Source organism: Mustela erminea, chromosome 10 (assembly GCF_009829155.1).
Source record: "Mustela erminea isolate mMusErm1 chromosome 10, mMusErm1.Pri, whole genome shotgun sequence".
Taxonomy (NCBI): Eukaryota; Metazoa; Chordata; class Mammalia; order Carnivora; family Mustelidae; genus Mustela; species Mustela erminea.
Genome location: NC_045623.1, coordinates 65,889,713 through 66,000,866, shown reverse-complemented (window position 1 = coordinate 66,000,866; position 111,154 = coordinate 65,889,713). Strand labels below are relative to the sequence as shown.

Here is a 111,154-nt window from a genome sequence, read left to right as displayed (position 1 = left end):
CAAGGGAGTGGTGCTTGCGGGAGCGAGCAAAGGCATGTGGGAGAGGGCTTGCTGGGGGACATAGGCTGTGTCATGTGACTGGATCACCAGGTGGCATAGAGGTGCTTGAGGAGATGGGTCTAGGGAGCCGAGAGGCTTGGGTCACCCTGGTGAAAAGCTTGGCCCCAACCTGGATGGGGTGGGAAACCTTCATCTATGGGAATCTTCCTGGGGGAGGCAGTGTTTGATCTGGACCTTGAAGAGTGGCTAGGATCTCTTAGGGAGAAGATAAAAGCTGATTATTTTTCCCCTTAGAAAAGTGGTATAAGAAAGATACTGGAAATTCAGAAATGTGGAGAAAGGAAATTATCATTATCTTACAATGAACAATGAGCTCCACTAACCAGTTATAATTTGTTTTCATTTTATTGAAGATCTTTTCAGTCATTTCAGTGCATATTTATTATTAGTATTTTTGCTTTGTTTTGCCTTTTCAGTGAGTATGCTAGTTTGCTATTGCTGCTGTAACAGCGTGGGGCAGGGAGTGAGGCCGGAGGAGGAGGGGCGCAGAGTAAGAATAAGACTAATTTCTTGGGACGCCTGGGTGGCTCAGTTGGTTGAGCAGCTGCCTTCGGCTCAGGTCATGATCCCAGCGTCCTGGGATCGAGTCCCACATCGGGCTCCTTGCTCAGCGGGGAGCCTGTTTCTCCCTCTGCCTCTGCCTGCCATTCTGTCTGCCTGTGCTTGCTCTCTCCCCTTCTCTCTCTCTGATAAATAAATAAAATCTTAAAAAAAAAAAAAAAAAAAGACTCATTTCTTCCCCAAATACGTCTTGATGTTGGGTACCAGCTCTGGGGCGGGCTTTGGGTACCAGGCAAGCAAAGTCGAAAAGGCATCATCTCTGTCCTTAAAACATTCTCAGATGATGAGAGAAATAAGCTAACGAGCAGAAATTTACAGCTTGCTGTCAGAAGTGTTCTGAGCTCTGCTGCAAGAGCAGAGGAGAAACATCCTAACCCAGCTGTGGGGAGGGCATCATGGAGGACTTCCTGGAGATGATGCCTATTGGCTTTCAATAGATGGAGTTAGACAGGTGAAGTGGGAGGGGAACTGTAAGCAGAAAGAGTTAGGGGACCCCTAGGAAAAGAAAGACAAACACAGCTATCTTGACATAAGAAAAGTCATGGTAGGCCCTCAGCCGTCTTGTGAAAGAAGACAAGAACAAACAGTCACCATAAGGTCAGGGCACAGACCCAGCATATTCAGAAGTGAAGATGGAGCTGACACACATTTTGACTTATCTCCACAGGATTTCAGTCCCTCTGAACACTGAGATAGCAGACCCACTGGAGAGCCAGAGACTTGGTAATGTTGACCCTTACAGGCCTCGAGATTCTGCTCTGGGCTCAGTCACCATCACATGACTTTGGCCCCACGTCCATGCTGATTCCCCTCTGCACATGCGCCTTGGTGACCACGCGTGCAGCCATGGCTTAAAAGTCCCCTGGGATGCTCCTTTTCTTGTTGCTGGTAAAACCCTTTCTTTTCCTATCCTTGGGCTTGGCTGTGTCTTTTGGTTCACCACCAAGAGGTGAACCCAGTTTTGGGCAACAGAGTGGGAGGGAAAGAAGATTCTGTGTGGAGGGCCCATCATGAGAGATAGGCAGAGAGGCCAGGACCATTCCTGTGAGTCTGGAGTTGTGTTGCTACAGCAGAAGTTGTGTAAGAGAGGATGGAAGGAGAGGAGATGGGGGCACAGTTCCAGCAGTGTAATGAGCTACACACACTGGATAAGCCTCCCAGGGAAAACAACTTAAATGCTGGATAAAATATAATAATCTTTGAAAGGGCATCTCTCAGCTGATGGGATAGGAAATTCTGCAAGATGACATGTAGCTGTCTGAGGGGGAAGCAACTGTCAATGCTGAATTTGGTCCTGAGGAATTTTGCCAAACCCTGGTGACCCTGAACTTCCACTCTGGTACTTGTACAGATTGAGGTGACAAGGGACAAAGCCTAGGACTCCCCTCCAAAGTGGGGATTGTAGTAGGAGATACCTTCATGAAAATGGAATCCAAAGGCTGTACCCTTTATAAGGGTTAAAGAGAAATAAACCCACTTGCTGGTTTTGATATTGGCACTTGGTGAATTAAAAAAAAATTCCTTGGCGGTGCCTGGCTGACTCAGTTGGTAGAGCATGTTAGTCTTGGTCTTGGGGTCATGAGTTCAAGTCCCACATTGGGTGCGGAACCTACTTAAAAAAAATAATAAATTCCTCTGAAAATGATTAACCACAGGTTGTCCCTCACACTGGTCCTTGGTCCAAATTCATACCCCCTAAGTGGTCCAAAACCTCTTAATTAGTAGAATTTAGTTTAAGGTAGTCGGGGGTGCCCCAAGGTGACCACCAGGAGCAAAAACAAATCTTTTCAAGAGGAACATAGCTTCAACAGGACTTACGGAATTCCCAGGCAAAGGGTCAAGGAAAATGAACAGCTCATAGTCTGCAACCCCAAAACTCGTAAGAAAACAAGGCTCCAAGAGTGAAAACTGACAGAAAGGCAAACAGCAGAATCAGATCCGGGAGGTATTTAGAAGTCAAAACAACCGGACATGGAATAAAGCAATATGTTTAAAGAAATAAAAACTATCTTGAAAATACGAACAAACAGCAGTAGACTATGCAGAATGACCAAGTGAATTTGAGAGGGAGCAAAAGAGAACTTCCAGAAATGAAAAATACAATTAAAATAAAAAATTTATTTTTATTTATTTTTAAATATTTTAATTAATTTATTTATTTGACAGAGAGAGAGAGATCACAAGTAGGCAGAGAGGCAGGCAGAGAGCGGGGGGGAAGCGAGCTCCTTGCTGAGCAGGGAGCCCGACGTGGGGCTCGATTCCAGGACCCTGAGATCATGACCTGAGCTGAAGGCAGAGGCTTAACCCACTGAGCCATCCAGGCACCCCTAAGATAAAAAAAAGTTAATGGGAAGACTTAACATAGCATAGACACAGCTGATTAGCGAATTACATAAGGTCTCTCCAGAGAGCCACGAGATGGGAAGAGGGAGAGGTAAAGACAGGGAGAAGGGCTGGCCTGCGGGTAGTCAGAGCAGGAGAGGAACTGCGAGAGAAAGAGGGAAAGGCAATTATTTTCTTATATTTGTGGAAAAACTTCCAAATGACTGAGCACCAACCTCCAGCGTGAGGAATCACCGTGGATCCCAACTAGGAAAAAATAAAATAAAAGTTATGTATAACTACGTATGTCACAGAAAGACTGCAGAACTCAAGTCAAAGATCTCAGAAGCAGCTGGAAATAATAGGTTGGTCACCCCAAAGCTGGCGAAGTGACTTCTCAAAGCATTGATGGAGCCAGGTGGCCCTAGACTATTGATATTACCGTTGCTGCTCTCGAGTAAAATAACAGACACCCTGAATTCTGCATACAGTAAAAATAAGAAAGAGGATAAAATGAAGTTTTTTTTTTTCCAACAAAAACTAGAACTCATCACTAACAAACTCTTACTAAAGAAATGATAAAGGCTATTTTTTTTTTTTTAAAGATTTTATCCATTTGACAGAGAGAGAGAGACCGACCACTAGAGAGGTCTCCCACAAGCACAGGGAGCAGGAGAGGGAGAAGCAGGCTTCCTGTAATGCAGGGAACCCAGTGCAGGGCTGGATATCAGGAACCTGAGATCATGACCCGAGCTGAAGCCAGATGCCCAGCAACTGAGCTACCCAGGCACCCCAAGGCTATTCTTTTTTTCTTTTTTAAGGATTTTATTTATTTGACAGACAGAGATCACAAGCAGGCAGAGAGGCAGGCAGAAGGAGAGAGAGGGGGAAGCAGGCTTCCCACTGAGCAGAGAGCCCGATGGGGTTTCGATCCCAGGACACTTGGAATCATGACCCGAGCCGAAGGCAGAGGCTTTAACCCACTGAGCCACCCAAACGCACCAAGGCTATTCTTTTTTTAAAAGATTTTATTTATTTATTTGTCAGAGAGCGAGCAAGTGATGGAGAGAGAGAGAGAGAGAGAAAGCAAGGCGGGGGAGGCAGGCAGAGGGAGCAGCAGATCCCCCACTGAGCAAGGACCCTGATGTGGGGCTGATCCCAGAAGCCTGGGATCATGACCTGAGCTGAAGGCAGATGCATAACCGACTGAACCACCCAGGAGCCCCAAGGCTATTTAAAAAAAAAAAAAATTATGTATGTTTTAGAGAGAGCAAGCTGGTGCGTGTGGGGAGGGGCAGAGGGAGAGAATCTCAAGCCAGTTCTTTGCTGAGCACAGAGCCTCACATGGAGCTTGACAGCACAACCCTAAGATCACAACCTGAGCCGCAATCAGGAGTCAGACACCTAATGACCGAACTGCCTGGATGTCCCAGTGAAGGCGGTTCTTCAGGTGGAGGGTCTGAGATTCAGTTTAAAAAAATGTCAGATATTAACCAAGGTATTGGTTAAACCTAAGCAACATGGATCACATATAACAATAGGGTCTCATTGGCAGGGTTTAGAAAGCAGAACTGGGCTAAAATAAAGGGTGATAGCATCAGAGTTGGCAGGTGGCTGACTACAACTCTTGCAAGGTCCTTTCGGTTTTTATTGGTTGGCTTTCCTGAGGTGGATGACGCTATTACTTAATTTCAGACTTTGCCAGTAAGTGTGTATGTTCACAGGGCTAGGGTAATAGACATGAAATATGTAGCTTTCACCAAGCAGAAGAGAGAAAAGCAGAGTATGAGAAGGCGGACCAATTCAGAAATCCTAAAGCGAGTAAGGAAAAGAAAAGTAAGAAAAAAAAGTTAAAAGGTGAGATTCTACTTCTAGTAATGGCAAAGCAGCTCCTTTCAAACAACCATCCTAGAGATAACGGCTGTAAACTCTGGATAGAATATAAAAACAGCTTCCTGGGGACACCTGGCTGGCTCACTTGGTGGAGCACATGACTCTTGGAGTCGTGAGTTCAAGCCCCGAATTGGGCGTAGAGTTAACTTAAAAAAAAAAAAATTACTTAAAAAGAAAACCGAAAAGCAACTACTTGAAGATTCTGGAAAGAGATAAAAAGCAGAAAGAGATCAGAGGGGGGCCAGCATTTGGAAGGAGCAGCTACCACATGAAAAAATATATGAAATCTCACAAACAGTATTCAACCAAGGAAGCCAGAAACAAGAGGGTCGCTGTACAATTCCACTTAACGAAGTACAGAAACAGGCAAATCTAAATGATGGTATTAGAAGTTGGGATAGTGGATACCCTTGGTGGGGCATAGTGATAGGTCTCTGGGGTCTGGGTGATGTCCCATTTCTAGGTCTGGGTGCTGGTTACGTGGTGCGCTCGGTGAGAATTCACCAGAATTGGCGTGATATGTCCAGTTTCCTGTATGCATATTATGTTACAGTATGAATTAAGAAATTTCAAAGGGAGCAGAATCGGGCAGGCAGGAACAGACTGTGAGGGACCTTGACACCAGACCAAAAAGCTTGGACGTGCCCTGCGGGCAGTGGGAGACATGGAAGGTGTGGGAATGAGTTGTCAGGGAGGCTCCCTTGCTGCGTCATGGTGGCGGCTAGCCCAGGGGAGAGCTGGCCCTGTGGACACTATTTAGAAGACTGGCCAAAATCTGGGCTTCCAGGGATGAGGACCTGAGCCAGAGTGGAGGGTGTGGGGTTGGAGGGACAGGACAAAATTGGAAGGACTTTTGTGCATGAAGTCAGGGGAGAGGAGGGAGGAGTCAGAGGGGGTTCTAGGAAGAGGCTTGTCACTGCAGCTGATGGACGAGGAGGGGCTCCTGGGACAAGACAGGAGTTCCTGTCCCAGGAGAATTTTGTGGAGAAAGAAAATTTGGTCATACTGCTTGGTAGGCCACGTGGAAGAAGCAAGCGGTAGGAGCTCTAGGTGGCCCAGGCCCCTGAGGCAGCAAGGTGGAGGGGTTGGGGGGCAGAGCCAGGAGCAGGCAGGGCAGGGGCACAGAAGGCAGACCCGGGGGCGGGGGGAGTGGGGGGAGCAGAGAAAGGAGATCTGACTTGGCAGGAGGGAATTCACTGTTGAGCACTGAGACGCCTGGGGCAGGGACCTGGGGCGGGGGCGGTGAGGAGGATTTCCAGACCGACCTGGGTAACCCGGAATACAGCTTAGTGGTTAGTTTCACTACAGCTTTTTAAAGGGTGCCCGGCGCCATTTGCCAGTGTAGTCATTGGTAATCTTACTCAACATAGTAGTAGTGTCTTTATTGCCTTCTCCTGGAATCGAGGTTTCAGGGTCTGGGTCTTCCGGCGCGGCCCTCATTCCCACCCAGCTCCTCACTGTATCTGTACCTGGGGCGAGGAGGCAGGGTGGAGTAGGGAAGAGATAAGGGACTGTCATGACCTTGGGCCAGGGTTTTCCCTCTGTGGATCTCCTGTTTCCTCCACAGGGACTGCCTGATTCCAAAGCCCTTCGCACTGCGACCCACGCCTCCCTTTCAGGTATGCTGTACCCCAAACCTGCAGTGTTTCTCAGAATCAGTCACCCCAAGATAAACAAATACGTAAGGTCATATGGTGAGGGGCTTTGATGGGGGGACTTGAATGCTGGGCAAGAAACCTGGTCTTTGTTTGAGTAAGGTCATTTCTCAGTAGTGGTAAAGGGTTCTTCTTTGAAAGGATACCTCCCAGCTTCTAGCTACGGTATAGGCAAAAGGAGGAACCTCATTGGCTGGAAACTCCTGAGCTATGGTGACCTCACAAAGACCATAACACCAGCCTGGGCTAGGGGGAGACTAGGTAAGCTGAGGGGTGGCTCTGGGAAAGTCCCAGGGGTGGAGGCAGCCTCAACAGCCTCCACAAGGCATTTACCACCTTGACCCCACCCCTCCTGGGTAAAAGTCTCCCCCTGGCTGTAACTCCACAGTTAGAACTTCATACCTTTGGCTTAAAGCTGAATTTTTTGTAACCATGTGGATGCCCCAGGTGGAGGTAACACATTGAACTTTATAGCAGCGGCTCAAGGCCCGTGGAGAAAATTTAGGCTTGTTTTGAGAGTACGGTGGGTGGGAGTTGGGGGAGGTGAGAAGACCCCGGAAGGAATGCTGTAGACTGGGCTTGGTGGGGGAGGGGGGCAAGAAGGCAGAGACCCTGGAAGCCAGACTTGGTCTTTATCTCAAGTTCCTCCACCCTATCCTTACTGGTGGGGGTGGGAGGGATGATGGGGAGGAGCATTTACTGGGGAACTACTGGGGGTCAGGTGTTGTGATCTCACTATGTACATTACCCATTTTATTCCCTATGCTAATCTTACGGATTGAGTATTAAGACTGATGCTCAGCATGGTGAGGCCACCTGCCCACACTCACACCACTGGTGAGAGACTGAGTAGGTTTCAAATTCCAGTCCAGCTGACCCCAAAGCCCTGGACTGGTGCATTTTAACTGGGCATCAGGAGAGTTGTGTTGTTTTCGTTGGACTTTTCTGCTAGGGTAGGGCCTAAGTGGCAATGGGAATGGGGAGTGAGAAACAGGGAGATGTGGCTTTACTGATTCATGGCTCAGAAATCTCTGGGGTGTTGTAGGAAAAGCTGTCAGTTGAGAGGACCTGGATTTGAATTCTGACTGCCATTTTCTGGGGCTTTGCAAACATTACTTTAGATTCCTGAATAGTCTGAATTAACATGCCAGTAAGTGAGGATAATGATACATATCTTAAAGAGTTGTCAGACAGCCACCCCCCCACCCATCCCTCCCCCACCCATCCCTCCCCCATCCACCTATCCACCCATCCATCCACCCACCCATCCATCCACCCATCCAACCACCCATCTACCTATCTACCCATCCATTCACCCACCCATTCATCCACCCACCCATCCACCCACCCACCCATCCACCCACCCATTCATCCACCCCTCCATCCATCCACCCACCCATCCATCCACCCACCCATCCATCCACCCATCCATCCACCCATCCACCCACCCATCCACCCACCCATCCACCCACCCATCCACCCATCCATCCATCTGCCCATCCATCCAACCATCAAACCACCCATCTACCTATCTACCCATCCATCCACCCATCTACTTATCCATCCACACATCCATCCATCCATCCATCCATCCATTCCCTTACTCGATGTATGTTTCTGAACCTCCCCTGTGTGTTAGGCACTGTGCCATGTGCTGGGAAAACAAGGGTAAAAAGATGGCCAGACATAGACAAGTTCATTTTTTTTTAGAGTGGAGACATACAAATAAACAGAGTGATCCTCCAGAATAGAGTGATCCCACCTACATTTGAGGGTCTCAGGAAGACTTCCTGGAGGGACTCCTAAACTGGCATCTGAAGTGTTAGATGTTAGCCAAAGGATGTGATGGAGGTTTAGATGGCTAATCTTGGGGAAGTTTACAGGAAGAAAAAAGCATTTTACAAAGGCCCCAAGTCAAGAAGGAGGCCAGCACATTTGAGGCACTGGGAGAAGTTGAGAGGGATTCAAATATGGGGTTGGGGAAGGTAATGGAGGGAGCAGGAGGGGAGGGCAGGCCTGTGGGCTGAGGATCCTGGCAAAAGAAACACAGTAATCACACTGTAGACAGGGATATCTCCACCAGCAGCCTACCCACCAGCAATGTACCAGTCACTTCGGGGAAGGGCGGAAGTGGGGAGAGCTTGATAAAAGTCGGATTCCTCAGCCCCTTCATAGGTGCCAAGTGGAGGCCCAGAAATCTGTCTTATAAAAAATATGAGGTTTACCTACACCCCATCATCTGAAAACCCATGAGGAGTCACAGACGGGTTCTACAGGGGAATGGCATGGTTGGGTTGGCATGCATTTTTCTTTTGTCCTAGAATATCTTTATTTCCCCTTCATTCCTGAGGGATAGTTTTGCCTGATCGAGAATTCATGGTTTACAGCTTTTTTTTGTTTCAGCACTGGAAGCATGTGTGCAACCTCTCTCTGGCCTCCCTGGTTTCAGATGAGAAATCCTCTCATTCCAATTGGTGTTCTCTGATATGTAATACTCTCTGGTTGCTTTGAAGATTTTTTTCATCGTTTTTAGTTTTGGGGACTTTAATCCTGATGCATTTGGCATGGACTTCTTTGGGTTTAACCTGTTTGTGGTTTTCTCAGCATCCTAGATCTGTATGTTTATGTCTTTCACTAAATTTGGGACATTTTCAGCTATTACTTTTTTTAAAAAAGATTTTATTTATTTGAGAGAGAGAGCATAAGCAGAGGGAGAGAAAAGCAGAGAACGAGAGAAGAAGACTCCCTACTGACCAGGGATCCCAATGGGGGCTTGATCCTGGGACCCTAGGATCATGACCTGAGCCAAAGGCAGGTGCTTAACTGACTGAGCCACCCAGGTGTCCCTCTGCTATGACTTCTTTGAATGTTTTCAGTACTCTCTCTTCCTCTGGAACCCTAAGAGTGTTAGATATTTTGTTTTGCACCACAGGTCCCTGAGGCTCTTTTCCTATTTTTTAGTCCATTCTCTCTCTTGCTCAGATGAAGTAAATTTCATTGCTGTCTTCAATTTCACTTATTCTGTCCTCTGCCCCCTCTACCCTATTATTGAGCTCGCCTAGTAATTTAAAATTTTTTCAGTTGTGTCCTTAAAATAACTTCTATTTTAATTTCAGTTATCGTATTTTTCATAAGTTCTATTTCTTTGCTAAAATTTTCTAGTCTTTCATTTGTTTCAGGAGGATTGGTAGTTGCCTGGTGAAGCATTTTTATAATGACAGCTTTTAAATCGTTCTTGCAGACTCCAGCATCTGATTCATCTCAGTGTTGGCATTAGGTATTTTTTCTTGAGATGAGATTTTTTCCTGGTTTTTGGTATGGTGGGTAATTTTTGATTATGTCCTTGATATCTTGGACATTATGTTAAGAGACTTTTGATCTTACTTAAATCTGTTTTAGCTGGCAATCAACCTGTTAAGGTTTAGAATGTAGGTCCTGGCCTGCCTTTATGGACTATTGTTCCAATGGTTGTTTTTTTTTTTTTTTTAAGATTTTATTTATTCATTTGACACAGAGAGATCACAAGTAGGCAGAGAGGCAGGCAGAGAGAGAGAGAGGAGGAAGCAGGCTCCCCGCGGAGCAGAGAACCCGATGCGGGACTTGATCCCAGGACCCTGAGATCATGACCTGAGCCGAAGGCAGCGGCTTAACCCACTGAGCCACCCAGGCACCCCCAATGGTTGTTTTAAGAGGCTTAGTATGCCTTGTTCTTCTGGCCCTGATGGGGTTCTTGTTCATTCCCAGTGGTACCACCTGCAGGGGTAAGACGGTGCTTCCCTTGGCCACCTGTTGTCACTGGGAGGCCAGGAGCTGTGGGACCTGGTAAATTCTTTGCCATTGGGTGGAGAGCCCCAAGAGGCAGGGCTCTGCTGACACTGCTCCTGCAGGTAGATTGGTCTGCTGCTGCCCCAGATATAGATTGGGGATTAGAGCTCCCCACTGGGGGCCTGTCTCTTGTTCGGCTTCCCCTACCCTGGTCCTTTGGCCAGGGAACAGGCTTTTTTCCCCCTTTGTATGTGTGTATACACACACATACTCTTGGCAGATCTGTGTCTGTGGGCCTCTCTGGTGCCCAGTCTGGGATATATAGGAGATGAAAAGAAAACCCCAAGGAATGCACCCAGTGTCATCTGTCCAGTCCTGAGGTTCCTAGCTAGTCCACTGCCGCCTTCCTAGCTTTCAGAGTCCTTTTATGGTTGTCGGTTGAATCATTTCCAGGATATTTAGTTGTATTTGGAAAGGAGGAGCAGGGAAAAGTGAGTCTATCCCTGTTACTTGGTACATGCATTAAAAAAATTGTGGCATAATGTACGTAGCATAAAATTCACCATTAGTGACATTTAGTACCTTCATAGTGTGTGCAACCACTGTCACTATCTAGTTCCCAAACATTTTTGTCACTCCAAAAAGTAAGCCCATACCCAGCAAACAGTCATTTCCCATTCTCTTTCCTTGGTCCCTGGCAACCTCTTTCTGTCTGCCTGAATCTGCTTTTAGTCTCTCTAGATTTGATTATTGTAGATATTTCACACAAATGGAATCATACAATATGTGGCCTTTGTGTCTGACTTCTTTCACTTCACATGGTATTTTCAGTTTGTCCTTAGCGAGTATATTCTTTTTTTACGGCTGAATAATATTCCATTGCATGGATAAGCATCTTGTTTATCCATTTGCCAGCTCATGGACGTGTGGGTTGTTTCCCCACTTTGGCTCTTGGGAATGTGCTACTGTGGACATTTTGGTACAAGTTTTTGTTGGAGCATCCATTTCTAATTCTTTTGAGTGCATAGCTAGTGGTGGAATTGCTGGATCCTAACTTCTTGAGGTAGCACCAGCCTGGTTTTTACAGAGGCTATACTATTTTACCTTCCTATCAGCACTATTTGAGGCTGTCAATTTTCTGTATCCTTGTCAACACTTGTTATTTTCTTTTTTTTTAATTTTAAACTTAATTTTTAATTTTTAAAAATTAAATTTTAAATTAAAATTTTTAATTTTTAAAAATTAAATTTTAAATTAAAATTTTTTAACTTTTAAGCTTTTTAAAAATTTTAAACTTTTTTTAAACTTTTTATTTTAAAAGTAATCTCCATGCCCAATGTGGGGCTCAAACTCATGACCCTGAGATCAAGAGCCATATGCTCTGCTGAGTGAGCTAGGAGGTGCCCCTTGTTATTTTCCACTTTAAAAATTATAGTGGGTGAGTGCCTGGGTGGCTCAGTGGGTTAAGCCGCTGCCTTCGGCTCAGGTCATGATCTCAGGGTCCTGGGATTGAGGCCCACATCGGGCTCTCTGCTCAGCAGGGAGCCTGCTTCCCTTCCTCTCTCTCTCTGCCTGCCTCTCTGACTACTTGTAATCTCTGTCTGTCAAATAAAATAAATAAATAAATCTTAAAAAAAAAAAAGAAAAAAAATTATAGTGGGTATAAAGTAATATCCCATCATGGATTTGATTTGCATCTTCCTAAGGACTAATGATGTTGAGCATATTTTTGTGTGCTTGTTAAATATTTGTATATCTTCTTTGGAAAAGTGTTGAATTCAAGTCTCATTTACCTATTTTTAAAAATGGATTGCTTGCCTTTTGGATGTTGAGTTTTAAGAGTTCTTTATATATTCTGGGGGTGTCTGGGTGGCTCAGTTGGTTAAGTGGCCGACTCTTGATCTCAGCTCAGATCTTGATCTCAGGGTTGTGATTTCAAGACCCATGCTGGGCTCCATCCTGGGCATGGAGCCTCTTAAAAAAAAAAAAAAAAAAGTTCTTCTTATATTCTGGATACTGGGCTCATCAAATATATGACTTATAAATATTTTCTCTCATTCTGCAGGCTGTCTTTTCACCTCTTGATGGTGTCTTTTGATGTACAAGTGCTTTAATTTTGATGATGCCTAATTTACTTTTTTTCTTTTGTTGCTTGTGCTTTTGGTGTCACATCCAAGAAACCAGATGTAAGGTTGTGAAGATTTACCCACATGTTTTCTTCTAAGAGTTTTATAATTTTAGCTTTGACACATCTTCATTCCTTTTCGAGTTAATTTTTATATATAGTGTGAGGTAGGGGTCTAATGTCATTTTTCTGCCTATTGAAACATGGTAGTCCTACCACCGTTTGTTGAAGAGACTATTCTACCTCCAATGAATGGAATTGGCATCCTTGTCAAAAATTAATTGACCATGGATGCATACGTTTATTTCTGGACTCTCAGTTCTATTCCATTCATCTGTACGTCTAGCCTTATGTAAGCACCACACGGCTGAATGCAATTTTAAAGGAGGATATGTGCTGCTCAATTTGGAAAATGGTGTGTTGGGAGCAGTCCCTACATACAGGGGTCTTAGGCAATGGGATCTGCTCTAGGGTTTGGAAAGGGCGATAGAGACAGGGGGAGATATTTGGGAGCTTTTCTGGAACCAGAGTTGGCTGAACTTGGCCAAAATTGGATGCAGCTGGTGAGAAAGAGAGTAGACAAGGATGATATCATTGCCAGTTTCTAGAAATGGATTCTCTAGGCATCAGGTGCCATGATGTCAGATGCGTGTGTGCACACACAGATGTGTGGGTGCATACTTACAAGTACTTAACACGTTCCAGGCCCATATAGCTGATAAGTGTGTTCTCCATGCGGAGCTAGAAGATCCACTGATAGTTACACCCCCGGAGAGCTCCAGGAACCCTTTTTCAAGGCCTGGAAGAGTTCACGGAGGAGAGAGGATGGGAATCCATCAGTGATTCTCTCAGTCTTAGATAGGATCAGCTAGTTGCTTTATACCTTTCCTCTGCCCTCCCTATTTGGGGCCCCTGGGCTTGGGAAGCAAAGGCCTGTAGGTAGCTTGTGGCTGCCGAGTCAGTACCGAGCTCCTTTGGCTCTGCAGTGTCCCACCCAAGCCCGGCAACAACCACCACTCTTCCCGATGCACAATGTCCTTTGGTGGAGGGTAAGACTTGGGCTGCCCCAGTCACTGGCAGGTGGCCCTGAAGCCTTGCCTGTCTGTTGCAAGATGAAAGAAGAGGATGAGGGAAAGAAGAGGGGAAAAGTGGGGGAGATCTGTTCATTTCTCACGGAAGAGGGAGGGTCAGCTAGGGTTGAGAGCTGTAGCTTTCTGCCCAGGGAGCCTGTACTACACACCTGCTCTGTTAGAGGGATGGAGTGGTAGAGGGATGGGGATTGTTCTCTCCCACAGCCCAAACCATGGAGGCCTTCGAAAATCCAACACATGGCCTCAGAGGCTGCACCTGGTGCATATTTTTCCAGGTTGAACGCCTCTCTTTGATAACTATGGTGTGTGCGTGTGTGTATGCACGTGCACGCACACACGCATAACCACAGGTGGGAGGGGTGATGAAGGGAAGATCCAGGGTTTTTTGGAAATGGAAGATTTTTTTTTAGCTCTTCTTTAAGTCAAAGAAGGCAAAACTGTGAACACAAATTAAGTATAGTGCTCTTGGAAAGGAGGTGTGTAGGCCAGGAGTCCTGAATTTTTTAATTCCATTAGCTTCAGGGTCCAATCAGCTCTGGGGCTGAGGCAGGATGTGAAACTATTCATGATCTGCTTGCTTGGAATGAAGGCAGCTCTCACTGGGCTCTGAGCACCTTACGCCTCTCTGCCCGCAGTGCCCGGCAAAGAGTAACGGAAAGGTAGCTTTCATTTAGAGAGGACCTTCGGTAGCCCGCATGTTTTGTGTTGGGCACTGAAACCTCCACCACCATGGGTGGCAGGCTTGATTCTTCCTGTGTTAGAGATGAGCAGGATGAGGGCCAGATGGGGAAAGTCTCCTGCCCAGGCTCACTCAGACTAGTAAGAAGTTGAACTGGGACGGAATCCAGAGCCATATGACTCCAAATCTATGGTCTTTCCAAAGCCAAGCTATAAAGACGCAGAGCAAAATTTACAGAATGAGTAAATGAGTTAGTGAATGAGTTAGTGTGTGAATGAATAATAAATGAATGAGTGATGAAATGAGCTAGCGAATGAATAAATGAGTGAATGAAGAAGACATAAAAAGAGGAAGCAAGCAGCTTATTTACCGAACAGTTCCTGTGTGCCAGGTGCTGTGCTAGACTCTTGGAGACCTTGTTACCTAGTAGAGAGACTAGATGATATTATGCGCCAACAAGGGAGAAGTGGACAAGATACCCTGGGAACTTACAGTGGACCTCACCTTTCCGGGGGTCGTGGAAGGCTCTTAAGTCGAAATTTGAAGGGAGAAGCCATAGGTGCTAGCCAGGGAAGGGGTCTGGAAAAGGGTGTGCCCAAATCCTGGAAGACCCAGACCGAACCCGGGAGCCTGGCTCTTTGGAGAAACACAAAAGCGTTGAGTGGTGGTGGCATGGAGTGGGGAAGGGAGTATGAAGGTGTAAGAGAACTGAAAGGGGCAATAAGGCCAGACACAGAAGGCTGCTTTAGGTCCTGCTGAGAGTTAGGGACACCATCCTGAAGACAGTGGGAAAAGCTGGGGAGGAGTTAGGTGGATATGAGGCATAAAGAGAGGGTCTTGGCTTACCTGAGTGCTGGTAGGGTGGGTGACATTCCTTTCCTTGACCTCTACTTCCTTAAGTATATAATGGGACATTAATATCTAACTTGAGGACTGTGTGTGTGTGTGTGTGTGTGTGTGTGTGTGTGTGTGTGTGTAGGGCAGATTTGCTTAGCAGATGTGCATGCCTGGCCTGTAGACTTTGCTCAGCAATCACTGAGAAAACACACTTGAGCTGTCTCGGTCTTCTTCTGTCTCCTCCCAGGGGCCCAGTCCTGCTTAAGAACACCATGAATGCAGGTGAGCTGTCCCAATGGTTCCAACGGGGAGAGGAGCCCAAGTGCGGGAGTGGGGTAGGGTGCGGGGAGGGTTGGGGAGTTCACCCCGCAGCTGGATTGCTGGTGTGAGGCGGCTCTGGTCTTGTGGCCTGCCCCCCGGTTTTCCTCCAGGTAACCTGCCTTCCCCAGAATAAGCAAACTGTCAAGGCCAGTGGGTAGCTCTGCCAGGGGCTACTTTGAAAATCTAGTGCCACAGCTGTCTGCAGAGTAATTCTAGAAATTTGGGCTGGAAGTTGGCTAACCCCTAAAGGGGCTCCTCCCTGCCCTTTTCTACCTTGGTCTAGTATTTATGGACTTCCCACTGGGTGCTAGAGGCTGGGGATGTCCCAGGGACCTAAGATGAGCATGGTTCTTGCTACCTCTGTCAGAGGCTAGATCATGAAATGGGGCACTGGAATAAAGTAGGATGAATATTTTGCTGGGAGGAGTGGGCTTGGCAAAGGACAGCACGAGGAGGTTTCAAGCCAAGAGAATTGCATGGTGGGCAGAATGCTGAGAGGAGGCAGGGTGTGGTCAGAGAAACAAGGTGGGGGGGAATGAGGATCTGGCTGGGACCCAGAGCTCAAGAGGTGAGGCTGTGTAGATGGATCTGGAAAGGTGGGCTGGGTGTGGTCATGACAGACCTGGGAAGTCCTGCAAGGGCTTTCATCCTAAGGATAGTGGGGAGCCGTGGAAAGGTTTTAAGCATGACTTAGAACGTGAAGCACGCTGAATTTGCCTTTTTCCCTCCCAGGAGCATTGCAGGGGGCTCAACAGTTGGCTGTTGGAGAGAAGGGAGCAGCGGCATTGAAAGACTGCCAGACTGGGCATGGCCCTGAGCCCAGGGGCTAGTGCTGTCCTCCGTGAAAGCCCAGAGATGACACCTAGTCTCAGCATCACTGAGGTCACAGATGTAGGCTCTGGTACCATCTCTGGGTCTCACTCAGACATGGGCCTCGTTCCTGTTACAAGCCCACCTCCAAATCCTGGCTCAGCCCTTGTTCCAGAACTTAATCCAAGTCTGAGTCCTGTGTCAGAGGAGTCCCCTGGCCTGGTGACTGGTAACACCCCCAGGCCTGTTGACAGCTGGGCTGTGGGTCCCGCCTCCCTCCAGATCACCACTTCCCATTCGGGTGAAGTCCTGGGCCTGAGTTCAAAACATGTCTCCAGGCCTAACTCCCAGACGGCCATAAGTCTAGCCTCAAACCTCGTTCTGAGCCCCAGCTCTACTGAGACCCAGGGTCTGCGCTCAGGGAGCCACACAGGGCCCAATTCTAAGGAGGCCTTCAACTCCCACTCAAGCCAGATTTTTGATTTGGGTCAGAGTAACTCCAACCCTTCCAGGCCTGAAGCAGACCCATTTATAAGGCCCTATTCAAGAGAAGCCCTGGTTGTGGGCCACTGTGTCTCCAGGCCAGGGTCAAAAGCACTCCTTATTCCAGCCTCAAACTCTCCTCTGGACCCAGACACCAAACAGATACTTGGTGCGGGCTCAAGAAACACCTCCAAGTCAGACCTGCATGCAGCTCGAGGTTCCAGTGGGACCCTGATCCCAGATGTCAACGAGACCATCACTGTGGTGTCACAGAAGATCTCCGGGTCTGTGGCAAAGGGAACCTTTGGAGCAGCCTGGAACACGAGCTCCAAGGGAACCATCAACGTGGCTTCCAAAGGCAATCCCAGGTCTGACTTGAACATGACCATCACTCAGGCCTCATGCTTCACCCTGATTCCTGGCCCCAATGACGGTATCAGCCTGCACTCCAGCACCCATGGACCCAACCCCACCCTTTCTCCACCCTCGTGCATGACCCTGCTCCTGGGCTCCAATGAGACTGTCAGCCTGGGCTCCAGCCTCATCTTCAGTGACACCTCCACCCTGACACTGAGCAGCCAGCAGGATTACTCTGAGGGCAACAGCATCCACACCATACCCTTGGATGAGAATCTGGGGAGCTGGGGCGAGATGGTCAGCACTGAGACAGGTCAGTTCCCGCTGGGGTTCACCACCTGTACCACTACAGACGAAGACACCAAAGCCTTCCAAAGCGTCCCAGAGGGTGAGTACAGCAGGGGTGACAGCCCCAGAGAGGGCACTACCTGGGAAGAATTTTGTATTCAGACTCATGGGGGCAAGGAGGCTAGAGAAGAGGAGTGGGAAGAGGAAGGAACAGCATATAGTGGGAAAGGAACAGCATACAGTGGGGGAAGGAACACCTGCAGTGGACAGCATGAAATGTATTAATTAAACACAAGAAATCCAGCGCTCAGCCTCTGCTTGCTGTGTGACTTGGGACAAGCTACTTAATCTCTCCGAGCTTCAATTTCCCTAACTGAAATATCTCCATATCATAATGCATTATTATGTCCAAAATATGAGGCACATAACTAACTACGCATTTCTTTCAAAATGTATGCCTCTTTCTTTCCAGTTAAATTTCAGACCTGGCTTCTCAGGTTCAAGTTTGACTAACAGAGCAGGTAGGCTCTAGGCTCAGCTCACCTCTGTTGAGTGTCTGCTGTCCTCACTTAAGTGAAGCCTTAAGTCCTATCCGGAGCCTGCCCCTCACTCAGCTGGGATACACAGGAGTTCTGTAAATTAATCCCTTAATGACTTATGATGTTATAAAGATCTTTTCCCAGTTATTTATATCTCCACATATTTTTGTTTGTTCATGCATCAATACCATATTGTGATTTTAAAAAATATACCGTGGCTTTGTAAATCTGTATTTACAAAGGTATAATAGGTATCTGGTAGGATGAGAATTCCTCTTTGAAGTTCTTCTCAGAATTCTTCTGAGGACAATAGCATCCGCACTTTGCCTTGGAGGCTATTAGTTGACCCTCATTTTTCCATAAACATTTTATTTAAAAACAAAAAAAATTTTTAAATTTTATTTTTAAGCAATCTCTCCACCCCACATAGAGCTTGAACTTACAACCCCAGCATGGAAGCTCATATCATAAAGCAACAACCCCCAGCCCTCTCTCTCCAGGCTCTGCTAAACTCTAGTATTCTTTCTTTCTCTGAATTTGCCTACTCTAGAGAGATCATGGAAGTGAAATCATACATTATTTGACCTTTTGTGTCTGGTTTATTTCACTTGCCCTACATTCATCTATGCTGTACCGTGTACACTACTTTCTTTTTATGGTTGAATAAAATTCCAAGATCTGTACCACATTTTATTTGTCCATTTCCCCTTAGATGGACGCTTGGGTTCTTTCCACTTTTTGGCTATTGGGACTAATGCTGCAATTACAAACATCAGTGTGCAAGTACCTGTTTGAATCCTTCTTTTCAAGTCCTTTAGATATACACCTAGGAGTGGATTTGCTGGATCATCTGGTCATTCTATCTTTAGCTTTTTGAGGAATTGCTAAGCCACTTCCCAGAGCAGCTGTACTATTTTGCATTTCCACTAGCAATGTTCAAGGGTTCCAGTTTCTACACTATTAATCTCTCCTTGTCAGCACTTGTTATTTTCCTTTTTTTGAAAATACTTTTATAATAGACATTCTGAAGGCTGTAAAGGGGTATCAAATTGAGGCTTTGATTTGCATTTCCCTAATGATGACTGATGTTGAGTATCTTTTCCTATGCTTATTGACTGCTTGTATATCTTTGGAGAAATGGGTGTTTAAGTCTTTTGCCCCTTTTCAAATTTGGTTGGTTGTTTCTTGTTGAGTTTTAGAAGTTCTTTATATATTCTGGCTACTAATTTTTTATCAGATATAGATTTGCAAATATTCTCTCCTATTCTGTGAGTTGTCTTTTCGTTCTCTTGGATGGTGTTCTTTTTTTTTTTTTTTTTTAAAGATTTATTTATTTATTTATTTGAGAGTGAGTGCATGCATGTGTCCATGAGCAGGATGGGGGGGCAGAAGAGGAGGGAGAGGGATAAGCAGACCCTGGTGATCTTTGACAAAGAAATAAATAAAAGCCTTTAAAAGACATTATTTTGGCTACTGGTGATCTTTGACAAAGAAATAAATAAAAGCCTTTAAAAAACATTATTTTGGCTATTTAGGGTCAATCTTTGCTTTTCTTTTTTCTTCCTTTTTTTAATCTTTATTTACTGGGTGCCTGGGTGGCTCAGTCAGTTAAGCATCTGCCTCTCCCTCAGGCCATGATCTCTAGAGTCCCAGGCTTGAGTCCCATGTCAGGATTCCTGCTCTGCAGGGAGTCTGTTTCTCTTTCTGACCCTCCCCCCACTCCTGCTTTCTCTCTCACTCTCTCTCTCTGTCAAATAAGTAAATAAAATCTTTTAAAAAAATAGTTTTATTTAGTTAAGTAATCTCTACACTCCATGTGGGGCTCGATTTGACCCTGAGATCAAGAGTCACCTGCTTTTCTGATTGCAGCCAGGTGCCCCCAATCTTTGCTTTTTATTTTTATTTATTTATTTTTTTAAAGATTTATTTATTTATTTGACAGACAGAGATAACAAGTAGGCAGAGAGGCAGACAGAGATAGAGGAGGAAGCAGGCTCCCTGCTGAGCAGAGAGCCCGATGCGGGGCTCGATCCCAGGACCCTGAGACCATGACCTTAGCCGAAGGCAGAGGCTTAACCCACTGAGCCACCCAGGCGCCCCCAATCTTTGCTTTTTAATAGGAACATTCTGCCCATTTGCATTTTTTAAAGATTTTATTTATTTGAGAGAGAGAGTAAGCCCGGGAAGGAGATCGAGAGGGACAAGCAGACTCTGCCCCTAAGAGTGGAGCCTGAGTAGGAGGTCATCCCACAACCCTGAGGTCATTATGGGAGGTGAGGAGAAACCAAGAGTCAACGCCCAACCAGCTGAGCCACCCAGGCCAGGCTTGTCCATTTGCATTTGTAAAGACAAAATGTTTTCAGGAAATAGACCCTGCCTGTATCAGTAGAATGTGTGAAGTGTACTAAGAATCTCAAATACAGCTCCATGAGTATTTACATATGTATGCAAGCTGGTAACCACTGCAGAGAACCAGACAGAGATCTTTCCCAGCAGCCCAGAAGCGTCCCCTGTGACCTTTGCCATTCAATACCCTGTCTCATGGGGCTAGGCTTTCTCAACCTTGGTGTTCCTGATGTTTTGTGTCAGATAGTTCTTTGCGGCATGGATGTAGGTATGGAGTGGCTGGTCTGTGCTTTGTAAGATGGATACCTGGACTGTCCCCAGTAGATGCTAGTGGCACTACCCTCTGTTTGTAATAGATGTTGTGTGGAGAGGTACGCGGAGACTCTGTAAGCATCCCATTTCCCATCAAACTTTCAGCTATTTGTGTACTTGTTCTTATTAATACAGACTCATGATTCCTTAGGTCATTCAACGAATTATAATCTGTCGCTACTGCTGTTTATCGTGATCCTCAAATCATTCCCAGTTTGGCCAGTGGGATCCCCTTTAAGCGAGCTTTCACGTCCCAATGACATGTCCCCATCATTCTTGGAGCTCTCTTGTTTTCTGCTACCAGACGTTTCGGGCTCATTCTGTACGTTCTTGCCCAAATCTCAGACTCAGCCATTAATCTGAGGAGGTTTGTACCTTTTAGTGGAAAAGGGAACCTAGGAGATGAGATCTTGAAGCAAGCTATGTTCACGACTATTGGTGTCTCTGCTTCTCCCTATTGGCTCCTTCCTCCTGAAGCCCTGGTGGCCGAGATGGCCCTGAAACAAGTTCTAGGCACTCATAGGCCCTCAGAAGGAAAGAGACCTATTTTCTTTTGGGTTCCCCTCAGTCTCTTTAATAGGGGGTCTGTCAGTCCTGTTCAGTGTGGCGGGGGGCATGGGATGCTTTTATTGGTCAAGCCTGGGTTCCAGGCCCAGCCCTACCTGAAGAAGGGGTGATGTGTGTGCTTGCATAATCCAGCTTCCCTAGATCCAGGGAAAGGGTAGCCCACAGAGAAGAAGGGCCTCTTTCACCAGAAAGAAAGATGAGGAAATCCAGGGCTGACAAAACAGATATCTACTATTACAAATCAGAGTTTAAGTATATGTTGTGGTAACAGCTCTTTCACCTTGAAGGTCAGGGAGGCCTTGCCGAGCAGTGGCAGACAGGCAGAAATTTGAAGGAGGGGAGCCCTAGCTGTGCAATGGGGTGTGGTAGTGGATGCGCCCAGGTAGAGGAGACCACCTGTGCAAAGGCCCTGAGGGAGAAGATTGTCCTGGCCCAGAAGGAGGGCTGAGGCCAGAGCATGGCGAGAGAGAGGAGAGCAGCAGGACGCAGGCTGGGGAGGGGGGCAGGGGTCCCAGATCAGGCAGAGACTTGAGGGTGCTAACAAGAATAGTGGCTTTATGGTGCCACTGAAGGCTTTTGAGGAAGGTAGCTCTGTCTGGCAGCTAAGGGCATAAGGATTGGAGGGGGCCAGTGGGGCAGGGGAGACAGGGCTGTGGCACCAGATCTTTACCTTCCCTCTTGTCTCCTCATTGAAACTGTGACATTCAGGAATCTTCGATGAAGTGACCTCATGCCTGCTGAAGGTGCCAGGGAAGAGAGATGATGACAACAAGATGGCTCTGGTAGGCTTCCTGTCCAAGCCCCAGTGGACTTCCCTGGGGTACCCCTCCCCCCTCCTCCTCCTCCACTCTGCAGCCCCAGTGGTTCCTGTTTCTCTGCCCGGCTCTTCTTTTCTCCTGGGATTCGTCACCATCTGGTATACACTGTGCTTTACTAGTTCACCTTGGTTTTTGTTAGCCTCTCACACTGCAATGTATCCTCCATAAATCAAGGATTTTTTTTAGAGAGAAGGGAACACACACGAGTGGGGTGGGAGGAGCAGACAGAAGGAGAGGGAGAAGCAGACTCCCCTCTGAGTAGGGAGCCTGAGGTGGCCTCGATCTCAGGACCCCGGGATCCTGACCCGAGCCAAAGGCAGACGCTTAACCAACTGAGCCACCCAGGAACCCCCTGAATCAGGTCTGTCTTACTCTCAGCTCTATTCCCAGCATCTAGAATGGTGTCTGGAACATTATAGGTGCTCAACAAAGGTTTTTTAAGCAACTGAATCCATTGTAAGAGGGTCTCTAAAAGGGGAAGAAAGGTTAGGATTGCCCCTTTTCAGGACACAGCCCCAGCCCAGGTCTTGGGTCAGGAGGCCAGAGAAAGCTAGCACCCACAGGACTTGGTGAAGGCCAGTGGGGGAAGACTGGACAGGCTGGTGGATGTGAGTGTGAACACACCCATAGTCAGGGAGACTGGCAGGTGGATGGAACCCAGCGGTGGGATCCACCCAGGCCAGGCCAAGCCGGAGGGAGGCACTGCCCTCAGGCTGCTTCAGAGGCAAACTCCAGTCCCTGGAGTGCCCCGGGGTGGGGCATGGGGACAGGGTGCCAGGACTAATATAAGAGGTCTGGCATTTTAGGAATATCCATCCTCATCCCATGGCTTTCCTTTGTTGTCTATCTTGTTCTTGCCACACAGGCCTTTCTCAGTTTCTCACACATGGCATACTCATTCCTGCCCCAGGGCCTTTGCACTTGTCTTTTCTGCCAGTAAGTTTCTTCGCAGCTACAAAATGGGCATAATAAAGTTGAAGTGGAGGCCTGTGTTAATGTACGCACAACACTGAGCACAGTGCCTGCAATAAATAGAGTTTATTACTAGAGTTAGTCAACACGTTTTGTTGAGTCCCTACTATGTGCAAGGCATTGTTTCAGGTACTAGAGATATAACAGTGAAGTAACATTCTAGATTGGGGAAATAGGCAGAATTTCCTCTAGTTCTTTACATGGTTACCTCCCCCCCCCTTTTTTTTAATGGTTACCTCTCTCTTGTCATTCAGGACTCAACCCAAACATTGGCTCTTCTGAGAGGTCTCCCATGACCATTCAGTCTGTTAGCTATCCATTTATCATCACTTTGGCAGTTTAAGTTGTCAGTTGTAATTTAGCAAACCACCCCAAAACTTAGTGGTCTAAAAGTTAACTCTGCTGGGGGAATAAGGACTGAGGGGCCCCATTTCTCCTGATCCTGAAAATTTTGAAAAATTTTAATTTTTATTTATTTTTAACTGAAGCGTGTACAGTATTATAAGTGAGTACAGTATTATGTTTGTTTCAGGTGTACCACATAGGGATTCAGCATTTAGAGGACCGAGAGATCACCAGGATCAATCTCGCTACCATCTGTCACCATACAAAGCTGTTAAAATATTATCAACTATATTCCCTATGCTGTACATTGCATCCCTGTGTCCTAATTGTTTTATAATGGGATGTTTGTATCTTTTAATCCCCCTCTCCTGTTTTGCCCAGCCCCGCCCCACCTCCCGTTCTCTCTGGCAACCATGAGAACGTTTTCTGTATCTATGAATCTGTTTTGTATGTTCATTTGTTTTGTTTTTCCTGTCCCACATGCAAGTGAAGTCGTGTGGTATTTGTCTTTCTCTGTCTGACTGATTTCACTTAGCATTATATCCTCTAGGCCTATCCATGTGGTTGCAAGTGGCAAGATCTCATTCTTTTTTATGGCCGAGTTACATTCCAGTGTGTGTGTGTGTGTGTGTGTGTGTGTGTGTGTGTGTGTACAGATCTCACACACCTTCTCTATCCACTCATCTATCGGTGGACACTCAGGTTCCTTCAGTATCTTGACTGGTGTGAATAATGCCACAGTCAACCGTAGAACCCACATCTTTTAGAGTGAGTGCTTTTGTTTTCTTCAGCTAAATGAACTTGCTGGATTGTGTGACAATTCTGAAACCGTCTGAGCTCAGTGAGGTGGCTCTTCTGCTCTCTGTGCTATAGCCTGAGGTTACCCAGGAGCAGGGGCTGGAATGTCACCTTCCACGTGGCGTCATCGTCCTATATCTAGCCTTGCTTCCTTGTGGCATGGTGGCTGGGTTCCAGAAGGAAAAGGTGGCCAGTTCCCTGAAGGGCTAGGCCAGGAATTGGCACGTCATCACTTCATGGCCTTCTGTTGATCTAAGCAAGCCCTAAGATGAGCCCTGATTCTAGGGCTCTCTGTTCTCTTGATTGAGATGGCCAAGAATGTGTGGCCTCTCGCACCCACCACACTGCCTGTCGGGTTCACTTGCTTTTGCTTTCTTCCCTGGATGAAGTTAGTTTATCTATTTCATGAGTTTTGTTCTTCTGCCCTAAGATGATGAGAACACATAGATTAATTGGACGTTAGTAAAGATATTCCCTCTCTCAGCTGGTGAAACACCTTGACCTGACTAGGATGTGCCCTTCAGAGTGGGTACTAGAAAGCCCTTGAAAGGTATCACTCATGGTGGGATTTCGGCAGGAGGTGACAGCACCTCTTCTGTCCCCTCAGCTCCTGCCTCCTCTCCCCCAAGAGAGGGAGACCAGAGAGGGGGAGTGCTTTGCAGGGCCTGAAATCTGGTCCTCCTCCAAATGCTGCCCTTCAGGGATTATCCAACCCCTCCCCCACTGCCACCACAGCCTTCCTGAATCTGTACCCCACCTCAAGTGTCACCTTGGTTTCTCATTTCTCTGGAGCCCATGCTGGGGGCTGGCGGCTGGGGACGAGCTGGCCCTGTATGGTGGGGATGTGAGGGCCAGCCTTGAGGGCAGGGTCCTTGTGACTCTCACCCTGTGGTTTTGCCCTCTGCTGCCTCCCAGGTGGAGAATGTCATCGCCCTCCAGAAACGCCAGGAAGGGGAAGGCGAGAAGAAGACCATGATGAAGAAGATGATGGTGTGGGAACCCTGGGTGGGCCTGTGGCATTGGGTGGGGAGGAGGTGGGAGTCCTGGTCTGCCCAACGGACGAGACAAGGCTTGAGGTGGGAGGAGGACAGAGATGGGGGCAGGGCACTTGGACGTGAGCCGCGGTCCACCTCTAACTGCCCTCCACCCCGCTGACGGAGCTCAACCCCTTTTCCTTCTGTGAGCCTGGCTCTTCTCATCTCCTCAGTACCTGTGGTAATAATGCCTGTGTGTGGGCTCTCTTCTTGGAAGGATGTAACCCAGTGGTTAGATCACTGTAGAGCCCAAGTCCCTGTGAACAGTTGTGACTGTTTAACACATTCTTGTTCCAGACACTCCTCCTGGTGTGGAAACTTCCAAGAGTTTCCTTATTATTTGGCAAAATACATTCACTTCCCAGTTATCCACTGGAATGGTTTGGGCCGCTGAAGTCCCCAAAATTATATTTAGCTTTGTGTCCTTTAAAGAGAGCAAATCCTTGCCTTTGATAACTTCATTCAACCAACATTAATTGAGCCCCTATTGTATGTAGATGGGAGATCAAAAGTGAGAAGTAATTATTTGGACGTTTTTATTTTATTATTTCTTTATTTACTTGACAGAGAGATATCACAAGTAGGCATAGAGTCAGGCAGCGGGGGGCAGGGGGTGGGGGGTGGGGGTAGGGAAGCAGGCTCCCCGCTAAGCAGAGAGCCTGACTTGGGGCTCTATCCCAGGACCCTGAGATCATGACCTGAGCTGAAGGCAGAGGCCCAACTCACTCAGCCACCCAGGCACCCTTTTATTTATTTTTAAGATTTGATTTTATTTGAGAGAGAGAGAGAGAGCATGAGTGTGGGGGGGCAGGGAGGGGTGGGTGGAGCAGCAGGCAGAGGCAGAGGGAGAAGTAGGCTCCCCCTTGAGCAAGGAGCCCAATGTTGGGGCTCAATCCCAGGACCCTGGGATCAGGGCCTGAGCCAAAGGCAGAGGTCAAACCCAATGAGCCGCCCAGGTGTCCTTTATTTTGTTTTTAAAGATTTTATTTATTTATTTGAGAGAAAGAGAGAGTGCACGCACCAGCTGAGGGAGGGGCAGAGGGAGAGGCAAGCAGACTCAGCACCAAGCAGAGAGCCCCACAGGGGACTTGATCCCAGCACCCTGAGATCATGACCTGAGCTGAAGGCAGACGCTTAACTGACTAAGCCATTCAGGTGCCCTTAGGACAATTTTAAAGGAATTCAAGTGGACCCTCTTCCAGAGCCATTCATGGTGGCTTTTTTTGCTTTGGGCCAGCCCATGGCTTAAATATACCTCCTTACCACGGGGCTGCTGAAGCAGTTCTTGCTGGGCCCTGTGTGTGGGGTGTGGCTGGTTAAGGTGTGGTGTGTATTTGGCGGCCTTGAACTGAGCCCAGGACCGGGTTTGAGCCATGAGCCAGCTCTCCCCAGAGGAGGCCCTGCATGGTGTGGAGGTGGGGAGTTCTGTCCAGGCTGAGGGGCTGGCACAGCCCCGCGCCCTGTGCGGAACAGCGGCCTCGGTCCTGGTGGTCTACAGTGGACTTGCCCCCTCATTGGCCCCTCTGTGGTCCCCTGTCCAGAGGCAGATCCAGGAGGAGCCACTGGATTCCCTCTCAAGCACTGTCCGCTGGCAGGCCATGGAGACCCTGACCCAGCTGAGGTGTCCACAGCCCCCTCCCAGACCTCCAGCCTCTCCCTTTTTCCCTGGGCTCCACCTCTCTCCCCTGGGGCCTGTCCTCAGTGCCCCACCCACTCCTGGGCCTTTTCCTCTCCTCAGGCCCCGTCCTGCACACCCACTTCCCTCCTCCCCACCTCATCTTGCTCAGGCCATGCCCAAGCCTCCAGCTAGGTGCCCTCCTCCCTGCCCCTCATCCTTAACTTCCTGCTTCCGGCCACAGGGCCCCTCCCTCACTGCCTCCCCTCCCCCCTTGCTTTCAGTCACTCCCAGCCTATCCTGGGCTGGCAAGAAAGAGCAGAGCTGGTGAGCACGTGCGTGAAGAGTGTGTTCTCCCTCCCCTCCGTGCAGGCCATGCAGGAGAAAGACGAGGCCAAGGCTGAGGACATACAGGTGAGTCCCCAGGGCTGTCCGGGTCCTTAGACAAAGGTGCATTTCTGACCTCCTAGCGGGGAGAGAAAGAGCATTGCAGAAGGTAGATGTGAATCTTCACACCCCTCTTCAAGCTGCATGACCTTGCCTCTCCTGGCCTGAGCAGGCTCTTGATAAATATTCGGTGAATGAGTGAATCTTCAGAATAAGGAATCGCTCGTCTGGGATGCTCTGTCCACTTGTGGGTTCTGCCCTAAGAGAGGGATGTGAGCCTGTGTTGGTGCGGCCAGAGGAGGTGGCTGGGAGTGGGAGGAGGAGGGCTGAGGACTGGCTGAGCTGGGGTGATGCCTAGCTGGGATGAGGGTAGAACGTCGAGGGGCTCCTGTGAGTGTCTTCCAGCCTGGGAAGGGTGGTCTAAAAGTGGGTAGAGGTGATCCTTAGTGTAGGATGTAGGGTCCAGGGGAGAGGTTTAGGGAGAGGAGTTTCAGCCCAGAGGGAGGCACATTCATTCATCCTTTCATTCAGCAAATACAAACAGTGCCCACTCCAAACTACCAGGGGCTGGGGGATACAGTAGAGGGAGGGGAGGGGGGAGAGGGACACTGTCAAAGAACCATACAAATAAATGCACATTTATTCATGGTAAATGTTGCAAGCAAACTTAGGATGGGTATCCTGGCCTAGGTGGGGGGTCAAGGGTCATGGTGCTGCAGCTGAGAGATTACAGAAGAGCTGGTTAGCTGGGGTGGAGCGGTGGGCAGAAGGAAGGCCATGCCAGGCAGAGGGAACAGCCTGTGCAGTGGTCTGAAGACTGTGAGAACAGGGTGACTGCAAAGACAAGGGGTCAATGTGGCTGGAGCCAAAGGTTGAGGCAGGAGGGCTGGGAAGCGAGTCTAGAGAGCAGTAGGAGCCAGACCACACTGGCAGCATGAGGACTCTGGGTCCTGGGAGGTAGGTGGTGCACCGAGACAAGGTGGGGGAATCCTTGCTGCCTGGCAAGAGAGCAGGAAGCCCTCTTGCAGTACCAGGCTTAGACACCAGAGGTCAGTGCTGCACAGTAATGGGTCCGTGGATGGGCGGGAAGGAGGTGGTAGCAGGACAAGCAGGGCCTGGCTTGGTGGTTGTGGTGTAACCCTGGTGTGCACAGACTGGGGAAGCCTGGGCGAGGACACCCTGGGAGACAAACAGACATGATGAGCTGGCAGAAGGAAAGGATGCAGGGGGCAGAGGGTCTTCCCAGAGTGGCCCAAACCCACTCTGTAGCCTTGTGTATGAGTAACGCCTGCACCTTCCTAAGACAATTCTGGGACTGGGGTGTGGCTGAGGGAAGGGGAACCGCGGCAGGGGAGACATGACTCCCTGCAGGGGCAACTTAGAAAGTCTACTTCGGTCTAGGAGTATCAAGTAAAAACACCCGGAACAATAGTAAAAGGCCGACCCTCCCGTTTTTCTGGCTCTTACCGCTCTCGTGCCATTTGCCCACCCAGCCTCTCTTTTGTTCCTCACCACTGGAAACCGCGTCAGCTTGGATACATGCATCCTCATTTGCAAAATGAGAAAAACACTTTGAGGGCACATTGATATGGTTGTGTGAATCTCCACACTGACCTGGCCCATGATAGATTCTCAGTCAATGCTGGGGCTCCTCTTCTTCCTCCTTTAAGGCATGAGTGCAGGGATAATAATCACCAATTTGTTATTTTTTAAGATTTTATTTATTTATTTGAGAGTGAGAGAGAGAGAAGGAGCCTGGGAGGGGCAAAGGAAGGGAGAGAATCCCAAGCAGACTCCATGCGGAGCACAGAACCTGGTAAACAGGTCAACAGGTTTTGACTCAGGTCAAAACCTAGATCCAACACTTAACTGACTCTGCCACCCAGGCGCCCCACTGATTTGTTGATAAGGAAACCGTAACCCATGGCGGGAGTAGTAATTTGTCCAGTACTACACCTCAAGTTAGTGTCTAAGATGGGGCCAGAAAACAGCTCTCATGGGACTGGATGCCCCTCCTCCCCTGACCCATAGCAGGGGTTGCAGGCTGGGTTTGCTCCAGGAGCCTCCTAGTGACTTGGTACTCCTTCTGTCCACAGACACTTTACCGTCAGACCCTGGAAGCTCTGCAGACACTGCTCAATGCCCTCTTTGTGGAGGATCCCACTCCTGCCGGGCTGAAGAGCATCTTGGAGGTGTGGGGGCAGGGAGCAGTACAAGGGCAGAGGGGAAAGGAGAACGGGCTCCAGAGCCTGGGGAGGCTATGCCCAGGAGTGGTTGGACTTCTGGATGTCACCTTGTGCCCGTGTTCTGCTCCCCGGTCCCTCTTAGCAGGCCCTATTCCAAACTCCTGCTCCTTCACTCTCGCCCTATCCTTCCTGCTCTTGCTCTAGCCGCCCGCTTAGCATTCCTTTTCTCTTCTCATCCCTCCCTCTCTTCTATCCTCATGACTCTCCACCTACCATCTCCCTCCCTGTTGTCCCTCCTCCTCCCTCTGGTTTTCCATTCCTAGCCTCAACTTCTGGACCCCATGCCTCCCTATGCTCCTGGAGGAGGATGGGGCCTATGGACAGTTGCATTTATGCCCTCCTGGAAGCTTCCTGCTGACTGCTGACTGGTGAAGGCTAACCTCCCCACCCAGGCAGCAGAAGGCTGGTGTCCAGCCTGCATCTCTGAGTCTTTTCCTTGTCCTCACAGCCCCTGGGGCCCTGGATGAACTCTGGGAAGGCCCATGAGCGAGCACGGGCTGTGAACAGCAATGTCTCTGTGTTGAACCACACGCTTCTGACCCTGCCTTTCTTTGTGAGTGGCCCCTGGGAGGGGAGGACACTCTTAGGAAGAAACTTCTTGGCTCTAAGGGATCCGGTGCCTCTGTCCCAGGGTTCCCAGGTGGCCCTTGTCATCTTCAGAGGGCTCTCCTATCAGGGCCAGACCATCCGGCTCTGTTCACTAATCACTGTATAGTGCTATTGACCTATAAGACTCAGTCCTTGAAGTTATGACGCAAACAGATGTCCTCGGGGTTCCCGGCGCTGGGACTTCTGCTGGGGAGACTCATCCTTCGCATCGGGGATCCTGATGAGGAGATCGGCCGGGAGGCCCTGGACGGCATCATCATCCTCTACACCATCCTGGAGCTCCAAAAACGTAAGCCCTTGGCAGCACGTCTGCAGCAAGCTTCTGAGCAGATACTCAGCCTGGGAATGGACTGGAGCCCTGACAGCAAGGGCACAGGTAGAAGATGGAGGAACCCAGCACGGGGTCTGATGGGCTGGCGCGATGCCTCAGTTCACACAGACCCAGAGGACAGGGGCTACAAACAAATCTATTTTGATTTAAGCCATCTGTCCATCGGATCCCCTCCTCTTCCTCTCAAGTATAATCTGTGACTCTCATGTCACATTTCTATGATGTGCCAAGAGCAGGGAAGGCTATGTTTTCATCTCCACTCCACCTGGGCACATGGTGGGTGTTCAGTGAATGTTTACTGAGTGAACAAACAAAGACCAGTTCCCACGTTAAGGTCTGGAGTGGATGTAGCCTGTAGACCTCGCATTAGGGAGCTGGGGGCGTGAAACGGGCTGACCTAGGTACCAGGCTGGCACTGTGCCTAGAGGTGTGCAGCGGCTAACTGCCTCCACCCTTTCTGCATGGTCCCAACCCCGCCCACGGGTCTTCGGCATGTTATTTAAACTCTGGCTCCAGAGGCCAAGTGACCTGGCCATCTGAAATCGCGGTTAACTGGCTATCCTGTATTTTGTCTGGGGACCCCCAGACATACACTGTCAGACTTTCAAGGGTGAAGTGCTTTGTCTGGGCCCCCTGAGTGTAGGGAGCAGCAAAGCTAGGCTTTGAACTTGGCTGTCTCTGTTTCCAGGTCTCATGCTTCTTTTTCTTTTCTTTCCTTTTTTTTTTTTTAAGATTTTATTTATTTGACAGAGAGAGATCACAAGTAGGCAGAGGGGCAGGCAGAGAGAGAAAGAGGAGGAAGCAGGCTCCCTGCCAAGCTGAGAACCCGATGTGGGGCTCAATCCCAGGACCCTGAGATCACGACCTGAGCCGAAGGCAGAGTCTTAACCCACTGAGCCACCCAGGCGCCCATCATGCTTCTTTTCTTTACAAATAACTCACACACTTGGTCCATAGGGTCCTTCTGCCTTGATGGCCTTTCCTTATGTCTATGGCTTGCACACGCTGGGGCATCCAGGTGGGACCTGGTCCAGGCCGCAGAAAGGCCTGAGGAAATGAGCCTGAAATGTGTTTCCTTCCACAGAAAATATGAAGCCGCCTTGTGCCAGGTCTAGTCTAGGCACTGAAAACAGCGATGAAGTTAAATAATCCTTCCTGTTCAGGGGCCCTTCTCGTTGTTAGGAGACAATAAACAAAATAAACAAGTGATACGTATAGTGAAGTCAGATAACGAGCACTAAAGAAAACACATCAGAAAAGGGGGTTTGGGAAGGCCAGGGTAGGAGGACCACAATTTAAAGAGGGATCACCACACACCCACCAGACCAGCAGAAATCCACAGGACAGCTCACTGGTGGGACCGCAGAGGGGGTGGGATGGGCTGGAGCGCTTGTGCACTGCTGGGGGTGGGGGGTGCATTGTTGGCCCGACTGAAAGACCATTTGGCAGCTTCCCCTGAGGCTGAACCTGTGCGTACCCTGGCATCCAGCAAACACACTTCTGTCTCCATACCAACAAATGTGTCCCTCCATTCACTGAAAGGCATGGGCTAGGCCTACCAGAATGTTCCAAGCAGCACCAATAGCTGGATGTGACCCCAGTGTCCATCAGAAGCAGAAGAGAGACCTAGACCGTAGTGTATTCACACCATGGGAAACGATGCAACATCATGACCAATGAGCTCATGCTGCTTGGGACCGCGGGGATGACTGTTCCCCATGACGCTGAGGGAAAGCCGGCACATAGGTCCAACAGCAAGAAATCTAACCTGTGGCTTTAGGAGTCAGAACAGTGGGGTCAGAGGAGGTGGGGTGAGGGGGCAGAGGACTGGAAGGAGCACCAAGAGGGGGCCTCTGGGGTGCTGCTGATGACGTAGTGTTTCTCAACGCAAGAGCTGGTTACCTGGACCTGCGTGCTGGTTCCAGAAAAACATACCTCGCTGCTTATCTCTGATTTGTGTACTTCCTACATTTGCGTTTAGCAGAAAGTTTAAGAAAAAAGAACAGGATGGTTGGGCCTCACTGAGGCTTTCTTCTTGCAGGATCCAGAGATAAGGAAGAGACCAATAAGGAGGAGCTCTATGAGAGCAACAAGCGATTCCTGGGGCCCTACAACCCTGTCAGCCCATGCCAGAATATTCTGCGTGTGATCGCGGTGACCACCCACTGCCCACCAGCTCTGGGCCTTCCTGGAAATGGGGGAGGGGCAGTGCCAGCCCCCCCCAGTGTCTCCTCCCCATGTTTCCATCTCCCCAGGCTCAAGTCCCTTTAAGGAAGCCTTCCCCAACCACACGGGCCCACCCTGAGTACCCCCTCCTCCTCGGTTCAGAGCCGGTTCAGAGCTGTGCCGGAGGGATGTTAGCTCATTCTGGGGGCAGGGGCCATGTCTCCCCTCTCTTTTAGCTCCTCCCCAAAGGGTTGGCCACCCATCCGTGGGGTCTGTATCTCTGTGCCTCTGTTTCAGGAGTTTGGAGACTTCCTGGGACCCCAGCAGGTTAAGGACCTGTTGCTAGCAGCCCTAGAAGGCTTGAAAGGCAGCTCAGAGGCCCGGGGGAAGGACTCTGGGGAGATGATGCAGCTAGCCTCGGAGGTCACGCTCAGCTCGGTGCTGGAATGGTACCGCCACAGGGTGCTGGAGGTGGTAAGGCTCCCTGTGGGAAGTGGCTGAGGTGGGAGTCCCCACAGGGCTGCTCATCCCTTGGGACCCACCGTCTGGCAGGGGCAGGGTGGGGAGTGTGGGAACCCCTAAGCCCTGGAGCAGGGTAGGGGTGGTAGTGGCTGAGTTCTAGGTGCTTCCTACTTGTGGGTAAGAAAGAATTCACTTAATGATCTGGGGGCAGTGGGGAAGGCAGACACAGCTGGCTGTCTCCCAGGGAAGGAGCAGGTGCACTGTCCACCCCCCCCAATCCCCATCTCTCTCCTGTTGCCCTCTCTCTCTCCCCTCTCCCCTGCCCCTCTATCCTGTCACCCCCACTTCTTTCCTCCTCCCCTCTCCCTACTCTCCCCACACCTGCCTTGGCTTCTCCAACTGGCCTCCTGGCTGCTCACGGCTGCTTGGGCTGTGCCCCAGATCCCAGAAATCATGCAAGGCATCTACGCACAGCTGAACTACATCCAGGAACCACGGGCCCGCGAGGTGGCCCTGCTCCCCATCTCCCTCCTGGCCAGCTCCTTCATGACCGAGGTGGTTGTGGCCCTGCTCACGTGCCCCCTGCCACTGGACAGGTACCCACGGAGGGGCTCCCGCCATCACACCTCCGAGGGTTGGAGCAGCCCTCACCCTGGGCTGGGAACCTGTCCTCCCACCCAGAGCAGGCCCTGGCCCTCCTAGCTCCCCTTTTCCGTATGGTCTGGGATGCTTATGACAGCCATTAAGCACTTCTGAAGCCCTGCTGTGTATCCATGTGGAGCATTAATCCCTTCTGTCCTTAGTACAACAACCCCACTCGGCAGATGGGGAGACTGAGGTGAAGTTCCTTGTCCTTGGCACCCAGGGAACAAGCAACAGGATGAGGACCTAAACTCAGATTTGATCAGCTCTGAGCCCAGATCTCTAAGGAGGCCCTAGAAAGGAGGTCTGAGTGTTGGCCCTGACTCTGCCTCTGGCTACTGTGTGGTCTTGGGTGGTTCACTTGTCCTCTCTGGGCTTCATTTCCCCCCAGAGACAAAAGAGGGAAATACTCCCTGCATGATTCCCACTCCAGATGGCTGGTTGTGACAAGCAACATAGCCAGCTGAGCTGAGGGCCTGCCCAGGGCTGGACTCTACAGGACCAGGCTTCCTGCTCTCAGCCTTCAGGATCTTGTGGTCTGACGGGCAGAGGGGACTGTGGCCAGAGAGACCAGACTGACTGCTCCAGCCTCCCAGCCCAGGAAACACTCCCACACCTTTGAATGAATAGAACAGGGCAGCCAGAGTGTGGCCCACACCTTAAGATAGTTATACGGGAGCTCACGCAGAATTGCACCAAGGTGTGTGATGAGCTGTGCTTCTAGTGGGGACAGCTCGTGTCATTTATAGAGGCCTGGGAGACTGGTTGGGAAGGTGAGAGCTAGGGTGTCAGGTCCCCGTGCTCCCACCTGGAAGAATTTCACCCTTTCTGCCCACACTAGCCTCCAGAGGGTTTCTTGGAATCACCAACCCTTCAGACTCTAGACTGGCAGGGCCACACCTGTCATCAGAGTCGCTCAGGGTGGAGGACAGCAGTGGCAGGGGCTCCTGCTCCCAGAAGTCCTTGTGGCAGCCCAGTGGGCCAGCCAGACAGAGCCGGTACAAGATGGATGGAGGCTGGGCTCTCAGGTGCCACGCTAGCGTGGCCTCCTTCCATCTTGTGTCCCGGATGCCGCACGTGCCTCACCCTATTCTTCCCTCTGGGCTTGAGAGCTGGACTCTTGGGCCTCCCAGTGAAAGGTGTAGGACTGCCCTGGCTGAAATGGCTCCTAAGAATTGCTCTTGCTCCTTTTTTTTTTCCCCCAAGATTTTATTTATTTGGCAGAGGGAGAGATCACAAGTAGGCAGAGAGGCAGGCAGAGAGGGGGAGGGGAAGCAGGCTCCCGGCTGAGCAGAGAGCCCTATGTGGGGCTCCCTCCCAGGACCCTGAGATTATGCATGACCTGAGCTGAAGGCAGAGGCTTTAACCCACTGATCGACACAGGTGCCCCTAGAATTGCTCTTTTACGAAAGATCTAGAGATTTTGCTTTTGGGGTCCCCATGGGGACAAGCGCAGTCCTAAGAGTCACTGCTCCCTGGGAGGCTCAATGCAACAGCGTCCTCTTCGGTTCTTATAGTTCATTTATAGTCCCTCCCAGCCCAGATGCAATTTACCAACTGGGTCATTTTCACCATAAGCAATGTTGCCTAGCAACATAGTTGACATACTATCTTTATCAGGTTTCCAGGGGAACAGAGCTGGAAAGTTAATGGAAGGTTCAAATGATCATGCAGAGGGGAAAGGGTTCCGTTAACCCTTTTGTGCACCACTGGCCTGCCCATGCTTTCGGCTCCCCACAATTGATAGGAATGCCCACAGTCTGGTGCTGGCAGGTCCAGAGGCTTTCCTCTGCCTGGAGTACTGCCTTGTAAGGAGACAGGTGCAGGCACTCCTTGATATTATGTGACAAATGCAAGGTCCAGGCCCTAAGGGGCCTCCTGGCATAGAGGAATGACTGACTACTGGCTTTGAAGGCGCCAAACCTGGTCATTTCCTGACGCTGCAGCTCATTATCTGTAATATCTCAGACTAATGATGTCACCTCTCTGAGCCTCAACTCCGCATCTGTAAAATGGGAATAACAACCCAACTTAAGTATCCTTTGAGAATTCAGTGGATTTGAGTATCTTGAATACCTTGTTCACATCTATATGCCCAGGGATTTGCCTAGTGCCTGGGGTACAGCAGATGCTCCATGTTTGCCAAATAAATTGAGTATAAAGCACTTGGTAAAATACATGGAAATAGGGTTTTGAAGAATTGTGAGCCCTCTGCCTCTTAGAGAGTGTTTTCTAAATCATTCCTCACTGGGACACCCATGGATACCATTTTGATGGTATCTTCTTTTCTCCATCCCCAAACCACTGGGAGGCAGGGTAGGCCCAGCGCCCTGGTCCTCACTAACTATCTCCATCCACCAACCCCCCAGCAATGGTGCGGAGATGTGGAGGCAGCTGATACTGCGCAAGCCCAGCTGTGACGTCCGAGACCTCCTGGACCTGCTCCTGACCAGCCTGAAGGAGAAGCCCTTCACCAAGAATGGCCGGACCTCCATCGTGCCCCTTGCGGTGAGCCCCTGCCTGGTCTACCTCACGACTACCCCATCCTGCGCTCCCTGCTCCTGCCCTCCTGCCCAGCTCAGCACACCCTGCTCTGCCAGGAGCTAGTTGTATGGCTCAAGTAGGTCTGTCTCCAGCCTGCTATTTGTGACCCCCTAGACGCATCTTGCTGCTACTTACAGGGAGGGCAGTAGGCGGGAAGGGGGGACTTGCAGACCTGGGTCTAAGAGCTGGCTTGGATTCCCGTACTAATCTATGACCTGAGCAAGTCACTTCTCTGCTTGAGGCTCAGCCCCTGCGTCTGTAAATGGGATACTGATGAGGGAGTCTGCCTCACGTGGTGGTGGTGAAGATAAAATGAGGTAACTCCTTCTTTCATTTAGTGATGCAACATGTTTACATGCTTGCTGCGGTGCTCTGAGCTCATACCTGAGAACACAGAGGGAAAGGCGGCTCTGACTGCAGGGAGGTGACTGGGCAGAGAGACCGATTTCTCTCTGCCTCTGTCACTGTCACCCTGGCCCTAGCCCTCTGGACAGCACCCCTGTTCATCTTGCTGCTTCCACTTCAGCCCCTCCAATCTGTAGTGCAGCCAAAAAATCTTTGAGAATACACCTCTGCTCTTCTCAATCCCGTCAGTGGCTTCCCTTTGTCCTTGAGAATAACACAGTATTTCTACTGATGTTGCAAGGCCCCGCACCCCTCTTGGGCCTTACCACACTCCATGGTCCCTCTTACTTGCATGCATCCAGCCTTGTTCTTTGTCAGAAATGCTTACACACCATGCTATCTTTGTCACAGGGCCTTTGCACATGCTGTTCCCTCTCCTGAACTGTTCTCTGCTAACCTAACTTCTACTCATCCCTCAGCTCTCAATTCCAGCACCACCTCCTCAGGGAAGCCCTCCCTTACCTCCCTGACCTGATCGCATCTGTGCATATTACACTTTGCTTCACATGCTTTATCTTGGAGGGGTTTACCCTGTTGTGATTTAATTTGACACTAATGTGTGGGGTCCTTTGAGTAATCTGTGAGATGCATGAATTCAGTGCCTGAGCCTCTTTTGCTCACCATAATATCCCCAATGTCTGATGTATACCTGGGGCAAACTCAAAAAAAGTTCCGTTGGACTGATTTATTTATTCATTATTCATAATTGAGCACCTACTATATACCAGGCACACTCATGAGTTCTGGGGATTCAGCAGAGAGCAAGATATTCTGGTGGAGGGAAGCAAATAAAGACATGGCTGGTGGAGACATGGGTGGTAACCCCTTTACAGAGGGGGACACTGTGGCTCAGTCATAACCCAGGACTTAGCTAAGGTCATAGAGCTTGGTGGGGCCAGCAGTCAAGCCCAGATCTCCTACCTCTGAATCCTGTGCTTCACCACTGGGGGTCTCTGCCTCTCTCCCCCAGCGCTGAGGTCTACGAATAAGGCATGAGCCTCCATTCCTTCCCTGATTTGGTCCTTCATCCTCTCCTTCCTCAAGGAATGTGTCTTGCTGTATTCGTGAGTCACTCATCTGTGCATTTTGCTGAAGCATAGTTTGAACACAGATACAGCCTGGACAGATTTTTATCTCGTCGTATTGATAAACAGTGACCAAGATTGAGCCAAGAGCAGAGCCCTATGGCCCATCACTAGAGACTTTTCTCTACGGCACAACCATGTTCTTTGGATACAATCATTATCTTTGGTCTACTGAAAAATGTAAAGGCTTTGAGTCCAAGAGGCTTATCTTAGCTCTGCCACTGCCTCACTATATAATCTCGGTCAGTCACTTCCCCCGCTCTAGCCTTGGTATATTGATCTGTAAAATGGGCGGTAATAAGTCCCACCCTGTCTAGCTTCCCTTTTCAGAAGAGTGAAATACTGTGTGTGAAAGAGCTTCCTAGGGGTGCCTGGGTGGCTCAGTGGGTTAAGCCTCTGCCTTCAGCTTGGGTCATGATCTCAGAGTCCTGGGGTCGAATCCCGCATCAGGCTCTCTGCTCAGCAGAGAGCTGCTTCCCCCTCTCTCTCTGCCTGCCTCTCTGCCTACTTGTGATCTCTCTCTGTCAAATAAATAAATAAATAAAATCTTAAAAAATAAAGAAAGAAAGAAAGAAAGAAAGAAAGAAAGAAAGAAAGAAAGAAAGAAAGAAAGAAAAAGAAAAGGCTTCCTAGGCTATAAAGCACAAATAAGTGCCACTCCTGGTTCTCATCCAGCCCGCATTTTGTCTCTTATCTCCCTGGGAACATGCCGTGGGCTCTGTCACTTGACAAATTCTCTTCCCTTGGGCCAGCTAGCATGAGAGCACAGATCCTGGTCACTTCTTTGTAAAGCACTCTCACCTCTCCCCTGATTCACACTCCACCATACCTGTGGGGCTGGTGGGAAGAGGACCGGTGAGCCCCCCACCCCTTGACAGGATGGATGGATCTGAAGCTCAGAGAGGGCCAGGGAACTGTGGGGGGGGGAAGGAGCCATCCAATCTGTGACCCCAGCACCACCACCCCTGCCCCTGCATTGTCTTCCTACCAGTGAGAGAGGCCTTGGTGGGCGGAGCAGGAGGCGGGCCCAGGCCAGGACCAGAGATGAATGGCAGGTGGAGAGGTTGGATGGTGAGCACCCGTCAGGTCCCAGGGAACGTCGTGGACAAAACGCTAATAAAGCCAAGTTCCCAGGACTTTGGGGGGCTGGTGTGGGCAGTCGTGGATAGAAAAGGCAGGGTGTGACCTGTAGGGGTGGAGTGACAGAGTTGAGGACTGGGCCTCCCTGGCTCCCACTCAAGCTGGGATTTGTTTCTTCCGGTTTGTTGGGCAGCAGGGGAGGCAGTGAGGGCAGCCAGGTTTAATGGCCTGAAGTGAAGGGACAACGGGAGCGCCATCATGGTCTCTGTGCCCATGTTATGAATGAGGAAGAGGGAGGGCATGTGCAGCTGGTGTCTGAAAGCCTGGGCTCCAGTGCCAGCTCTGTCCCAAGGGCCGGGCAACCACGGTAAGTGCCTTCACCCCTCTGAGGTGTCTCCTCGCCTGCACAACGGGATCAAGACTGCACCTCACCCACGGTGAGAGAGGAGCCCTCCATCCAGTTCTTCTACAGTCGGGTCACCACCAAAGAGGCAGGCCGCTGTGCTGGTCTAGGGCTCACCCAGAGAGCCAGGAGTTGGAGTGTGTGTGGGGGCACGGTGGGTGGAGAGACCTGGGCTCTACCAATTGGAGTGAGAGAAGAGCAAAGATCCAGGTCCAAGCTGCTAGAGAAGCTGTCCGGACCCCTGCCAGGAGCCTCCAGCCAGCCTCCCCTCTGCCCCCAGGCAGCCAGCGGCCTGTGTGAGCTCCTGTCGGTCAACAGCTGCGTGGGTCGTGTGAGGCGTATCTATCCCCAGCTGCTCCTGGCCCTGCTCATTCAGGTCCATTACCACATCGGGCTCCGCTTTCCCAGCCGCATGGCCTTCTGCAAGGATGCCAGGAAAGACACTCCGCCTTCCAACTTCATACCTGTGCGGTACGTATGTCTTGCTCTCCCTGGCTGGGGGAGGCCACTAGCAAGGCACCTTGGGGGCAGTCAGTTGGTAGAATTAGCTTTGGGACTAAAAGAGAAAACAGAAGCCTATTTTTAGGAGTGCTGTGTTTCAGACCTGCCCGGTGCTGGATGACAGCAAAAAATAAGCCTTCCCCCAAGGAGCTCACAATTTCATGTTTCATCCTCCCTCCCTAGACATATCATTTGTATTAGATTTGTATCCAAGTTCCACCTTTTTATTTTATTTTATTATTTTTATTTTATTTTTTTTTTACATGGACTCCATGCAGGCCTTGAACCCACGACCCTGAGATCATGACCTGAGTTGAGATCAAGAGCTGAATGCTTAGCTACTGAGCCACCCAGGCACCCCTCACCATCTTATTTTTCATTATTAACCCTTATAGGTAATACATGCATGTGGGTAAAGATCTCAAAAGGCATTAAAAGTGAGTTTCCTTTCCTCTCCTTACCCAGTGAGCCTTCCCAGAAGAACCAGGTTCTTTCATACCCTTCCACAGGTGGTTGATGCAGAGATAAGCACACGTGTCTGTTTCTGTTTTTATACCAATAGTAACGTCCTTTACAGTTACAGTTTTGCTTTTAGCATATACTCTGTCCTAGAAGAAAAGACATAGAGATCTGTGTCTTTTTTTTTTTTTTTTTTTTGGAACAGCTGCATAATACCCTTTGAGCGGAATGTACCGTAATTTATTTAACCAGGATCCTCTTGGTTTAGGTACTTTGCACTTACAGACAAAGCTGCAATGAGCTCGTTTATATGTCTTTACGCACACATGTGATGGTACAATGTAGGACAAATTCCCGAAAGGAGACTGGGTGCATTGAAGGGCTTCTGCATTTTAATCGTGAGCTGGGATAGGGATAAGGGGCGGAGAACATTCTTGACCAGTGAGTGATGAAAGGGAAAGTAGAGTGCCCTCTCAAGCACTCAGTTTGCCACATGGCCTCTGCCAGGGGTTGCTGCGTCCAGGAGGGCATGAGAATGGCCGTCTCCCACACCTCGGCCAGCACAGTGGAACAGAAGATATTTATGTCTTCGCTGATCTGAAAGTTGAAAAAAAAAAAAGCTGTCATTTTCTCTTACTACGCTTGAAGTGGAGGTTGAAGTGCCATATGTGTTTTCCTTTTATAAAGATTTTATTTATTTGAGAGGGAGAGAGTGAGTGCATGTGTGAACGGGGGAGGAGCAGAAGGGGAGGGAGAGGGAAAAAGCGGATCTCAAGCAGACTGTGCTGAGCACAGAGCCCCACGTGGAACTCCTGTCTCACAACCCTGAGGTCACGACCTGAGCCCAAACCAAGAGTCGGATGCTTAACCATCTGAGCCACCCAGTGCCCCTGTGTTTCCTTTTCTTTGAGCAACATTTGCCCAATTTTATATAGGACTGTTGAGAATTTTTTTGTTGTTGTTAATTTGTAAGAGCTTTTTATATATTAAGGATGGTAACTCTTTGTCACATGTATTCCACTTAACTGGTAACTATTTTATGGTCTTTGCCATACAGAGGGTTTAAGTTTGTATGCAGTCGAGTGTCTCAGTCTTTTCTTTGGCTTCTATTGTGTGGAATGCTTAGAGAGGCACACTTTGAGGGGCCGAGTGCAAGCCATTATGAGGCTGGGCTTGAAGTCCGAACATCTCGGATTTGAGTGTGGTTCCATCACTTAGGCTTTGTCCCTTGCGTAAACTACTTTAACCTCTTGGCAGCCTGGTGTGCTTGCCCATGAAATGGGGTAAGTGATTCCTGCCCTGCAGGTGTGTTGTAAGGACCAAACAGGACCCTGCGTCCCAGTGGGACACCCCATGCTAGGGCCACAGCACCACCTCTGACTCCCTGGTGCTTGTGAGGGTGGTAGCCCTGACTCCAGAAGCTGGTGGGCTCCAGGGGAAACAAAACCAGGGGGAAGTAGAGAAGCACTGGAGGAGGAGGAGGAAGAGGAACACACAGTGGAAAGGTCTCAACCATCAAGTGATAAAGGCTGCGATCTCTCGACCTGGAGGACCTCCCTGAGCAAGGCCTGGGGAGGGGAGCTGGAGAGAACCCCAGTGTCCGCCTCCAAAAGGTCCAGCTGCTGTGCCCTGCTGCAGCCTCAGGCTTCAGTGCAGCTCCTTGTTGGGTCCTTGGCCCCCCCTTCCCACTGCAGGGACAGGCAATGCTGGCTCCACTTCACTGGGAAAAGCTGGGAACCTTCTAGGAAGGTGAAGCCTACAGAGTGGGCGTTTTGGGGAGCAAAAGGACCTGCACCACTACCCACAGCCTTCCTCCCTACGCTGTCACCTCTGCCTTTTTACAAAGCAGCACAGACCTCACCTTGGGCTCCCGGAGGTGTATCTTTGGGAGTAGGGTGGGAGGAAGGACGATGGGTAGGGTCATTTTTGTTAAAACTTGGAACCCAATCAAGGGCGTGGTGGAAGAGTGGAGTCACCTACCTAGGAATGATGTGGCACTGTGTCCAAAAGCTTTAGCCTAATTCCGAGTTCCTTGGCTACACACACCGACACCGGGTAGGTGCGGTCTGGGTAAGAGCTATGACAGTCTGAAGCCAGGTAGAGAGAGAGTGGTCAAGTCATGGAGCAGAACATTACACAGCTGGCTCACTCGGTCTTAGTTGAAGGTGCTGATGCTCGGCACGGAAGGTAGAACCTTCCTTCTAATGAAAACATGCACATCTCTGCTTAGCTGTTCAGCCAGTGCTCTGGGGGGAGGGAGAGTTGGGGAGGGCAAGCCCTAGGCTCTCAGGGTGGGCAGCACCGGGAGCCTGCCTCCTTCGCCCTCCGTGTGTGTGACTTTGCTGGTCCAGGACTGTAACTGACAGCACGAGTCTCTAAGAATCAGTAGGAAGCTTGCATGGTTCTGAAAGCCCGGGTCTCGGTAGAAGCTTGACTTTTCCCACTGGATCAGTAGTTATTACAAAACCCAAAACATCAAAACTAAAAGCGAATTCCCAAACATAACACAATTTCCAGAATGCTTTGCTGCTTTGTCTTGAATCATGAGGACCACCCACTCTCAGTATCTCCTGATGTATGTCCACATGTGATAAACTCTTTAAACATGAGGGCTGACGTTTCTAGAAAACTTTGTCTAAACGTAAACTTCATTCCACACACTGTCCATTTCCATTTTATTAAAGGTTTATCTATAGGTACACATACACATCTGCGGACACCCAGTACCCAGGACATAGTGGGGCATCCGCACAGGGCCGCTCCTTCCCAGCACCACGCTGGGGCTTCAAAAGCACAGAGGACTGGGTTCCAGCCTCCTCCATCCACAGGTTATAAAAGCCCCCTCACCTTGCCCATACTGCCCAGGGCCTTCTGCTGGCATCCAGGTCCGGGAATTCCTCCGAGTGCCCCAAGAGGGTGAAGGCCTCAGGCCAAAAAGAGACTGTGCAAGTGAGGAGGGATGACCTCTCCCCCAGAGAGCTGCCCAGGCATGGGTGTGAGGGGGAGAGGTAAGGGGGAGAGAGGCAGACCCCAGAGGTCTGGGGAGGCCTGGCTCCAACCTCTCCCTCCAGGGAAAGAGGCTCAGGAGAAAAGGAAGGATAAAACACCATTTGGGGGAATTTTGCTTCTGTTGACTCTCTTTCTCAAAGCTAACAATTTTTTTAAAAGCTGCTCTTGGTGGGTACACCGAGGACTGCTACCTCAGCATCAGCAGGTCTCAGAGAAGCTTGTCTGACCAGATGGGAGCTGACAGGAGGGGGTGTGGGAAGAGGCAGGCTGGAGGGAGGTCGGCCCCTGTGTGGTGGGGGAGGGGAGCGGGGGTCATGAGGTCTCAGCCGCCTTGTCTTGGCAGCTGGGTGGTCAAGGTGGTGAAAACCTTGCTGCTGAGGATGGGCTGCTCATATGAGGCCACCTTTCTGGAGGACCAGGGCGGCTGGGAGCTCATGGAGCAGGCGGAGAACCACCACCGGGGAGTGTCCCTGCTGGCCAGGTGAGGCTGGGATGGCCCTGCGCAGGGGTTGGGGGGGAGAGAGGTTTGGGTTTGCATCTCTCTCTGGGCAAGACCCTTCCCTCAGTCCCGCACCTCTTCTAAGTGGCAGGGTATGGTCGACCTCAGTGGGTGGCCACACCCTCCGTGGACACTGAGTGCGGCCGGGACAGTGCCTGGCAACCGCACAGCCCTTCGCTTACTTACGACACCCCTTTTCTCACTGTATGGGGACCTTAGTTCCTATGCTCATACAGGCATGGCGGTATAGCCAAGGCCTTCAGAGTGTGGCCTTGGGGCTGGTCTGCCTGTGTCCAGATCCCAGCCCACCACCTCTCAGCTGTGTGACCCAGGGCAAGTTCTTGCCTCTCTCTAAGCTTTACGCTCAGTCATGTGGAAATAATAATAGGACCCATCGCCAGAGCTTAGGATGAGGGTTAAAGTACTCTGTACAGCCCCTGGTATATGGGAAGAGCACAGGTTAGCTTTCATGGTCATTATGCTGACTGGTGGGACAGGGATCATCAGCCTGCTTTTTGCACAGCAGGATGCCAAGGTCCCAGAGAGGGACAGTTATGTATCAAAGGTCACACAGCCAGGAAGTGGCAAGGCTAGGAGATGATCAGCTGACACAGACCGGGGTCTTCCCTGGCCCCCATACACAGCCTCCCCTGGGGTTGGGAAGGGGCACCTCGATTCTGACGATGTGACTCCTGCAGGAACACTGTTCCTTAACCTTGCACTTTGAGTGCCCAGGATGCTGCCGCTCCCCAGGGTTCTCAGGATACAATTGCATTTATTGAGCACCTACTCTGCTGTAGGCATCATGCAAAGAGCTGTGTGCTCTGTGCTCTTGGGCAAGCTTTCCCACTCTGAGCCTCAGGCTCTCCAGCTGTAAAACAAAGCAGTTAAACTAGATGGCCTCCGAGATTCTGTGCAGATGGGAAATCCTGGGAACCCAGGAACCCAGCTGCCCCTGAGTTGCTCAGAGTTTAGAGTGTCAGGCCAGACCCTCCCAGCCCCCCAGCAGGTCCCCTGGGGCTGGAGAGCCTGAGGACTGCTCACCCTGCCTCATCCCCAGGGCCATGGTGCACTACTCCTGCCAGGAGCTGTGCCGTATCCTCTACCTGCTCATCCCGCTCCTGGAGCGAGGCGACGAAAAGCACAAGATCACGGCCACCGCCTTCTACGTGGAGGTACCAAGCGGGCGTGGGCACTGGGCAAGGCTCTTCCCCCACTGCTCGGAGCCCAGGCCTCAGTTCACATTATCAGTCATTTCTCAGTACTTAGCAATGGAGAATTTCACAAGCACGATTGCTCTAGGATATAAAGACCTCGTAGGATCTCCCTTTGCTCCTCCTCTCTCCACTCCTTCATCCATTCTACTCTTTCCAGATTCCCGTGCCCAGGCACCCCCCAACCTTTGGTGGGCACTGCCATGTGCCAAGCACCAGACTAGAGATGCAAGGTTGGAGGTACAAATATGAAATTGACTCTGCCCAGGCCTCAGGGAATTCTCAGTGTGGCAGAGAAGCCAGAGGATACCCCAGTTATAAAATGGGGTGCATGAAGTGACTTGTGCTCTGATGGGGGCAGTCCAGGCTGTGGTGGGAGAATAGGAGACTTGAGGTGGTAATGGTGGTGGCCGGAGCATCAGGGAGGGCTTCCCAGAGGAAGTGACATCTAAGCTGAGCTCAGTGTGTGGAGGGTACTGGGGGTGCTGGGAGAGATGAATCATAAGGTTGGTTAGGGTCGGACCCAGAAGAGGAGACCCGCCAGCAATAATAGCTAACATTTATTGAGCATTTACTCTCTTCCGGGCATGCTCTTAGAGTTTTACCCATATTGATTCACTTAATATGATGCAGATGCCGTTTCAACCCCCGTTTTAGAGGAGGAAAACTGAGGCACTGATTTAAGTCAGTTTTGCAAGACCACGCAGCTTGTAAGTGGCAGACTCAGGATTCAAACCCAGACTCTTGGGTTCTCAAACCTACTCTTTCCTCCCCTGTCTCTCTATTTTATTTTATTTTTTAAAAAGATTTTATTTATTTATTTAATTGGCAGCAAGACAGCGAGAAAGGAAACAGAAGCAGGGGGAGTGGGAGAAGGAGAAGCAGGCTTTCCACCAAGCGGGAAGCCTGATGCAGGGCTGAATCCCAGGATCCTGAGATCATGATCTGAGCCAAAGGCAGACACTTAACCACTGAGCCACCCAGGCGCCCCCTCTTTAATTTAGAAAAAAATTGTGGAAAAATACACATAACATAAAAGTTATCATTTTCACCATGTTTTCACCACTGTGCCGCCATCAGCACCATCCACAGAACTGTTCATCTTCCTTCCCAAGTGCAGCCTCTGTCTCAAACTGAAACTTGTATCCATGAAATACTGCCTCCCCAGCCCCTGGCAACCAGCATTCTATGTTGTGGCTCTGAGCTTGCTGTTGTAGGTTTCAAGGAAACAGAATCATGCAATATGTCCTTTTGTGTCTGGCTTATTTCACTCTACATAATTAGTCTTTGAAGTTCATGCATGTTGTTAACAAGGCTCAGAATTTCATTCTTTCTTTTCAAGCTGAATAGTAGTCCCTTGTATGTATCTACCACATTTTGTTTATCCATTCATCTGTCGGTAGACATTTGTAAAGCCCACTCTCCTAACTGCCACTCTTGCTGTCTCTTGTGACCTTCTGGGCAAGGTCATGCTGGGGACTGTGCTGTCATCAGGGTCTGCAGTGGGGTCAGAATAGCAGGCTCACTTTCTGCTCGGAGAGTAGAAGGCTAAGGAAGGCTTCCTGGAGGAGGTGCCCTCTGAGCTGCCAGATGGACAGGAGGCAGCATTTTCTTCCAGGCATCTCCTGCATCTCTTCTGCTTCTCCAGCTGGAGTGACAGTCTGGGGAGGAGGGACCATGTCGTGCTGGCATTGCATCCCCAGCCCCAAAAGTTCCTCAAGAAGTGGGGATCGCGTGGGTGAGTGAGTGCCCAGATGAACACTTGGCCTGACCCTGCAGGCACCAGTAGAATGTGTCACCTCCAGGAGGACAGACGAGGGTATGCTTCAAGGTCATACAGCTCAAGGAGTCCAGAGAGATTCTGACTAGGTCTACCCAACTGGTCGGCCACTTCTCTCTAATTCTGTGAGTGGCCACCACTTGTGGTTCTTGAGGGAGATGGTGGTGGTGGCGGCGGCACTTTACGAACCTCAAGGGATGCTCCCATGTCCAGCACAAGGTCAGGGGTACTAGGCTTAACCTTTCCAGAACACTCCCCTGGAACCCTGAGCAGTGGCCCTCCGCCCTGGAGCAAGTATCCTCAGCCAGGTTCAGTCCTCCGGCTCCCCAGAGAGGTGAGCTGCAGTCGGCCAGAACCGGGCCCACCACATTCACTGTGGGTGGCACCTTGATGCAGCTCACATATCCCAACCCCCGCCTCCCCAGCCACCTATGCTGTGACCATCAATGTGTGTGCTTGCTGCTCCCAGCGGCTGGGCAACTCAGGGGAGCTGTGTGAGCTTGGCAAGTCCCGGAACCTGCCCGTGCCTCAGTTTCCTCATTTTCAATATGGGGATGGTGAATTGCCCACCTCATAGAGTTTTTTTTAAAAAAGATTTATTTATTGTAGAGAGAGAGAGAGAGTGCTAGAGAGCTCATGCAAGCAGCGGGAGGGGCAGAGGGAGAGAGAGAGGGAGAGAATCTCCAGCAGACTCCCTGCTGAGTTTGGAGCCCGACTCAGGGCTTGATCCCACAACCCTGAGATCATGGCCAGAGTTGAAATTAGAGGGTGGATGCTTTAACTGACTGAGCCACCTGGGTTTTGATGAGGATTAAATGAGTTCACATAAAGCTCCGAGGGCAGTACCTGCATCTAGGAAGTACTGTCTGTGAGTCAGCTATATTGCTATTATTATTATTATTATTTATTGTCATCAGTACCCTTCTCTGCATATCTAGTGTGCAGCTCAGAACCTGGTGCAGAGCAGGCCTGACTTTGAGTTGTGTGGTCGGGCAGAGGGAGGGCAGTGGGTGGAGCCCCTTCTATACAGTTCCTGTCCCTCTGGGCCCTGGCCCTGCCCCTCTCCCCAGCTCTCTCTTCTCATCATAGCAACTCAGGGTCTCAGTAGTCACAGTAGAGCTAAGGCCAGGCAACAGATGGGAGAAGTGTTTGTGAGGATGACCAGGCAGGAACTGAAGACGAGTTGGCTGCTGTGGGTGGGAGGGTGGCGGGGAGAGGAAGGAGATGGGGGAGATGCCGGGGTTAGGCTAGGACTGCAGGGGGAGTGGTGGTGCTAGACCCAGCAATGGGAACACAGGAGGAAAGGCAAATCTAAAGAGGAAAGGAACCATGTTTTATGTTGGACTTGAACTCTTGCACCAAAGTGTTCCTGAAGCACATACTTTCCCCAGAGCTTGTGTTGGGTGGAACCCAGGGAGTAACACTTAAGGAACCCAAGGAAGCCCCGGGGCGATACAGGAGCAGATGCATAGGCAGACAGGGGCACTCGGGTTTCCACGTTCAGGACTCCCAGGGGCCCAGAGAAGGGGCAGTCCAGCCCGGTGCGGTGAGGTCCGGGGGCATCGTCAAACACTGCTTCAGGGGGGCCCGGGTTTTGGATGGAGCCATGCAAGGTGAGCTGGGGCTCTAGTGGAGGTGGCCGCCCTCACAGAAGGGCATCCTGCCAGCACAGAGAGGACAGAACAGCCTGGATCATTCCACAAAAATGTGCAGCTTGGTTAGAAGCTGATTGGTGATAAGAGTGTGGGCTGTAGAGAGGCATGGAGTGGATGAGGCCCCAGAGGCAGGCGGGGCCCGATGGTGAAAGGCAGCAGGGAACACGGGGCCTCGGAGCTGGAGAGTGACATAGAGTGACATGTGCCGCCTTGCCATGAGGTACTGATGGACATCGGGTGGAGGTGTCTAGCAAACTTGGTTTTCCAGGTCAGAAGCTCTGGACCACAGCACAGACTGGAGATGGTGACTTGGGCATTATGTGCTGGGGACACCAGTTAAAATCCTGAGCAGAGGAGCTCATGGAGGACAGTGGGCAGAGGGAAGACAGGCAGAGAGGACAGAGCTCAGTGTCACCAACACAGACGGCTGGGTAGGGACAGGAACGAGTGACTGTCCTAGCCAGACCAGGGTCGTCCAATATGATAGCTGCTAGCCACAATGGGACCTATCAGCCCCTGAAACGTGTCTGAATTGAAACTTGTTGTAAGTTTAATATTCACATCACCTTTCAGACTTGGTTCAAAAAAATTTTTTAGAGCGTAAAATATATCAATAATGGTTATACTGATTACAAGTCGAAATGATAATACTTTGGATATATTGGGTCCGGCATCACTACCATTAACTTCACCTATTTCTTTCTTGCTCTTTAAATGTGGCTACTAGGAAATTTAAACTGATGCACATGGCTTGTCTTGGACAGCACTAGCCAGCTAGCCATCATTTATGCCTCACGCTCAGCCCCTGGACATCCAGTGCAACTCCTCTGGGGAAGCGGGGTGGGGGGCTACCCTGCCCCTTGGCTCAGGGAGTCCTTCCTGTTACTCCCTGTTACTTCCTGTTACTTCCTGTTACTCCCGCAGCTCCTACAGATGGAACAGGTGCGGCGGATCCCCGAGGAGTACTCGCTGGGGCGAATGGCAGAAGGCCTGAACCACCAGGACCCCATCATGAAGGTGCTGTCCATCCGAGGCCTGGTTATCTTGGCCCGCAGGACTGAGAAGGTGAGCAGAAGGCAGGGGAGAGCCCGGCCCAGCCTGGCCCTGAGCTGGAAGAAGGAGGGAGCCTGGCCATCACTGACTCTCAGATGCTGGGCTCCATTTCTGTCCCTGCCTGTAAAGCAGATAGCCTTGAATAATTCCCCATACACTTTATTCTCATTGAAGTAGTTTCTAATCCAGTTGTTTTCACCATAAAGGCTGTACGTCTAGGAGGGGTTGGGGGATCGTAGTGGTTTTTCCTATTTTACAGATTAGGAAACCGAGGCCCAGATTGTTGATGCATCTTAACATTGTAAAAAAAAAAAAAAAAAGTGCTTTGTTTTCCTCTCCCAGGCACTGTGGCAGCTCATGGCATAGAGGGACGAAGGGACAGGATGTAGGTTTAGAAAGATAACTAGCAATGGAGGTCTTCTACCTGTGCCAACAAGGGGGTAGCAACAGAGGCCCTCAGCTGCCCAGACCCGGAAGGAGTCAGTGAGGCCAAAGAGGACTTTGGGGACAGCAAGAGGCTGAGGGAGGGCATTCCAGGCAGCTGGGATGGCATAATCAAAGGCCTGGAGGTGGAGCACCTGTCCTACCAAGGTCATCTCAGTGAATCAGAGGCTGGGTCTCCCACCTGGCACCCGCATCCCAAACGGTCCTGCCCCGCAGACTGCCAAGGTGCAGGCCCTTCTGCCCTCCATGGTGAAGGGCCTGAAGAGGATGGATGGGCTGCTGGTGGTGGAGGCAGCCCACAACCTCAAGACCATCTTCAAGGGGCAGGACCGGAAGCTGACAGACAGCTCGGTCTATGTGGAGATGCTGCAGATCCTGCTGCGCCATTTCAGCGATGTAAGGGATCCCATGGGGGGGCTGGGGGGGCTGAGGGGCAGCCTCTGGAGGGTGTGGCCTTTACTATGCTGGGGACTGCAATACCTCCCGTGGCCCGCTGAGGCAGGGCACAGCGGTATCGGGGGCGTGTACCTCGTTCCAGTGGGCCCATGTCTTTTTATAAGTGGATTGCATTGAGAAAGATCCTTCTTCAATCAGTTCTCACTGAGGGGACTCTTTTGAAATCAAGTCTCCCCAGACCCTTGCCTCATTGCAGTTGGCTCACCTCAAGGCTGCACGTGTTTTCCAGCAGAGGGGGGCATTTTCCCACTTGGCACTAAGGTACCTCTTAGGGGGTCCTGGCCAAGGGGAGCGGGCAGAACTCCAGTCCTAGGCTCCAGTGAGGGGGGCACTGGCCCCGGATCAGCCCCACCCGACGGCCTCCGCCCTGTCCCATCTCTGCGCATCTTGTGCCCGGAGGGCCCCCGCAGAATGAGTGGGAGGACAGCCGCCTGCCTCCATGTGAGACTCAGAGGCCCAGGCAGCCTCTTGGAGGAGGGAGCCTGCCTGAGCCTCGGGGTCTGCTCCAGTCTCGAGACGACGTGCGCTCTTCCTGCATCAACCTGTATGGCAAGGTGGTCCAGAAGCTGCGGTCGCCCCGCACCCCAGCTGTGGAGCAGCAGCTCATCAGGACCTTGGTGCCCCTGCTGCTGCTCATGCAAGAGGGCAACGCCAAGGTGAGCCAGGTGAGTGTGCATAGGCACTGGGCCCTGTGGCCAAGCCTCCCTCTGTGGAAACCAAGCCAGAGTCACTAACAATCTATTATGGACAAGCCTGTGTTCCAAAGGCACCCATGTCAGAATTCCTCCTCAAGATGGACTTCACTTGGGCATTTCAAATTGGAATAGATTTCTCCAGAATGCAGTTTCACGACACTTTTTTTTTTTTTCTGGAAGATATTCTGGCTGTCCTGGAATTCCCTAGTTCTGGTATTGTCTTCCTATTGGTCCCCAGAAATGTATAAAGACCCTGTTCCGCTGTTCTTGCCTCATGGCATGGGAATTGCCAAAAAGAGCCTATAGCCGGAAGTCCTGGGACAACCAGCAGCAGACGGTGGCCAAAATATGCAAGTACCTTGTGAGTGCTTTCAAGTTGTTCCCGATGAGTGTGCTAGAGGTGGGCAAAGCTTTCCCCTTTTTCTCTTCCTTCCTTTTGCATGGGCATCCTGACTGGCAATTCCACTTTTACACACACGTTAATTGGCTCCTGGATGTTCACCTGCCTTTCTGGCTTGTCACTTCTGGTGTCCCTCTCCAGTGGCTTATTGGACACCTCCCCACTGACCCACATGCACTTGAAGCTCAGCATGCCTCTTCTGAGCTGATGTCCTCCCCCTCATTTCAGTTCTGCTCTGTCCCTCTAGATCCCCAAAGCAGAAGCCTAGAATTATCCTAGACTCTGTCTCCCTCACTCTCCACATTTGATCAATCTTAAATATCCTAAACGTCTCTTCATCTGTTTCTTCACTCCCTGTCCCCATGCTCCTTGCCCTTAGTTTAGGGCATGGATGTCTCCCAGCAGGGCCATCGATCCAGCCACCCCCCAAGTTCTCTCCACCTTGAACCTCACCTCTTCCAATTCCATCCCCTCTTGGGCCACCAAAGCAATCTGCTTCAAACACGAGTCTGTGTTCTATCTCTATTTCAAGAGCTCCCTTCAAAAAGTTCCCTTTTCTGCATCTGCAATTCCCAGGGTATATTCTCTGTGGCACACACCCCACAGGAAATGCCCCACAGGGGAGAAAATAGGTTCTAAGATGAATAGGTTTGGGAAACACTGCCTTGTCATCTTCCTCTCGGGGGTTTGCAATGCCTTCAGCTCACTAAAGGCTCTGAGGTGGTCCGTGCTAAGATGTTCCGTGGTTGCTGAGTCTGTGGTCAGGCCACCCATACCCCATTGAATGCATGCTGCAGGAGGCAGCCCGGTCCTTCTGCGCACCATTTGGGAAGCTTTGCAATAAGTCCTATCTACATCCCTGGCTGTCAAGGGATCCCCCGGACGCAGACTCGGAGACAGAGATTAGCATGCAGGAGGGTTATTTGAGCATGGCCTTGGGTTTGACACCTATGGACAGGAGGGTGGAGGCAGGGAGAGAGGTCAAGCCACAGTGTAGCTCTGGGGGAGCCTCAGCCATCCCTGCAGTGAGATTCCCCACATTTGGGGCCGGGGCCAGGTCTTTACATGCTCGTGTCTGTTTGTTACTGGATACCAGCCACCCTGGGAAGGGACATGACCTTGGGCTCTCCAGCTCTCTTCCACGGAGGCAGTCCCCAGTGTTGGGGGAGAAACCCTTCACCTCAAAGGGAGATCTGGGTGGGGTATGCCCGCCCCCCTCACAGCAGTCGAATGAAAACATGCAGAGTAACAGATGGTTCCTGGCTTAAGAAAAGGGCTGGAAACCACCACTGTCAGTAAGGCTCAAAACCCCTGCAATCCAGGGTCTGTTATTATTACCATCCTTGCATGAGGGAAAAAGAGGCCTAGAGGAGGTGTTCGCCCAGGGCGCTAATTCAAATACCGCCCTGTGACCAGGCAGCGGGTGGAGAGTGATTGTGGGTGACACGAAAGTGGTGGGGCGTATGTCAGCCTGGAGGGCCAGGCCCTGTTGAAAGCCTGAGTGGGTGGGTGCTCCTGCTCATGGTGTAGGCTGCTCTTGCCAGCTCCTCTGCTTTCACAGGAAAAGCCAGAGACCCAGATTTTTGTAAGACATCAATTAGCAATCAATTTAGCTTGTTGAAAACACTGTGCTGGTCACGGCTCTGCCAACTCCTCGTGGTTTGTGGGCTGCCGGCTTATGACCTCTGTGCTAAACCCTTCTAGAGCCTCTGTTTTGGCTTTTCAGCATCAACAGTTTGCTCATGAGAGAGTCAACTGCTAGCCTTAGCTTTAAGGAGGGAGTGGTAACCCATTCATTCATCCATCCACCATCCATCCATTTACCCATCCATCCAGTGCTTTCTGGGCATCTGTGCCACACAAGGCTTTGTCCGGGATGCTGAGAAGTTGGAGCTGAGTGAGCTGGCCCCTTCTCTCATGGGAGCTCTGGATCCGGTAGGGGAGATAGGTATAAATAATCACAGCACAATGCCATAGGTGACATGCATGACAAGGGCTGTGCCAAGGTGGTGTAGAAACATGAAGAGTGGTGAGATCTGCTGTGAAAATTGTGAAAGGCTTCAGGGAGGAGGTGGCTTCTGAGCTGAACCTCAAGGGATGAGAGAGATCTATCAAAGATGAAGAAGAGAGGGTACCCCAATCAGGAGCAATCACTTGTACCAGGCATAGAGCTGGGGAGAGCTGGGGCCATATCCTGCTATCGGAGCAGAGTGTGCATAGCAGGTAGAGGCATTGGTGGAAACAGGCTGAGAAGCATGATCATGAAGGGTTTGATGCCAGGCCCATAGTTTATTCCCTGACATGCAGATTGTCAATAGGAGAGTAATTGTACCAGATTCTTCCTCCTCTCCTTCAACAACCTCTTAGCAGGTTGTCCGCCCCCAAATTTCTCCATGATCAAACTCATCCTGAATACCACTGTCAGACCATTTTGCCCAAAAACATTGCTTTGTCATTGCTCTATCAAGAATGGGTGCTGGCTTCCTATTTTCTAATGCCTAAGTAAGCCTTATTCCTATCTGGCTTTTAAGGACTTTTAAGACCTCTCTAGTTTATTCTTCACTGCTCTGTTACTTGAATTCTTTACCCTGATCAGAGATGTCTCCTTATCTATCATGTCCCTTGAGTGCCATGTCCATTCCTGCTTGGCTGGACTTTTTATTTTAGAACTTTTCTCTGAGATGCAGCGCGGGGGTGAACACTAAGAGAAAAGGAGGCCTGGCCTCTGGGGGCCTCAGGCAGAGGCCAGGATGGGTGGCAGAGAAGTTTAGGAGGCAAGGAGCTGAGGCTTGGCTGCCTGACAGGGTCACCATTCCTAGGTTTGGGAAGAGTGGACGGGCAATCAGTCCCTCTGAGGGCCCAGCACTCTTGGGCTTTCTCTTTGACTCAGGTGACTACCCACCAAGACAGCGCCTTCACATTCCTCAGCCAGAGCCTGGAGTATGCCAAGAATTCCCGGGCCTCCCTCCGGAAGTACTCAGTCATGTTCATAGGTAACCTGGTAGAGCTAGTTTGCTGCTAGGACTCTGCCTGCTCTCCATTTTGCTTCCTCCACTTGGAAGGAAGCTGCCAGTCCCCCTGGCACCTGGGAAATGCCTCCCTTGGGTTCAAGGTTTGGCCAACAGACCGTCATGGTGCATATTGGAAAGGTCTTCCCTCCTCCAAAATCCCTGCTTAGGAAGTGGGCCACAGGATGGGTCCAGCCTGGAGTTCTTGTGCAGGTCACAACCTTGGCAACTGTACACAAAGGAACTGCTGTTTCCTGCCTTCTCCCGCCCCAGTACAATATGGGTCCAGGTCCAATGGCAGCCTACCATTGACTGTGTCAGGAGGGGCCAAGCTGTGCAGTAGAGTGAAGTAGAATCTCAGCTCCATGATCCCCTTTCCGTGTGACCCCAACTGAGTCATTTACTGCCACTGAGTCTCAGTTTCCTCACCTGTAAAATGGGGATTGACTCCAGTCTCACAGATTAGATGAGACAATTTTTTAAAAATGTGACGTCTGGCTAGTCAAGGTGCTCCCTCCACATCAGCTCACTCCACATTTCCCATAATCCCAACCTCTGCCTTTCTGGGGAGAAAACAACTAGATTCCCCTCAGTCAGAATCCCCCACCTCAGCCCAGACCCTTCTGATGGCTTGCGGGCATATCTCCTCCCAGCGACTCTCCTCCCCTCCCCCAAAGAACCACACACTCTTCCCCAGGACCAAGAGACCCCGCTGCCCAAGAACTTGGAGAGAGGATGACCTTCCCATCCCCCACTTTGAAAAGCCATGCTTCTTTTGGTTCCTTTCTCCAGTTCACTTGTGGTTTTCATCAGTCCACTCACCGATGCACCCATTCATTGGTTCAGTAAGCAAACATTGCTTGATACTCCCTTCTGTGTCAGGCACCGTGCCTCGTCTAGAGAAACAGAGAACATTTCCGGAGGTGATGTGGATGGCAGGGGTGGGCGGTGGGGGGGACTGTGGTGTTAACATGATCCAGGCAGGGACAGAGGAGCGATGCCCAGGACTGGGGGCATCCCTCAGAATGTGGGGTTCTGCTCACAGGCAGTTTCTCACACAGAGTGACATTATTTCCTAGACGCTGACTTCTCTAAATCGTGCTCCAAATTAATCATGTGTAAAAGCATTAGTGTTTAACACTTGAGTGTGTTCTCTGAGTCAGAGGCCTGTGCTGGGGGAAACCAAGCAGAGGAGAGGCTGTGTCCTCCCACACACATCTCCCCCCCAGCACCCCCGCCCGGTGCTGTGATTCCTAACCTCTTGGGGGTTGGTGAAACCCTGAAGAAAGTTATGAACACTTTCCCTAGAAGAATGCGTACATGCATACAATTGTGCGTGTGATTTAAGATCTTCAGGGACTGCCCTGCCCACTCCCCCACCTCGAGTGTATCTAGGCTTGAGACCTCAGGTCTGGTGGGAGAGGTTCATAAGTCACAAAATGCATCACAGTATATACAGGTGAGGGAAACTCCGATGTTCTGAGAACCCAGAGAGGCACCTAACTTAGTTTGGGCTCAGGGTCAGGAAGGATTTCCTGCAGAAGTAATTACGTTAAGCTGAATAATCAAGGATAGATAGCAATGAACCAGGCAGAAAAATGTGGGAACAGCCTCAGAGCAGGCGGAGGTCTGGCCTGGTCCCATTCAAGAACTGTTGGGAAAGGCACATGGGCAGGGAGCCAGGGAGCAAGACAATGTGGCCGACGAGCAGAGTCTCAGGCCCTCCAGTGCCCCACCAAGCACCTGCACTCAGGTTCCCTCACACAGATGCTGCCCAAACTCACTGTAGAAGGCAGCTGAGGCAGCACCTTCCCAAGTCTCAGATGAGGACACTGAGGGCCAGCCTGGGTAAGGGACCACCTCGGGCCACACTGTCAGAGTCAGCAGCAGCCCAGATCCTGTCCCTGTCCCGTTGCCACCCATGCCCTCTGGATCTGCCACCTCTCCCAGGACCCCTCTTAGAGACTCTGTGCCAGGGTCAAAATGAAGTTCTCCTTTTATGTTCTCATTCGTGGGACCCAAGAAGGGTGGGAGAGTTTCTCTTAGGAGGTCTGGTCTGAGGGCGGGGGTTCAGAGTCAGGAGGTGGAGGCACTCATGTCTTGGATTACACTCAAGGCTCCCTGGTCCCCTGCATGGAGAGCATAATGACAGAAGACCGTCTGAATGAAGTTAAAGCGGGTGAGTCACGCCCTGAGTCTTTGAGAGCTCGGCGGGGGTGGGTGGGGTGGGGGCAGTGAGAGAATGAGTGGGCTCACAGTGGGTGACAGGAAACAGAAGGGATAGATCTCAAAGCAACTGGCTTCAGCTCAGCCCAGCTATGATCGTCTTTGTCCATGGCGAGCAGTGCTAAGGGGTCACCAAGATACAGAATACACAGCCCCACCCTAGGAGAGTTTACAATCTAGGAAACCATTTAGTGCAGGGTGAGTAGTTCAGACTCTTAATGGGGCAGATTAATTTTGTAACTGGGAAAACTAATGGGAGCCTGAGGGTGGGGCAGTCCCAGAAGGCTTCCTGGAGGAGGCAGGTTTTGATTCAGGCTTCAAAAGGCAGGAATGGGTTGAAAAGCTGGGAGGAAGGTGAGATGAGGGGACACTGAGCAGAGTGCCTGAGCCAAGGCATGGAAAGGAGAAGGATGAGCTGTGAGACCAATGTGGGGACGCGGTCCTAACAAGCAGCCTTTCCCTCCCCATGCCCCAGCTCTGGAAAACCTGAGACACGACCCAGAAGCATCAGTGTGCATCTATGCAGCCCAGGCCCAGGACCACATCTTGGCCAGCTGCTGGCGAAACTCCTGGCCGCTGCCGCACGGGGACTCATGGGTGTGCGACCCGGCTGCCACACACCGCTGGAGCCCCAGCTGTGAGAACCTGCCCACTTCCCACCAGCAGCGCTCCTGGATCATGCAGACCCTGGGCTCCTGGAAGTTGTCCTTGAAGCAGTGATGTCCCCGAGCCCCCAGCCCTCCTCAGGGGTGGCCACGGCCACAGCCATCCCCCCATAAATGCCACGTGGCTTACCTCTCCCCGTGAGTGTTCCCTCAAGGGAGACGCCGTGGCTCTATGCGATGCTTCTGTAAGATGAGTGTGGCCTTCACTGTTGACTCGGTCAACAACTACAGTCTCACACAGGCTGTTTTGTCCACATTTTATAGATGGGGAAGCCAAGGCTCCAAGAGGTGAAGGAGCTGCCTCAAGGCCACAGAGCAAGTCTCCCGCCTGCCTCACTGCCCCCCTCCCCCACATGATTGGGGTGGCTTTAGGGGAAGGAAAAGGAGGGACTCTCCCACCCCATGACATCGGCACATTCTGGAGCCCTGACTACTGAGTCCCACTCTTGGGGCTCTGCTCAGAGACTAACTGTCCCTTATATGGGTCACATTCACTGAGCACCTAACCTGGACCAGGCCTGCTCTGGGTGCTGGAGGAGAACAAGACGAGTCCCAGGTCCTGGTAATTCATACTCTGAGGCAGTGGTTTGCAAAAGGGGTGATTTTGACATGCCGGGAATATTTGGCAATATCTGGAGACATTTGTGGCTGTCGGGTGGAGCCCAGAGGCGCTGCTAAACATCCCACAGGGCATAGGACAGCGCCCACAGTGAAGAATTATCCATCCCGAGTTTTCAAAAGTGCTCAGGTCTAATGGAAGTATCAGAGAAGTATCAGAGACAGGAAAGACACCAACAGCCCAGTGCTGTGATGAAGGGACTCCTGGGAGCTGTGAAGTCCAAAGATGTACCTAGGCTAGCAGGGAGTGGGGGTGTCAGGGAAGGCTTTTCCCAGAGATAAGACACCCACCCGCCACGAGGGGGCTTGGAAAGATGACCACATGGTGGGGGTATATGGAGGACAGGAAGGTGCACGGGACCAAGGGCCAACTGCTGATACGTAGGTTCAGAGGATCCTAGAATGTGTGTTTTGAGGGGGGAGGAGATCAGGACCAGGACTAGGTCCCTAAGGCCTTGGAGGCTGTGTGAGGGAGGGAGACCTCAGGGAGCAGTGGGAAGACATGGTGTCGTGTGAAGCTGGGGAGAGATGTGGGCAAACACTGGCTTTAGAAAGCTCCTTCCTCTAGAGGATCAGGAACCCCGCAGACACGGCTGGTGGGAGTGTGGAGGGGTGCAGCCCTCTGGATAAAACCTGTCATTATTCGGTCATACCAAGTTTAGGCACGCCAGGACCTGGCGACTCCGCTCATGAGTACACATCTTGGATGTTTGCTCTTCCCACGGGTCCACGCAAAGAGATGAACGAGGAAGTCTCCCACAGCGTTATTTGCGGTTCCTGAGAGAGGAGGTGGCCTGGGTATCCACGGTCAGGGAGCGAAGGGCACTGTGGAGCCCATGCAGCAGTTCGAGGCCGAGGGGGACGTGTTGCACCGCGGACAGGACCTAAAACCTAGTGCTGAGGAGAAAAGTACATAAAAAAATGCATGCATGAAAGAAGTCACATTTTGCAAGAACACTTAAAAACTGAAAATACACATTAAAATACAGAGTGGTGGGAAGGAGTAAAGAGGAGGGCTCTGGGACATGAAAGGGAATAAATGATAAAAGGGAGGGGAAGAAAGCTCACTCTGTGGTGGAAGGAAAGGGGGGGGGCAGTGAACAAGAGCACAGACAGGATGACTTGGCTGGAGGCTTGGGGGAGGAATGGAAGTCTGGACTGCAGGGTCAGATGGAAAGGGGGACCAGACCTTTGGGAGATGGAGAAGAGCAATTTTCAGAACCTGGTGGTTGATAGAATGGAGGAAGGGGGAGGGACAGTGAGGTGCTGGGGGTGCTTCTGCATTTCAGAGTGGATGACTGGGTCAAGGGTGTGTCCCTCCACTAGGTCGTTCCTCTGGACCAGAAGCAGGTTCAGGGGGAGAGGAGTTCAGGCTGGATGTGGTCAGTATGAGAGGCTTGGCATCTCACGGTAGTAGAGACACCCACTGGGTGCCTGGCGGCACAGTGGGAGGCTGGGTAGAGGGAATCAGGGTGGAAATAGGTTTGGGATTCCTCGCAGACAAGGCTGAGGTGAGATTCCCTGGGCAAAGGTGTAAAGTACATTTAAGCTCTTGCTCGGATGGGGAGCCTATGAAGTTGACCACACAATCATCTGCCAATAAATCGTAGGCTGAGACCATCGGGATTCTGGGCCTAAGAGAGAGCAGGAAAAGGGGGTGATGCTTGTGCCTCACCTTTTCCATTGCCAAGAATGTTCAGAAGCAAGGCCTGCTTGGAGTCTCACAGTAGCCATATGGAGTTATGGAGAAGGCAGACTGGCTTTAGTGCCACATTCTACAGATGAGGACAGGGCTTGAAGATGAGTGGGTCTTGCCCAAGTTCACACGAGAGAATAGCAGTGTGGGTCCCAAAGTTCTCCCAACTCCCATGTCGGAGCTCTTGCCACCCAAAGAGACTGCTGCTTTCACTGGCCAGAACCTAGGTCTGGGCTGGCTTTGACAATCGACAGCTGTCACATTCTGGGTCTGGGTGGCTTCGAAGCACAACAGAGGCTGACAGTGTCAGTAATTGGCCAAGACTCCCAAGTCACATTGAGTGGGAAGGGTCCAAGAGCACTCAGCAAGTCAATTTCTCACTTCCTAAGCCTCCCCAACACCACCTGTAAAATGAATTCTTGCCTCTCAGGGTTTTATGGGAATCAAAACATGGAAGCCAAAGGATTTGTAGGCTCTGTACCCAAGAAGGGAAAAGACCATGAAGAGGAGAATGCGAATGGGAACCATTAGGGAGCAGACTGGAGGAGGAAGTGTGGAAAAGGAGGCTCAGCTCTGGATGAGAGACCCTTGGACCAGGTGTTCTGCTGCGTATGGGTGGGCTAGAAGGGGCAGGACACAGGTACCCTGGAAAACTTATGGCCGTCTGGGCGTCATCCGGACTTAGCCCTGCTGTCTGTCTCACCCTGGGATCCGATCATGACCAAGCCTGCCAGCTCCACTACTGGGCCTCCCATCTCTCCTCTCCTCTGGTCTCTCACCCGCAGCCTTGTCAATCTCTCAATCCGGCTCCTCCCATCAGTCCTTCACGGACAACCCAGGCCTTCCTAAAACAAATGTGCCCTTAGGTCCATCACTGGCTCACCATCCTCTGCAAGATAAAGGCTACAAGATAAAGGCCCGACTGCCCTCTGGCTGCCATTGATCTTGCTGGCCTTTCCTCTTGACTCTTGTGGTACCCAGCATGCCAGGCTCTTGCACACCACCAGGCTTCTCTGATAGGGGCTCCCACAGCTGCCTAAAAAGCTGAACACCCCTCCAGCTCCCATCCATCTGGGAAGACCTTCCTCATCTCTGCTCTCAGCTCCGCAGAGAACAGGGGTCTGTGAAATCTCGCTGACTCCCGGAGGTGACACCCACCCTTCTGTGCCTCCACTGTGCAGACTTGTGAAAGGCCCTGCTTTGGATTGGTCTGCTGCTTATCTGCCTTCCAGACCGAGCTGTGGGCTCCCCAAGGCTATAGCATCCATGGCCACAGAAGGACGCACCTGGCGGGGAGCTCCTGTTCCCATCTTGGCTGGAGTGGATAGGGAGGTGGATAGGGAGGTGGTTAACCTCAGAAACAGGAATGTCTGATCACATAGCCCCTTTCCCTGAAACTCTTCAAAAGGCACCGCTGCAATCTTAGGGAGACTGGAGTCCTCAGAATCACTACCCACCATTCCTCCTACCCCACCTACTCACCCTCTTTCTCATTCTGTTCCAGCCACCCCCCACCTCCCACCCTCAGCTCCCCTCCCTGGGGAAGCGCACTGTCATTCCCTAGAAAAGGCTTTTCTCCAGATAGGCCCTGGCCACTCTGGGACTCCTCCTTTGCTAGAAAGCATGTACACCCCGTTTAAACCGCACCCCTCCCCCCAGTAGAGACATCTGGATGGCTCAGTCAGTTGGGTCTCGAAACTTTTTTTTTTTTTTTAAGATTATTTATTTATTTATTTGGAGGGGAGAGAGAGAGAGAGAGAGAGCGAGCGCGACAGACCGGGTCTCTAACTTTTGATTTCAGTTCAGGTCATGACCTCAGGATCCTGAGTTGAGCCCCTCACCTGGCTCCCTGCTTAGCCTGGACTCGTCTTGGGACCCCCCTCTCCTTCTGCCCCTCCCCGCTGCACACTTGTGCGCGCACGCTCTTTCCCTCCATCTCAAAATAAATCTTAAAAAATAAATAAAAACTTTTCCCCCGATAGCTTTTGCTAGCACCTAACAGCCTCTTGTATCTTCTGTGTTTACTGTCTCTTCCACTATCTTTTTTTTTTTAATTTTTTATTTTTTATAAACATATATTTTTATCCCCAGGGGTACAGGTCTGTGAATCGCCAGGTTTTATCACCTCCTGGAGAGTGGGGTTGGATCTGCTTTGGCGACCACCATAGGCCTGAACACACAGGGAGCTTGGGAAACATGTATTGACTGGCTGAACAAATGAGTGAACGAAGCGATAGTGGGGCATTTTGGGACGCTGGGTTAACCCACCACCCCAAAACCTCGGGGGCGGGGCGGCCTCCAGGGAGGGGAGGGCGGGGCCGGGGAAGTACTGGGCGGGGCGGGGAGGAGTCGCTCGGCCGGGCCCCAGAAGGGGCGGAACCCGAGGCGCACCGGCAGGCGCGGCCCGGAGGATTGAGGGAAACGCACCCGCGCAGCCGGAAGTGGACGGGCAGTTCTCGCCGCCGGAACCGTGGCGGCAGGGCTGAGGAGGGGTTGTCATGGAGGTGCCCGAGCCAGACGCTGCCGGCGACGATGCCATGGACTCGTTCCTGGAAAAGTTCCAGAGCCAGCCTTACCATGGCGGCTTCCACGAGGACCAGTGGGAGGAGGTGGGCGGCCTGGGGCCCCGCACGTGTGTGGCGGAGTCATCGCGACCGCCGGGGCTGGCTGGCAGGCGCCTCCCGCGCCCGCGACCCCCACCGCGGGCCTGCCCGGGGATAGGTGGTTTCTACCTGGGAGTGTTGGAAACTAGGACCCGGGGTTTGGGGGGCCGTCTTCGCGGCCAGTACCTTTAGGAGGGCGGGTTTTGGAGTGAGACCTGTGCCTCCAGCACTTGCTGGCCCAGTTACGTTACTTCTCTGGCCCGTGTCCCATTTGTTAACATTTCCCTAACTAGAGCCACAGTCTTGTGGGATCGCGGCGGGAGTGAAGGGATACGGTGGATGAAGTGTCTGGAACCTAAAGATCGCTCAGTTCGTGGTGACTCCCACCGCCCTCGTGAGATTGTGAGCCCCAGAAGAATCGTTAGAGATCTTTACCTGCGCTCGCCTCTTACACGTGGGAAACTGAGGCGTGGAGAGGGAGCGAGCGAGCTAATGATGACTTGCAAAGCATGAGGAGTCAGAAAACGTTTATAGAGAGATATGGAATTGGATCTGCCCTGTGCAGTCTTATTCCTGTATTTCCTCCTTCTCTTCAACTCCAGGAATTTGACAAGGTCCCCCTGTTTATGAAGAAGGCGCCATCTGAAATTGATCCCAAGGAGAACCCTGACTTGGCTTGCCTCCAGTCCATTATTTTTGACGAAGAGCGATCTCCAGAAGGTATCTTACATGAGTCTAATACTTGTTTTGTGTCTCCATTAAATTGAGATAAAGAGCGAGTCAGAAAGTTTCTGATAACAAGTAGTTAGCCTGGGCTCATTGGGCACTATTCCACATACGCTATCCACCCCCCCCAACCCCCCCCACCCCCCACCCCCCGCCAAATGCTAGGCTTTGGGGATAAAGGGATGAATAAGATTGCCCTCAAAGGTCTCATGCTGCAGTGGATAGCCATATTGTTCTGTGTGTATGTGATAAGTGCCCACATGTGGCAATGGACTAGGTGCCGAGGGAACACTGAAGAGGGGGAGGTACCAGTGGGCTAACAATGGATTAGAAATTTGAACTGATTCTTAACAATTTTATAGGCGCTTACTAAGGTGAAGAGAGGGAAATTTGCATTCCAGGGAATAACATATAAGCAAAAACAAAAGTGTAATTTCCCTTCATTTCTTCAGTTATTAAAAAAAAAGTCCTTCAAACGGTAGGATAAATATACTTTTTTTTTTTTATGCATCTTTTTATTTATTTATTTTTTTGGCAAGTGTCTAATAATCTACCTTGTAAGATACTTGGAATTGATTGTAGCATTCAATACACATGACTTTGCTTCTCCATGTTGATACCTATAGGATTAATTTTTGAGTTTTATTTTTTTTTAATTTGGTTTATCATATGTAACATTATTGTATGATTTAGGATATATTTTTAATGAGACTTAAAAAAAATAGGAAAATGATTATTTATTCTCTTCTTTGCAGAACAGGCCAAGACTTATAAGGATGAGGGCAATGATTACTTTAAAGAAAAAGACTATAAAAAAGCTGTGATTTCGTATACTGAAGGATTAAAGAAGAAATGCACAGACCCTGATTTGAATGCTGTCCTTTATACCAACCGGGCAGCAGCACAGTACTATCTAGGTAATTTATTCTATTATTTGGTGCTTTCTAAAGGATTAACTTATGGTAAAAGTCATTATTATGGCCAGTGCAGAGTTTAAGAATGTCACAAAATGAGCTGCTTAATCCAGAAAGGTAAGCTAGATTACTCTAGTTGAACACTGATCTTCAGGTAGACTGGGTGAAAAGGGAAACTAGAGAGATTGTGTAATTCTTGCTATCTGAACCAAATGAGTGACATACTTAATATATGAATTGGTATGATCTGAGATTTTTTTTAACCCAAATGCTTCTCTCTAAAAAAACGTGTTTTTGTTTTTTGTTTCGGCCATTTACCCTCTTCTGAAGGATGCTAGAAGGACTCAAGCAAAGAGGCTTTTGTGTGAGAGAAACTATCTTAAAGGAGAATTTTCTTTTTCTTTTTTTTAAAAGATTATTTATTTATATATTTATTTGACAGACACCATAAGTATGCAGAGAGGCAGGCAGAGAAAGAGAGAGGAAGAAGCAGGCTCCTGGCTGAGCAGAGAGCCCGATGTGGGGCTCGATCCCAGGACCCTGGGATCATGACCTGAGCCGAAAGGCAGAGGCTTTAACCCACTGAGCCACCCAGGCGCCCCATTAAAGGGAGAATTTTCAAAGAGTATTCTCTGGGACCTGAAGTGAAAAATATTCTTTGGACAGTGCTGCTGCTTTGTTGGAGATTGCAGTGCACAGTGTGTTAAAGATGCAAGATGACCTGCAGCAAAGAACTTTACCCTTTCATTCTTAAGTTTTGTAAGCCCCCTTTTCAGGTAACACTTACTAACACGCAGGACTCTTCTGCAGATGGGACTTTGGGAAACACTTGTTATTAAAGAGACCTGGGGCCTCTGAAGGGCTGGTAGAGAATAAGCCTTGCAGTCTAGCTGGGATGAGTCTACTGGGCCTCATCACCTTTTGAGCAGTGTTTCTCCCCAACCGTAGTCTGTTCCAACTGTTGTCTCCTTTAGCATGTTTCGTTATAAAATTCCAAATACTAAGAGTGGTATAGAACTTTAGAGATTATTTGGGCCAACCAACCCCCTTATTTTACATACGTCCAGAGAGGGACCCTCTGATGAGTACTGGAACATGGACTAAAAACCGTTCTTCTGACTTCTGGAGGAATACATTTTCTTCAGCAGATGAACTTGAGTTCTTGTTCTGTGCTAGTGGTGTCAAAGAGAGGAGTAAGATCTGGTTCTTTTCCGGAAGGAGTTTCATTTGTTTCCTTAGTCAGTAAATATATATAAAGCATTTACTGTGTGCTAGGCATTGCACCGTGAGCAACAGCTGCATAGTTCCTGTCTTTGGGGAACTTAAAGACTGTCATGTGTAGGGCTAATCAGACCAGAAGAAACACCTGGCTACAAGAAAACCATGTGTGTGTGATGTCAGAGGAGCAGAGGCATAATCATCACAGTCATTCTTTAAATGAGATCTCACTGGTACAGCTTACAGAGCACTTTCACATTTGTTATTCCTCTTGACCTCATAGCAACTAGGTAAGATAGGTGAGGTTAACAGCTTTATCCCCAGGTAGTAGAACATGGAACTGTAGCAGAGTACTCAGTCAGTTTAGTAAAATGAACTGTCTGAGGCTGCACAGTGGTAGGATTAGTGTAGAATCAGGTGTGATTTGAAGTGCACTAAATGGAAGTCACCTTTACCCGCACTTCAAGAAGTACCCAGTGCTGTCAGTTCCTTAGTCCTTTGAGTTTTTGCAGTTCAGCTTGTCAGCTTTGGGGCTTTCCCTCTGCTGGCTTAGAATTCAGTTTTCTTAGGCCTGATTCGTCTAACCATTGTCTTTTTGTTCTCGAGCTTTAAAATGTGCTCTGTGTTCTTACTCTTGTCTCTGTGGATTTATGGCACTTTGAGGGAAAGGGGGAGAGTAGTGGAGGTTTAGTTAAATCCCTATATTCGATCACCACCCTTAACCAGAGGTCTTTGGATCTCTTATATACATTTTTTTCCATAGTTAATATCATGCTGTCCTTCCAATTTTGTATTCAGTTCCTTTCACTTAATTTTATAACATGAACAGTTTCACCTGTCATTAAAAATATTTGTGAATATTGTTTTAAAAGCTACATAAAGTTGCATCATTTGGACATACCAGTGTTTACACAGGTGGTATTGAGTATATAGCTGCTTTTAGGTTTTTTAAAATAATGCAGTAATGAACACAGTTGGTAGTTAAGTTTTCCCACAAATCCTGATTATTCTTAAAGCCAAAGCCAGATTTGGCAAACTGGCTCCCAGGCCACATCTGGATCCTTGGCCTCCTGTGAGCTAAAAATGTCTTATGTTTTTAAAGGATTGTAAAAGAAAGAATGTGTAACAGACCGTATGTGGCCTGTAAAGCCTGAAGTATTTACTGTATGGCCCTTTACAGAAAAATTTTGCTGACCTCTGCACTAGATTTTTAGAAGTGAAAGTAATGGGAAAATACCAAATATTTAAAAGTGGAAATCTCCTTTATGCCCTTCCAGTTTGGATAACAGTATGTATGATAGCACACTTTTTTTTTTTTTTTTTAAGATTTTATTTAAGAGAGAGTGAGTACGAGGTGGGGAGGGGCAGAAGGAGAAGGAGAAGCAGACTCCCCACATTAAGCAGGGAGCCTGACTTGGGGCTCCATCCCAGGACCCTGAGCAGAAGTCAGACACTTAACTGACTGAGCCTCCCAGGTTGCCCTACACATTTTTTTTTTAATGCATTTACAAATATATATGTGTGTGTGCATATGTTGGTATATTTAGATTGGTTTGTTTTACAAAAAATATTGATACTTTATAGTAGAACAACCATTTAAAACAGTATTGCACAGGCATCCTATCATGCCTTTTATGTGCACATATAAATCACCCTTTTTAATGGTTGCATAGTATTTAGTAGTGTGGATTTACCAGAGTTCTTTAATTGTTACTGCATTGAGGATATTTAGGGTATCACCAGCATTTCATAATTCACAAATAAAACTAATGCTGCAGTTGACATGCTTTTACATTTATCCTTGCATGTTTGTCCATTTATTTTTATGGATGAGTTGTTAGAAGAATATTTTTGGGTCAGAGTATACGCAGAAATGCATGCTAATTTGCTCTTTTATTTACCCATAAGAGTGCCCTTTTCCCATGTTTTCACCCATCCTGGATATTACCTGTTTTTAATTTCTACCAGTTCCATGTTAATTTTAATTTCTTCAGTCACTGGTGATGTTGAGCATCTTTTCGTGGGCGTGCTAGCCACTTACAGTTCCATGGACTTCCAGTGTAACAAGTATTTCTTTTTTTCTTTTTTTTTTTTTTTAAAGATTTTATGTATTTATTTGACAGAGAGAAATCACAAGTAGTCGGAGAGGCAGGCAGAGAGAGAGAGAGGGAAGCAGGCTCCCTGCTGAGCAGAGAGCCCGATGCGGGACTCGATCCCAGGACCCTGAGATCATGACCTGAGCCGAAGGCAGCGGCTTAACCCACTGAGCCACCCAGGTGCCTCGTATTTCTAAGACTTGATGAGCACAACTATATATTTTTTTAAAAAACTGTTGCACTCTGATGTATATTTCTCCAAGACTATACAGAAATGTCTGTGTCTCTACACATGAAATTTTGCAAATATTCTGACTGCAGTCTTGTTTTCTCTTTTACTAAATGGTGCCTGTTAGGCAATTTTCGTTCTGCTCTCAATGATGTGACGGCTGCCAGAAAGCTAAAACCCTGCCACCTCAAAGCAATAGTAAGAGGTAAGTATTGTAGAACCACAGTATGATTGTCTTTACGGAAAAGTTGCCACTCATTGCACTGAAAGTTGAGGCATTTTAAGCTTTGATATTAAGGTGCTAAGATACTATTGAAGTCACCTTATTTTTGCAGTCTTGATATTAAGTTCCTGGTCCTTATCAATGATCACATGTCATTTAAAAAAAATTTTCCCAGAGAATAATAAAACCCTTTATATTTTAAGAATTTGTGGAGAAATTGAAACTCCTCATTTTAAATTAGTAATAAAATTAATTAAAGTAATTCCAAAAGCCACATTCTAATTTTTTTTTTCCAAATTATCTGTTTGAAAGGTGAGATCTTCAAATGCCATGTTAATTAAAAGATAAGTTATGGGACCTTTGCTGATAACTCTGATGCTGAGCTGTTCCCAGATTATATTTTCTTTTGTGGTCTGACCTTTCTATGTAATAATAGTGCTTATATTACTTTTATACTTTACCTTTTCTTTGAGACGCTCAGAGGTGCTTAGTAAACTTTAATTTATTCACCACATATTTATCTTCCTTATACTTCCATGATCGACTGTTTTATCATAAGTCAAATGCTTTACCAAAGTTAATGAATTTTTAGGTATGTATAGTTAGGGGCTGGTATAGGTAGGTCCATGTCCCTCAGCTGTAGGGAAAGAAGGTACTGTTCAAAGATGGCAACTGGGGCTCCTGGGTGGCTCAGTGGGTTAAGCCTCTGCCTTCGGCTCAGGTCATGACCCCAGGGCCCTGGGATTGAGCCCCGCATCAGGCTTCCTGCTCAGCTGAGAGCCTGCTTCTCCTTTTCCCTCTGCCTGCCTCTCTGCCTATTTGTGCTATCTCTCTGTCAAATAAATAAATTAAATCTTCAGAGATTGGCAACTACAGTCATTGTAGTCCTATGGAATTGGAACAAGCTGGAGTCTATAAATCTTGAATTGTTAGTTTTACTTCAGCATGTGACCTTGGCAAGACACCCACTCTGAGGGTCAGTGGGTGTCTGGAAGATGAGGTTGGATTCTCTTGACATCTAAGCCCTTACAGTTCTGATATTTGGAAATTCTGCGGGAAATCTAAAGAGGCTTACTGGAGAACAACAAAGGAGAGGCAGGTTAACCTGGAAGCCATTAGGAACAATTTTAGAAGAGACCTAATGTCTTTGGTCTTGCCATTGCTTTGATGAATGGCTGAGGTCAATTCTGTTTTCTCTCTCTATTTAAATATCATCTGAGATGAACTTTGTTCTCATTTGCAGATGAGGAACCTGAAGCTCAGAGTTGCTCAGTGTTTTATGTAATGTCTGGTTGGTAAAGAGTAGAGCCAGATTTCCAGCTCAAATCTGTCTGACTCTAAATCCTGTGCGCTTTGTCATTAAGTTGTAGCCTTCCCTACTTTAAAAGTTGTTAATGTCAGGGAGGCTTACAGGAGTTTTAAGCTGAATGGGCCCTAGAGATCTTTCTGATCTAAGATAAGTAAAATACTCTTCCTTGTCTGGGGAATGCAGTAGAAGGGGCTTTAAACATCTGTTTCTCTTTAGAATGCTGACTGGTAGCTGGTGGAGTTTGGGGATGGCGGCTGGTTCCTGGTCAAGGGGAGCTCTTTCCATGCATATTGTCCACGTATTCTAAAGGTTCTGGGTTCTACAGGTGCCTTATGCCATCTGGAACTGAAAAACTTTGCTGAGGCTGTTAACTGGTGTGATGAAGGGCTGCAGATAGATGCCAGAGAGAAGAAGCTTCTGGAAATGAGGGCTAAAGCAGACAAGCTGAAGGTTGGTGGCAAAATCATTAGCCAGTTGGCATTTGTTACTTAGCATTGATTTATTAGTATTTCCCAAATTGTGTCTTTTGGCTCATTGTCAGTTTTTTCTTTTTTAAAAACAAAACCCAAAACTATTCCCTACCTTTGGAACTCTGGGGGACACAGACAAAGACATAAATAAATAGTTACAATGTGACAGAAGCAAGCAAGAATATATAGTAATACAGTAATAGTATCTAACTTTGCCCTGGACAAGGGCAGGGCAGAGGTCCTGGTAGCAGAGAAGGTTTGCTGAAAGAGGTGATGTCTGTGTCTAATCTCTTGAAGACTGAGCGAGAGTGTACTCCACTGGAGAGTGGAATAAGGATTGGAGAACATTCCAGACAGGAGAAAGCATAACCATCAGCAGGTCCTTGATATTTCTAAAACTCAAACCCCTCTTCGAAAATAGTGAATGTAATATATGCCTCAAAGGTTTTTATGAGGATTAAATGAGAATGTGTGTGTGTATGTTAGCACATTTCTTGACTTACAGTAAGGAGTTGATAAATCCATAGCTATTGTGATTTGAATAAATGAGAAATAGCATAAGGCTGCAATAATACAGTCTGCACACTGTGTAAATCTCTCGAAAGAGAGGAGAGGAAATGACAGAAACATTTTAACAGTGGCACCCAGGTGGCTCAGTCTGTTAAGTGTCTGACTCTTGATTTCGGCTTGGGCAGTGATCTCAGGGTACTGGGATTGAGCCCTTTGTCGGGCTTCCCACTCAGCAGGGAGTCTGCTTGTCTCCTCCCTCTGCCCCTGCTCATGCGTGCACACACACACACACCCTGTCTCTTAAATAAACCTTTAAAAAGAAAGAAATTGGGCGCCTGGGTGGCTCAGTTGGTTAAGCAACTGCCTTCGGCTCAGGTCACGGTCCCGGAGTCCCGAGATCGAGTTCCGCATCAGGCTCCCAGCTCCATGGGGAGTCTGCTTCTCCCTCTGACCTTCTCGCCTCTCATGCTCTCTCTCACTGTCTCTCTCTCAAATAAATAAATAAAATCTTTAAAAAAAAAGAAAAAAGAAAAAAAATTAAACCTCGAAGCTTCTACAGTATTGTGTAATTCCCAGCTTTAAGACTTGTATAACTCGTGATGAAATGCATATGTACATAGTAGCAGCAGTGATGATAAAACAATAACAAGAGAATACCAGCAGTACCAAAACTAACGTCCAGCATTTAGATAGTGTTCACTGTGTGTATCTTCAAGGTGCTATTTAAAAATCTTCACTTCCATGAATTCATTTAAACCATACAACAACCCTGTAAGGTAGGAACTATTCTAATTCACTTTGTAGAAGTGAGGAAGCTAAACACAGAGAGATCAGGAAGCTGCCTGAGTCACATAGCTGTGGTTAAGCTGGGTGTCAGAACAGGCAGTCTGGCTCTGGAATCTGTGTGCTTAGTCCCTATGCAGTGCTGCCTTACATGTGTATTCAGAAAGCCAGAACTAGACTTCAGATCTGATTCCTGGTCTAGGTCTGTCTTCATTGCTTATACTAGGGAAGGGGAATTTTCAGTGCTGTGGAAGCCTGCAGCTCTCCCTGCAAAGGGGTAGGTTTTAGTCAGAAGTCACTCTGGTCATATAAAATGGTAGAAAGAGTAGGTAATTTGTTGACTCACATGGCTCAGTAACAGAATTCTGAGCCTAGATAACTGGTGAGCCAGAATTTCTAAAAGTGGTATATATAGGAGAGAATGTCTAGAGAGCTACTGAAGAAGGACATAGCCAAGTTAATCCACAGAAGAACCCTTAGTGGACCTAAATGAAAGCTTGCGGATCCTGTAGCACAGGTGCAGTTCTTTGGTTCTTGTTTCTATAGATATCTTTTTAAAATTTAAATTCAGTTAATAACATATAATGTATTATTGGTTTCAGAGGTAGATGTCAGTGATTCAGCAGTCTTACATGATACCCAGTGCTCATTACATCACAAGTCCTCCTTAATGTCCCATCACCCAGTTACCCCATCCCACCAGCAGCCCTCAGTTGTTTACTGCGATGAACAGTCTCTTATGGTTTGTCTCCCTCTCTGATTTTGTCTTGTTTTACTTTTTTCCTCTCTTCCCTTACGATCCTCTGTTTTGTTTCTTAAATTCCACATATGAATGAACTCATATGATAATTGTCTTTCTCTGATTGACTTACTTCACTTAGCATTATAACCCCTAGTTCCATCCACATCATTGCAAACAGCAATATTTCTTTTTTTTTTTTTGATGGCTGAGTAGTATTCCATTGCATATATACTACATCTTCTTCTTCTTCTTCTTTTTTTTAAAGATTTAATTTATTTGACAGAAAGAGACATTGTGAGAGAGGGGAACACAAGCAAAGGGAGTGGGAGAGGGAGAAGCAGGCTTCTTGTCAAGCAGGGAGCCCGTTGTGGGGCTCAATCCCAGGACCCCAGGATCATGCCCTGAGCCAAAGGCAGATGTCCAACAACAGAGCCACCTAGGACCCCCCTCCCCTTTTTAAAGATTTATTGTCAAAGAGAGTGAGCAGGCAAGCGTGTGTGCACATGAGAGCATAGCAGGGGGAGCAGCAGGCAGAGGGAGAAGTAGGCTCCCTGCTGAGCAGGGAGCCCGGTGCAGTACTCAGTCTCAGGACCCTGGGATCATGACCTGAGCCAAAGGCAGACACTTCACCAACTGAGCATTTGGGCTCATTCTATAGTTTGGCTGTTGTGGACATTGCTGCTATAAAAACATTGGGGTGTAGGTGTCCCTTTGGATCACGACATTTCTATCTTTGGGGTAAATACCCAGTAGTGCAATTACTGGGTCGTAGGGTAGTTCTATTTTCAACTTTCTGAGGAACCACCATACTGTTTTTCAGAGTGGTTGCACCAGCTTGCATTCCCACCAACCAGTAGTGTAAGAGGATTCCCCTTTCTCCGCATCCTTGCCAACATCTGTTGTTTCCTGATTCGTTAATTTTAGCCATTCTAACTGGTGTGAGGTGATATCTCATTGTGGTTTTGATTTATATTCCATGATACAGGCACACAGTTAAAGAAAGATATCAGGGCCCAGAAGCCTGACACTGGGCATGGGTGACATTGCTGGCTGAGTGTAAGTTTTATTCTATATCTGAGTATAAACTGATAATCTGAGCTGGATTCCTATGTGCTTGGCTTGTGTAAGCAATGGATCTCCGGTGGCTATATTAAAATCCAACAAAACAGCCATCGAGGCAGTGAACATTACCAGAAATAAAGCATGGCTTTATTAAATGATAAAAGGGTCAGCCTATTAAGAAGACTTAACAGTTCTAAATATGCATTATCTAATAACAGAACTTCAAAATGTAATAAGCAAAAAAATTGAGGGAGACAAATCTACAAATAGATGTGGATGTCAACATCCCTTTCAGTAATTGATAGAACAAGTAGATAAATCAGCAGAGAGAAGGGACATCAGCAAAAATGGCCAAATAAAGATCTAAAATTCTTTATTTCATAAAGTCTATGGAAAACTGGCAAAAATGCTCAGAGTCACTAACTTTTTTCAGAGCTCTGAAATGAGCCAAAGGTTTATAGCAATCTGGGAAGTGTGTATTCTAGAAAAATAGCTGAACCTCTATAAGCACAGCAAGTTTTGTGACATTTTAACTTGCCCTGTCCCCTTCTCCTCCCTCCCTGGTACCACAGTAGCCTTGAAAGAATCGTGGTGAAAATGAGTAGTCCAGCAGCCATCAGAAGAGGCAGACTAGATTAGAGGTTGTTCAAAGCCCCATTCCCAGAGAATTGCCATTATTGGACCATCTGGGTGGTCTCCTAGAAGACCTCACTCACAAGGCAGATTATAGTTAACTCATCTTGGAGCTATACCAGTATGAAAAGCTTTTTTGGGGGGAGGGAGTGTGGCTGGGAAGGAGGGATGTGTCAAAAACAGAAGCAGTTATTTAAAATTGCAGCTGCCTGAGATAGTGGATGCCGGGGCAAACAGTAGGCTTAGCAGAATATTTAAAAGGAAAAGCTGGGGGGAATGAGATTCTTCAGGGACTTTGAAAAGCTCCAGCATATTCCTGGAGTAAGGTCACATGTGCATCCAGGGCTATGCATGTGCTCAGGAAGGATCTAAGAAGGCCCTAAGCTCTGACCTCTGGCTGACTTGGAGGCTCTGTGGAAGCAGTAAGTGAAGGCTGAGGCTGAAGTGTAAATTGTTAGGGTGAGTGTTGAAGGTGTGCCGCAAGACACACAAGAGAGCCCCTCAGCTAAGAGTGGGAGACTTTGGCTTCAGGCATTTAGGGAAATCTGCGCAATCATTAGCTGACCACTAAGCTACGTGTTTTAAGGACTTTATTGGTTACGTAAAACCAAATACAGGCTTTACAGAATTAGTTTAGGAAAGTAAACAGTGACAACAGCAATATCTGACACTGGAGAAGAAAGAGGAAGAATCCAGTTTCTAGAGTTGCCACATTGTATTATTTTAAATGTCTGGTTTTCAGTACAAAATTACAAGACATGCAAAGAAGTAAGAAAGTATGACCCATACCCAGGGGAAAAAAAAATCAATAGAAAATGTCCCTGAGGAAGCCCAGACATGAGACTTACAAGACAAAGACTTTAAACCACACTTTGAAATATGTTCTAGGGGGCGCCTGGGTGGCTCAGTGGGTTAAGCCGCTGCCTTCGGCTCAGGTCATGATCTCAGGGTCCTGGGATCGAGTCCCATATCGGGCTCTCTGCTCAGCGGGGAGCCTGCTTCCCTCTCTCTCTCTCTCTCTCTGCCTGCCTCTCTCTCTGTCAAATAAATAAATGAAATCTTTAAAAAAAAAAAAAAAAAAGAAATATGTTCTAGGAAGAAAGAAAGCAATGTCTAAAGAACTAAAAAAATATGAGAATGATGACTTACCAAATAGAGACTGTCAGTAAACTGAAAAAGAATCAAATAGAAGTTCTGTAGTTGAAAAGTGTAGTAACTGAAAAGTTCATGTAAGGGTTCAAGAGCAGAACTGTGAAGATAGATCAGTTGTGATTACCCAGTGTTAGGAAGAGAGAAAGAAGAATTAAGAAACATTAGGAGAGGGATGTCTGGGTGGCTCAGTCAGTTGGGCATCTGACTTTTGATTTCAGCTCAGGTTATGATCTCAGGGTCATGGAATTGAGCCCTATATCAGACTCTACACTCGGAGGGGAGTCTCCTTGAGATTCTCCTCTTTCTCTCTCTTTGCCCCTCCCAACATACCCATGTTCTCTCCTTCTCTCTTTCTTTAAAAGCAAATAAATAAATAAATCTTTTTTAAAAAGAAAAAGAAACATGAAGAGAGACTGAGGAACCTGTGGGATGCCATCAAGTATCATCATAGATATGGGAGTCCCAGGAGAGGGAAAGAAAAAGGGACAAGAGAATATATGAAGAGATAATAGCTGAAAACTTTTCAGATTTGATTTAAAAAAACAATAATCTACCCTTCAAAGAAACTTAACAAACTCTAAGTAGGAGATACTTGAAGAAATCTACACTCAGACGCATTATAAACTGTTGAAAGTCATACATAAAGAAGTTAAAAGCATCGAGAGAGAAGAGACTCTTCACGCACAAGAGAGCCTCAATAAAAGTAACATCTGAGGGATGCCTGGGTGGCTCAGTAGGTTGAGCACCCAACTCTTGATTTTGGCTCTGGATGTGATCTCAGGGTTGTGAGATCAAGCCCTGTGTAGGGCTCTGTATTGGACGTGGAGCCTGTTTAAGATTTTCTCTGACCCTCTCCCTCTGCTCCCCCAAAAGTAGCAGCTGATTTCTCATCAGAAGCCATGGGACCTGAAGGGCCATGGGTTGACATTAGGAGTGCTGAAAAAAAGATTGTCAACTAAGAAGTCTATATTCAGCAAACCTATCCTCCAAAAATGGACAGGAAAAGTAAAACTTTAGGTGCAAATGATATGATCTTGTATATAGAAAATTCTAAGAAATCCACCAAAAAAACCTATTAGAATTAATAGATTAGTAAACTGGTATGATAGATTAATATACAAGACCCAATTGTATTCTATAGACTTTTAGTGAACATTTCAAATATGAAAACAATTCCATTTATAATAGCATCTAAAAGAATAACATATTTAGGCATAAATTTAACAGAAGTAGCATAAGACTTATAATCTGAAAATACAAAACATTGCCGAAAGAAATTAAATCTAAAAATATGGGAAGACATCATGGATCAGATCTTAATATGGTTAAGATGAAAATGCTCCCCAAATTGGTATACAGATTCAACTCAGTCTGCATCAAATTTCCAATTGGCTGCTTTGCAGAATATTGATCAACTGATGCTAATATTCATATGTAAATTCAAGGGACCCAGGATAGCCAAAACAATCCTAAAAAAAAAAAAAAAATAGAGGACTCACACTTCCCAGTTTCAAATGTTACTGTAGAGCTATAGTAATCAAGACATCGTGGTACTGGCAGAAGGGGATAGACTTACAGATTAGTGCAGTAGAATTGAGAGCTCAGAAATAAACCCTCATATTTATAGACAGTTGATTTTCAGCAAGGGTACCTAGACCATTCAGTGGGGAAAGAATAGTCTTCCATATCAGCACAAAAAGCATGCATTTGGACCCCTACCTCGTATACATACAAAATGGATCAAAGACCTAAATGGAAGAGCAAAGCTATAATAAAACTCTTCAAAGAAAATGTTGGCATTAATCTTCATGGCCTTGGATTAGGCATGGTTTCTTAGATATGAAACAAAAAGCACAAGAAACAAAAAAGGTAAACTGGACTTCATCAAAAGTAAAAACTTCTGCTTCAAAGGCTATCATTATTAAATGAAAAGACAGCCCACAGGGTGGGAGAGTATTTATACATCATAAATCTGTTCTGGGAGTTTTATCTAGAATGTATAAAGAACTCTTAATATCTCAATAATTAAAAGAACACCTTTTTTATTTTTTATTTTTTTAAAGATTTTATTTTTATTTATTTGACAGAGAAATCACAAGTAGGCAGAGAGGCAGGCAGAGAGAGGGGGAAGCAGGCTCCCTGCTGAGCAGAGAGCCTAATGCGGGGCTCAATCCCAGGGCCCTGAGATTATGAACTGAGCCTAAGGCAGAGGCTTAACCCACTGAGCCACTCAGGCGCCCCAAGACAATGCCATTTTTTAGATGGTCAAAGGATGTGAACAAATGTTTCTCCAGAGGATACACAAATGGCCAAAAGGCACATGAAAGATGCTTAACATTCTTAGTAGGGAGATGTAAATCAAAACCACAGTGAGATACTATTTCATACTAAGATGGTTATAATTTTTTTTCAAAGGAAAATAACAGATATTGAGACGGATGTGGAGAAATGGAAACCTTCACATGTTGCTGGTGAGAATGTAAAATGACAGCCACTATAGAGAACAGTTTTGACAGGGGCGCCTGGGTGTCTCAGTCATTTAAGCGTCTGCATTCTGCTCAGGACATGATCCCAGGGGCCTGGGATTGAGCCCCACATTAGGCTCCCTGCTCATCGGGGAGTCTGCTTCTCCCTCTGCCTCTCCTTCTGCTCATGCTTTCTCTCCCTCTCTCTCAATAAATAAAATATTAAAAAAAAACATTTTAACAGTTCCTCAAAAAATTAACCAGAGGGACGCCTGGGTGGCTCAGTTGGTTAAGCAGCCGCCTTTGGCTCAGGTCATGATCCCAGTGTCTTGGGATCGAGTCCCACATCAGGCTCCTTGCTTCTCCCTCTGCCTCTGCCTGCCATTCTGTTTGCCTGTGCTCGTTCTCTCCCCCCCCTCTCTCTCTGATAAATAAATAAAAAATCTTAAAAAAAAAAAATTTAACCACAAAATTAACATATGAACCAGCACCTCTACTCTTAGGTTTTATACCCAAAGAAATTGGAAAAAAGTATTAAAATAAATACTTGCGTAGGAGTTTTCTTTCTTTCTTTCTTTTTAAAAAAGATTTTGCTTATTTATTTGAGAGAGAATGAGAGAGAGCATGAGAGGGGAGAAGTCGGAGGGAGAAGCAGACCCCTACACGAGTTTTCATAGCAACACTTTATAATGGCTGAAAAGTAGAAATGATCTAAATGTCCATCAACTGATGATAAATACAGTGTGGTATGTTCATACAATGGAATTTTATTCAGCCATAAAGGAGAATGAAGTATGGTACAGATAGCAGTGTAGATGAACCTCAGAAACATTTATGTTAAGTGAAAGAAGCCAGATATAAAAGATCACATATTGTATGACTATATATCAAATATCCAAAATAGGCAAATCTGTAGTGACAGAGAGCAGGTTAGTGGTTGCCAGGGGTTGGGGACAGTGGGAAGTGCGGAGGTGTTTAGCTAAGAGAAATGGATGCTCATAAAAAGACTTGTATAAGAACAGTCACAACCTATTTTATTCAGAGTGATCCAGAAACAACTCTTGTGTCTATCCAACAACAGGAAGGAGATAAACAAAGTGTGATATTCATACAGTGGGACATTAGTTCGTAATAAAAAAACCTATCAGTGATGGGATAGGAGGGAGCATGTGGGAGCTTTCTAGGGGATAGAAGTGTCCATCTTGATTGAAATGTTGGGTACTCAAGGTTGGGTACCCTTGTCTAAACTCATTGAACTATACACTTAAAATCTATAAATTATTCCTCAACAAAATTGATTTTCTTTTAAAAGGGCAGCAGACTTCGCAGTTCAGGGCTCCTCTGACCTGGTGGTCATTCTACTTTATGTGGCTGCCAAGACTCCAAACTTCATATGAGACTTCATAAGCCACGTCACTCACATGTATAGTGTAAATCAGAGTAAAACAACAGGGACAGAGTCTGTATCGTTCTTAATCATTCTCTAGTATGGAGCAGACACTGCGGTTGGATGTAGCTCAACTGTGAAGGTAGAATTGGACATGGTTTTTAGTGGTATCAGTGGGGTGGAGTACTCTGGTTAGCGTAATCGGACTTCCCAACAGCAGAAGGCAGTTTTGCAGCTCTGTTGGCAGACTGGATTGGAGGAGGAATGGACAAGAGTTATCAGTCATTGTCGCCCTGAAAGGGTAGACTTTTTTCATGAGAAATAGAAGATCTGTGTTAGCCTTTGTGAGGCTTTTGTGGGAAGGATGAGGGATGGTTGGTACTGTAGTTTAGATCAGACTTGGGGTCAGTCAGCAAACTGACCCCAAGGCCAAATCCAGCCCGTGGCTTGTTTTTATACATTCTGTGTACTAAAGATGTTTTTCACATTTTTAAAGAGTTATAAACAACTAAAGAAGGTAGATAATATGCAACAGAGAGCATACATGGTCTGGAAAGCCTAAAAATACTAATCTCTAGAAAATATCTCTTAAAAAAAAAAAAATCTCTAGAAAAAGTTTGCTGACCTCTGTTAATCTATGATCCTGAGGGTAAGAGCAGAATCAACTAGTTTGGGGCAGATTTGCAGGAAAAGGAAATCTAAATTATATTTCTGTCAGATTAAGTAGAGTGATAATGTTTTTCTCTCATGGATTGTAATTGGCAAAGGGCAGAGCCTCTGATAAGTTCTTACCCTGGATTTTTCCAGTATTTCCTATACTCCAGCCATTCCAGAGAAGTTGAAATACCCAATAGACCCTGATGTCAGTCCCTCTACTGAGAATGACTTTCTCCATCTGGTGGAATGTTCTATGTCCATCTAAACCTACCTCCTCAGTGGAGCAGGGTCACTCCACTCTATTTTATAGTACTGGATTCACATCAGCAGGGTAATACATAACAGATATTTCATTGTTTGTCCCCCTCAGTAGACTGAGCAATGTGTGTATGGGAACTATACATTTTAAAATTTCTGCTGCCATGAGTTTTGGCACTAGGTGTGTTCTCTTAAAATGTTAATTGAACTGACTCAGGCCGTTGATATTGCTTGACATGGGAACCTGGGTTGGACAGATACTGGAGACTAAGAAGCAGGCTGGGGTGACAGAAGGGGTAACAAGCTCCTGCCACTGATGGGTCTGAATTTCATTTTTAGAGAACTGAGCAGAGGGATATCAGGAAAGCAAAGCTGAAAGAAAAGAAGGAGCAGAATCAGAATGAGGCTTTACTTCAGGCCATCGAGGTAAGTTCTCAAACCTCAGGCCCATATGGTCTTGCTAATCCTCAAGCTTGTTAGGAACCTGTCTTGGGATGCTTTACCTGAATGAGTCTGTTCATTTTCTCTTTGGTTTGGTGAAGCAGTGTGCTGAAGGGGCTCTGGAATCAGACCCCCTGAGTTCAGTCAGCCTTCCTGCTTGTGTATATATGTTGATCTCAGGTAAGCTGTACTTACTGGATAGTTCCTGTGGGCTAAGCATTATTTAATCTTCACAGTGGCCTTCTGAGGTAGATCTTCTAGCTTCTGATTTGCTAGGTGGTGATGTGGTCTCAGGGAGGTGAAGAAACCTCACACAGCTAATGTGTATCAGAGGCAGGTCCTTCCTCTTAGCTACTGCATCCTGGAAAAATCTGAATTTTTAGGATGTTGCTTCTTTAACAACAATAAAAATTCGACCCACTCATTTCTTCCCTGCATTATAAATGGATGTAGTCTGAGCCAGATCTTATTTTTACCTGGATACTGGATACCCGGCAAGTCATTTGTGGAGCTCTGGCTTGCTTGGTCTTCACAAAGGATAAGACACCTGCCATGAGTTTGGAGAGTGGGTTCTTGGTTTCATTCTTTGTTGAGTCAGATTATGCACCATTTAAGTTAACTTGTTGACTTTGAGAACTTCACACTACCAAGATGGACTCCACTAGTGCCTCCCCATAACAACCTGTAACTCCTGTTAACAGATTAAGCAGGATGGAATACTCCACAGATTCTCCTGCTAATCCCCACTCACAGTGAGAGATTTGATCATTTTCTAAAATGTAGAATATTGGAATGCCCATTTGCATACAGGCCTGATTTGGCTCTCCCCTTTAATTTGATCCTGCATCTCCCCTTTAGTTTGATCCTGCATCTCAAGCTTCAGTGTACATAAGAATTACTCTAACAGTTGTATGTACAGACCATATTCTACTGATGGTTTAAAGCAGGAGCCAGTGGATCACAGCCCTGCCTATTTGTTTATATGTTACTTATGGCTATTTTCACACTATGGTGGCAGAGTCAAGTAGTTAATTTCAGCAGAGGCCATTTGGCTCACAAAGCCTAAAATATTTCTCCCTGACCCTTTAAGGGAAAGTTTGCCAGCCCCTGATTTAGGAGGTATCAAAAGTAATTCTATTTTTTATTTTTTTAAAGATTTTATTCATTTATTTGACAGACAGAGATCACAAGCAGGCAGAGAGGCAGGCAGAGAGAGGGTCGGGGGGAAGCAGGCTCTCCGCCAAGCAGAGAGCCCAACGTGGGGCTTGATCCCAGGACCCTAGGATCATGACCTGAGCCAAAGGCAGAGGCTTTAACTCACTGAGCCACCCAAGCACCCCATCAAAAATAATTTTAGATTGCATGTAACTTTCCCCTCTTGTGCTAGCCTCCACACACCTACATAAAGAGACAACTCTTCTATTCAGACGTTTGATTTATCTTTATTTCCATGAGACAGTCAAGATTAGGTCAATATGTATTATTTTTAGTATTCCATGTCCTAGCTAAACCAACACATTTTTGAATATGCTACACTCTTGATCTTTTCTTTGCCTTTGCATATGCTTTTCCTTGGAGGTGGAATGCCTTTCCATCCTCTCCCCACTCCTCCAACTTCTCTGCCTTTCATAGTTATTGCTCAAGGCCCAGCATTCCCCAGTCTTCTCCAGCCCCCAGGCAGAATTAATTATTGATGGGCTGCACTTCTGCACTCCACTTCCTCTCACCTTATATTGTATTTATATCCATAGCTGTTTGCCCACTAGACCATGAGTGGGGTCTTAAGGGCAAGAACCATGTCTAGCTTTTTTCTGTGACACAAGGTCCAGTATGTGGTGGAATCCTGGTGAAGGTGAGTTTCCCTGCTGTGCCGGGCCTCTGGGGTAATGAAGACGAGTTGTGTAGAGCTAGCTTCGGGGGGCTCACAGTATGGTGGTTTCCCTGCTGTTGAAATGGTCTTGCATCCTTCCACACAATAAGGTTTATATATTTCTGTTTTAATCCAGGCTAGGAACATCAGGCTAATCTCTGAAGTTGCTGATCAGGATGATGATTCAGACTCTGAAGGTCTAGGTGAGCTTTTCCTGGGTAGGCTCAGCTCGGCGAACCCTTACGGAGCCAGGCTGAAGGTTGATGAGCAGGGCAGGTTAAGCTGGCCCGTGCTCCTTCTGTACCCAGAGCATGCCCAGTCGGACTTCATCGCTGCTTTTCACGAGGACTCCAGGTACTTACTTGCCCAAGACCCCTCTGTTCTTGCTGGCATGCTCTTTCCTTGCTGTCCCTCAGGAGAGGGACAACTGGATTTTTGGTTGAGGAGGGAAGAGAATAGAGGGTTAACAGTCTGGTTTGGCATAATCTCTCTATCCTGGAGCTGATTTCTCCTTTTATTAACTATAACTACCTTTGCAGTGACAGACACAAGTCTCACCATCATCCTGACTGGGATAGTAAGTAGAGCACCACAGTCCTGTTTGTCAGACAGTGACACATATCTCTAGTGAGATACAAAGTCATTCTAGGTAGTATATGCATAGTAATTGAAGTGTCTATTTATTAGAAAAAATATAACTAGCAGTTTAATGTGTGATTCCATAGGGTTAATGCTTAGAATGTTACTCATTGTAAGGAATGTTAAGCCTAAGTCAGTTTAAAGAAAATTATTGTCATAATAGGACAAAGTAATACACATTTACATTTTGGCTTAAACCAGATGGTTTTGGCTCGAAATGGCTTAGGCCTGCATTTCATGTTTTGTACATTTTTGATAGCAATCTGAATGGGTGTCCAGGGACTGTGATATTGGAAAATAGATCATGAATTTTTAATACTCAGAAAGTACATGTTATATCCTTAGGTTTATTGATCATCTAATGGTGATGTTTGGTGAAACGCCCTCTTGGGATTTAGAGCAGAAATACTGCCCTGATAATTTAGAGGTAAGAGATGTTTTACCTTTTTCCTAGATGGGATATTTTTTGCAGGGATGGGGTGGGGGGGGGCAAGTTTCTATTGCTTTTAAAAAAAAATTGTGTCTGGGTGGCTTCATGGGTTAAGCATCTGCCTTTTGCTCGGGTCATGATCCCAGTGTCCTGGGATCGAGCCCCATGTTGGTTTCCCAGCTTGGTAGGGAGCCTGTTTCTCCACCTCCCTCTCCCCCTGCTTATGCTTGCACATACTCTCCCGCTCTCTCAAATAAATAAATAAATAAAATCTTTCAAAAAAATAGTGTCAAATGATACAGAACATAAAATTTCCTATTTGAACCATTGCATCTGTAGGATTAAGTACACTCATGCGGTTGTACAACCATTCCCGCTCTTCATCTCCACTTCATCATCCCAAACTGAAACTCTGCACCCATGAAACAGTAACTTCATTCTCTCCTCCCTACAACCCCTGGCAGCCACCATTCTACTTGCTCTCTCTATGAATGAGACTACTCTAGGAACCTCATTTAAGTGGAACCATCTACTGTGTCTTTTTGTATCTGGCTTATTTCACTTCGCTTGATGTCTAAAAGTTCATCCGTATTGCAGCCTGTGTCAGAATTTCCTTTTTAAGGCTGAATAGTATTCCATTATTCCATTGTTGGGACCTTTTTTTTTTTTTTTTTTAAATCACAGCTTACAGTACAAAGACTTTCTCTTTTAGTAACCATTTGAGAGTAAGATGCCAACTGATGCCACATTGCCCCTGAATACTTCAGTGTCAGTTTCCTACAAACAAGGATATTTTCCTTCATAATCCCAACTTTGAAAATTAGGAAATTGGCTTTGTACCATCTAAGTCTCAGACCCTGTATCAGCTGTCCCCTCACAAGAACACTTGTCTCAACCACATGGGCTCTGACATCTCATCGTGGACAGCCATTCTACCAGGTAACCCTTATCACCTGGCTTATGCTGGCCAGCTTCCAGCAAGGCTGCCCTCCAGTGACCAGGCTCTGACACCTTCACTCTCTGCCAGCCCTTCTGTATGGACATCTTCCTCACCCTGCGTGGGCTTCGACACCTGCACAGGGCCATCATCCTTCTCATCCTCGGGCTCTTCCCCTGCTTTGGACCTCCGTAGCTTCCTCTACATCTAAGGGGTCTAGGACTGAATCGCTAGGGAAGGGAAGGCTCACAGGCCTGGGTTTGAATCTTGGCTCCTCTGTTTGCTAGCTGGGTGTTACTGGTGAGTTATTCCCCTTCTCTGAGCCTTCTTTCTATCTTTGGAAATGGATCCCATAATACCTTTCTTAGTATGGGGGGTGAGGACTGAGTGCTTTATATTCCACAATTCTATAAAGGACTCATTGCCATCTTTTTAGCTTTTCCCTAGACTTGGCCTCAACATGCATAGTGCTGCTGAGGCCCTATATTTGTGTCTGATTCCTGTTCCTCTGTTATTCTTGCAGGTCTACTTTGAGGATGGAGCGGGGACAGAACTCTACCGGGTGCCTCCCAAGAGCACACTGCTGCATGTGCTGCAGCACCCCAGGTGAGCCACCTTCACGAGGCTGAGCAGACCAGGGAAGATGCTCAGGTGCCATCCCAGCGGTACAGCCAGGGTCTCATTCCACTGCTGATGGGTTGCCTTGTATGCCCCTCCCTTTCGCCCTAGACACAAAACCGTGAGATGGCAACCATGGCATCTGGCCCAGGTCATTGGCCAAACAGCCTTCAGTATGACTCAGCATGTCGCGATGCAGCTAGGAAACCCTCAGATGGGGAGAAGTGATGGGGCTGGTCTGAGACGGGACAAGCTGTCTGGCTGTTGGACCTTAAACCTGGCACTCCTGTTTCTCATTGTGCGTGTGTCTCCTGATACTGTTATATGGAAAGAACATTGGTTTATGAAGTCAGATGCCATCATTTACTGGCTGTGCACTGTAAGCACATACTGCCTCCCTGGGGAGGTTTCCTCATCTTTCGGATAGGAATACTAATTCTTGCCTGCATTTTTCTCAGGTGTTTGAGAGCCAGTGAGAGAGTAGGAGTCTGAGTGCTTTTGTAAACTGTAAAGGCCAGTCTTGTTATAAGAGTGCATCTTAGTTAGTAGCTGTGGCAGCCCAGCTGGATTTGGCTTTTGTCTTTTTGTTCACCTTTGGGGTATTTCTGGACCATAACGGAATCCCCTCAGTAGATTTATAAGTTGACTCTTTGACTCTTTTTCCCTAAGCTTTGAGCAAAGCAAATGTTCTTGCATTTAGGTTAAAGGAGTCCGATGTGTTGGGCATGAGGGTGGTTGGGCATGGCGGGGAAGAGGCTGGAGACCTGGGCTAGGGCCATTCATGAAAGCTTGAATGCCCTGCTTAGGAGCATACTTCATCCTGATAGTGGTATGTGGAGCCCCAGAGGACATGTAGGTAAAATTTACAGAGTAGTATACAGATTTTACATGTACGAGTTGATGATGAGGCATGAGGTAAGGGGCAGATTGGCGAGAGATTTCAGAGGTAGATCGGATGGGAATTGGTGATGTGGTGACTGACTTGGTAGGCGGTCTAGCTGGTCATGATGCTTCTGCTTTGGCTTATCAGGCAGGAGGGGTAGATTTCTTCAGATATGATTGATGACTTTTCTTAGTGTTTTTTTCTGGCACTAAATCTCTTTGTCTCCAGGCAAATTTTTAGCTATTCATTTTTTCCATTATTAGCAGATTATTACCACAGTTCTTTAAAGGCCTGAGGTCCACTCTCCCCATCTCCAGAAAATGGGGGAGAAATCTAAAAAAGTAGATCTGTGGAGGAAAGCCAGTTTCATGCTTCTCAGAAAATGTAAACGCTGTTGAAAATGTTTACTTTTTAAATAACTGGCATAGGTAAGAGGCTGCTCAGGACAGGATTCTGGCAACTTAAGACCTTGAACTGAGTGGAGCTAAGATACAGCCGCCCCCCCCCCCCCCCCCCCCCCCCCCCCCCCCCCGCCAAGCACATTGGGTGATGCTAACACTCCTCAGTCTGGGAAGCCAAGGCCTGCCCACCTCTCCAGTCTGCCCCACTATACCTGCTTTATGCCCAACAACAGCAAATGCTCTGGTGCCCCGTGCCTCCTTGCTTTTGCTCCCCCTGCCTCATCACTACTCCTGTTCTAAATTAAAGTCAAGATGGATAAGGCATCTGCCAGGAAGCTTTTCTTGATTCCCCTTTCCTGTAGGGGGAATCATGCCCTAAGGCTGTACCTCACAAATGCTTCTACAGTTGTTTTTGCTATCACTAATTGATTATTTATCTCCTTTCCCTCAGGACTTGAAAGCAGGAATGAAGGTTTTTGTTTGTTTTTAGCAAGGGGCCCAAGTTACCCTGGGCACACACTGTTGAATGAATGAAAGGATGAAGGGAGGGAGGAATGAATGAATGGATGTTCTTAAAGTTTGATTTCATGTTTAGCCACAGACATGATGCTACAAGACAGGTCCAAATGCATTTGCCAGATATGTAAACAACCGAACAAATAAATGTGCTAAACTGACATTTTAATGTTGACCTACATCCAAAGGTTCACCTTGAATGTGGCTGGGTGGGTGCAGGGATGATTAAGACTGCAGTTCAGTTAACCCGTTCTTCTGTTGTGTTCATTGCAGGTACTTTGTAAAAGCCCTGACACCAGCATTTCTGGTCTGTGTAGGAACCTCTGCTTTTTGTAGGAATTACCTCCAGGGGAGAAAGGTGCACCAAGTAAAGTAACCAAGCCAGGCGGAGCCAGGCTCCTTGGATCTCCTCCTTCATTCACCTCTGCCTGGAATCCAGCATTCTGGAATCAGCTCAGGCTATGTCACCACCGTGGGGACAGGGGTAGGGGAGAGCTGCTGACTTCCCTAAACTGCATTCTTTCCAGTCAAAGTGCCAGGCTCCAGCTGGTTTCCACTCTCTTCTGTTGATACAAGATTCTGTACCTCTGTCATGACATGCCTGGACTCACTGTGAGCTGTGTTACCACCAGCCTCTATCTCTGAAGAGACCATCGTACAGTTAACACAGCATCTGACCTGAGGAAGTCCTGGCCTTTGGACACGGACTCGGGATCTAGGTCCACGGTTCTGGCTGGACCTTTGTGGTATTAGATGCTTCAGAAAAGCTACCCCTCAAACCACATGTATACACAAACCATACAAATAATTTTAAGATATTCAGGCTGAGGAACTCAAGCCTCCAGGTGTCTTATCAGCAGAGAGGCTTGCTCTGTGGGGATACTAGATATCCTTGGAGTGACATGAGGTCAGAAAAGCTGGCTTATGTTTCTGCACCCATAAAGACCTATAAACGGGGATCTTGCAAAACCCCTAACAAGTTTACCAGTTCACCTGGTCTGTGTAATAGGGAAAACTGACAGACTTGGATGGTAGACTCTTGAGTTCCTCTCTAGTTTTCACATTTTAGGATTTTTGGCAGTTGAGTCATTGTCACAGGTTGTATTTTTGGGTGCAGCTGTTCGCTCCTTCCTAGAGGATAGTTTGTATCCTTACCTGTAGCCATGGGCCTGCTTGCAGTATCCGCCCCATCCCACCGGGGAGGCAAGGGACGGGGGTGGACACGTCTAGATGGGAGGTTGGGGAGCATTGGGTGATGAGTTTATGCTTTTCCTCTTGCCCTGGGAACACATCTCCCAGCTGGCAACTGTCCCATCAGCCTGGGTGCCAGAATGGTAAGACACATGGAGCAGGTCTGAAGGAGCTGACCTGCAACCATTGATCGTAACAAGAATGAGAAATAAATGAGATTTGGGGGTTATTAACTGTGTCAAATCTAAGTAATACATCATTAAACCGAAACCAGCTGCTGTCCTTCAGATGGAATAATTTGAGGTTTTGTGCGTGTGCTTCACTGTCTTTGGAGGGCAGCTCGCTGTGGTATGTTAACAAAAGAGCCACGCAGCTTTCCTTCCAGATGCGGTGTCTGCATGTGGCTTGTGGCCCAGGAAGCTGAAGTCCCACCCCGACTCTAGCCTGGCTTAGGCCATATCCAGGCCATTTGCTTTCCCAGCTAGAGACTTGCTGCTTGGTTATCTTTTTAAGAACCTAGCCCTCTGTATGAAGCCAGTTTGCTAGCAGCAACCCTGGCGGCCAGTGCAGGGTTCCATGGAGCAACGCCCTCACTGACCTGGGGCAGAGTGGGTCCCGGTATGCCACCTCACTCATCTGGGAAGCAGAGAGCTTACTCAGCTCTTTCCTGGAAACCCCTGAGAAACCAAGTTCTGGGACTTCATCCCCACCACCCAGTCCTTTACTTAATAGCCTTCTGGCTGGCCCAGTTATCAATCAGCTTTAAGCCCTGCCCTTCTGGCTAGGGTGGGCAAAAGCAGAAAGGGGAGGAGCGACTTACCATGGCAGACCACAGCCGGGACCTTGGCGGCTGCTGACCTGCTATTCCCGTGAGAACAGACTACTCGGAGCCTCCCTCTAAAGGAGTCATGGCACCCACCTGACAGGCTTGTCCACGGCACCTCTGCAGATCAGCGTCAGACCAGCCATTCTCAGTAGGGGTGACTTGCACCCCAGGGCACACCTGCCAATATCTGGAGACATTTTTGGTTGTCAAAACTTGGTAGGATGCTAGTGGCATGTATGGGTAGAGGCCAGGGATGTTGCTAAGTAGTCTATAGAGTGTACAGGACAGCCCCCACAATGAAGCATCATCTGCCAAACCACCAATAATGCTGAGTTTGAGAAACACTGCACAAAACCTTCCAGAAGGCAAGCTCTCAGTTGGCAGAGGCCAGATGGGGATTTGTCTTAGTGTCTAGTCCGACTAGACACACAGTCAGTGTGACATAGGGAGCTGTGTGTGTGCTGATGAGTGGATGGATGAATAAATGAAGAAAGGAACTAATGAATGAAAAAAAGCAAATCTGCACACACACAAGCATCAGCAACATTCCTGGGCTCAAACCCATGTGCCTGCCTTGCACCCTCCCCAAGGCGGCTTCTGGCCTCCCTGGCCCATGGACCCTGCCTTCTCTGACCTGTGCCATCCTCTCTAAGGGAGTGGGAGAGCACAAACTTAGGAGGTGGCCACGGAGGCTAGGACTAGAGCCTGGTTGAAGTTAGGAGCAGGTGTCCCACTGGCCCAGATAATAACTGCTCCTTCTCCCCCCTACAGGCAGGGGGATCCCAGGCAGCAGCAGGTGGCCTGCCCCTACCTGGGAAACAAGCAGAACCAAGTCAGAGCTCTTACAAAGACTCAACCATCTGCCACCTCATTTTACAGATGAGGAAACAGGACCAGAGGGAAGGAGGAGCAAGGCCTAGGCATTAGCATTCTCCACATCCTGGATTTGAGGCAGAGTCTTTCCCATGAACTGGGGACACCTTCTCACAGGGCTGGCATGTAGCTTTCCGGGGGTCAGGGACACAGGTGGGACCATCAAACTTCTGTGTGGTTACCTCTGTGGATTTGAGACCTGGGGGGGGGGGGCAAGATCCCTTTAAGCTACCCTGAAACCCCACTGGCAGGTATACAAGGGCAGGCAGGGAATGGAGAAAAATTAAGTGGCTCTCCCCACGGAGTTATGGTGCTGGACAAACCATGTACCCAGGTTCTTTCACTTCATCACAAGGGCCATGCGGCTCAGGTCTACGATCCCAATTTTATAAAGGAGATGGGGCCACGTGGTCTCACCACTAGTGAGTGTCAGAGCCAGGATTTGAACCCAAGCAGCTCCCTCCAGAGGGAATCTGCCTCCTCTTCTGTGTTTTTATTACATTTACTTTACAAATATTTAACCCAACTGGCACCAACCAACAGCAAGGCCTCCAAGGCCTCTGCCCTCAAGGTCACTGTTGAGTAGATAGATGTCAGAAATCTCACCCTGAACTGGAAACTGCTCCAAAGAAGAGAAATAGAGCCACAACAAGCAAGTCCTCACCCCTGCTTGGAGCCCTTGGTGGCTCTCCCTTCCCTCAACATTCTTGGTGTGGCACTCAGGGCCCTTCAAGGTCTGGTCCCTAACTGCCCCTAAGGTTTCCTCTCTCCAACCTTAGCCCAGCCATCCCAGACACATTCCATTCAGCTGTGGGGCAGGAGGGTGCAGTGGCCTAAGCACACCTCTAGAGCCAAGATATCGGCCTTCCAATTCCAGCCCTGCAACACATTAGCTGATGGCCTCAGGCCCTGTGCCTCAGTTTCCTTATGTGCAAAACAAACAGCATAATAGCACCTCCCTCATGCAGGTGCTGTGAGAATTGTATGAATTAATCCATGTGACATCCATGGAACAGCTTGCCTCAAACTAAGCTCTCAATATAGGACACATTTTTAATTCTCCAATCCTGCCATGCTCTTGGCTGTGGACACTGCTCCCTCTGCCTGGAGCATTCTTACTTTCACTTGTACCTTTGCCTCCACCCCTCAGGTCTTCCTCCCTTTCCTGTTTAACATCCAGTCCTTAACCAGGCCTGCTGCCTTCTCCGGGAAGCCTTCCTGGTCCCATCCCACATGTCCCATTACAACCATTACCACACTTGCCACACTGCATTTTAATTTTCTGCTTACTGGATGGTTCCTCCCCCTTCTTTGTAAACTGAGTCAGGGACCCTGAACTGTGCACTTCTGTACTGCCAGCACGTAGCACAGCACCTGCTCAGCACATAGCAGGTACACACAAGTAGTCACTGAAGGCCCAAAGGAAGGGGTGTGAGTTCTAAGTGGATTAAGGGTGGAAGCCACCACACATGATGGATACAGGCCATGAAGTTGGGAGAGGGACCAGGAAAGGGTGGTGAGTATGGGCTGAAGGACCCCCAAGCAAAGGCAAGGAGCACATTCGAGGGGGCGAGCGTAGCGGCCTGGCTCACTAACAACACCGGCCACATACTGAGCACTGAGGGCGCGCCAGCATTCTAGGGTGCTTTATGTGGACTGGCTTACCCTGCCTGGGAGCAGGAAAGTAGTTTACAGTAGTACCATTTTACTGACAAGGAAAGTGGTACAGAGGGTAACTTGCCCAAAGTTAGCTAGCTAGTGAAAAGTAGAGCCAGGATTTGGATTCATGACTACCCTCAGCCCTTCAGGAGATCTCTGTAACAAGACTGGGTCTCTGTCTTTGAAGAGCTGGGGTAGACCCAGTGGCCCTTGCCTGTTCACTCCAGTGCTGTGGTATAGTACCCTGCTGTGGTACAGTCTTGACATTCAGTGTCCTGCAATGTCCTCAAACTGTCAGCCTGCGCAGAGTCTAGTCTACCAGAGCCCGCAGATGACTCCCCATAGCACTCGACACCTTGCCAGTAGGGCTCCTGTCAGCCCACAAGCTTTCTGGCTGAGGCTGGGTGACAAGTTCTTCCCTTACAAATGGCGTGTCCCCAGTCACCATTAACCAGTAAGTGCTTCGTCCTCACTCTCCCGGCCTACAGTTTTATTTCGCCAAGACCAACTAGGCTTTAACCCTGGAAGCTCATTAGCAGCCTCAGGGGTTGGCTTAATAGGAGTGGATAGCATCCCTGCACCAAAGTGGTACCCGAACGGGGACCCTAAAAAGACACCACCCCATTCTGCTGGCCCACACGCACCCCCCGACTACATACAAAGGGCTAACTGGCCTAGTATAAGGGCAGCTGCCACTTACCCTGCTGTGAGCCTGACACCATTGTCCCTGTTTTACTGAGGAAGCATCTCACACAAGGTCATGTAGCTATCAAGTGGCCTAGACAGTCTGACTCCAGCGTCTAAGGTGGGTCATTACGATATAAGTCATTAAGTGCATCTTGATTTTTTTCAAGTATATCCTGAGTTTGCAATAACAACATAAAAATATTTCCCATTTTCCACAGTATAAAACCTTTCCTGATTCTAAAAACAAAACCTTACATGCCCTTGGATGCATAGTAATCCATTCTAAAAAGCATTCTGGCATCCTGGTGTAGAAATGATGGTGGGAACTCTGTGAAGTTCCCTGGCACTCAAATAGTTAAATGACAATTTCAACAGATTTCTGCAAAATGCCTTTATTGATAGCCCAGCAGGTGTTTCTTCCATTAAAACACAGAATATTAATGGAGCCCTTGATTTACATTCTAGGCTTGATTTACACAGTGGTTTTGTTATGCATCAGCTTTTGTCCCCAAGTATTAATTCTGCTAAATATTTCCTGGCCAGTTGCTTCTAGATCTCCCCAAGGAATGAGCAATGATAATACATCCTATGCCTGTTATTTTGCCAGCATCCCCCTTTCATCAGTATGGCAAGAGGTAACATTGGCAAATTCCACCAAATAGGAGAGAGCAAGTAAGGTACATGGTCTGAATATTTCTTTCCTCTAAGGAGATGGAGCCATTCCATAGGCGTCACTTAGTTCTTGCATGTGGCCCTCCGCAGGAAGGTTATAAAGCATCACATCAAGAAAACTAGATGCAGGTCTTGAGATATGTTACCAGCAGACCCCGAGCTCCCCGTGGTGGCCTTTCCTAAGTCGTCCGGTTTATGAAGGATGTGTTTCCTGAGTGCACCGGGTTAAGCATTTCACTTAAGTGAATGCAGGCAACCCCCTGGGAAGTGCACTGCCATGAACGCATCTTACAGATGAAGCTGAGATGCATAAAGGGCAAGTAATTTGTCTAAGGTCACATCCCTGGCAAGTGGCGGTGGATCTAGGATTATGTCTCTTCCAGGTTCTGATCTTCCCACCATAGCGTACTGACCCTGGCTTCTTAGAAGACACCCTAGCTTAGTCATCAGGACACGTGAATTTCTGTTCAGCTTGCCCTTGGGCCAGTCACTGTACTCCCTGTATTTCTCTCCCTTGGAAAATAAAGGATGGTACCTATTTCACATGTCCGAGGCTTTTGTAGTCCAGAGGCCGATCTGGCACAGACATCTCTTGCAACAAGATCAACCAGCGGTAGCCTGATTTAGGGACACAGCTCTTGGCCTGCAATCAGGTGTTCTGCCAGTCAGATGGTGTGCGGCAGGTTAATTCCCACTCCAGGCCTGCTTCCCATCTGTGAAATGAGGGGTGGACAGGCGGGGCTCCAAGTCCTCCTGTTCTAAACTTCCATGATTCTGTATCATCCTCGAATTATTCTGTAACTTGCACATTTATGAAGATTTTAAAGCTAATTGGTTCTCTATTCCTGAAATCTGATTTTTTTTTTTTAAAAGACTTTATTTATTTGACAGACAGAGATCACAAGCAGGCAAAGAGGCAGGCAGAGATAGAGGGGGAAGCAGGCTCCCTGCCAAGCAGAGAGCCCAATGTGCGGCTCGATCCCAGGACCCTGGGATCATGACCTGAGCTGAAGGCAGAGGCTCAACCCACTGAGCCACCCAGGCGCCCCCTGAAATCTGATTTTTTAAAGTGCTTACATTAGGCTAGCTTTCCAACTTCCATAAATCAGCTGATGGAGCACAAATTCACAATTAAAAAAAGGGGAGTGGGAGGTAGAGGCTTCCTGTTATGGAACGAACAGGACACAGGGATAAAAGGTACAGCACAGGGAATATAGTCAATGGTATTATAATAGTGTAGGGTGACAGATGGGAGCTACACTGTGAGTATCGCTTAAAGTACAGTTACTCAATCACTGTGTTACATACCTAAATGAATGTAACTCCATGTATCAACCAAACATCAGTAAGAATTAATTAAATATTTAAAAATATTTAAATGCCAATTTGCACAAATTCTAAGTGCTTGTCTATTTGAGGCTAATTTGATTAGATAGACATAAATAATTCAGTTTTATTTAGTGAAAGTACTTTTGTCTTGGTGGAGGCCATGCAGTTGTAATGGGAATGGAATCAGTGTTGGTCAGTCTTCGGATGTTGGCTCTGATACTTTGGAGCTGTATACCCTCGAGTAAGGTGCTTCAGGTGCCTCTTCCGTAAAAACAGCACCCACCTTGCACAGTGTAGAGTACGAAAATGATACACGACAGTGCCTCACAGCACAGTGGTATGTGGCAGGCCCTGAACAAATAAATGAGCAAATCGTTAAAAGCAGAGAGCTCCCATCAGTCCGATAATGTACAGAGCAAATGACTCAAAACACTCAGCCACAAAGCCGCTCAGGGACGGCCCAGGCCTGGAAGGACGCTGGGAACCGTGAATCAACTCTGTGCACAGGCGCTTCAGAATCATTTACAGAGCTTTAAAATGCACAACACCTACGCCACACCCAGACCCTAACCTGAACTGGGTGGGACCAAAGTGCAGCCCAGGGGAAGGTCCCTGATTTATAATCCAGCCTTTCTAGGTTTGCTCTTGGAATGCACATCTCCTGGCCCAAATGCCAGGCCCAGAGCACCACTGGTAGGCCTGGGGCCCATCAGCACTTGGCATGTACATCAACAAGGAAACCTGATGGTGTGCGCTTGGGCGTGGATTACTCGAGCAGTAACAGCAGTAGCGGTAAACTGCTGGGAAGCTGTTTGACAAGTGGGACAACTGGCTAAGACAAGAATTGCAGTATGCTGGGATGGCTCAAGTCTGATCCTAGTTTTCCAGAGAATTCAGGCAGAGACCTTGATATGTGCCCCCTGGTGTGGCTTGAGGAGCAAACTCTGCTCCCAGGACAAGCTCACTGTGACACCTGAAGCCTGCTATCCCTCACATCTGGGGGAAGAAATGGTTTCAAACATATTCCCAGCCACCAAAGGTAGGCTTCTTTTTGTTTTTGAGTGGAGTGTAGAAAGAGTAGAAGAAAGGACAGACGAGTCCCAAGTAGGAAGCCACTGCACAGTTAAAATGGCAGGTGTTACCACCATTCACTGACAGGCAAGGCTCATTCAGTCAACAGAACCTGATCTCTGTGCTATGCCGCCTCAATATGGCCAGGTCTCTGGAGGTGGTTTTTGGGCCAGTAGCTAATTCTATCAACTTTCCATGTAGCTTAGACTATGGAAGATCAGAGGAACCAGATCTGCCTGTCGTGAACCTCTTGTGAACCCGCTGGTGACAGCTGTAAGGACTTTACAGATCTAGTTCCATTTTCTCATGTCACAGATGGGGAATCTGAGGCCCCAGCAGGGGAAGAGACATGTCCAGTGGAGGAGGGCTGGTGGGCCTGCTCTTCAAATGCATCAGGAGGCCAGGGGTCAGACTGCCGGAGCTGGGAGGGCCTTGGCCACTGGCCACCCTCACCCTCCGCATGGGAAACTTGGCCAAGAGAAGGGAAGTGACTCACTGAAGGGCAGAGAGGAGCAGCTCTTTCTTGCCCCTCTGCCTCCTCACCAGAAGAGAAGACAAATGGAAACTGGCAGCACGGCCAGCCCAGAGAATGGAATCACAGACCTGAAATACAGACAGTCTAAAAGGACTGGATAAAAGTCAGCTTCCCTAGCATGCTCCCTCCTTCCATGAGCTGCCTTGTTTCTAGAGAGACCCGCCCTGGAAGGGAGTGTAGGAAACGGCAGCCCGAGAGTGAAGAGAGTGAACACGGAGGCTGCAGGATGGGGTGGTGGTGGCTTGGGGCTTTCAGACAACCTGCACTTGGCTCAGAAATTCCGTGACGCCCTCTCTGGTGAGGAAGACCACCTCACCGGTGTTCTGGCTCCAAACTTCAAAATGTGCTGGGTCCTCCAGGGCCCTCTTGCCTGCGATGATCACAAAGGGGTAGCCAAACTTGTTGGCATCTTTCAGTCTGTTTCCGATAGTCCGATGGGTCCTGTCGTCAAGCAGGACTTCCCCGCGGAGCTGCGGCAGCGTCTCCGTGATAAGGTCATACAGGTGGCCTGTGAGCTCGGCGGCCGCCTCCTCCTTACTGCCCTTCTTTGGGGGAATGAGGCACACCTGATAAGGCGCCAGGAGCCCTGGCCAGCGAATGCAGTCCTCTGTGGACAGCACTTCGATGGCGGCGGCCAGGATCCGCGTCATGCCCAGGCCGTAGCAGCCCATCTCGGCCAGGCATGGCTTGCCCTGGGCGTCGGTGAACTGGGCGTTGAAAATGGAGGAGTATCTGGTGCCCAGGTGAAACGTGTGCCCCACCTCGATGCCTCTGGCCTCGGTGAGCGGGCCCCTGCAGGCCGGGCAGTCGGTGTGCGACGTGCGCAACGTCTCCATGTTGGCCGAGAAGCCGCAGCCAGGACACACAGCAAACCGGTCCTCCCCGATGTCAGCCGGCAGCTGGAACTCGTGAGACGTGGTGCCCCCGATGCTGCCCACGTCCGCCTGCACCCTGACGCACTGCAGCCCCAGTCTGTGGAACAGGCTGCCATAGGCCTCGCCCACTAGGCCGTAGGTATGCCGGGCGGCCTCTGGGGAGGCGTCGAAGCTGTACATGTCCTTCATGTAAAACTCCCGGCCGCGGAGAAGACCGAAGCGGGGCCTGGGCTCATCCCGAAACTTCCTTGTCACCTGGTACAGCAGGAATGGGAGCTGCTTGTAGGACACTGTCTTCTGGGAGGCGACCAGGGCTGTGACGGCTTCCTCATGAGTGGGTCCTAAGCAGTACTCCTTGCCGTGTCTGTCTCTGAGTCTTAGCAGCTCCTTGCCCATGAGGTCCCAGCGGCTGGTGGCTCGCCAGAGCTCCGCTGGGCTGAGGCTGGGCATGTTGACCTTCTGCCCCCCGATGGCCTGCATCTCCTGGTCTATCAGCCGCTCGAGCTTCTCCAGGGCGCGCACGGTATACGGCAGGAGGTGGTAACTGCCAGGGCCTGCCGGGTGGATCAGGCCCACCTGCAGCATCAGCCGCTGGCTCTTACACGTCAGGTCGCCAGACCTGCCCTCAAGAGACAACACCTGGTCTTCCCGAAGGTTCTGGGGCTGGAACATGCGAGACAGCACCAAGCGCTTCCCTGTCTCGGGGTCACGGTGGTAAAACCTGTGAGGACCACACCCAGAGAGCTGGTGGCTGCAGGTGGCCAGGACAGGCAGTGCTCTGCATCTTGACAGCAGCCCTTTCATGACACCTGGCCCAGAGAAGCACTTGTGCCTGGAGAGAAATGAGCCATGCAGAGATAAGTGTTAACTGTGTCCTGATACCCAGATGAGACATAGCCGGATGAGTCTGGTCTCCAACACACTTCTGAGACAGCCACCGACTTTGCAGATGCAAACCCTTTCATTTCTAATTTTCTAGCAGATTCAGGTCCTACTTCTTGTTTAAAAAAAAAAAATCAATATTCTCCCATTTATAAAAATATAACAGCATACTGTGGAGGGACACCACAGCATGGGATCACAAGGGCTCTGGAATCAGGCAGCCTGGGTTCCTGGCGTGCTTCTTGTTACTGCACCCTGTGTAGCTCAGGACGTGTGACCTAACCCCTGTGTGCTCAGTTTCCTCATGTGCTGAATGGTAATACAGCAGGACCACCCTTGCGGGTTTATTGTGGGGACTTAGAAGAGTTATACAAAGTTAATAGAACAGTATCTGGCACATTCTATGAGTACAATCCAGGCTATTGTTGCTATAGAAAACTGGGGGAAAAAACCAGAAAGAAATAAAAAAGAAAAGGAAATCAACTCCAGTCCCTCTGCCTGGTCATAACTGCTGCTGACGAGTCCTTGTCTCTTCTGCCCACACCCTCAGCCCGGTTCCTCCTTAAGTGTCTTGTGCCTCTTCCCTCCTCCTAGCACTCCCCACCAGGCCTCACGCTCATGACTTGGGAATCAACATCTGCACTCCCTATATGTCTCTCAAGCTTCAGACCTACCTAGCCAACTGTATCCCGAGAGAATACACTGCACAGATACTCTAAATGCAGCACCGGGAAGGAGCTCAGCATCTTCCCCCCAAGCCCCGCCCCCCCCAGTGCAGCCTATCACTCTCCATGGCACCAAAAGCCACCCTTTGCCCAAACCAGATGCCTGGGTCCATCCACTCTGCCCCCTCATGGCCCCCACGCAGCAGCCCTCTTGGCCCCGTCATTCCTGCCTCTTCACTTGCTGTTCAGTCTGTCCCTCCTCCTCCCCACCTCCACAGGCTCCATCCATGCCACTGCCGTCTTCCCCCATGAGCCACTGCAATAGCCTCCCCCCTGGCTTCCAACCCACCTTCCTCCAATCCATTCTCCATGCTGCAGCCACAAGGGATGCATCCCTCATGGACGGTAACAGTGCTTTTCCTGAAGTCCAGTACAATGACTTCCTGCTGCCCTCAGAATCAGGTCTCAGCTTCTGACCCTTCCAGCGCACATGCGAGCTTATTGCTGGCCTTGTCAATAGCCCTTTCCCTGTTCCAGCTGTGCCATGCTCAGCTTAAACACTCTGTGCCCCTTGCATACCAACACCGCTTATCCTCCCAGCCTCGGGATCCCCATCCTGTCCTCTAGGATGCCTTCCTTGCCCCACATCCCTGCCCAGAAGGCCAGCTTCTTCCACAGCAGCCCCTACTGATCACCCATCGCTCAGACTGACTGCTCAGATAGCCCGCTGCCTGTGCTCCCCTGGGTATGCTGCTCTGTGCGGCCAAGGACCCTATTGAGCGTGCTTGCCACTCGGCACGGAGCAGGGCTTTACTAGACACTGTCTGCTGAATGAGCACATGTGTTTCTCTAGGATTTCACAAAACACTCATATTCCTGATGGCAATAAAGCATTTCATTAAGCATATCAGAAATGATTCTCCTACTACACAGAGTTGTCATTTTCTCTGTTACATACAATCTACAATGAACAGAAGGCTTTTGTTTGTGGTACATTTGGGAGAGATTCTCAGGAATGGAATTACTGGTCAACACATATGAACTCTTTTAAGGTTCCTGATTTATACTGCCAAGTTCAGTGAGAGCCTCTACCTTTCAGTATCTCCCATTACAAAGAGCTGCCCTGCCGTATGCGGACAATGGGTTATCCTCTCAGCTCCGGAGCCTGAAACCCTTGCTCGGCCCCCTCCAGCTCCCAGGGGCCTCGAGTCTTCCAGCTGGTCCCCTGCCATCTCAGGCAGCCTCATCCATTTCCCCCATGCATGGTACAAATATTACCATCTCCTACATGGCCTGTGGCCTGAGACAGGTTGGGATGCACTATCACAGAGCCCTAATGTGACTGACTGAAAACGTACACTTGGTTCCCATCTGACCTCCTCACCTACTTCAGGTCCCACTTCAGGCCAGTGGCTCACACCAAAAACTCCTTCCCCCTTGATTCCTCCTAAAGCAGACAGGTCTGTCTCTGTCCGACCTTCCTCTCAAGTTCACCCCCTCCTTTCTGGCTTACTGCCTCTTCTGGGTTAGCTCCTCAAAAATGCTTGGTCCAATGCAGTAGCCCAGTGGTTGTGAAACTTAAGTGAGCATCAGAATCACCTGGATGTCTTATTAAAACTCTGATTGTGGAGCCTCAGGCCCAGAGTTTCTGATTCAGTAGGCCTGGGGAGTGGGCAGGGAAACTGTAGTTCTAACAAGTTTCCAGGTGATGCTGATACTGTTGGTCCAGGGACTACACTGGGAAAAGCATTATAAACTCCACGTGAGCAGTAACTGTGCTTTTATTATTCCAAGTTGCATCTGTAGCATTACACACGGTGCCTGCCCACAGGGGATACCCAATAAATGTCCATCAGTGACTGGATTGAATGACTCTTGAACCCTGTCTGTCCTGTCTCCAGATTACAGCTAAAAAGAAGTTTGTAATCTGTCTCCAGATTACAGCTAAAAGATGATTCAATCACTCCCCTGCTTATAACCCATCAATGGCTCCCCATCATAATTTTCTCGAGATGGTATTTCCATAGAAAGCCTCTTCATATTTTGATCCTAACACACCTCTGTCAGCTTTTTATCCCATCACTCCCCTAACATGTCCCAAACTGCTCATCACTCCTGGAAGAGGCCAGCTTTACCCCAGCAACAGCAACATTCAAGCTCCTTATTGCAAGAAGCATCTCCAACCCCTCCAAAAAGAGAGAATCACTTCCTTCTCTGGGCCCCCATTGCACACACCTCTTCCTTGTTTACTGTTCTGGAATAATTTTCAAAAGTATCTCTGAGAAACTTCTGTGTGCCAGGCACTGGGAGTGAGCAATGCTTCACGTCCTATTCCTCCATTAAACGAGGAGTTCGTGATGTTTTCTACATTGTCAGATTTCAGGGCCTAGCACAATGCCTAATATTTGCTGATCAAAGGTATTAGTGAACGAAAAGCAAAGCGATGGGGTACAATGCAACAATTATCTGGATAGTTTAAATAAGAGCCATAAGCCCTCTGCCTTCACCCCCAATGTGTCTCCATCCTCAGATCCCTCAGTTTACGTAGGCGGAAGATTAAGTACTATGATTTCAAAATTCTCAAGGTTATCTACACACAATACCTCGAAAGCCCTATAGGAAATAACTTGTCCTGCACCTCACACTCTGGCAAAGAGCCTCTGAGTCATTCAGTCATTCAACAAATTTTTACAGAGCAGCTACTCAGGTCCTTGAGGCGCAGGCCTCTTTTAAGGTTAACTCACAATGGCCCTGCAACCCAATCAGGAAAGCTGTGCGTAAAGCACTTCCAACAGCGCCCGGTATATAGGGAGCGCTACAGTGTTTGCTATCACGCTCAACTCACAGACGAGGTAAGCTCAAGGATGTGAGGTCACCTGACCAGCGACACTGCAGATGAGCACAGGGGCACACCTGGAAGGCTAGGTCCTCGCCTGCAAGTTCCACCGTTTCCGGCTGGGACCGTGTTGCATCAAAGCAATGGGGCTCTAGACCTGGTTCTACGAACCAGCTCGGCCTTCACTGGCTACGTGACCCTGGTCAAGTGACTTCAGTCTCCAGGCCTCAGTTTCCCCATACATAAAATGGGAAGGTTGGCCGGGCCACCAGGCGGTCCCAGAGGGTCTCTCCAGGGCTGGCTCTTCCGGAAACACCGTGACACTCACAAGACCCGAGGTCCACAGGGGAGAAAGGTCTGCGCTCGTGTTACAACAAACGAAACACACTATCCCAGAGTTCAGGTGTCTGCGACCCCGCCCCAAACCAAGGAGGGACGCACGTGCTGTCACCCACGCTCACCAACCGAAGTGCCAGTCAACGCTGTCCGCGCGCCCGCCACGCCGGCCCAGCGCGCCTGCGCTAAGGGGAATTGCCCGCCCCCAATCCCCGCCTCCTGCCTTTCTTGCCAATCACAAAGCCGTTCTCACGGAGACTAGCCCCACCCGACTCCGGACGCCTGTGAGAGGTTTTCCGGAAGTTTAGCTAAAGAGAAAGAACTCGGCTCTCCTTCACGACCATAGATTGGCTTGGTCAGCGTAGAGCAAATTACCGTTCCGGAAGTGCCCTCTAGGATTTAGGGAGGTGTAACTCTATGATAAAAGCCTGGCGTTGCCTCCCACTGCCGGGGCCTTCCCCACTCCCGGAGTGGAAAGGCTGGCGGCGGTGTAACCAAGGCAACGCTAGGGCCTTTCCGTTCGGAATCTACCCTAGGATTTTACAGGTTTTCAATTTAAATACATTAAAATTTTTTAAGCAGAAAAAAGTACCCTCATTACAAAGCCCAAGACAGTTTTCAAGAAACTAAATCAAACTTTCATTCAAAAAATATTTTTTCAAGGGGTGCCTGGGTGGCTCAGTGGGTTAAGCCTCTGCCTCCGGCTCAGGTCATGATCTCAGGGTCCTGGAATCGAGCCCCGCATCGGGCTCTCTGCTCAGCAGGGAATCTGCTTCCCCCCCTCTCTCTACTTGCCTCTCTGCCTTCTTGCAATCTCCATCTGTCAAATAAATAAATAAAATCTTTAAAAATAAATAAATAAAAATAATATTTTTTCGAGCAGCTACCATGTACCAACAACTTGGAGAAACTGGGAATAGTGAACAAAAGAAACAAAATTCCCTGCATTCAAGGTAGCTTTTATTCTAGTGAAAAGAGTCAATAAATCAATATAGTGAAATTTAGGAAATTTAGGAGGGGAACAGGAACTCGGTAACCAAAATAAGTAGTATTTTTAAGCAATTAATTAAGTTTACTGTAAAAAAAATAATCCATGGTAAACAAAATACCAAAGTTTTGCAAAAAGACAGGATCCATCTGTAACCATCCATAGAGGAAAAAATTAACTATGAAAAAGGAATGGGTTGGAGGTAGAGTGGTTGCAATTAAGGATAATCAGGGAAAGCCTCATCTAAAAAGTGACGTTTTGGCAAAGACCTTTAGGTGAGAGAGAGTCTCGCAGGTGTCTGGGGGAAGAATGTTCTAGACACAGGGAACAAGCACACATGTCTTGAAGAGGGAGAGTATATCATGTAACTTCAGTTAACTAAGAACAGCTGTAGTCTATTGAGTGCCTAAAATGTACCAGACCCAATATAAGACCCCGGCCCCAAGAAGCTCTCAGACCCTGAGATCTGCCAGGAGCAACATTGTATGATCAGTGTAATAGGGCCTGTGGGAGGGTAGGGAAGGAGGACTTCACTGAGGAGGTGATCTTTAAACTGAGCCTGAAGGATGAGTCGAGTTTCCCTGGACAAGAATGGTGGTGGGAATGGAGTGGAATGGCCAGGTTGAGAGACCAGGGCACTTGGGGAGGGAATCAGGAAATGAGCTGGTATGAGGGAATCACAGGGTGTCAGAGGCTTTACATCTTTATCTCCCACTGCTTCTCACAGAGTGCTTGACAGGCCAAAGTAGTTCTTCTCAATCTGAGCTGCACTGGACCCACCCTGTGCCTCAGTCCTCTTGCCCTGAGATGCTGGATATCAGTCTGGGGCGGACCTTAGTGTCAGTGGCCCCCCCAGATGATCTAAGCTGCAATCTGGGCTAGTTCAGTGGGTCTACATGAAAGGCACTGGACGGCCTGGTGGGGCACTGGGTTACAGGGGGCAGTGTCGACAGGTGTCATCACGCTGGTCCTAGAGTGGAAGAAAATACAGCTTGAGTAGACCCCACGAGGGGCATCTGCCTCCCCCCAGCTAGGAAGCCAGGCACAGCTGGGCTGGACTTGAGCTTTTTTACTTTAAGAATGTCACTGGGCCTCTGCAGCTCAGCATTGTGGTCCAGACTTTCCCTAAGGAGTGCAATCCTAAAGGTTTTACTGAGGCAACACTCCCCACGCCTCCTCTCCGGGGGCAGGAGGTGAATAATCTTCAGTATCAGGACCCACAGGGCAACCTTATTTCTCCCTGCTCCCATTCACGTTATTACATCTCTCCCAATCCTGGAAGTGCCAGGCATCCATCCTCCGCACCCTGAGGTGTTAATTATTTCTCAATTAGCAGTTCCCAGGCTGTAGAGCATAGTGGTGTGGAAAGGCCTAATGACTTGCCGTGTTTATACACCCCCACATCTTCAGAGCACTTTACCAATGGTAACTAATTAATGCTTACGACCCCCTTGGGAGGCAGGCCGAGAACTGCTGCATTTTACCATGCGTTTGCAGGAGGTTTTGCAGCCTGGAGCCAGCCATGGTCAGAGTAGATTTGCTCCCCACTGAGAAAGTCCAGGGGTGGTGGAGACCCAGAATCTAGCCCTTTTGCCACAGCAACTTCTGGTGTGACATTTCAATCAATTACTTGATCAATTATCTATTGGGTATTTGATTCATAGAGTTCATTCGTGATTAGAACCCCACAACCCATAAAACAGAAAAAAAAACCCCACAGAAAAAATTCATTCATTCATTCAGTGTCATTCAAAAAAAACAAAGCAAAAGGACCCCACACGCCACACCTGCCCTTGGTGCCCCACAGCCCTGGGGACACACCACACACTTAGTAGTTTGCTTCCACTGGTCCTTGGTCAGACTGGGAGCTCCCTGGCGGTAGGTACAGGTTTTGCTCTTTTATGTATCCTTAACCTTGACCAGAAGGCCTGGCCTGATTGGGGATTAGCAAAGCATTTTGTTTTTTGATTGTTGTTTTAATATATGAATGAATGAATGAATAGATATATAGGTAGATAGACAGTTTCTTCCTCAGGCAAACCCCCTCCAAGGACACACTGAATCATTCCCTCATCCAGAGCCCATGGCTTGGCACAGAGTGCCTCTAAGTACATGTTGAATGAACAAGTGAAGTCAGAGTTCATGGTAAACTTCCTGACCTCAAGTTGCTCATAATCTCCCATAGAGTCTGCTTCTCAAAGTGATGGTCCCAGAATCCTGTGGTAAGAAGTTGTGAAGAGAGGAAAGCAAGAACTGTTCTACATGGGGGAGGAGAGAGAGAATGGAATCAGGGAGGGCTTCTTGGAGGAGGGGACGTAAAAATGGACCTTAAAGGATAACTAGGAGCTTCCCAGGATGACAGGGGAGATAGAAAGACAATGTAGTCAGAGGGAAAGTAGATGACCACTAGCTGCAAGGAAGAAGGCTGAAACATAGTCTGGCTGGAGCACACAGCACACCCAGGCGTCGTGGAAACACAACTGGGAAGGCTGTGGGTGCCAGTGTGCCGGGACCTTCTGGACCAATCTGTGAGCTTCTGTTCAGCTCTGAGCTACAGTGAATGGTCTTTCCTGAAGAGTGATACTCCTCTTCCCACCAACACACACACTCATCTATTTTGCGGCTTAGCGCAAAACAACTCCTCTGAGAAAGTCCCTGGGCATTTTGCGTTTCACCCTGCATTCCATGTATTTGTTATAATTTGAAAACAAGAATGATTGTCACTCCAAGAAAATGGCTGTTTCCTCTACTGAAGATGCCGGCCAATGGGAAAAGCCAGCCTGCAGGAAATGGAAGGACTTTACACCAGGGAAGGACATGGGCCGCCATATTTCCTTGCCTGAGTGAGGTGTGAACTCGAAGGGAGGAAGAGGATGGTGAGAGAGGTGGAATGGGTGACTCCTTCAATGGCCCAGACCGGGGCAAGGGTGGGAGAGGAGGGTACAGACTCCATGGCCCAGGGACATACAACCAGGTGGACTCCTGAGCCCACCCCCAGCGTGTTAGCCCAGCTTAGCCCAGATAGACCGGACGGGAGGGGGCAGGGCAGCCTTGGCTAGGCATTCTGCCAGCCACTTCTAGGGATGTGACTTGGGGGTCTCCTGCTTCCTCGGTTCTTCATTAGTAACACAGGAATCATGAGGCACACATAGGGCCATTGTGAAGGTTCAATGGGAGATGTCATGGAAAGCATGTGGCTCATCCTTCAATTCATTCCAACTCGGAAGACCCTGCAGCTCCCCTCACCTATCATAAAGAGAGAACCATAATTCTGCTGCTGCCCATTCCCTTCAGACTTCCTACTCCTGCCACCATGCACGACACTGATCTCTTTTTTCTTCAGTGGCCTCTTCTCCTTGGGCCCAGAGTGTATCACTTGTTCACTTGTTTCATGCCTAAGTCTAGGGTCATTAGAGAAGACCAGAAGGAGGCTGGGAAGGTAGCCCCCCAACTTTTAAAAAAAGATTTTATTTATTTTAAAAGAGAGGAAGTGTGCAAGCAAGTGGGGGGCGGGCAAAGGGAGAGGGAGAGAGAAAATCTCAAGCAGACTCCTCACTGAGTGTGAAGCCTGATGTGAGGCTTGATCTCACAACCCTGAGATTATGACCTGAGCTGAAATCAAGAGTGGGACACTTAACCCACTGAACCACCCACGTGTTTTAGTGGGCCCCTTTTTTATCCAGAATCCTCAGAATTGACGAGTGTGACTACTAATCATCATCGTTCACATTTATACACCATTTGCTCTGAGCCAAGGGCAGTATTGAATGCTTTACACTGTATCTGATTAAATCTCATGATAGTCCCGTGAGGTACAAGTACCACTGTTATGTCCATGTTACAGATGAGGCAACCAAGGCTTGGAAAGATTCGTTAGTTTGTCCACGTTCAACACAACTAGTGAAAGGGGGAGAAAGGATCATTTCCAGGTCTTTTTGGCGTAAAACCTGATTTCCACACTCACAGCCTCCCAGTGTCAACGTATCAGACATGCCTCGACTCCTAACCAGATTTGCAGGAGCGATCACCCAAACAGACCGTTTCTGTTCTGCTGGGGCCCCTCTGTCTGGGCACCTGCTCTTCAGGGCTTGGCTCAAGGGATGTTACGTTAGGGATGTAATGTAACATTAGGGATGTTTCCTTGAAGCCCCCACCGGCCGGGACTCTCCCTCTCTTGAGACCCCCTCAAAATTGTGTCTGTTCCCTCTCTGGGGTTACTGCTGAGTGTGCACACACAGTGAGGCAAACAGACCTGAGTTCCAATCCTCACTTTGCTGCCTTCTTACCATGTACCTGTGGGGGATACTCAACCTCCCTGAGGCTCACATGCCACAGCCTTCAAATAGCAGTGACAGCTTTCCCTGGGAGTCTGATGAAGATGTAAAGGACTCAGCACGGTGCCCGGTGCAGAGTCAGGGTTCAGGAGGGCTTGCTATTATTATTCTTATTATTGACAAGGAAGGAGCCCTGGCTGGCACAGTGCCAGACACACAACTAGGTCAGTAGCTAGGCCAGATACAAAAAATGCATCTCTTCCCCACACACACCCCCAACTAGCCCATGAGCTCCCAAAGGGTGGAGGGACATGTCATGTCCATTTCTAGCCCTGCTGCAGTAAATCCGCTTACTATGTTGAAAGGTTTTGCTCTTTCCTGCACACAGTAAATCTCAATACCTATTTGCCAAATTAATGTCTTTCTAAATAATTCCATCAATTCATAGAAATGCCTTGTTAAACTTGCAACAAAAAATACCAGCAATTGTTAATCTGTCACCCAGTAACTCCCTCTCGAGTACCTGCTCACGGTGACCTCTGCAGAGCACGGGCACACGGGCTCGAGACTGTGGCATAGTGTAGTTGTCCTGGGACAGCGTGAACCATCATCACACCTCTGTGAGTGTGGCTGTGATTCCAGCAGGCTCTCTGGTCACGGTCATCTGGGAGGGTGAGGGAACTGAGTTCCTTCCAACAGGTCCCCCCCAACTTTCTCTTTGGTGCACTGTTTGGGTTAGGGGTGAGTGGGATGAGTTGGAGTTTGTGCCTTCTGAAGCCATTGGCTCAGAGCGAAGGAGACGGTGTCTCCATCTAAATACGCCTGTTTGTTTTCCAGTTCTGGAACTTACTGACTGTGTGATCTGGATCAAAGGACTTGACCTTTCTGGTCTTTGAGTATAATACAATGGGGTCAGTAAACTCTTTGAAATGTTATGAAAAGCAAGTTAACAACATTACAAAACAACTTTGTAAGCTGAAAGTCCCATATGAACACTAGTAACAAAAATATATTCAGGCGCGCCGGGGTGGCCCAGTCCATTGAGTATCTGCCTTCGGCTCAGGTCATGGTCCCAGGGTTCTGGAATTGAGCCCTGAACTCCATGTCGGGCTCCCTGCTCAGCTGGGAGCCTGCTTCTCCCTCTGCCTCTGCCCCCCAACACCGCCTCCACTCCCTACTGACACTCACGCTCTTCCTCTCTCTCAGATAAATAAAATCTTAAAAAAAGAAATACATTCAAGAAAAAAAAAACACATTCAGATCATTCTTTTGCAAGATTAAATGTGTAATGAGATGATGACTTTTAAGTAATTAAATGAGATTATGTATGTGAAGTGCTGCAAGGGTGTCTGGTACACAGCACTCAGTGTAGGATTAGCTATTGTTAATAGCTCAGTGTGGCTCGCCGCTGCTGTGAGCTCCTCCAGCCAGCAGCGTTTTCCCTCCGCATCCACAAGGCTCCCTCCTTCCCCTCCTCTAGGTCTTTGGTCCAATGTCACCCTCACAGCCAGGACGTCCTGACACCCTCACTTACATTGCAATCCCCACCCCTGCCCCCATCACTCCCGATCCTCTCTTTCTCCCTGCTTTTTTTCTTTCACAGCATTGATCACCATTTTACACAGTAAATGCCTTACCTAGTTCTTTTATTTGCCTAGACCAATCGGCACCAAACTTTCTGTAAAGGCCCAGGCAGTAAATATTTTATGCTTTGAAGGCCCTATGGTCTCTGTCACAACTACTCAGCTCTGTTGTTTGAACTTGAAAGCAGCCATAGAGACTTGTGAACAATGAGCATGGCAGTGTTCCAATAAAACTTTATTTATAAAAACAGGCCGCTGACTGAATCTGGCCTGTGGGCCATGGTTTGCCAGCCTTTTGCCTAGATAATTGCCTGACACATTGCAAATGCTTAAGAAATATTTGTCGAATGAATTAATTAGTGAATAAATGAATGAATGGAGGAGCACCAAACATCTGGTGCCGTGACTGGTACACATCTGGTTCTCAATAAGTGCACATCCCTTCCTATTTCATACTTAATACAACAAGATGGGACATGATGTGCTGTAGCAGAGGTGTGAAGAAAGTGCCCTGGGAATATTGCTGTGGTAAAGTCTTCCTCTTGGGACGAGGGAGGACTTTAAAGGTGTCTAAAGCCAGACTCCCCCAGAAGATGACTCGAGGCAAGAATGCTAGGTCAAGTAGATTATTTGGGAGGTGATCCCAGGAAGCACTGGTGGGGTGCGGAGAGTGAGAGCAGAGGGCGCTGGATGTGAATCCAGGGTATGGCAACTGACTAGCAGTTTTCTGCTGTGGGCAGTGGGGCATCAGCCCCAACAGGACCACAGGGAGACTGTGGAATATGCTTCAGATTTATCCTGTCCTCCCACCCCAACCCAGCTTATGAGGCTGGGGGTTTTATCCCTGTTTCCACTCCCTATTGATTCATGGTTTCTCCCTGAGGCTTCTAGCCCCGAGCTTCTAGCCGGGTGGAAAGCGGCAGGTGCATGCTGTAGGGTGGTCTTAGTGGGTGGGTACCTAGTGGGTGAGGGGAGCATGGAACATGGGCAGGCACTGCGGTGTTGCTTGAGCTGGCCTTGCAAGATAAATGCACGCCAGCTGGTAAAAGGGTACTGTTTTCACGTCTTTGATGACCAGGCTAAGCCTAATCCTAACAGGGACACTTGTTAATAGCTGTTCCAGCAGACAGAGAGCATCTTCTGTCCCGTTGCACCCAGAAGGAAAACTCTGTGGGAAGGACTCTGATCGGCCCAACTTGGGGGGAGGGCGGGATATAATGATTGGCAGCCCTCTGCACCTCTCCGAGTTGGGGAGGACCCCTAAGAAGCCCAGATAGGAGAGGAGAGATGTCCCCAGCAAGGCAGGGCATGGGGCAGACGAAACAATAGATCTCCACCACAGTAGGGGTGGTTCTGTTTGTTTCTTTTACTTTCTGGATGACAAATAAAACTTATAGAGGAGCTGCAGTTTAATGACACAATTTACACACCAAAATAGAACAAGCCCCGTCAACGAGCTATTAACTATTTTTGGAAACACAAACATGAAAAACACGTTCAGATTTTTTAAGTGTTCAGTTTATAGAGCAACATATGTGATAGAGGAGAGAGTAGTCTAGACCCCAAATAGTTAAAGAACCATTTGTTAGTACTCTTTACCCTGCCTACATTCCAAGGAGTATGGAGGGACCTCAGGAAAGTCATCTCGCCTCCCAGAGCCTCAGTTTCCTCATCTGTAAAATGGAGACAGTGCTGATACACGGCTAATGGGCTTGTGGGGATTAAATGAGGCGAGGTGTGTGAGATGTGTGCCAAAATGGCCCATGACAAGTTCTCATTAAGTCGTTTCGATGGCGATGATGACAATGACTTTCTTTGACTTGCAGGTGGAACTTCCCCAGCTCAGTCAAATTGTTCTTCTGTGGCCGCCTAGAGGCCGGGTGGAGCATTTCCACCTCTCCAGAGGAGTTTTCGCTCACCTCTGTGCCCCCTCCTCCTCCTCGCAACACTGGAGAGATGGGAAATGTGCCTGAGTAGGTAGAACAGGGTGAGCCTGCCATGGCTCACCTATGGGCAGCCTGGAGTAGGGAGGAGCTGGGGCAGGAAGGAGCTGGCTGTTCGGGTACACGCTTGGTCCATCAGCAAGCCTTGCCGCTGAATTGGCCCCACGGAGCCCAGCCTGAGACGGAGCGGGGAGGGTTTCTCCCTGGAAGCACGCCCGCAATGCTGGGGATCTGTTTCCATCTGCTCATTTTACTGCTGAGTTGTAAAGTGCTAAATGTCATTATCCTCCCCTTCCTTAAACAAGAAAAAAAGTTAACAGCCTGAGAAAAGGAGATATTTCACTTCATTTGGCATCTAGCCACCACCATCCGCACAGGGTGCTCCCTTGGGGCCTGATTAGGGATGAGGAGGAGCCCAGTTCTGCTCAGCTTTCAGCTGCCAACACCCACTCTGTGCAGGCTCTCGGATGGGGGCCAGCAGTTGAGGGCTGGGTCACAGCTCAGCCCGCCCACTGGCAGAGTAGTCAGACCAAAGTGAGTTGTTCAAGCTCACCTTCCTTATTAGGGTATGTTCCTTGTGGCCCTGAAGATGAACTTGATAGTGGCAGTAGTAATAAAAGAAAAGTTTTTTTCTTTTCCTTCCTTCCTTTTTCTTTCTAAAGATTTTGTTTATTTGAGAGAGACAGACAAGATACAGCAAGAGAGAGCACGATTGGTCAGGGGGCAGGGTGGAGAGAGGCAGAGGGAGAAGCAGACTCCGGCTGAGCAGGGAGCCTGATGTGGGACTCGATCCCTGGACCCCAGGATCATGACCTGAGCTGAAGGCAGATGCTTAACAGGCTGAGCCACCCAGGCGCCCCGGAAAAGAACATCTCAACTCAATAGCAGGACATACATCGCAGACTAAAGATCTGCTGAAAAATGGAATGATTCCCTCAATAGGCAGTGAATTGTCTGTCTTCCAGGGGCATGCACACGGTTTAAACACTCCTTCGAGAATGCTCACTGATGAGAGGAGTTCTGATCTAGAAGGAGAGGCTGAAAGAAGTGACGGCTAATGTTCTTTCCAACATGAGATTCTAGAAACCCATCATTGAAAAATCTTATCTGTTTTCACGATCTTTAACGTGCTTTCCTCACGCAGACTAAGCGGGAGTTTCCAGCTGCCTGATGTTGCCTGCTGGACCCAGAGGAAGGAGTGGGCAAGCAGCACCAGTGGGATTCATCTTCATTACTCCGATGATGGGGTCATTAAAGCTCTTAGTCTCCAACACTCCCCGCTAAGGAGCTCCTGCTGCTTCAGCGATATGACAGACGTTCTCATGGCCACCTAGTGGACAGAGGTGTTCTGCAGGGCTCAAAGCTGTAGTCAAATCAAGATCAGCCTCCCGTTAGCTTCCTCCTGGGGGCTTCCACACCTGGCAGTGACTTGCTGAACAGGTGGAGCCAAGGGCCAGGGAATCCAACAGCCAGGGAAGTGGGGAAAGGCCACTAACACAGGATGAGTATGACTGGTGTGGTGGGGGATGGGCAGCCAGTGCTGCCAGCTAAAAGTTTTGATAGTTTTCCATTTGTCTTCCAATGTCCCCAGTGTGGCCCACAAGGCCACCTGCTCTGCCTGGCCGAGACTGTGAGCTCCCTGAAAGCAAGGGCCTATTTTGGTCTCCACTGTGGCCCCAGAGCTTGGCACTATTCTTGGCATTTGGCCAGCGCCTGGTAAGTATTTGCTGAGTGAATGAAGAGAAAGCCTGTAGTCTTCCTGGATTTACTGCAAGTAAACTTGGCAGAGGATACAGCGCTGAAAGGAGAGAGAGCACTGGCCAATGGGTCTGGGGCTGGGGTTCAAGTGTGCATCTGTCATCAGTTTGTTGCTCTACCATGCCCAAGTCCTGCTCTCTTGCCTCAGTTTCCCAGTCGCAGAACTGGGGATTGGGAGAAGGTGGAGAGAAGGTGGAGAGACAGCTGAAGCTTTCTGGTTGAGCTCCAAGCATCCCAGGTCTTTGAGCTGCAGACCTGGCCCCAACCTCAGCCCTTGTGCTCCTGGTGATAATGGAGTCACCCATTTGGGACTGAGGTAGTCATATCACTGCTGTGAGTTTACTCAGCTCAACAACAAACCTGAGCGTATCTTGTGTGCCAAGCTCAGAGCAGGGCTATAGGGCTGAATTAGATGCGGTTCCTGCTGTAAAAATTCCAGAGCTGACTTATGACCCAGAGAGAGGAGAACAAATGTAACACAGTGGGTTGCAATGCCCTGAGAGCACTCCTTGCATAGAAGAGAGTGAAAAATGACAGTTGGAAGGATTTGACAAGATTCCCTGGAGGAGACACTTTTGAGGCAAACACTTGGGACAGAAATTACAGGAAAAAGAGCCAGCAGAGGAATAGCACATACAAAGGCACAGAGGTAAGGCCCTTTGGGCAGG

At 48.7% G+C, this 111,154-nt stretch overlaps 3 protein-coding genes across 17 annotated transcripts; 2 read left to right on the top strand and 1 right to left on the bottom strand.

The window, feature by feature from the left end:
* The first annotated feature begins 6,721 nt into the window (after positions 1-6,721).
* Positions 6,722-57,148, top strand: MROH7 (maestro heat like repeat family member 7). Of its 9 annotated transcripts, none has more exons than XM_032303126.1 (24): positions 6,722-6,752; positions 15,236-15,270; positions 16,042-17,347; positions 21,720-21,793; positions 24,860-24,949; positions 26,520-26,599; positions 26,878-27,007; positions 29,077-29,172; positions 29,675-29,779; positions 29,989-30,124; positions 32,208-32,320; positions 32,630-32,806; positions 33,236-33,390; positions 35,806-35,944; positions 39,234-39,424; positions 43,266-43,403; positions 44,482-44,596; positions 48,995-49,135; positions 49,784-49,963; positions 50,533-50,688; positions 50,957-51,079; positions 54,009-54,111; positions 56,243-56,305; positions 56,828-57,148. In XM_032303126.1, the coding sequence occupies exons 3-24, from the start codon at positions 16,117-16,119 to the stop codon at positions 57,070-57,072; spliced, it is 3,981 nt and encodes a 1,326-aa protein (XP_032159017.1). In that variant the 5' UTR covers positions 6,722-6,752; positions 15,236-15,270; positions 16,042-16,116; the 3' UTR covers positions 57,073-57,148. The 9 variants fall into 9 exon arrangements, with proteins under 9 accessions (XP_032159017.1, XP_032159016.1, XP_032159018.1 ...); XM_032303125.1 differs by lacking the exon at positions 6,722-6,752 and adding an exon at positions 6,758-6,847; XM_032303127.1 differs by lacking the exon at positions 6,722-6,752 and adding an exon at positions 6,759-6,944 and having other exon boundaries at positions 24,860-24,934.
* A 4,607-nt stretch (positions 57,149-61,755) lies between these two features.
* TTC4 (tetratricopeptide repeat domain 4) lies at positions 61,756-86,988 on the top strand. Of its 2 annotated transcripts, XM_032301648.1 has the most exons (11): positions 61,756-61,940; positions 62,537-62,654; positions 63,416-63,577; positions 67,245-67,322; positions 68,975-69,099; positions 79,108-79,194; positions 81,216-81,282; positions 81,388-81,433; positions 82,064-82,145; positions 83,609-83,691; positions 85,777-86,988. In XM_032301648.1, exons 1-11 carry the CDS (start codon positions 61,830-61,832, stop codon positions 85,877-85,879), a joined length of 1,062 nt encoding a protein of 353 aa, XP_032157539.1. In that variant the 5' UTR covers positions 61,756-61,829; the 3' UTR covers positions 85,880-86,988. The 2 variants fall into 2 exon arrangements, with proteins under 2 accessions (XP_032157539.1, XP_032157538.1); XM_032301647.1 differs by having other exon boundaries at positions 61,757-61,940; positions 81,216-81,433.
* Positions 86,989-92,410: 5,422 nt separating this feature from the next.
* Positions 92,411-100,258, bottom strand: PARS2 (prolyl-tRNA synthetase 2, mitochondrial). Of its 6 annotated transcripts, none has more exons than XM_032302679.1 (2): positions 99,682-100,258; positions 92,411-96,053 (listed from the first exon to the last, which is right to left on the bottom strand). In XM_032302679.1, exon 2 carries the CDS (start codon positions 96,023-96,025, stop codon positions 94,598-94,600), a length of 1,428 nt encoding a protein of 475 aa, XP_032158570.1. In that variant the 5' UTR covers positions 96,026-96,053; positions 99,682-100,258; the 3' UTR covers positions 92,411-94,597. The 6 variants fall into 6 exon arrangements, with proteins under 6 accessions (XP_032158570.1, XP_032158571.1, XP_032158574.1 ...); XM_032302680.1 differs by having other exon boundaries at positions 99,933-100,258; XM_032302683.1 differs by having other exon boundaries at positions 100,070-100,258.
* Positions 100,259-111,154: the final 10,896 nt, after the last annotated feature.

Coding starts and splice junctions, on each gene's coding strand:
- PARS2 (XM_032302679.1), bottom strand. CDS start 96,025: ATGAAAGGGCTGCTGTCAAGATGCAGAGCACTGCCTGTCCTGGCCACC.
- TTC4 (XM_032301647.1), top strand. CDS start 61,830: ATGGAGGTGCCCGAGCCAGACGCTGCCGGCGACGATGCCATGGACTCG. Junction 63,578..67,244: donor AGCAGCACAGTACTATCTAG/GTAATTTATTCT, acceptor GGTGCCTGTTAG/GCAATTTTCGTTCTGCTCTC. Junction 82,146..83,608: donor ACTGCCCTGATAATTTAGAG/GTAAGAGATGTT, acceptor TTATTCTTGCAG/GTCTACTTTGAGGATGGAGC.
- MROH7 (XM_032303126.1), top strand. CDS start 16,117: ATGGCCCTGAGCCCAGGGGCTAGTGCTGTCCTCCGTGAAAGCCCAGAG. Junction 35,945..39,233: donor CCTCCATCGTGCCCCTTGCG/GTGAGCCCCTGC, acceptor CTCTGCCCCCAG/GCAGCCAGCGGCCTGTGTGA. Junction 51,080..54,008: donor CCAAAATATGCAAGTACCTT/GTGAGTGCTTTC, acceptor TCTTTGACTCAG/GTGACTACCCACCAAGACAG.